Source organism: Rhinopithecus roxellana, chromosome 19 (assembly GCF_007565055.1).
Source record: "Rhinopithecus roxellana isolate Shanxi Qingling chromosome 19, ASM756505v1, whole genome shotgun sequence".
NCBI lineage: Eukaryota > Metazoa > Chordata > Mammalia > Primates > Cercopithecidae > Rhinopithecus > Rhinopithecus roxellana.
The window spans coordinates 38,919,985-39,058,725 of NC_044567.1; the positions used below are offsets into that span (position 1 = coordinate 38,919,985).

General features: G+C 53.9%; 6 protein-coding genes across 11 annotated transcripts; 2 read left to right on the forward strand and 4 right to left on the reverse strand.

Moving 5' to 3' along the window:
* Positions 1–3,607: 3,607 nt before the first annotated feature.
* Positions 3,608–33,167, reverse strand: NARF (nuclear prelamin A recognition factor). The gene is made up of 11 exons (XM_010354372.2): positions 33,007–33,167; positions 31,620–31,700; positions 26,850–26,993; positions 22,536–22,668; positions 19,072–19,206; positions 13,344–13,462; positions 11,027–11,156; positions 8,371–8,434; positions 7,201–7,338; positions 6,503–6,660; positions 3,608–3,954 (listed from the first exon to the last, which is right to left on the reverse strand). Exons 1-11 carry the CDS (start codon positions 33,031–33,033, stop codon positions 3,713–3,715), a joined length of 1,371 nt encoding a protein of 456 aa, XP_010352674.1. The 5' UTR covers positions 33,034–33,167; the 3' UTR covers positions 3,608–3,712.
* Positions 33,168–39,693: 6,526 nt separating this feature from the next.
* LOC104654993 (cytochrome b-245 chaperone 1) lies at positions 39,694–46,774 on the forward strand. 3 transcript variants are annotated; one of them, XM_010354370.2, is made up of 7 exons: positions 39,694–39,819; positions 41,211–41,333; positions 42,319–42,360; positions 42,925–42,998; positions 43,704–43,800; positions 45,035–45,179; positions 45,497–46,774. In XM_010354370.2, exons 2-7 carry the CDS (start codon positions 41,249–41,251, stop codon positions 45,615–45,617), a joined length of 564 nt encoding a protein of 187 aa, XP_010352672.1. In that variant the 5' UTR covers positions 39,694–39,819; positions 41,211–41,248; the 3' UTR covers positions 45,618–46,774. The 3 variants fall into 3 exon arrangements, with proteins under 3 accessions (XP_010352672.1, XP_010352671.1, XP_030778414.1); XM_030922554.1 differs by having other exon boundaries at positions 39,755–40,039; XM_010354369.2 differs by lacking the exons at positions 43,704–43,800; positions 45,035–45,179; positions 45,497–46,774 and adding an exon at positions 43,220–43,697 and having other exon boundaries at positions 39,740–39,819.
* On the reverse strand, positions 46,772–72,437 carry HEXD (hexosaminidase D). Of its 4 annotated transcripts, XM_010354371.2 has the most exons (13): positions 72,025–72,437; positions 70,690–70,824; positions 64,885–64,994; positions 61,423–61,510; positions 55,630–55,794; positions 53,356–53,539; positions 52,486–52,557; positions 51,858–52,053; positions 49,435–49,517; positions 48,085–48,163; positions 47,880–47,981; positions 47,525–47,614; positions 46,772–47,229 (listed from the first exon to the last, which is right to left on the reverse strand). In XM_010354371.2, the coding sequence occupies exons 2-13, from the start codon at positions 70,771–70,773 to the stop codon at positions 47,022–47,024; spliced, it is 1,461 nt and encodes a 486-aa protein (XP_010352673.2). In that variant the 5' UTR covers positions 70,774–70,824; positions 72,025–72,437; the 3' UTR covers positions 46,772–47,021. The 4 variants fall into 4 exon arrangements, with proteins under 4 accessions (XP_010352673.2, XP_030778410.1, XP_030778411.1 ...); XM_030922550.1 differs by lacking the exon at positions 55,630–55,794 and having other exon boundaries at positions 47,880–48,163; positions 72,025–72,162; XM_030922551.1 differs by lacking the exons at positions 70,690–70,824; positions 72,025–72,437 and adding an exon at positions 64,418–64,571 and having other exon boundaries at positions 47,880–48,163; positions 55,630–55,875; positions 64,885–65,000.
* On the forward strand, positions 72,179–98,646 carry OGFOD3 (2-oxoglutarate and iron dependent oxygenase domain containing 3). Its single transcript, XM_030922553.1, is given in 10 exon segments — positions 72,179–72,349; positions 76,247–76,476; positions 80,958–81,033; positions 83,123–83,165; positions 86,059–86,123; positions 87,064–87,120; positions 88,340–88,493; positions 94,573–94,593; positions 94,595–94,697; positions 97,706–98,646. Coding segments are annotated over 10 exon segments (960 nt in total). The 5' UTR covers positions 72,179–72,275; the 3' UTR covers positions 97,843–98,646.
* A 10,450-nt stretch (positions 98,647–109,096) lies between these two features.
* Positions 109,097–113,612, reverse strand: UTS2R (urotensin 2 receptor). The gene is made up of 3 exons (XM_010354368.2): positions 113,435–113,612; positions 112,701–112,882; positions 109,097–110,592 (listed from the first exon to the last, which is right to left on the reverse strand). The coding sequence occupies exon 3, from the start codon at positions 110,508–110,510 to the stop codon at positions 109,341–109,343; it is 1,170 nt and encodes a 389-aa protein (XP_010352670.1). The 5' UTR covers positions 110,511–110,592; positions 112,701–112,882; positions 113,435–113,612; the 3' UTR covers positions 109,097–109,340.
* A 9,235-nt stretch (positions 113,613–122,847) lies between these two features.
* On the reverse strand, positions 122,848–128,265 carry TEX19 (testis expressed 19). Its single transcript, XM_030923640.1, has 2 exons — positions 128,227–128,265; positions 122,848–124,757 (listed from the first exon to the last, which is right to left on the reverse strand). Exon 2 carries the CDS (start codon positions 124,485–124,487, stop codon positions 123,993–123,995), a length of 495 nt encoding a protein of 164 aa, XP_030779500.1. The 5' UTR covers positions 124,488–124,757; positions 128,227–128,265; the 3' UTR covers positions 122,848–123,992.
* Positions 128,266–138,741: the final 10,476 nt, after the last annotated feature.

Here is a 138,741-nt window from a genome sequence, read left to right on the forward strand (position 1 = left end):
TCTGGCCTAGACTCAGCGTGAAGGTCACATGACTGTGGGAGGCCATGTGTCCAGACACCTCAGTTGCTCAGCTCTGGGCCCGCAGATGAGGCCATGGGACACCCTCAAAGCCAGCACACACCCACGGGTTCAGCCTAGATCCACACCCCAGGCAAGCAGCAAACCAACAGGTGGGCACAGTGGATGAGCCCGTTTGCAACTCCAGCAACACTGAGGAAGGACCAGTGTGGACAGTCTACACTGGCTGCAACAAGTGTAAGCTCTCAGGACAGGTGGAAATGGAATTGAGATATCTGGGCTCTGCTGCTCAGACCACAGGCACCAAAGAGCAGATCTATTCACTGGGACGGCAACATGTTTATCAGATCAGACGTGTTCGGGCCCCTGCAGTACACGGCAGCACCAGAGCACACACGGCTGTGTTCCTACATGGTGGTGCCAGCACGGGATGCCACCAGGGCTCATCTTCTCCTCCTCTTCCTCCTCACGCCAGGACCAGCCTGGCTCACTAGCGGGCATGGGCTGGGCACACCATCCCCCCGGACCAGCCTGGCTCACCAGCAGGCAGAGGCCGGGCACACCATCCCCCTGGACCAGTGTGCTGCCTCACGCCAGGACCACCCTGGCTCACCAGCGGGCACGGGCCGGGCACACCATCCTCCCCAACCAGTGTGCTGCCTCGCACCACATCTAGGCGCCTTGGTCTGACCGCTAATATCATTCCGGTTATAATGAAGGAACTCTCGCCACTTTTCTCCTGTGCAGAAGAAAATGCACACAGTGCCCATAGCTATAACCCACCTAGCATCTCATGTTGGTGCCCAGTCCCTCAGCCTGGCCTCCCCACACGACCTGCAGGGATGGCTTCATGGCAGGCCAGCTGTGGTGCCCTGTGCAGTGGTTACTGCGGGAGGCGATTTCTTCACTGTAACAGGGTGGTCCTCTGCCGACACCTGGTGCTCTAGGCCTGGTGAGCATCTTCCTGGAGGAAGACAGAGGACTCTCCTGACTCCACACCAGACGGCAGCTCAGGAAGCACAGGCGAGGCCACCTGGCGTGGCCATCGTGAGGACAGCAACACACCACATGATGTGGCCCTGCTGGGGCAGCAGGTGGCTAGGTTCACTCAACCGTTCACTCAGACACGCTGCAACTGTTTATTCCAGAATCAGAGGTTGGAAACCCAACTGTATATAGATTGAAAGCAAAACAAATACACAACTGAACATAATATATGCAGTCATCCAGCAAGACAGGCAATGGAACACAATATACGCAGTTATCCACAAGACAGGTGCACAGGCACAGCACAGAGTGAGATGAAGGCAGCCTAGCGTAGAGAGACTCTGCAGCACGGAGGGCTGGGAAGGCCATCACTCAAGTTAACCCAATCCCAGTGCTTCAGGACACCTCTGGCCACATTGACATCTCTCTTCTCCTGGGAGGAGCCCTAGGGTACAGCTGCGCAGTCCGCGGATTTTCAGGTGTCTGCCAGCTCCGTTTCACTGTTAATGGTTAAACTGCTTTCTCCTTTTTAAACAAATTTTTTTGCCAGTTGCAGTGGCTCCCACCTGTAATCCCAACACTTTGGGAGGCCGAGGTGGTCGGATCACCTGAGGTCAGAAGTTCCAGCCTGACCAGCCTGATCAACATGGCGAAACCCCGTCTCAACTAAAAATACAAAAATTATCCGGGCATGGTGGTATGCGTCTGTAAGCCCAGCTGCTCCAGAGGCTGAGACAGGAGAATCACTTGAACCCAGGAGGTGGAGGTTGCTGTGAGCCAAGATCGCGCCACTGCATTCCAGCCTGGGTGACAAACTGAGGCTCTGTCTCAAAAAAAAAAAAAAAAAAAAAAAAAAAAAATTGTAGAGATGGAGTCTCACCACATAGAAACTCCTGGATTCAAGCAATCCTCTCGCCTTGGCCTCCCAGTGTGCTGGGATTATAGAGCAAGAGCCGCCATGCCTAGCCTCTCCTTTCTTTTTAAGGCAAGCTCATGCCCGCAGTGCAGTGCCAGAATGGAGGGGGCTCCATCACCCTGAGCACAGAGGGCTTCATGGCGAGTGGATGGGCCAGGGCTGTGTGTGAGAAGAAACCTGTCTGCGAAGGGTGACGGGGAAGTGTTCTGCGGGAGGCTGGACCACCCGAGCATCCTCAACCCCTCAGGGTCGGACAGAGCCTTTACCCCTGACTCCCACCTCACAACAGTGCTGAGGAGCTGGGGCTCGCCCGCACCCACCCAGCTTGTGTAGGCAGCCTTCTCAATTTTCCACTCTTGTGTCTGCCACCCTTGTCAGGCCCTTCCCTTGCTGCAGTGCAAGTCTAACTCAAAGACTGAATGTACAAGTTTGAGCTGGGGCCTGGGTCGCCAGGCCTCCAGGGCCCTGAGTGTGGTCCAGGAGGGTGGTGACTGGCTGTGGGGAATGGGAGGAGAGTGGTGACTGGCTCTGAGGAATGGGGCCTACTGTTGTCAGAAACTACAGTTTTTCTAATGAAGCTGGAAATCCAGATTTGTGTACGAGTCTCCTGATTCTAAAAGGCTGACAGTTATTAATGTTCTGTCAAAAACATTTTCAAGGAAAATATGAGTGGGTAAAAGAGCCAAAATGGGCAGGAATCTGGGACTGTGGACTGCCTGCCCTAACAACCCCAGGGCCACAGGAGTCCACAGGCACAGCTGCCCCGCCTCTGCCCTCATTCCCGCATCAAATCACCTCTGAGGCATGTGTGTTACAACCTCTGGGGGTCTTAGCTCATCACAGGACACTTTCTGGAATTTTTTTAAAACTTAAAATACAGTAGTCTGTCTCCATTCTCTTTTTTTTTTTTTTTTTTTGAGACGGAGTCTCGCTCTGTCGCCCAGGCTGGAGTACAGTGGCCGGATCTCAGCTCACTGCAAGCTCCGCCTCCCAGGTTTACGCCATTCTCCTGCCTCAGCCTCCCTAGTAGCTGGGACTACAGGCGCCCGCCACCTCGCCCGGCTAGTTTTTTGTATTTTTGAGTAGAGACGGGGTTTCACCAGGTTAGCCAGGATGGTCTCGATCTCCTGACCTCGTGATCCGCCCGTTTCGGCCTCCCAAAGTGCTGGGATTACAGGCTTGAGCCACCGCGCTCGGCCTCCATTCTCACTCTTTGGGATTTTTTCACAATCTTAGGATAAAGGGATAAATCAGGGAAGTGCTCCTTTCATGTCAAAACGTTCCAATCTGCCAGGCACGGTGGCTCACGCCTGCAATCCTGGCACTTTGGGAGGCCAAGACAGGTGGATCAGGAGGTCAGGAGTTCAATACCAGCCTGGCCAACATAGTGAAACCCCATCTCTACTAAAAATACAAAAACTAGCTGGGCACGGCGGTGTGCAACTGTAGTCCCAGCTACTCGGAAGGCTGGGGCAGGAGAAATCGCTTGAACCCGGGAAGCAGAGGTTGCAGTGAGCTGAGATGGCGCCATTGCATTCCAGCCTGGGCGACAGAGTGAGACTCCGCCTCAAAAAAAAAAAAAAGTTCCAATCCCACACCTATTATGAAGATAGCACCACATGAAACTGCCTGAGGGGCTTCCAATAAACGGGATAGCAGGGAACTCTGAGAAACCAAAGTAACCCATTGAGCAGTTTTCTTAAGTGTCTTTAATACTCCACTCGGGGCAGCCCCTCCCTCTACTGAGAGTGGCTCTGGCCCTAAGAGCAGCTGGAAGGCCCTGGCCTGACTTCACCACTTGATGTCCAGGCTGTGTGCACCGCGCTCCTGGCTCTGGTATGTGGTGTGCAGCACCTCTCGGGCTTTGGGAGAGTTGATCCCCTCCAACCACTCCTGGTACAGCTCCTGCACGTGTGCACTGGACTCTGGACGCCGCACAGGGATGTCAGCGTAAATGCCTTCCATCTGCCGCAGCAGGGCCTTATCCGCATGTCCATCGGGAGTCTGGGCTTGGCCTCTGCCATTTAAACATCCTGAAAGATAAACACAGGTAAGTTTATCCTGGACTCAGACGATCTTTCCGCCTTAGCCTCCTGAGCAGCTAGGACTACAGACACACACCACCTTGCCTGGCTAATTTTTAAATTTTTTGTAGAGACTGGGGGATGCAGGGTGGGTCTCGCTATGTTGCCCAGGCTGATCTTGAACTCCTGGCTTCAAGCGGCAATCTTTCTGCTTCAAGCTGGGACTACTGGCATGAGCCACCGCACCCAGCCAGGATAGTCTTAAGGAAGCTTTTGCCTCATAGGGAAGACAGTTTGGAAGCGGGAGAGGAACGAAGGGAACGTGGAACGTTGCGTGGTGTAAGGCTACGGCTGGCTACATAGGCCAGGGTCTTCCCCAAGGCCCTCAGGGACACTAATCCCAGACTCATAGCCCTGTGTGCCTCTCTTTTTTTTTTTTTTTTTTTTTTTGAGACAGTCTCTCTCTCCGTTGGCCAGGCTGGAGTGCAGTGGCTTAATCTTGGCTCACTGCAACCTCCATCTCCTGGGCTCAAGCAATTCTCCCGCCTCAGCCTCCCAAGTACCTTGGATTACAGGTGTGTGTGCCACCATGCCTGGCTAATTTTGTATTTTTAGTAGAGGCAGGGTTTCACCATGTTGGCCAGACTGGTCTTGAACTCCTGACTTCAGGTAATCCGCCTGCCTTGGCCTCCCAAAGTGCTGGAATTACAGGCGTGAGCCACTGCACCCGGACCCATGTACCTCTCATTCTTACCCATTTATATCACCCATAAAATGGTTTTACCTAAAACTTAAGTTGCCTTTTAGAACTGGGTGGCTTTGTATGCAAATCCCGATTTCCAACTTCTCTTGGAATTTGGCAAAACCAAGATAGCACAGGGATTGTGAACAAACAAGCAGTAAAACCACTTCTGCTTGCACCACACGTTAGTGTGCTGGGCCCTGCCTGGAGGCCGCACCGGAGGCAGCTGAGCTGTGAGCCCAGCCATGAGCCCACACACCCAACACTGGCCTGAGTAAAAACGTGTCTCGTATTTATTAATGCTACTTACTCTCCAGCATGTTAGATGATGTCACTCTTAGTAGTGTTAAGAGTTCATTTAAAACAATCTGGAGCAAATTTCCCTGGTTAAACTTCACTCCCCATGGGTTGCAGGGTGGCACCCCAGTTGGTCTCCAACCTTCACTTTCCCAGGGGGCTGGCTTGCACCTTCTCCTTCCTCAGGCCCCAGCTCCACCCGCCTGCATGCAGAGGCCCTCCCAGAGGCCCTGCTTCATGGCCCACCTCCCGGCTGCTCCTCAGCCCAGCTGTGGGACTGACCCTTCCATGCCCCCAGAATGCTCAGTGAGGCCTCCAAGGCCACATGCTCGCCTCTCTGCCCTCACCCTCCTGTCAGTGCTGGCTGGGGCCTCCCCTCCTTTGTGTTGAAGGACACTACGGCAGGGCCTCCAACTGCACCCTTGTCTGTGCCCTGCCCAGGGGCCCCTCCCGTCCTGTGGCTTCACACCTTGTCCCACTCATCTAACATCAGTGGAGCCACTCCTCCCACTGACCTGTACCCGGCATTTCCACTCGAGTCCCTCGTGGTGCCCCCCCCGACTCACAATGGCACAGAGGTCCTCCTTTCCCCACCAGGGGCGCAGATGGACCACCAAGGGTCAGGGGCAGGGGGTCCCCTTCGTCCCTGACACTCACCCTCAGCACATCCTTCCCGGAGACCTCCACCCTGTCCTGGCCTCCTCTTGTCCTCTCACTCTCCCTGCCCCGGGTGGGGACCCTTCCTCACATGCCTGGATGATCGCAGCCCACAGTGGCCCACCCTCCCTCCAAGCAGCAAGGGAGCCCCTCAGGCCCAGGCTGGGTCATACCCCTTCCCGCTTCCACCTCTCACTGCTCTCTCCCATCACTCAGGACAGAGCTGGCTCATCCTTGGCGCCTGGCAGGAGGCAGGGGTGTTTCTCCCAGGCAGGGTGGCCTCGACTCTTGTGATCTGTTCTCTAAGCCAGCTGCCATGGGCTGAGTCTCACCTGGTGCCATGTGGGGCCTCCCGAGGGCACGTCCCAAGAGAATGCCCACACGCTGGGCTGAGTCTCACCTGGTGCCATGTGGGGCCTCCCGAGGGCACGTCCCAAGAGAATGCCCACACGCTGGGCTGAGTCTCACCTGGTGCCATGTGGGGCCTCCCGAGGGCACATCCCCAAGAGAATGCCCACACGCTGGGCTGAGTCTCACCTGGTGCACGTGGGGCCTCCCGAGGGCACATCCCCAAGAGAATGCCCACACGCTGGGCTGAGTCTCACCTGGTGCCATGTGGGGCCTCCCGAGGGCACGTCCCAAGAGAATGCCCACACGCTATGCCGGGCGAGGGAAAGAGGAAAACCAACAGAGCCCAGAGCGTCCCAGCACAAGCCCCACGGGACATCCACACCCTACACAGCTCTCGGGGCTGAGAGAGGCTCTGGGTGGCCAAGAACACCGTCTCTCTGGCGGCTGCAGGACCAGTGTGGCCGGAGCACCCGTGGGGGACAGAGCCAGATGCTGCTCTTGGCGCCTCACCTCCAGCACAGGCGAGGACCTCCACAAAGTGGTACGGGAACTTGCCCTTCTTAAGCTTCAGGATCATGTTCTGGATATTTCGAAAGCCATAGGCCGCAGCAAAGCGTAACACCACCTCCCCATTCTTCTCAAGGGTGACCTCTTGGAAGTCTTTGTTTCTACAAAATGAACACAGAGAATTTTGATCCATCAAGTCCTTTATCTGTGACTTAAGAACACTTGTTTTTTTTTTTTTTGAGACAGGAGTCTTGCTCTGTTGCCCAGGCTGAAGTGCAGTGGCACAATCTTGGCTCACTGCAACCTCCACCTCCCGGGTTCACACCATTCTCCTGCCTCAGCCTCCCGAGTAGCTGGGACTACAGGCGCCCACCACCACACCCGGCTAATTTTTTGTATTTTTGGTAGAGACGGGGTTTCACCGTGTTAGCCAGGATGGTCTCGATCTCCTGACCTTGTGATCCACCCACCTCGGCCTCCCAAAGTGCTGGGATTACAGGTGTGAGCCACCGCACCCGGCCAAGAACACTTTCTAATGTAAGTTTGGAATGTCAGCAAAATAAAAGGTCTAAATAAACACAAAAAAGCCCTTTTGATTTTGACTGGTGTAAACTCCATACATAGAACTGCCACATGCACAGATCCACACATGCACACGTGCTGCGCACAGGCACAGACAGGCTGTGGACGCTGCCCCACACCTCAGGGCTCGGTAAGTGACCTCCTCTACGTCCTCGTTGAACAGCTCCTTGGCCGCATGTCTGAAGATGTGTGCCAGGTGCCCGTCCGAGCTGGCTCCATCATGGCGCATCACCTTGTCCTCCTTCAAGTCTCCAAACCTCACCAGGCAGAGAAAAAACAAGTCCTTCATGAATGCCAATGTACAGTGACAGCAAGAGTGAAACCAGACTTCCAGAGGGCATCACAATCCAAGGTCACCACCAAAGAAGCTAAATCCTCTACAAATGTTTAAACTTTGGAGAAAGTCCCATTTCTAGCATCTTGAGGGGTCTCGGGAGGGCCTGCCTGATGCTCGGGCCAGGCGGAGGACTCTCAGTCACGCCGAGCCCATGCATAGGCTCTTGCAGGTACTCCAGATGCTTATGGTCTTTTTCTTTTCTTTGAGACAGGGTCTTTTTCTGTCTCCTAGGCTGGAGTGCAGTGGCACAATCATAGCTCACTACAACCCCAGCCTCTTGGACTCAAGCCATCCTCCTACCTCAGTCTCCCAAAGTACTGGGATTATAGGTGTGAGCCACCACACGCATGGCCCCACAGATGCTTAACTTCTATCTCACCTTCCCCCAAAAGGGCATGAATGCAGCACCTGGGACGCGGAGTGTTTGTGAGGACACACGCCGCTGCCTTTGCGGTGCCCTCTGCCCAGTGCCTGGGGTGCAGCAGGAGCCCCAGACCTTGCTGGGTATCAAGGTCACCGCCCCCAGCAGAACCCAGCCTGCCACTCTTGCTGCAAAGGGGCCTGAGGGAGCTGCCCCACTGCCCCACAGTGGAACGTGGAACGTGAGGCACAGACGGCACCCAGGAAGAAGGGGGCTGGTGCACACACGAACGGCCCTGCCCCAGCGAGGACAAAGCTGTTTGTGCTTCTCGTCCTTCCTCGAGGGTTTGGGGTGGCAATCGCACCATGGAAGCCCGCCAAGCCTCCCGACTCCCTGGCAGCCCTGGTGAATGGTATCCCACTCAACAGCTAGAAGGATGGCTGAGGGTTGTGGCGGGGGCCTGGGGGACTGCATCTCAGTGCTTCACATGGCCTCGTCATAAAGCAGGGCAGCCCTGGGCCTGTCAGGTGGCTGGCAGGGCTGACGGGAGGTCCTGCCCTCCAGAGGACTCTCCCCAGATAAGCCACTTACAGAGTGTCGACGGCAGCATCCTTCACTGAGAGGTCACCTTGCTCCATTATTTGAGCTATTTCACCTACAGACAAACGAAGTAAGAGACACTGAAAAGACACAGGTGGCCACAGGAACTTTTCTTCCCCTGCAGGAAATTTGACATTAGTAACCCTGGATGACCTCCCTCCTATGAAATCTCCATCACAGACAGCAGGAGTGGAGTCCATCTAAAGGGCAAAGTGAGGCCAATAAAATCAAACACTAATAAAATGTAAGCAGAATTCAATTCGAATTCCTCTTTCCATTCCTCTTTCTGCCCTCGAACTGTGGCATTTACGTCAACAATCTCTCCATGATTTTCCCATGTGGAAAATCTGTAAACTTTTTTGGTCCACTTTGTATGAAACAGAAAACTTTTGTTATAACAAGCTCACAGAGACAGGACGGCGAAATGTATACTGGTTGCATTTTTTTTCTTTTTTTTTGAGATGGAGTCTCACCTCCGCTGCCCAGGCTGGAGTGCAGTGGTGCGATCTTGGCTCACTGTAACCTCTGCCTCCCGGGTTCAAGCGATTCTCTTGCCTCAGCCTCCTGAGTGGCTGGGATGACAGGTGCCCACCACCATGCCTGGCCAGACGGGTCTCGAACTCCTGACCTCAGGTGACCAGCCTGCCTCAGCCTCCTGAAGTGCTGGGATTACAAGTGTGAGCCACTGTGCCCAGCCCATTTTTTTTTTTTTTTTTTTTTTTTTAGAAACAAGGTCTCCAGTCTGGCCAACATGGCAAAATCCCCTCTCTACTAAAAATACAAAAGTTAGCCTTGCATGGGTGTGCGCCTGTAATCCCAGCTACTTGGGAGGCTGAGGGAGGAGAATCGCTTGATCCTGGGAGGCGGAGGTTGTAGTGAACTGCAATGGAGCCACTGCAGAGCCTGGGCAACACAGTGAGACTGTGTCTCAAAAAAAAAAAAAAAAAAAGAGACAAGGTCTCACCGTGTTGCCCAGCGAGGTCTCAAACTCCTGGGCTCAAGTGATCCTCCAGCTGTAGCCTCCTGAGTGGCTAGAACTAGAGGCCTGAGCCACTGCACCCAGCTACATTTACATGACATATGGTTATTCTGCAATGAGATCAACTGAAAGTGAAAACCTCTTTCTGTATTTCCTTTTACATGAGGATGCCTGAAAAAACCCTTAATTGAAAAACTGAGCCTCTAAAACCTGGCTGTGGCATCACATCAGATGCTGTGAGATGGCTGGAATCACAGGTAAGAAAATAGCATAATTTCCTATAAATCTGCACTCAGAAAAAAAGATAGCTGGACATGGTTCTTCTGATAGCTTGCTGCGCATGTTTTTATTTTGTCAACACAAGCAGATGGCCCCTGGGCCCTTCCTCTGAGAGTGAAGGATGGCAGTGCTGAGGGCCCTTCTGTCCCTCATCCTTCAACACCCCTGCCACGTCACCCCACAGGGAGCCTGTGCCTGGGGGGTGGGGACCTTTCCAGAGGCATCTGCGTGCTAGAATTTCAAGTCAGGGGACTGTCAGGGACATTGGCATCCTTAAAGATTGTCCCTGAGAGCTGATCTCTCTGCCTCACGTACCACTAATCTAAATACCTGCAGGGACCTGTTTTCAGAGACCAATTAAAACAGTTCCACCAGAATGTTAACAAAGTCTTAAGCTTCCCCCACCAACTGATGTCAACATTCTTCTGAATGGGTTCTATATAATTCCAGGGAATGACTTCCATTCACAACACACACACAACTCACTGTAGGCTCTTAACATCTCAAAGCAGTGGCCAATACAGTGGTAAAGGCAACATCCCTGAAGCAAACGTGCCTTTTTCATTTTACTCTGAATGAAAAAAACTTCACTTGTGTTTTAAGTGCAGACTTGGTTTGTGAGAAGGAGACTCACTATGGCTATAGACAACTTTCCTACCAAGAGGTAAGTACACTGCACGGACTGCAATGTAAAGTCAGGGCCACCATATGGCCCGAGTGGTTCTCCCAGAGACCTGATTTATCCTTTTTTTTTTTTTTTTTTGAGACGGAGTCTCGCTCTGTCGCCCAGGCTGGAGTGCAGTGGCGCGATCTCGGCTCACTGCAAGCTCCGCCTCCCGGGTTCAGGCCATTCTCCTGCCTCAGCCTCCTGAGTAGCTGGGACTACAGGCGCCCGCCACCTCGCCCGGCTAGTTTTTTCTATTTTTAGTAGAGACGGGGTTTCACCGTGGTCTCAATCTCCTGACCTTGTGATCCGCCGTGCCCAGCCATCCTTTTTTTTTTTTTTGAGACGAAGTTTTACTCTCGTTGCCCAGGCTGGAGTGTAATGGCATGATCTCAACTTACCGCAACCTCCGCCTCCGGGGTTCAAGCAATTCTCCTGCCTCAGCCTCCTGAGCAGCTGGGATTACAGGCATGTGCCACCATGCCTGGCTAATTTTTTGTATTTTTAGTAGAGACAGGGTTTCTCCATGTTGGTCAGGCTGGTCTCGAACTCCTGACCTCAGGTGATCCACCTGTCTTGGCCTCCCAGCTGTCAGTAACTTCAGACAAGTGACCACAGTGGCAGGCACTGAGATGGCTCTGGGACACAGATCTGCCTGGCTCCAGTGTGTACTGGCCAGTCAGAGAATCCCCCAGCGGCCAGGTGCGCCCTCACCCACCTCTCACCTGATGTTAACACGCAGTCAGCGCCCCGGGAGCCATACAAAGCGGGGGGAAAGCCTTCCTGAAGAGCCTCTAGCTTCTTGTCATAACAAGGGGCCACGATGACGTGGAAAATCTTCTCTGGAGACAGGTTCTGTGGGAGAGGGGCACCCATGTTTAGGGCTAGTGGAGAGGTGACGATGGCAGCTTACACTTGGTGCCCAGGACAGGAGGGATGGGAGACCAACTGCCCCCTGCTGTTGCCCTCCAGACACTGCATGGAGCACTTTCTCTTTTTTTTTTTTTTTTTTGAGACGGAGTCTTGCTCTGTCGCCCAGGCTGGAGTGCAGTGGCATGACCTCAGCTCACTGCAACCTCCGCCTCCTGGGTTCACGCGATTCTCCCGTCTCAGCCTCCTGAGTAGCTGGGACTACAGGCACGTGCCGCCATGCCTGGCTAATTTTTTGTACTTTAGTAGAGATGGGGTTTCACCGTGTTGCCCAGGCTGGTCTCAAACTCCTGATCTCAGGCAATCTGCCCACCTCGGCCTCCAAAGTACTAGGATTACAGGTGTGAGCCATCGAGCCTGTCTGCATGCGGCACTTTCTTGGGGCTGGGACTGTTGTGGGTCTGAGGCTGGGCCCCACAGATGAAGCTGCTGTAGTCACATCTGGCTCCCATCCCCTCTTCAACTCTACCGAGCACCAGCACCCCATCCGTGTCTGTCTGCTGCCTCCCTTGGGACTGAGTGTGGTACTCCCAAACCATCTGCAAAGCACCCCAGTCAGTGGAGCCTCTTGGAAGAACCAGGAAGGCTGAGCCCATCTCCTCCTGAACCTGTGCACATGGGACAAAACAGGCAAGAGGTCCAGCTGGCGTGGAGCCGTTGCTGGTCCAGCATGGAGCCATTGTGGGAGGCCCAAGTGTGTGTGCGCGCGCTCGTGTGTGTGTGTGTGTGTGTGCTGGCTACTTCACCCACAGGCTTTCCTGAATCTTCCCAAGCGATGCCCACCCAAGCTACCCCTCTCCTGGGGCCCTGCCACACAGAGCAAGTGCCTGTGGCTGGGCCTGAACTGGTGGCAAGCCAGAAGCCAGCAGTTGCCAAGTGATCCTGTGGTGAGGTCTGGGTGGAAAGGCCCCATTCAGGGCAGGGGCGGAGCAAAAGAGGAAACCCGCCCCTGGTCGCAGTTGTATCAGACGGTCAGGTGAGGAGCTGCTGGAGGCCGCGTCTCTGCAGCTGCCCCTCACGGCACCTACAGGAGGACACACAGCTCTGGGCTCCAGCCAGGGTAGAGGGCAGCACGTGGAAGACCTAGAAACACATGGCTCTCTTCAGGTGGGGGCAGGGCAAGGGACAGACATAAAGTCCCATAGCTCATTTTTTGGTCCTGTCTAAACTGAACGCGTATACTCTGTCTGACATCATGTTTACCATTTGCCAGATTGTGACTTTATGGGTAGAAAGAAACTAGGTAGAAAGAAAACACTGCCTATTGCTAAAGTAACAAGGCTGCCAAATATGCGTGCCCTTTTAGGCTGACTTCAAATGTCTGAAAGATCCTGATGTTGCCCTCTACTCCGGTTACCACAGTGCCTGGACGTGGCTGCTCCCCTGGAGGGAGGTGTAAAGTCTGATTGAGAAGAGCAGTGTGGGGCATGCCAGCGGCTGGAGAATAAACCACGGGATTAGGGTCCCTTTGAGGGTGGCCTTGGAGATATCAGGGAGTTCTGGGAGGACCTGGGGGCCACAGAGGGCTGTGGGAAGGGAGAACATGATGGGCTGAGGCAGGGGGCATGCAGGAGCCTCCGGCCAGGACTCACTCCATCAAGTCGAAGACAGCATCACGGCCCCTGCAGAATCTCACAGAAGGGGCTAAGGAAGTCATGTGATGCCCATGGTCTGAGGGAAAAGGCCAGGGCAGAGGCCAGGTTTGGCTCCCGAAATGATAGTGGCCCTCGGCCTCTGGGCACAGGCCATTCTAGGCCTCCTTGGGTGAGGCGTCCCAACAGCAGGCAGGCAGCATCTCTGGGCAAGGTCTTGGGTCTCATTCTCAGCAGGGTGGGCAGCATGTCTACCCCGAATGGGCCCACGAGAACGACCAGATGCCACAGAAAAGGTTCAGAAGAAAGAAAGAGGTTGTGAGAAGAAGGAAGGGAGGAACAGAGATGGGCGCTGGTGAGAAACAGCACTGCTAATGTTTCCTGAAGCCACAGCTTCCTTTTTGCTCACCTGGGGGGCCGTGACCACACCGGACAGATGGGGAACCTCCCCTTCCTGGGCCCCTATGCCATGGTCCTCCCTCACTTGCCCTTCCTGCCCTCCAGAGAGAGGTCAGCTTACCTGCTGTCTGGCGAAATAATCCTTCACCAAAGAGCCCATGACCTGCTGGGGGGACTTGGCGGTGCAGAGGTGGGCAGTGACGGGACGGCCCAGCACCCGCTCGGCATATCGGACCCAGCCTGGGGAGAGAAGGGTCCAAGGTCAGCTCCTTACTGCTTCCTCTGGACCTTCCTGCCACGCACCAGGGAACGCTGAGTCCCTGCCGCCCCAGGGTAAAGCCAGGTCACCTTTTCCCCAGGCCTTACCAGGAACTCGTGCTGGACCCAAAACCCATCCTCTGTGGCCCAGCTGTGGGTCATGGGAACCTGCAGGCCTGGAGGCTACTGGGAAATGGGAGCGTCCCTGCAAGGCCGACAGACAAGTAAGAGTCGGGGTAACAGGTCCCCCAAAAAGGTGAAAGGGAACAAGCACTGAAGGGCAGCAGGAGCAGTGGCCCAGGCTGCACCGTGTGAAACCCCCTGGCCAGCTACAGAGTCTTTGCAGCCAGGACACACAGTTACCGCTCAGGGGAGAGCAGCCACATGCTTGCCCAACTTCTCTTACCGACTAGAAATTAACAGCCCAACAACTGCACACTTTTTAAAATATAAGAAATCTAGCCAGACATGATGGCTCATGCCTGTAATCCCAGAACTTTGGCAGGCCGAGACGGGCGGATCACGAGGTCAGCAGATTGAGACCAGCCTGGGAGACCAGCCTGGCTAACACGGTGAAATCCCGTCGCTACTAAAAACACAAAAAATTAAAAATTAGCCAGGAGTGGTGGCGGGCGCCTGTAGTCCCAGCCACTCAGGAGGCTGAGGCAGGAGAATGGCATGAACCCGGGAGGCGGAGGTTGGAGTGAGCTGAGATTGCACCACTGCACTCCAGCCTGGGCAACAGAGCGAGACTCTAGCTCAAAAAAAAAAAAAAGTGTCTTGGCCAGGCTCAGTGGCTCACGCCTGTAATCCCAGCACTTTGGGAGGCTAAGGCGGGCAGATCACCTGAGGTCAGGAGTTTGAGACCAGCCTGACCAAAATGGTAAAACCTTGTCTCTACTACAGATACAAAACTTAGCTGGGCGTGGTGGCATGCGCCTGCAATCGCAGCTTCTCATGAGGCTGAGGTGGGAGAATCACTTGAACCCGGCGGGTGGAGGTTGCAGTGAGCCAAAATCACACCACTGCACTCCAGCCTGGGTGACAGAGCGAGACTCTGTCTCAATAAATAAATAAAATAAAAAATAAAAAAAGTGTTTGACCAGGATGGAGCTTATGTTGAGAAATAAAGTTTATACTTTTTATCTTTTTCTTTTTTTTTTGAGACGGAGTCTCGCTCTGTCACCCAGGCTGCAGTGCAGTGGCGCGATCTCCGCTCACTGCAAGCTCCGTCCTCTCCCAGGTTCACGCCATTCTCCTGCCTCAGCCTCCTGAGTAGCTGGGACAACAGGCACCCGCCACCACGCCTGGCTAGCTTTTGTATTTTCAGCAGAGATGAGGTTTCACCGTGTTAGACAGGATGGTCTCAATCTCCTGACCTTGTGATCCACTTGCCTCGGCCTCCCAAAGGTGTGAGCTACCGCGCCCGGCCAAGAAATAGAGTTTATACTTTTTATCTTTGAATTCTGTTCTTTCACAAACTTTTTGCAGTCTCCTCGCATTTGCTGATTTCCTTATGAGAGATCCTACTGGGATGGAACCTAGAATGGAACTCTCGATCACTGAAGGAACTAACTCTGCTGATGAGAATCCTGAGTAGACTGCTGATCTGTATAGAAATGGTGATCCCTCCGCCTGTGGCAGTGAACACAACGCTAGGCAGGGGCCCTGAGACTCTCTTCTCAGTGATGGCATTTCTGAGAAATGTGTCACCAAATCCTTTCTCTTCTCCAGCCACCAGCTGCAGACCAGCCCCTTGCTTCCTATTTTAGCTTGAGATTTGCTGTATGTATGTAGCATATATGTATAATTGACAGGGTTGCTCTGTTACCCAGGCTGGAGTGCAGTGGTGCAATCACGGCTCACCGCAGCCTCGACCTCCCAGGTTCCAGTGATCCTCCCACCTCATCCTCCTGAGTAGGTGGGACTACAGGCGCCCACCACCATACCTGGCTAATTTTTTGTATTTTTAGTAGAGACGGCATTTCACCATGTTGGCCAGGATGGTCTCGATCTCCTGACCTCGTGATCCACCCACCTCAGCCTCCCAAGGTGCTGGGATTACAGGTATGAGCCACCGTGCCTCGCCTGAATTTTTTATAATTTAGAAACCCACTGCTCCAGGGGCACTGGCGTTAGTTCTTTGTCATTTCACATGGCCTCTTCCTTGGTTGGGGGTGGAACTAAGCAAGTGTGACTGGTGTTGTGAAGCCATGTTGTGTGTGGCATCATGTAATGGACCCCAAAACCAAAGTACTCCAGCAAGGGGACCACAGAGGCAGGCTCAGCACACAAACACCAGGTACTCCCAGGTCACTGGAGCCCAGGTAGCTCCTGAAACCATCAGGTGTGGAAATTATTCCTTTACACCTGGAAGAACACCCAAAATGCCACAAGAGCTGAATGTAATACCCACAATCTAGTAAAAGGCTGTATCTGGTATCAAACAGTTTATACTTAGACCTCTGATACAAAAATCTGTGAGTCACTTAAACTAAGGCAAACCATACAGCTGAAAGGAGCCACTAACACCCCCATCCCCATCTGGGGCTGAGAACACAGCAGACCGTGGGTTGCTGGTGAACGACACAGCTCAAATAACAAGCCAACCAGTGCAGCCCACAGAACAGCTGGTAAATTTCCTCTTTATATTTTATACATGGCTAGAGAGTAAGTCCATATTCTAAGCAACCACAATGTCAACATTCTATCTTATTAACTCATAATCCTAATGACTAAAGGTTGACATGTAAAATGCTAGAAAAATTTGAAACCATTGTGGGGGGAGCATAAATTGAGAACTAAAACGTGAACCAAACCCTAAAAAGTATACAGCCTACGACTAGCTTAGATAGAGCTCTCCTATGCTCCCACAGGCCTCATGTAGTTAGAATAATTTTTTTTTTTTTTTTTTTTTGAGGCGGAGTCTCGCTCTGTCAGCCCGGACTGGAGTGCAGCGGCCGGATCTCAGCTCACTGCAAGCTCCGCCTACCAGGTTTACGCCATTCTCCTGTCTCAGCCTCCCGAGTAGCTGGGACTACAGGCGCCCGCCACCTCGCCCGGCTAGTTTTTGTATTTTCTAGTAGAGACGGGGTTTCACCGTGTTAGCCAGGATGGTCTCGATCTCCTGACCTCGTGATCCGCCCGTCTCGGCCTCCCAAAGTGCTGGGATTACAGGCTTGAGCCACCGCGCCCGGCCAGAATAATTTTTAAGTAATGTTTGCCAGGATAGCCATTCTTTCCTTACTCCCTTATGCATCGTCAAAAATTTCTTAACCCAAACTCTCTACTTTTCCAGAATTGAAAAGCATGTGTGATAAATCTCTTCTATAACTCAGGCATCCAAAAACCAATTAAAGAGCGGTTTAAACAGTGCTCTCTGAGAGTATCTGAATATCAATGTAAAGGAATTTTATTCTTTTTTTCTTTTTTTTTTTGAGATGCAGTCTCGCTCTGTCTCTCAGGCTGGAGTGCAGTGATGCGATCTCCGCTCACCGCAAGCTCCGTTATCTCCCGGGTTCACGCCATTCTCCTGCCTCAGTCTCCCAAGAAGCTGAGACTACAGGCGCCCACCACCACGCCCGGCTAATTTTTTTGTATTTTTAGTAGAGACGGGGTTTCACGGTGTTCGCCAGGATGATCTCCATCTCCTGACCTCGTGTTCCGCCCGCTTCAGCCTCCCAAAGTGCTGGGATTACAGGTGTGAGCTAGCGCGCCTGGTCAAAATTTTCTTATTCTGTATTTTTTTAAGCTGGCAAAGGATAGATGCACGTTTGCCGTATTATTCCATAATAATTTGTACATCTGAGATATGTCGTACTTGCAAGAGAAAATAAATTTTCTTAAGAGACAGGACCTCAGTCTTTCGCCCAGGCTGGAGTACAATGGAGGAGTCATAGCTCACTGCAGCCTCTAACTCCTTGGCTCAAACAGTCTACTCACCTCAGGCTATGATTTGTAGTAGCTAGGATTACAGGTACATGCCACCACCCCGGCTTTCTTTTGTTTTTTTGCAGAGACAAGGTCTCACTCTGTTGATGAGGCTGGTTCCACATTCCTGGGCTCAAGCAATCCTCCCACATCAGCCTCCTAAATTGTTGGGATTATGGCTGTAATGCCTGGCCTACTTTTCTTTTCCTTTTAAAAAATATTTATTAAAAAAATTAGAGGACGGGTGTGGTGGCTCATGTCTGTAATCCCAGCACTTTGGGAGGCCAAAGCGGGCAGATCACTTGTCAAGACCAGCTTTTGGCAACATGGCGAAACCCCATCTCTACTAAAAATACAAAAATTAGCCAGGCGTGGTGGCGTTAGCCTGTAATCCCAGCTACTCGGGAGGCTAAGGCATAAAAGAGAACCTGGCCAGGTGCAGTGGCTCACACCTGTAATCCCAGCACTTTGGGAGGCCGAGGTGGAAGGATCACGAGGTCAGGAGATAGAGACCATCCTGGCTAACATGGTGAAACCCCGTCTCTACTAAAAATACGAAAAGAAATTAGCTGGGTGTGGTGGCAGGTGCCTGTAGTCCCACCTACTTGGAAGGCTGAGGCAGGAGGATAATGTGAACCTGGGAAGCGGAGCTTGCAGTGAGCAGAGATCACGCCACTGCACTCCAGCCTGGGCGACAGACTGAGATTCTGTCTCCAAAAAAAAAAAAAACAAAAAAAAAATAGAGACAAGTTGCCCAGGCTGGCCTCAAACTCCTGGGCTCAAAAGATCTGCCTAGGCTGGGCGCAATGGCTCATGCCTGTAATCCCAGCACTTTGGGAGGCCAAGGCAGGCAGATCACCTGAGATCAGGAGTTCAAGACCAGCCTGGCCGACATGGCAAAACCCCATCTGCACTAATAATACAAAAATTAGCTGGGTGCAGTGGCATGCACCTGTAGTCCCAGCTACTTGGCAGGCTGAGGCAAGAGAATCGCTTGAACCTAGAAGGTGGAGCTTGCAGTGAGCTGAGATCGTGCCACTGTACTCCAGCCTGGGCAACAGAGCGAGATTCTGTCTCAAACTAAACTAAAACTAAACTAAAACTAAAATAAAACTAAACTAAACTAAACTAAACTAAACAAACATACTAGCCTTTCCAGTGTGGCACCTCTTTTTTTTTTTTTTTTTTTTTTTTTGAGATAGAGTCTCACTCTGTCGCCCAGGCTGGAGTGCGGTGGCGCAATCTCCACTCACTGCAAGCTCCGCCTCCCGGGTTCACGCCATTCTCCTGCCTCAGCCTCCTGTGTAGCTGGGACTACAGGCGCCCGCCACCCCGCCCGGCTAATTTTTGTATTTTTAGTAGAGACAGGGTTTCACCGTGTTAGGCAGGATGGTCTCGATCTCCTGACCTCGTGATCCGCCCGTCTCGGCCTCCCAAAGTGCTGGGATTACAGGTGTGAGCCACCGCGCCCGGCCTACAGTGTGGCACCTCTGATGAAAAACTAAACTGGCTGTCCCTAAACATCAAATGCCCTCTGTGAATCAGGCCAAGCTCTTCCCTCCTGGTCTACAAGGCTGGGTGGGATGGGTCTGTCTGCCTCCAACCTCATCCAGCGCCTGCAGAACCTTGTGAAACCTCTGTTGGCACCTCCAGGGACTCACCAGGACAGGCAGAGGTCAGCATGGGAAGGGTGCGTTCCTCCTCACTGTGCTGGCGATAGCGACGCACAAATTCTTTTTGGCTCTCCAGGATACTAAAATCCGCAGCTATCCTCGTATCAAACACATAGTGCACCCCTGCAGGAGAGAGGAGCATGTTCAGCTTAAAGCACCTACGAAAAGATCTACTTTTAGGCTTCCTTTTTTTTTTTTTTTTGAGACGGAGTCTCGTTCTGTCACCCAGGCCACAGTGCAGTGGCACAATCTCGGCTCATGGCAACCTCCGCCTCCCGGGTTCAAGTGATCCTCCCACCTCAGTCTCCCCAGTAACCAGGATTACAGGCACCCGCCATTATGCCCGGCCAATTTTTGTATTTTTTAGTAGAGATGAAGTTTCACCATGTTGGCCAGGCTGGTCTTGAATTCCTGGGCTCAGGTGATCTACCCACCTTGGCCTCCCAGAGTGCTGGAATTACAGGCGTGAGCCGCTGCGTCCAGCCAATACCTCCTCATTCTTACTCATTTTTGCTTTCTCACGTTTAAGAAACAAACTTAAAGCATAAATTCTACAGGCATCTCTCCTATGATAATAAAATCAGCCTTGGTTCTTTTCTGTTCCTAATGGCGTAAGTTCAAGACTATGTGCTTTATCTTTTTTTATGTAAACAATGAACGTGTATCATTTTTCACAATGAAATATGTATGTTCTCTCTCGTGCTTCTTCTCTCTGTACATCTACATTTTAAAACACCTCACTCCATACATAAATTAATGGAATATTATAACATACCCACAGCATTCTCTTCCAATTCACAGGAAATTAAATTTCAGTCTGTGATGGTTCTTGGTGTGTTTAAAAGTAGAATGTACAGTAAAAGTACAGAATGGCTGGGCATACTTTTATAATAGTTTACATTTTTATACTGATTTCTTTTTTTTTTTTTTTTTTGAGACAGTCTCACTCTGTTGCCCAGGCTGGAGTGCAGTGGTGTGATCTCAGCTCACTGCAAGCTCCACCTCCCAGATTCACACCATTCTTCTGCCTCAGCCTCCCGAGTAGCTGGGACTACAGGCACCTGCCACCACACCCGGCTAATTTTTTGTGTTTTTTAGTAGAGACGGGGTTTCACCGTGTTAGCAGGATGATCTCGATCTCTGACCTCATGATCCGCCTGCTTTGGCCTCCCAAAGTGCTGGGATTACAGGCGTGGGCCACCATGCCCAGCCTGAATTTTTTAATTTTAAATTTTTTGTTTCTCCCCCTTCCCAGGTAACAAAGCTGAGAGAAAATGCAACTAGTTATAAGAAATATTAGGCCGGGCACAGTTGCTCATAATCCCAGCACTTTGGGAGGCCGAGATGGGTGGATCACGAGGTCAGGAGATCGAGACCATCCTGGCTAACATGGTGAAACCCCGTCTCTACCAAAAAAAAAAAAAAAATAACTCGGGCGTGGTGGTGGGGCAGGAGAATGGCGTGAACCTGGGAGGTGGAGCTTGCAGTGAGCCGAGATGGCACCACTGTACTCCAGCCTGGGCAACAGAGCGAGACTCTATCTCAAAAAAAAAAAAAAGAAATATTATAAATTTTAAAATATTACATTAAGAAATCAATTTTACCGTGGATACATTTTATTGATATATAATATTCCATTATATAATTTTAACAATCTATTCCCAAATAAGAGATTCCATCATGAGAAAATATAGCATTTGGCAACTTTGATCTTCAGTAAAACTAACCTAACCCGAGGCTTTATGATGACAAGCATGAAGGAGCGACCTAATGTGTGTGCACTTGTTGCTGTAGCTGGGTTTTGGCGGCAACACATTATGTGCTAGATGACCAGGCCCTGTTAGAGCCCAGGCACCTGGGGAACAGGGAGCATCAGGACCCTCAGGCTGCTGCTCAGACTTCAAGTCTGTCCTGATGATCCTTATTCCAAACATCATTTTATTTCACCAGTAATTCCCAATATATCTACACCTATGTACTTATTTAGCAGAGATGGGATCTTGCTATGTTGTCCAGGTTCGTCTCAAGCTCCTGGCCTCAAGCAATCTTCTGGTCTTGGCCTTCCAAAGTGCTGGGATTACAGGCATGAGCCACCAAACCTGACCAATATTTACAATTTTTAAAAGCCACTGTAGAATAATAAAAGCTTTTGGCTAGGCACGGCGGCTCATGCCTATAATCCCAGCACTTTGGGAGGCCAAGGTGGGTGGATCACGAGGTCAAGAGATTAAGACCATCCTGGCCAACATGGTGAAACATCATCTCTACTAAAAATACAAAGATTAGCTGGGTGTGGTGGCGCGCACCTGTAATCCCAGCTACTCAGGAGGCTGAGGCAGGAGAATCTCTTGAACCTGGGAGGCGGAGGTTGTAGTGAGTGGAGATCGCACCATTGCACTCCAGCCTGGGGCACAAGAGCGAGACTCCATCTCAAAAAACAAACAACAACAACTCTTTTTTTTTTTTTTTTTTTTTTTGAGACGGAGCCTCGCTCTGTGGCCTGGGCTGGAGTGCAGTGGCCGGATCTCAGCTCACTGCAAGCTCCGCCTCCCGGGTTCACGCCATTCTCCTGCCTCAGCCTCCCGAGTAGCTGGGACTACAGGTGCCCGCCACCTCACCCGGCTAGTTTTTTGTATTTTTTAGTAGAGACAGGGTTTCACCACGTTAGCCAGGATGGTCTCGATCTCCTGACCTCGTGATCCGCCCACCTCGGCCTCCCAAAGTGCTGGGATTACAGGCTTGAGCCACCACGCCCGGCCAACAAACTCTTATTTGGCAACTCGCTCAGTCTTCCTTTTCTGAACTTGCACATTGGCCATCATGCTATGAGGATGCTCAAGGCTATAAAAGCCCCTCTATAAGCAAATGGAGGGAGGCAGTTCCAGTTTGACCAAAGCAGAAGACGCAGAAGCATCATGCATCAACATTTCAGGCAGTGTTATTCCAGTGCGGATGTCGAGTTCTTTGATTATATTCTTAAATTTCTACCTTTCATTCATTCCTCAGGTAAAGGACACAAGCCCATTCCCTTTCTGCTCTGCTCTTTAGACAGCTTCTTGGGAAACCAGACACTAATCATTTCAGAAGTGACTGTTTATCAAATACACCCTCTGGGGGTAATGGGTGACTTGGAGGTTGCTGGGCCAGTGTGGGAATCTCCCAGTGTCCCTGTCCATGTTGTCAGAGGCAGTCACCGTTTGGTCCCAGAGGGGTCACCTCCCATTGTGTAACAAAACACCCGTCTGTGCACAGCAAAGGAGAAAAGTGACACTCGTCTACCATCGATCAGAGGCTGGGTTTTCATGACACACGGGACAACGTCTTTTTACATTCCAAGAGACTCTTTTGGAAGTTGCTTATATACCCTGCACCCTTGAAAAACGAACTTTAGATTAAAAAGGGCACTTATAAACTCAAGTTATACATTCCCAATTTATCAAAGGATGACTCACCAAGACTTTTGAGGAAACCACAGAGTCTTCTGGAAGCATCAGTTACACTGACATTGAATTTAGCAGCAAAATAAGGCAAAGACTGAGGACACACAGACACTACCAGCACTTTGTGCTTTGAGGTATCACATTTCTGGAAGAAGAAATAGAGAATGTCAGGTATCTGCTGATTACACAAGGAGTAAAAGCTACACATCTTAATGAGAAATTCAGAACAACGTAATGGATGGTCTATGCAAAGACTAATAAAATAGACAAACACCGGCAAACGTAATTAAGGAAAAAGAAGAAAAAAAGTCAGGATTATGGTGAGGTCTGCGCTTCTGGTAAATATTTTTTTAGAAGTCAGGATTTAAAAAATGAAACATGAGCTGGTGTCGGTGGTGCATGCCTAGAGTTCCAGCTACACAGGAGGCTAAAGCAGGAGGATCGCTTAGGCCAGGAGTTCGAGACTGCAGAGCCTATAATCACACTTAGCAACAGCCACAGCCACTGCACTCTAGCCTGGGTAACAGAGTAATACTCTGTTTCTTTTTCGAGACAGAGTTTCACTCTTATTGTCCAGGCTAATGTGCAGTGGTACCATTGATCCCGGCTCACTGCAACCTCTGCCTCCCAGGTTCAAGTGATTCTCCTGCCTCAGCCTCCCGAGCAGCTGGGATTACAGGGACCTGCTACCATGCCCAGCTAATTTTTTGTATTTTTAGTAGAGATGGGGTTTTGCCATATTGGGCAGCCTGGTCTCGAACTCCTGACCTTGTGATCTGCCTGCCTCGGCCTTCCAAACTGCTGGGATTACAGGCATGAGCCATCTGGCCTGGCCGATACTCTGTCTTCAAAGAGACGTAACTACAGCTCTAAGAGACTTTGTCAATTTCAGGAACAGTGTTATATCGGTCAATGTGCGTATCTGGAAAAAATAAATAATTTTAAAGGGAAAATACAAATTACAACATTGGCCAATGAATAACTGAAATAACTACACAACAATAAAAAAACACACACACTAAAATGGCATCCAAAGATGCCTCTTAAAACTCATCAGCCAGGTTGGGCATGGTGGCTCACACCTGTCATCCCAGAACTGTGGGAGGCTGAGGCAAAAGAATTACTTAAACCCAGGAGGTGGAGGTTGCAGTGAAACAGAGGTTGCAGTGAGCTGAGATCGCTCCACTGCACTCCAGCCTGGGCGACACAGCGAGACTCCAACTCAAAAAAAAAAAAAAAAAGAAAGAAAAGTAACCAGGCCCAAGACATTTTGTGAGTAAGCCTCATCTACAAACTGTTCTAAAAAAATATTGCATAAACTAGCATAAAACCACAAGGCTATCAATATCCTTAAACCAAAACTAGATATTGGCAGTGCAATAGAAGACAGGTTCAGATAAAAAGAGTCAAGGTCCGGGTGTGGTGGCTCATGCCTGTAATCCCAGCACTTCGGCAGGCCGAGGCCAGCAGATGGCCTGAGGTCAGGAGGTCGAGACCAGCCTGGCCAACAGGGAGAAACCCCATCTCTACTAAAAATACAAAAACTAGTCAGACATGGTGGTGTGCACCTGTAATCCCAGCTACTCAGGGGGCTGAGGCAGGAGAACTGCTTGAACCCAGGAGGTAGAGGTCGCAGTCAGCCAAGATCGCGCCACTGCACTCAAGCCTGGGCGAACAAAGCGAGACTCCATCTCAAAAAAGAATAAAAAAATAGACACGCAGCAGGAGGGTGGGGTGGAAGTTATGGGAGAAAAAAAAAAAAAAAGGCGGCCAGGTACAGTGGCTCATACCTGTAATACCAGCACTTTGGGAGGCCAAGGCGGGTGGATCACTTGAGGCCAGCAATTCAAGACCAGCCTGGCCAACAAGGTGAAGGCCGAAAAAAGAAAGAAATGGACGCACATCTATCAATATATGAGAGAGATGGGATATTTCAGGTCAACGGGGGAAGAACAGAAGATGCTGGAACAATTTGACTTTTTCGAATAGAAAAGAATGTATCCGGCCAGGCATGGTGGCTCATACCTGTAATCCCAGAACTTTGGGAGGCCGAGGCGAGCAGCTCACTTGAGGTCAGGAGTTTGAGACCAGCCTGGCCAACATGATGAAACCCTGTCTCTATTAAAAATACAAAAATTATCTGGGCATGGTGGCACATGCCTTTAATCCCAGCTACCTGAGAGGCTGAGGTAGGAGAATTGCTTGAACCCAGGAAGGAGAGGTTGCAGTAAGCTGAGATCACACCACTGCACCCCAGCCTGGGAGACAGTGAGACTCCAACTCAAAAAAGAAAAAAAAGGAGAAAGAATGTATCCACATCTATACCGTACTAAAATATAAGTTGTAGACTGGACAAGCAGCATAAGATTATATATAAACTGTCAATAAACATAATCTGGGGCAACCAACTTCTCTAAATAAGCAGGAAAATGCAAATGAGATACAATTTTCTATGCATCAGGTTGGAAAAAACTGAATTTGATATTGAATGTGACCAGGATGGCTGCACACAGCTGTTTGCCCATATCATTTAGGGAAGTATAAAGTGACACAGACACTTTCAAGGGTGTTTTTGCAAAAACCGTTGATACCACAGAATTAAGTCTCTAGTAGTCTGCAAAGCTGCATCCACTAAGTCTGTACAACATAACAAAATGGCTGAAGCCATTCTGTTCCCTGAAAGGCCAAGGGTGAGCAGGTGGGGACGGGTATGCATGGCGAACCTGGCTGATGGGGGTGGCATCTCCTGGTTCAGACCATCCTAACCAGGCAGCCTGCTGCTTGCTAATGGAGCTCCCGTGCAACTGCATGTAAGTCAGTGTGCACCCAGACACGACGAATGCTGGCAACACAAAGAACACGTGTCTCTATCTGCATGTGTGATCTAGGTCATGCATGGTGGCCGATGCCTGTAATCCCAGCACTTTGGGAGGCTGAGGCAGGAGGACTGCTTGAGCACAGGAGTTCAGGACCAGTCTAGGCAACATGGCAAAACCCCATCTCTACAAATAATACAAAAATTAGGCAGGTGTGATAGCACGCATCTGTGGTCCCAGCTGCTCTGGAGGCTACAGGGAGCCTCCGGAGGTGGGAGGATCCCCTGAGTCTTCCCACTGAGCCAAAATTGCACCACTGCACTCCAGCCTGGGTGAGACCCTATCTCAAAAAGAAAAACATTGTGATCTAATCGATGCTGGATGACTTGTCCAGAAGATGCCATGGGGGTAAATGGCAAACGCGAGAAGGCTCCTTGGCTGTCCCCTATGCCACCACACTTGCGCCAGTCAGTGTTTCTTGAGGCCCCTACCTTGCTCTAGCACACTACCTACTGTGAATGGGCTCCTACACCCTGGGCAGGGTAGGATGCTGATGCTTCCTTTGGAGGTGACAGCATGGAAACCAAGAAGTGCCTTTCAGCCTCATCTGCCTTTGTCTCTTTCTCTTTCATCTGTGATATGATTTGGCCCTGTGTCCCCACCCAAATCTCATGTGAAACCAAAGGCTGGGCCTGGCGGGAGGTGACTGGGTCATGGGGGCAGATCTCCCACTTGCTCTTCTCGTGATAGTGAGTCCTCACAAGATCTGGTTGCTTATAAGGGTGGAGTACCTCCCCCTTCAGTTGCTCTCTCCTGCTGCCACGTGAAGACATGCTTGCTTCCCCTTTGCCCTTCTGCCATGATTGTTTCCCGAGGCCTCCCCAGCCATGTCTCCTGTAAAGCCTGTGGAACTGTGAGTCAATTAAACCTCTCTGCTTTATAAATTACCCAGTGTCAGGTAGTTCTTTGCAGCAATGTGGGAATGGACTAATACAACCTGTCTCACGGAAAGACAAGTGGCACTTCTAGTTCTGTATAGGAGGTCTGCAGGGACGAGCTGAAGGAAGGAGCTTTGGGAATTTTTACTTCCTCGGAGTGTCTCTGCCTTGCCCCAAGCTGATCGGTCTGTTAGAACATAACTCTCGTGTCCGAAAACGTGCAAGCAGAGGCAGAACAGCAGGAGCTCCGGCTCTGTGCTGCCCGCATGATCACCAACACCCGTGTTACCTGACCTCACCAGGCAGAGGCCCTGCTTAAGCCACAGAAGCCTGAGGGGTGGTGCCAGCCCCCCACCATTGCCTGACCATCATTAAGGGAGCATGAAATTGTGCAGGGATTTTGCTCTTGATGGAGAGGATTGGAAGAAGGTCAAAGCGGGACGCTAGCAACACTGGGAAAAGGCTGAGATGTGCATCCGCTGTCCCAGCAGAGGCTTCTGTACAGGAAGCCAGGACTCACCTCGACCTCCAGGTCAGCTCCCCAGCATTAGCACATGCCCTGAATGCCTTACCTTGTTAAGGTTCAGAACGCGGAAGAAGTCCTTGGCATTTTGCTGGGAAAGCTGGACTCCTTCCTCTGCAGTCACGCAGCTGTCACATGCCAGGCAGTCACTCAAAAATATCCTGGCATCAGCCAGCTTGTGGAATTCTCCCTTCTATGAAAGGAAGGTAACGTTTCAGCACGATTATTCAACAAATACTCTTTAATGTGCTTTTTTAGGGAGGGTAATACCCATACACGAATTCACAGTAAACACCGGAGACAATACCAGGGTCCAGGCCTGGTGCTCAAGGGTCTAGAAGCAGGACAGTCTCTGCCACTGAGCAGCTCAAGGTGGTGGAGGGACACAGGACCCAGGGCCCAGCCCACGATGACACTAGGGAACAATGCAGATGACAAAGGTGGAACCCAGCCCTAGCACCATCATGTGGTAGGAAGTAAACGACCCCTGTGTTCTGGAAGCTGATCCCACTGGCCCTTCCCTCCTCCTAGACCCCTTCCTCTTTGGTGCCTATGATCCAGTCCTCTGACTGCTCCTCTAGCTCTGTGCTCCCTAAGCTTACCATCCCACGGCTCCCTGGGGCCACCCAAAGCCCTGGCCTCTCCCTCGAGGCTCAGAACTTTACAACTCAGTGCTGGCTCTGGGTTTGCACTTGGACATGTAACAAGATGCTCATCCTGACCTAGATGTAGAGTCACTCTTTGATCCCCTCCAGCTTCTCCTTCCTGATTGGCCCTTGTGTCCCTGACATCTGCTAAAACATAAACTACACCTCTGCTCTGCTCAGACAGCTGCCCCTCACACAGAGGGCCTGAGCAAAGCCAGTGGCCCCTGTCTGCCCGGGTCCCATCACAGCCCCCTTGGTCTCCACACGTCCCGCCCCACTGGCCTTTGCTGCTCTCGTCATCCCTCTGCATGAAGCAACCTCTAAGAGCCCCAGGCTTGCCCTGGGTGGCCTTCAGCAGAGAGGATGTCCAACACCTGCTAAAACAGCGCCACCCCCTCCCCACCCATCTGTACTCATGTTGCTGACTGCTGGCAGGAATCTGTCCCTCCTTGCTAAAATGTAAGCTCATGAAATCTCGAACACTGTCTTGTTCTCCTGTTCCCCAGCACCTCCAAGAGGTATGGCACACAGACAATGCTCAATAAATAACTGGTGGATGAACATATGACACTCTGACGCTTACAGGAGTAATGTCAATAAATTACAGAAGCTCCTCAGGTAGTCCATGCATTTGTTTTTCTTTAAAACATGATTTGACAGGAGGCAGCTGTGGATGTGCCCCTTCCTTCCATAGCGTGCTGTGAACGGCAGCTTGGGTGTCACCTCTGCCTCCTGTCTATGCATGACCCCGTGTCTCTGTGCAGCCCACTCACCCTGGGATCTTGTTCTGCTGCAGACGGGCACTCAGGGCAGATGGGCACTCAGGAGGTCCACATGGGGCTCAAGAGTTTGTGCTTCTAACAAGTTCCAAGTGAGTTAAAGCTACTGCTCCACTCCAAACATTTGGTGCCCACAGCTGCATGAATTCTGCCTCCACAGCCCATCTGGATCGAGGTGCCCATGACCAAACTGCACCCCTCACCCAGCAGTGCCTCCTCCCTGCCTTGCCACCAGACACGCTGTGTATAACCCAGTCCTTCCATAAGGTTTCATGGTCCAGGTCTTATTCCCTCCTCATTTGTCACATTCTTTCTTCTTATTCCTGCTGCCTTCCACACTCACGCATTCTGCAGAAGCCCTGTTCCCTTTTATCAGGCCTGCTGGCCTCACTCTGCCCAGGGCAGCCCTGCCACCTGCACTTCCAGCAGAGTGCTCTCCTCACCAAACCCCAGACTCACACACTGTAGAACGCCCAGTATCTGTGGAGCTAAAACTGCACTCCCTTCCCTGCACTATGTCCTCTGTTCTGTCTTTACCACTCTGGCAGACTTGCCCAGGCCCACCACCTCTGCCTAGGTTCTCAAAGCTGCCACCCAAGTGGCTTCCTGCAATTCTTCCCCCTACTCTAGCCAGCTTAAGTCGGTTACCTCTATCACTTGCCCTAAAACAAACACCTGAGTCATCCCCTCACAGTCTCCACAGCTCTGCACTGTCACTGACCTGGCCAAGGGGAGCCACTGTCTCTCCCTAGAGCATGTCTGTCCACACCCTCCTCTTGCCTGGTGCCAGTGCCCTTCCCTAGACTCCCACCCTAAATTCTGACCACTCTTCAGGGTCCACTCCACTAACCCTAACCCAACTCCTCTCACCTTGTGTCCATCACTGACCTGGAAGGGCGCCCGCTTAGGCTGTGTACACATGTTATCTCATCCTCACCACAGTCCTGGGAGGGAAGTAACCCTACTCCCCAGGCCTCTGATAAGGAAATGAGACTCACAGGGCTTAGATATCTCTTCAAGATGTCACAACCAGAGGGCAGGTGACGGAGGCCCCTGGGGCCAGCCATTTAAGCGCACTGGCCCCAGCTGCCTCCAGGACTCCAATGCACCCTACCTCTCTTCTGCCTGTGGCGAGCTCTTTGAGTGCTTGTCTCAGGCCCTGTTGCTCTCTAAGCCCCACAGTCCCCACAGCACACAGGGCAACCAGAAAACCTCACAGATTAAACGTATCAGGACTACTGAACTTAAGGAAAAAATATGCTTCTGCCATATTGCCAACTCTCCATTTATAAATTGGTACCAGTACTCTCTAAGGGTAGAATGACCTTAACCTCTCCCAACATCCTTCACTCAGTAAAACAGGGATAATGGCCAGGCTTACAGGTAATGCTTCCTCTGAGCATGAAATGAGACTGCACGTAAAATGACATTCTTTTTTTTGAGATGGAGTCTCACTCTGTCGCCCAGGCTGGAGTGCAGTGGTGTGATCTCGGCTCACCGCAAACTCTGCCTCCTGGGTTCAAGGGATTCTCTTGCCTCAGGCTCCTGAGTAGCTGGAATTACAGGCATGCACACCATGCCCAGCTAATTTTGTATTTTTAGTAAAGACGGGGTTTATCCATGTTGGTCAGGCTGATCTTGAGCTCCCGACCTCGGGTGATCCACCCATCTCGGCCTCCCAAAGTGTTGGGATTACAGACGTGAGCCAACATGCCTGGCCATAAAATCACATTCTTGAGAGCCAGGCTCAGGGTATGTATCCAATAAGCAGAAACCATCGCTACTAGCTAAGGATAATTTAAAAACAAGAACTGAATTAGAAAAGAGGACGGGTGCAGTGGCTCACGCCTGTAATCCCAGCACTTTGAGAGGCCGAGGCGGGTGGATCACCTGAGGTCAGGAGTTTGAGAACAGCCTGACCAACATGGTTTCACCCGTCTCTACTAAATACAAAAAATTAGCCGGGCGTGGTGATGCACGCCTGTAATCCCAACTACTTGGGAGGCTAAGGCAGGAAAATCTCTTTAACCTGGGTGGCGAAGGTTGCAGTGAACCAAGATTGCACCGCTGCAATCCAGCCTGGGCAACAAGAGGCAGACTCTGTCTCAAAAAAAAAGAAAGAAAGAAAAAAAAAAGAAAACTATTAAAAAAATTAACTACAGAATCATGAAATTTGAGTTATTTTATAAATTACATATCTCAATACCTATTTTATAAAATGGAACTTACTATTAAAAAATATTCAGCTGGGACTTGGTATAGTAGCTCATGCCTATAATCCCAGCAATTTGGGAGGCTGAGGCAGGAGGATCACTTGAGCCCAGGAGTTCAAGACCAGCCTGGGCAACATAATGGAACTCCATCTCTACAAAAAAATAAAAATAAAAAATAAATTAGATGGGCATGGTGGTGCATACCAGCAGTCCCAGCTACTACGGAGGCTGAGGCAGGAGAATCACTTGAGCCTCGGAGGTTGAGGCTGCAGTGAGCCACTGCACTCCAGCCTGGGTGACAGTGAGACCCTGTCTCAAAAGGGGAAAAAAAAATTAAAAGAAGAAATCCAATATTACACCACGTTTTTTTGTTCCCAAGGCAGTGTGTTTTGGTATGGGTGTGTTCTGAGAAGACAGGCCTTGTGCCACCGATGGACTGTCTCACACACGTCTTTATTAGCCCCTTCAAGTTTACTTCAGTTTTGGAGACGGAGTCTCGCTCTGTTGCCCACGCTGGAGTGCAGTGGCACGATCTCGGCTCACTGCAAGCTCTGCCTCCCAGGTTCATGCCATTCTCCTGCCTCAGCCTCCTGAGTAGCTGGGACTACAAGCGCCCACCACCACGCTTGGCTAATATTTTGTATTTTTAGTAGAGATGAGGTTTCACTGTGTTAGCCAGGATGGTCTCAATCTCCTGACCTTATGATCTGCCTGCCTCGGTCTCCCAAAGTTCTGGGATTACAGGCGTGAGCCACCACGCCCAGCCTATTTCAGTCTTTTTTTGGGGGGACAGAGTCTCACTCTGTTGCCCAGGCTGGAGTACAGTGGTGCAATCTCAGCTCACTGCAACCTCTGTCTCCCAGGGTCAAGCGATTCTCCTGCCCTGGTCTCCTGAGTAGCTGAGATTACAGGTGTGCACCACCATACCTGGATAATTTTTGTATTTTTAGCAGAGATAAGGTTTCACCATGTTGGCCAGGCTGGTCTCAAACTCCTAACCTCAAGTGATCCGCCCACTTCGGCCTCCCAAAGTGCTGGGATTACAGGCGTGAGCCACTACACCCGGCTGTACTTCAGTCTTCTCTAAAGCAGTGATGTGCATGATGCTGTGAGCCCCCAAAGAGAAAAACAGCAGCAGCGTTTTACTCTGTGCTGATACAAAACTGAAAAATCTACTTGCCTCTCCATTTTCCTGGGCTGGACTCGGTGCATCGGCTGACACATTCTCTTGGTCATCAGTTTTTGTTTTCTTACTACATTCCTTAAAAAAGCAAAAGAACATTATTAATGAACTTTTAATCGTCTCCATTAAGAAAACGTGCATACTCTAACCAATGAAGCTCATGTATTTCTATCCTTTCTTTTTTTAAATTTATTTATTTATTTATTTATTTATTTTTTGGACAGAGTCTCACTCTCACCCATGGAGTGCAGGGGCACAATCTCGGCTCACTGCAGTCTCTTCCTCCCGGGTTGAAGCGATTCTCCTGCCTCAGCCTCCTGAGTAGCTGGGATTATAGGTGTGCACCACCACGCCCGGATAATTTTGTATTTTTAGTAGAGACGGGGTTTTGCCATGTTGGCCACGATGGTTTTTGAACTGCTGACCTCAGGTAATCCACCTGCCTCGGCCTCCTGAAGTGCTGGGATTACAGGCGTGCACTGCCACACCTGGCTAATTTTTGTATTTTTAGTAGAGAGGGGGTTTCACCATGTTGGCCAGGCTGGTCTCGAACTCCTGACCTCACGTGATCCACCCAACGAGGCCTCCCCTCCCAAGATGTTGGGATAACAGGCTTGAGCCACCGCGCCTGGCCTTCTATCCTTTCTAGTGAAACAAAAGCACACGTACTTAAGATCACACACACATCTCTATTGTCTGCAATAATAAAAAAGCAGAAGCAACAGTAGCCTCCCCTGTATAGGTGAATTCGCCTGGACACAGGTGTACTTAGAATACGACGCAGTCACCACCGGGGATGAACGACCCATTGAAAGCTCGGAAGCCTCCTGCCACGGTGTCACCCACAGAAGAGCCAGCCACAGAGCAGCATCCACGGGAGCCCATTTCGGAAAAAACAGCTATAAAACTCTCCTGTGTGCGCTGCGCGGTGGTTGCCACGGCCTGGAGACAAGCGCGGAAGGCGCCGGTCAGCAGCCGTCACCCGCTTCCGCCCCTGCACCGGCTGCTCGGTGACCCTCAGCGGGACACGTTCGAAAACGCCTAAAAACCCCTCGAAACGCTTCTGATCATTCCCGCCACGACCGGTGTTTACTCGGACTGTGCTGCGCGGCACGAGAGGGTCGGTCTCCGTTCGTTTCCGCGCTTCGCGGGCGTGGGAAAGATGGACAAGTTTAGGGAGAACCGCTAAGACCGAGCCCGCCCCACAGCGCAGCGGACCCCGCGCCGGCCGCCTCCACGCCGGGCGGGCCCAGGGTGCTGAGGCCGGGGGCGCCTTGAAGAGCCCTGAGGCGAGCAAGCGGCGGGCCCGGGCCGCCAACCTGGGCCGCCCAGAGCCCCACAGGACAGGCACCAGGCGCGCGCCTCCCGGGCCCGCGGCGCTCACCTTGCGCGTGCAGTGCTCACACTTCATCTGGAGCGCTGCGGGCGGGAGGCCGGGCGCCTCAGCCTGAGGGAAGCACCGGGAGACTGGGACACCGCCGCCCGCCGCCCGCGGCCCTTTGTTGTCTTGCCCCGATGCGGCCTCACCCCCCACGGCCGCATTCGGCCAATGAGAGCACCGGGAGAGGACAAGCCGCACCCCTGGGCCAATAGGATTCCCCACCCCTACGGCTTTGTCTAGGCCAATGACAGTGTCGAGAAGGGGCGGGCCAGGCCCCAGAGCCAATCGGAGCGCGCGGGGCGGAGCGCAGCTTCACTCCACGTACGGCGCCGCGGGACCGGGTTCTTGCGCCGGTTTCCGCTTCTCGCAGGTCCGGCGGCGGTGGCGGCGGCCAAGCGGCGTTCACCAGGGAGTCGGTGAGCGCGCGGACTGTCCCGAGGCCAAGCCGTGGCCGTTCCAGGGTGCTCGGTCCGGTGGTCACGGGGCCTGGAGGCCGCGGCCGGGCTCGCTCAGCCAGCTTGGCGTCGGACACTCGCCTTACTCGTGGCTCCCGACGGGGCGAGCCGGGGACACAGCCCTCGTCCGCCGCCATTGCCGCTTCACCTCGTGTCACGTAGGCCCGGCCGAGTAGCAGCGCGCATGCGCGGCCTGCCTGGCAGTAACACGTGACGGACCCGGAAGCACGAGGGCAGATGCTAAATGATGGCCTTTTGACATTTGCGTGCGTTCACTGTGGATAATTTTACCAAGTACGTTGGTTTGGGCCCTTACAGTTTACAAAGTAAAGAATAACACTTACTCCTCCAAGAAATTGATTTCAGCTAAGCAAAACGGCTTAATGGTAGTGTTGGACTCCTGCTAATTATAAACATTTTATGAAATCAGTGTATGTGTATTACAGAAATCAGAAATGAGAAATAAGAACATGTCTGGAAGAGTGTGACATAAGAAAAATAACTTGTAGGCATATTTAACAGACACCAGCAGTTCTCAGGATTCCCCATGTTAGAGCCTTTCTTCCTGTCCTCTGAGAAGTGAAAGTGAAATCCAAAGACCCCCAACTGGCTGCTCCAACCCCCTACGGGCTGAGGAGATCCCAGAGTTACCTTGAAGATAGTTGTCACCCATGACAGATGGGAGGTGAGACACCTGTTATTACGGCTGCCTTGGCTAACTACCATTAGGTTTTCTTTGCTAAGAGCTTGATGGAAACCAGCTTTTTCTAAAGACTACACCGCTGATAACCCTCCCATTTGCAGTTTCAGCACAATTGACCAGTATTCCTTACTGATAAGAGATCACTAATCATGGAGTGGTTCTGGCCAGATGACATGACCCTCATGAAGGGGCCTGAAGCTTCCCTGTGGTTGTGTATGTTTCTCTCTTCAAAAATATTCATGACTCCTCCTGTAGCTTGCTAAATATGTATATTTACACACTACTCTGCAAAGATTCCTGTTCCCTTTGCCCCTCCCTGGAAGTGTCCGTTTCTGGCTTCTGGCCAGAGGCAGTGCTTCCCTGCCTGTCAGAATGGCCACCCTGCAGGCTGAAATCTTTTATCAGAAATAAAGCTCTCCTTTCCAAATGTACGAATCTCATCATTCTTCAGCTTGTCATTGACCGTCGGGTTTTTCCTGCCCACTGCACAGACAAAAAGTCAATTTATCAAGATTGCAGCATGACAGGAAAAGAATTTAATTGACACCTGGCGGGTCACACAGGAGACAGAGTTATTACTCAAATCAGTCTCTCCAAAGGCTCAGCGGTTAGGGTTTTTTTATGGACAATTTGGTGGGCAGGGGACTAGGGAATGGGTGCTGCTGATTGACTGGGGATGAAATCATAAGGGTGTGTGGAAAACGGTCCTCAAGCACTGAGTCTGCCTCAGGATGGGGCCACAGGAACCAGTTGAGTCCTGAGTCACAGGTTGGGGTGGGTTCACTCTGAAAAACATCTCAAAAAGCCAATCTTAGGTTCTGCAATACTGATACTATCTATAGGTGCAATTCGGGAAGTTGCAAATCTTGTGACCTCTGACTACATGAATCCTGAGCAGTAAGGGATTGTAGAAACCAGGCCTACATTTTAGCAGAGTTCAGGCCCCTCCCACAATCCTAAACTTGTGGCCTTTCATTAGCTTTACAAAGGCAGTTTCAGCCCCAGAAGAGGGAGGTGATAGTTTTAGGAAGGGACTATTATCATCCTTGCTTCAAGGTTAAACCATAAATTCCTCCCAAAGCTCCTGAAATCAGCTTGGCTTATGCCCAGGAATAACCACGGACAGCCTGGATGTCAGAAGGAAGATGGAATTAACTATGTGAAATTTCTCTTTTTTTTTTTTGAGACAGGGTCTCACTCTGTCACTCAGGCTGGAGAGCAGTGGTGTGATCACAGCTCACTGCAGCCTCAACCTCTTTGGCTCAAGTAATGCTTCCACCTCAGCCCTGCCAGGTAGCTGGGACTACAGCTCGCACCACCATGCATGGCTGAGTTTTAAGCTTTTTGTAGATACAGGGTCTCCCCATGTTGCCCAGGCTGTTCTTGAATTCCTGGGCCCGAGTGATCCACCTCAGCCTCCCAAAGTGCTGGGATTACAGGTGTGAGCCACTGCACCCAGCCTCTCTCACTGCCTTAATCTCTGCAAAGGTAGTTTCAAGTTGACACTTCAACGTTGAGGCCGGGCACAGTGGGTCATGCCTGTAATCCCAGCACTTTGGGAGACCGAGACAGGCGCGTCAGTTGAGGTCAGGAGTTTGACACCAGTCTGGCCAACATGGTGAAACCTTGTCTCTACTAAAAATAAAAAAAATTGACGGCACGGTGGCTCACGCCTGTAAGCCCAGCACTTTGGGAGGCCGAGACGGGCGGATCACAAGGTCAAGAGATCGAGACCATCCTGGCTAACATGGTGAAACCTTGTCTCTACTAGACTCCATCTCAAAAAAAAAAAAAAATTAGCCAGGCATGGTGGTGTGTGCCTGTAATCGCAGCTACTTGGGAGGCTGAGGCAGGAGAATTGCTTGAACCCAGGAGGTGGAGGTTGCAGTGAGCCAAGATCGCGCCACTGGACTCCAGCCTGGGTGACAGAGTGAGACTTCATCTTAAAAAAAAAAAAAAAAAAAAAATTCTTATTTATAGTTTTCAGTTTGTGTAGATTTTTACAAATGCATCAGTGAAATTCAGGAAGTCTTAACCCTCTAGATTACTCAAATTCATGTCAACATCTCTCAGAAAACATCTCCCCTCAACTTCAGCTTAAACAAAAGGATAATTTTAGGTTGTCATTTGTATAGTTTTTTCGTTAATGTTTCAAAAACATAACTAGCCAGGTGTGGTGGCTCATGCCCGTAATTCCAGCACTTTGGGAGGCTGAGGTGGGTGAATCACCTGAGGTCAGGTGTTTGAGACCAGCCTGGCCAACATGGTGAAACCCCATCTCTACTAAAAATACAAAAATTAGCTGCGTGCGGTGGTGGGTGCCTGTAATCCCAGCTACTTGGGAGGCTGACGCAGGAGAATCAGTTGAATCTGGGAGGCGGAGGTTGCAGTGAGCCAAGACCATGCCATTGCACTCCAGCCTGGGCAACAAGAGCAAAACTCCATCTCTAAAATACAAATAAATAAATAAATAAATAAATAATAAAAATAAAAACATAACTGTAATATGGTTGAAAGAACAAATTATGGCCTGGTGTGGTGGCTCATGCCTGTAAACCCAGCACTTTGGGAGGCCAAGGTGGGAGGATTGCCTGAGCTTAGGAGTTCGTGACCAGCCTGGACAACATGGTGAAAACCCATCTCTAATAAAATACAAAAAATTAGCTGGGTGTGGTGGCGTGCACCTATAGTCCCAGCTACTCAGGAGACTGAGGCAGAATCGCTTAAACCTGGGAGGCAGAGGTTGCAGTGAGCTGAGATCGCACCACTGCACTCCAGCCTGGGCAACAGGGCAAGACTCTGTCTCAAAAAAAAAATTAAAAAATAAAAAGAACAAATTACAATCACCTAATTTTTTTTAAATCAAATAGCCAATGTCCAGTTTTCCCCATTTTCTCATAATTTTTTTTTACAGTTTGTTTAAATCAGTATCTACATAAGGTCTAGTATGTTCTATTAGTCTATATTACAATTGATTCATATGTTTCTTAAGTCTCTTTTTCTATGAACTTACGGAAGACATTGAAAAATCTCTCTTTAAAAATAAAAACTTGATTTTGACATAACTTGAGGCCTACTTAGAAGTGGCAGAGTTCAAGCTGGGCACAATGGCTCATGCCTGTAATCCCAGCACTTTGGGTGGCCAAGGCAGGCGGATCATCTGAAGTCAGACATTGGAGACCAGCATGGCCAGCATGGCAAAAGCCTGTCTCTACTAAAAATAAAAAAATTAGCTGGACGTGGTGATGCGTGCCTATAGTCCCAGCTACTTGGGAGGCTGCGGCAGGAGAATTGCTTGAACCCGGGAGGAGGAGGCTGCAGTGAGCTGAGATGGTGTCACTGCACTCCAGCCTGGGCAACAGAGTAAGACTTTGTCCCAGAAAAAAAAAAAAAAAGTTGCAGAGTTCCTGATTTTAAAGTTGTTGTCATTTTTTAAATTTGTAGGTTCTATCCACATCCTTCTCTCCTTCTCCTTGTATACATTATTTAAAAGTCAGGTCATTTGCCTGTAGGATTTCCCATGCTGACAAAAAGAGGCAAATTGTAAAATATTTTAAGAGATTCTGAGCCAAATATGAGTGACCAATGGCCAGCGACATAGCCCTTAGGAGATCCTAAGAAAATGTACATGGTTAGGTTACAGTTTGGCTTTATACATTTTCAGAAGATGTAAGACATTAGTCAATACATGTAGATGTACATTGGTTCGGTTCAGAAAGGTGGTGCAACTTGAAGTGGGGGGACTTCCAGGTCATAGGTAGATTCAAAGACTTTCTGACTGGCAATTGGTTGAAAAGGTTAAGTTATGTCTAAAGACCTAGAATCAACAGAAGGGAGTTTCTAGGTTAAGATAGGGGCTTGTGGAGACCAAGATTTCCACTAAGCAGAGGAAGCCTCCAGGTAGCAGGCTTCAGAGAGCATAGATTGTAAGTGCTTCTTATCAGAGTTCTCTCCTGAAGCAGGAAAAAGACCTGGAAAGGAACAGGGATTCTCTACAGAATGTAGACTTTCCTCACAAGGGACAGCTTTGCAGGGCTATTTCAAAATACCTTGAAGAAATTTAATGTAGGGTAAAGTACTTCGATTTCTTCCAGGGCCTCCTATCTGTCATGTAATCCTATACCAGAGTCAGGCTGGAATTTGGTGTCATTGCTACAGAGTCTACTTTGTCAGCCTCAAGATCTGTTTTGTTGTTGTTGTTGTTTGTTTTTTTTTGTTTTGAGACAGAGTCTCCCTCTGTCGCCCAGGCTAGAGTGCAGTGGCACCATCTTGGCTCTGCAAGCTCTGCCTCTTGGGTTCACACCATTATCCTGCCTCAGCCTCCCAAGTAGCTGGGACTACAGGTGCCCGCCACCATGCCCGGCTAAATTTTTTGGGTTTTTTTTAGTAGAGACGGGGTTTCACCGTGTTAGCCAGGATGGTGTCGTTCTCCTGACCTTGTGATCCGCCCGCCTTGGCCTCCCAAAGTGCTGGGATTACAGGCGTGAGCCACCGCACCCAGCCGGCTCAAGATCTGTTTTAATGTGAATGCTGGTCAGCTGTCTGCCTGAATTCCAAAAGGGAGGAGGGAGTAAGGTATGTCTGTCTCTCCCTTCCCATCACTACCTTAACTAGTTTTTCAGGATAACTTTGGAATGCTCTTGGCCAAGAGGGGTCCATTCAGATGGTTGAGGGTTTGAATTTTATTTTTGTTTTACTCCCGCAATTGCTGACTTGTATCCTTGTAGAATCCTTTAGTACAGTCTTGTCTTCCAAATTTCCAGTAATTCACTCTAGAAGCTTGTTCACTTTCAGCTTAAATTTTTTCTGGCAAGACTACTTCATAGATGGTGTTGTGTACTTCCAGTATCTGACCTTTTTGCGATGTTAATTAGCAGTCATTGATGACATTGCCTAGGTCCGTTAATTCATAAGGTGATGTGCTAATCCTACTGTTTCTTCTTCATTTATTAGCGGGAAAACTTCTATAATGAGACATTCTTCTCATGCAGTATTTGGTTACTCTGCTGTAAATTTCATAAAGGCAGGACAAATGCTTGATGCTTTCCTTTTATTAACCAGGCCACAAACTGGGGAGAGCTTGCCAGCATTCTCCAAAAGTGAACACAGTTAAAAAATACATTATTATGAATTACAGCCTGGAGCACCTGAGGATTTTCAATTCATTGGAATTACTGTCCTTTTTTTCTTTATTTTTTTTTTGAGACGGAGTCTCGCTCTGTCGCCCAGGCTGGAGTGCAGTGGAATTACTGTTCTTATTCATGCTCAAATCGTCTTCTTTTTTGGCAATGAGAACCGCTTCAGTTAGAATCTATGTTGGGAAGACGCTCATAGGCTTTGGTAAGTTCTTTGCTTTTGGATACGTTTCCCCGCACGTTTCTCTTTTCCAAGAAAACTGGTTCCTTTAGCAGGAACCACCCGACTCCTCCTGTGGCTCCGCCCGGGTCCCGGAAGTCCGTGCAGACCCGCCCGCGATCCCGGAAATCCGCTCGACTCCGCCCCATCCAGGAAATGCTTGCGGCCCCTCCCACCCCGGAAGTCCGCGCGGTCCCGCCCCCGGAAGTCGGCTCCGCTCCGCTCCAATCCCGGAAGTTCGCGCGGCCCCGCCCCCGCCAGTTCGCGTCTCTCTGCTGCCGCGCGGGGACCGCTGTGCTCTCGGTAGGCGGCTGGGCTGGGTGGGCTCCGCACTTCCTTCCCGCTCCGTGCCGCGTGTCCCGGCATCCTTGGGCCCACTCCGGACGGGGTTTGCGTCCTGGACCCGCTTGTCGGCTGCTACGTGTCCCGCCCTGCCCGTCGCGGGCGGCCTCGCGGCTGTCCCGCTGCAGGTTGGCCACGGCGGCGGGAGCCCCCTCGACCCGGACAAAGAAACGAGCGCTCGGTGCGATCAGCGGCGCGGGCGGCTCTGCCACCGCGCGTGTGCTTGTGTCCGCGAGTGTGCTTGTGTGTGTGCATTTGTGTGTGGAATGCCGGGTGTTTGGGGAGCAATGCGGTAACTGAGGCCCGGGAGGGAGCCCGGTCATATACCAGCATCTAGGATTGGTTTTGTGATTTGAATCCACTATTTTTTATTTTTTTGAGACACAGTCTCACTCTGTCACCCTGGCTGGAGTGCGGTGGCACGATCTCGGCTCACTGCGGCCTCCACCTCCTGGCCTCAGGTGATCCTCCCAGCTCAGCCTCCTGAATAGCTAGGACCACAGGCGTGCACCACACACCGGGCTAAGTTTTAAATATTTTCTGTGGAGACAGAGTTTCACCACGTTGTCCTGGCTGGTCTTGAACTCCTCGATTCAAGCAATCCGCACGCCTCGGCCTCCCAAAGTGCTGAGATTATAGGCATGAGCCGCCGTGCCCAGCCTGAACCCCCTATTTAATGTCAGAAATTTGACTTCACAGGGAAAGCCCTGAAAAACTACCAGAACGGGGGTCCTTGGGGCCAGTGTTCAGAGCAAACTGTGAAGTGGCAGGGCTGTTGCGGTCCGTGCAGAACCCCGTGTGGAAGATTAGCCCCTTTGGTGACTCGTCGGTTCTGGCCATTTTAGGACGCTCCACTGTGCAGTCTGAACTTTCAGCAGGTGGAGGAAGGCAGAGAGAGAGCTGAGACTGTTGGTCTGTGCCAGTACGGCCTGAAGCCATGAGGGGAGTTTCAGTTCCCTTTCTTGGTGGAGGCCAGCACAGGGGAGAGGGGGTGCTGATAGGTGCTAGAAGCTCAAAGGCTGCTGGGGGTAGCGGCCTCCTCAAGACATTAGGTTTCCAGATAGGATGGACAGGTGGTGATGCAGCTGTAGCTTGTGAGTCTGAGGGGGAAACAGCCCCCGTGCAGTCGGTGTCACTGTGAACGGAAGAGGGTCTTCCTTACACAGGAAACGGGGTCTCTGGGGAATCCAGTGATGTTCCCCACCGCAGAGAACAGGTCAGATTGGCTGATGGTGTCGGGCTGCAGGTGACTTAGTTGGGGGACCTGCTCTTGGCCTCCAGCCTGGGCCTGATGGCATGGGCGCCTGCCTGTGTGCAGGCCCAAGGGCTCAGCTGCCTCTGTCTGTCCCCAGGCCCCTCCTCCTGTAGAGAGTGGTGCTGCTGTCTCGGGATGTACCTGCAGGTGGAGACCCGCACCAGCTCCCGCCTCCATCTGAAGAGGGCTCCAGGCATCCGGTCCTGGTCCCTGCTGGTTGGTAAGGCTCTCGGTGTCCCTCCCCAGAACCCCAGAATTGGAAGCATGACTTTCAAAAAGGATGAAAATGAAACAAAGTATTTTCTGTTTTTTTCTATTACCCTGAAGTCGAACAGCTCTTTTGTTTCTTTGTATCCATGCAAATTTTATCCTGTGTACTCGGTTTCACAGATAATGCATGTCTATTTTGTCCCCTTTTAACCACTCACATCCAGAGTATTTAATACTCTATGAGCTTTTCTGAGGTCGCTGTATTTTCCTTTGTACTTGTTTTGAACCGTGTGATGGGTGATCGTGGGTTCCCATTTCTTTTTTTCCGTGATCCTCAGACCTCTTCATAGGACTCACAGTCCACTTAGCCTCCTGTCCTCCGTCCCTACTCACCAGTAGGGTCCTGTACCCTTGGGGACAGCTGCACTTGTGTTGATACCGTGTGAGGAGTGGTGCTGGCTGTACCTCAGCAGCTGTGTCTCTGGGGCCCACCTTTTTTGTGACACGCCACAGCCTCCTGTGTGTTTTGCGTGGCACGCTGTGTTGTAATTCTTTGTGCACAGTCTTCAGGCCTCACCACGTGCTGCTGGAGTAACACCCATGTCAGTTCTGGAGCCTCACACGGTGGATGTGTCCAGTAAATACTGTGAATAGTGTATACTGTGTTTTGTTTTTGTTTTCTTTAGTGATGAAGTCTCGTTATGTTGCCCAGGCTAGTCTCAAACTCCTGGGCTCAAGCGATCCTCCTTTCTTGGCTTCCCAGGTAGCTGGGATTACAAGCGTGTGATGCGACGCCCAGCTATACTGCATTATCGAGCCAACTTCCTGGCTGTTTCCCCTACTCTGAACCTGGTGGTCTGTAACCCCTGACCACAGCTGTTCCTATAGTGCGAAGGGCCTGCTCATCAGGGGCTGTGGCTCGTGGTCCTGCTGTACCGGGGAGGAGGTGGGGTCTTACCGGGATCAATAGACAGGCAGTCACTTTCTCTTCATAGGAATCTTGTCGATTGGCCTGGCTGCTGCCTACTACAGTGGAGGTAAAGCACCCCCTGCCCCGCCCCCCCGTGACTGTCTCAGCTGTTTGGAAAACAGAGAAAAGAAGGAAAAAACATCCTTTGTGACCGTCCATGGGGCAGCCTTTAGGATCGGCATCTCTGCCCCTTAATTGCTGGTGGGCACCGCGTCCCTCCACGCACTGCTGTTCTTCCGCACGCCCATCCCGCCCAGCACCCAGCCTGCATTTCACTTCTTCTTAAGTCTTCTGCATTTTTGGGTCATCAGATATTCCTGGAAAGATGCTCTTGAGTATCTGTCTAAGATCCAGCTGTGGGGTGAGGCATACTTCCCACCCTGCCACCACCACTGGGCCTGCCCAGACAGGCAGAGGCCCTGTGCACCCCACCTGCCTCTCTCATGTGGACTTTGGGGGTCAGAGCTGGGTGGGGTGTGCCGCATGTGGGTCCTGAGTGGCCAGGGCAGGGTCAGCAGCACAGGAAGCTGCCCAGGCGGTCCTTGCAAGCGTGGGGGAGGCTGCGCTAGGCGGGGCCTCCTGTGGGCACGTCCCTGGAGCTCACAGGCTGGCGCCCTATGTCCATCTCCAGATAGCCTGGGCTGGAAGCTCTTCTACGTCACAGGCTGCCTGTTTGTGGCCGTGCAGAACCTGGAGGACTGGGAGGTAAGCTGGCTCGGGTGCAGGACAGAGTGCGGGGCTGTTCAGCTCCTGGGTTTTCTTGCAATGGGAATGAAAGGAGGAGGAAGGGCCATGGGTGGCCTAGCGCCTCCCCGTCCTGAAGCGTTGGTCCCTGCTTGGAGGTCTCCGTTCATCAGGACATGGCCCCTGCACTCACCTGGGACCATTCTTGGCCAAGGAATCTCCCGAGGGCATTTTTCTCTTAGAGGCTTCCTGTGACTGTCTTCACCAAAGTGCTTCCTTCCCGGAGTTGCCACGATGGGATGCGAGTCAGCTTTCCCCGTGGTTGGCCCTCCCACCTCGGAGCCCCTCTTGAGTCCTTTCAGCCTTCTGGACCTCCCACCTCAAGGACCCCTCTTGAGTCCTTGCTGCCCTGTCCTCCATGCCCGCATTTGCTGGTTCCACTGCCTCCCTGTGCTTGTTTTGCCTGCAGTGGAGCAAGCACCCTCTGCACCTGCCCAGCTCCTGCACCTGCCCAGCTCCCCAGTTCCCAACAGGAGTCAGGTTGGCTGCAGATGTCCAGCTCTGACAGAGCAGCACCTGCAGCTTCAGGGCTTTGGATTCTGACTGGGAGGGGCCCCAGCCCCTCTTCTTGAGTGTCTACCCTGGTGAGGGTGGGGGTGATGCCCCAGCGGCCTTGGGGTCCCTGTTCCTGGAGGTTCATGGTGGTCAGTGCCTGTCGGTTTCCAGGAAGCCATCTTTGACAAGAGCACAGGGAAGGTTGTTTTGAAGACGTTCAGCCTCTACAAGAAGCTGCTGACTCTTTTCAGAGCAGGCCACGACCAGGGTGAGTTGTGGGGAGCCTGGGGACGCGGGGCACTGTGGGCATCTGGGTGACCCATGGGACCTGGCGGCGGGGGGCCTGGAAACACCTTTGGTCCAAGCTCACCTGCTTGGTGACCAGGGTTGTGTCCTGCCCGCTGGACGCAGGATCCCACAGATACGCCCCACCTGCTCACCTGCTCGGCGGGGTCCTAGAGCCTCCTGGGTTCTTTAGAGGTTTGGCCCCTGGTGAGGTGGGAAGAGCAGAGGTCTGGAGGAGCAAGGGTCTGGCAGAGCAGGGGTCTGGCCCAGCGTGCGTGGGCAGCCTCTGTTTAGCTGTATTCTCCCGCCTGCCTGGCAGCCACTTGTCCCCAGGTACAGTCTGGCCCCAGCGGCAGGTCACGGCAGGGGCAGGGAGAGCCATGGCAGCCCACGGGCGTTCCGGAGTGGGGCAACCTGGCTTCTTGCGGGCCTTGGCCCTGCTCCAGCTTTCCTGTGGGTTCTACTGGGCCTGCAGTAGGGGCTGGAAGGTCCGAGGAATCCCTCACCCTTGAGCCTGGGCAGTGGCCCAGCTGTGGTCAGTACCAGTTTCCTGTAGATGCTGCTGCACAGACAGAGAGAGGCCCCAGGGTCCGGCTGCCCATGCATAGCCCCAGAGAGGGGACAGATTCTGGCGACCAGAGTTGCTGGGCAGTCTTGGGTTTAGTGCCACAATGCTGTGCTTCTGACAGGCTGCTTCCTAGATCCCTGCAGGGACCTGGCCAGGGCATTGGCCCCAGGTCACCGTGGCTTTGGGGAGAGGAGTTGCAGGCCTGGCCTGGGCTGTGAGAGGCAGCTGTGCCGTTTTCTGACAATGGTTGGGGCCGCCCTGGTACCCAAAGAGGTGGCTTCCCTGAGTTGCCACAGGAAATTGCAGGGTGGCCCTGGCTCAGCAGCCAACCTTGGGGAAACAGTACAGCGTAAAGATGGCGGCCTCGCACTGAGCGGGTCCCCGTGGTCGGCAGTCACAGGAGAACCAGCAGGCTGTGCACGTGGCCTGCCAGCCTGCACCGCGGGCACGTCCTTCCCACCCGGAGGACCCTACACTACTGTCAGGGCCACAGCAGTCCTCCAGGACCCAGCCTCAGGCAGGAAACAGCAAATGCTTTTGCTGCCCACCAAGTGCGGCTGTCGCTCTCGATGGCGCCAGTGGCCCTGGTGTGACTGCCGGGCAGCACGTGTGGGCGGGGACGGCTCGGCCACTGACCGTCTCCCCACAGTGGTGGTCCTGCTGCACGATGTCCGCGACGTAAGCGTGGAGGAGGAGAAGGTCCGGTACTTCGGGAAGGGCTACATGGTGGTGCTCCGGCTGGCGACGGGCTTCTCCCACCCCCTCACGCAGAGTGCAGTCATGGGCCACCGCAGGTAAGGCTGTGGGACTTTGATCTGGCTGGAGCTGCAGCTGTGTCAGGTGACTCCCATTCCTGACCGCCCAGAGCTACGGGGCAGCTGGGAGAGATGAGTTTGTGGACGGGACACAGAGGGGCCCACGTGAAGCGTGTGCAGGCTCAGGGGCAGCCCCCGTGGCTGGGAGGGTAGGAGCAGGCCAGGAAGTTCTGGGTCCAGTTTGGGAGCCCCAGGGGCTGCTGGAGGTGGGTGGTCGAGGGGGAGTCTGCTGTGGGGTCTCATGGCACCCTGTGCCGAGGTGACCTGACCTTTCTCCCATTGCCGGCCTCGCCCAGTGATGTGGAAGCCATCGCCAAGCTCATCACCAGCTTCCTGGAGCTGCACTGCCTTGAAAGCCCCACAGAGCTGTCTCAGAGCAGTGACAGTGAGGCCGGCGACCCTGGGAGCCAGAGCTGACAGCCCCGGTATGCCTGAGCCTGTGCACCACCCACAGGACCCGTGGCACATTCCTGGTGTGCCTGAGCCCGTGCACAGCCCACAGAACCCCGTGGCCTTGGCTTCAGTCGGTGCCTGCAGCCGAGTCGGCCTCTTGCCTGCTCACGCTGCTGCTTTCACACTGCACGAAACAGCAGGCCGGACCAGGACACCCAGACTTTCTCCATCGTGAGGCCTGGGCCTGCCTTCCTGCAGCCGGAGGTCTCGCCAGCCCTGGACTCCTGCTGGGGGCACAGCCAGACCTCGGGCGAGTGGAGAGGCCGGGCCCCTGTGGGTGCTGATGCTGCGTGTTGTCCCCGACACAGTGTCCTCTCCCTGGGTGGACATCCCAGCGGTCAGGTGCTTCCCCAAGGGCAGCGAGGGGCAAACATCCGGGGCCTACCTGGCTGTGCACGCTGAAGCCACACTGTGGAAGCTGCCCCTCCCCAAGGACCCACCTCCCTTGATGATGCCAGGATCTCGGCACATAGACCGCTCTGCCCCTGTGGTCGTCACAGAAGGGTCTCTCTGTTTCTCACCCTCAGCCTCAGCAGAAGCTGCGAGGCCAGAAAAAAGGTCAGGTCTTCTAGTATTGTGCAGTGCTTAAAAACCGGGAGCTCCGGCCGGGCGCAATGGTTCATGCCAGTAATCCCAGCACTTTGGGAGGTGGGGAGGCCAAGGCGGGAGGATTGCTTGAGGCCAGAAGTCCAAGACCAGCCTGGGCAACACAGCAAGATCCTGTCTTTGCAAAAAAACTTAACAAGAAAAATTAGGAGATTTTCTGCAGAAATTGAGTTCCAGCCTCTCTCCCCCACCTCATAGGAGCTGAATGCCAACCATCCTGACCCGCTGGGGCTCTTGGTCTCCCGAGTGCACCCACGTCCTCCCAGGTGCAGTGTGCACCGAGAGCGCCTGGCCTGATGCCCCGGCCTGTGAACCGGGGACTCCTGGGTCCTGTGAGCCCCGAGGCGGCAGGCCCAGGAATGGCTGGGTAGGACCGGGAACGCCTTTGCCCCAGGTCTGGCTGTGGCCTCGGTGAAAGCCGACGAGAGAGGTGGGACCCTCCTCCTCAGTAGTGGCTGCCAGCCCCTCTCTGCAGGACATGGTCATAATAACCATAAATAACCCTTCGCATGTCACCCTTAGCCTCCACTGTTTATTTCCGAAGAGTCAGTGTCACAAAGCGGGTCTCCCTGTGCTGCTTCCTTCTGTGTTTTCTAGTCTCTCCCCCAGGGGTTGCCCAGGGCCCTCAGGAACTGTGTGTGGGCCAGACACTGCTGGGCCACAGGGTGCAGCACTCACGTGGGCCCCTGTTGCCCTGGCTGACAGTTGGCAGCGCAGAGGCCCCCAGCCCACAGCAAGAGCCCCCTGGCATGAGCTGTCCCCTCAGGGGTCCTGAGCAGCGTCCCTGCCAGGGCTGGTGGGTGGGGGTGGGGGGGTGGCCACCTCGCTGAGGTCCTGCAGTAGAGCTTGCAGCCGCTGCAGGCTGGGGTGCACGTTCTCCTCCAGCCACTCTTCCACGGCATCCGGGTAGAAAGCCAGCTGTAGGGCAGCCTCCAGCTCCTGCACGAGGGTGCACCACTGCGCCAGGAGGCTGCGGGTGAGGGCGCCGTGAACACGCAGTCTGCACACTCGGGACTTGCCCTCAACCCCATGGTCAGTACTGCCCTGTGCCTCAGCTTACCTATCTGTAAAATGGGGCTACTGACCCTATCTCATCGGTGTGTCTGGAGGAACAAGTCAGTGACAGCTGCATATCTGAGGCCAGAGGGCCCTTTACAACTAGGGGCTCACCCTCCACGCTCTCTCTAGTTGAGGGACATGTCAACAGCAGCAGCAGTCCTCAGGGAACCCACGGCTGCACAGCCTGTAAGAGCCCAGGGTCTCACCTGAGTGCTGTGGGCTGGATGTGCTGAACCATGACCGGGTGGATGAGCTTCCGCCGGCGGTGGTAGGGGCTGAACCAGCCGGTGACGTACCTGGGGCAAATCCACATACGGGTGTGCCGTGGGCTACCAAGGCAGCCGTGGGGCAGCTTTACAGTAATACAGAAAATGTTTTAAGAGTGGGGTAGACATTTCTAAGTCTTATGTCCCCCAGAAAGTCTTTGTGAAGGATGAGGCTGCCTCCTCCTGTGCCTGGGGGTGGGGTGGGGCTTGTGAACCTGCCCCGTCCCTGCCTGCTCACCCACACCTGCCCCTCACCTGCACCTGCCTCCCACCCACACCTGCCTCCCACACTCACGTGTTGCCCTCCAGCAGCGCGTCCACAGAGCTGCGCAGATGGAGGCTGACTTGTGTGACAAGGGCAAGGATGTTGCTGCCAGGGAAGGAGCCGGCCCCCTCCCTGCAGAAAGCCCTGCTGAGAACAGCTGTCTCCACAGGCGGGGGAAGGGGAGAGAAGGAAGGGGAGGGGGGAAATGGGACGGGGAGGGCTGCAGGGTGCTTGCCTAACAGGGTCCATCATCTCCAGATTGGAAATCCCAAGAAGGTTCTCCACTTTCGCTTTAGCATCTCCATCAAATCCTCCTGAAATCACAGAGTGGGGCAGCTGGAGGGACCTCTGGAGGAGGGCAGGGGCTACACTGGGACCTGCAGGCCTAGGTGCTGGGGCAGTAGGCGGGCAGCCTGGAGAGCCACTGGCCAGACCCAGCCCTGCGTGTGCCGGCCCCACGGGGACCTGGGGGCAGATGGGCTTGCTGCTTCCCTTTAAACATGTGAAATACATTCGTTATTTTAAAAATGAGAAAACAGAAATAAGACTGTGTTGCCAGCAGCAACACCCAGACAGCAAGTGGTTCTTCCTGCTGGGCACAGCCCAACCCGCACAGGTGTCCAGGGCTCACGCAGCGTTTCCCACTGTGGTTCACACAATCAATGGAATATTCTAGAGCACCCAAAACAAACCCATGAGGCCTGTGGGCACCAGCACCAGCGCGGACAAATCTCCGAGCTGTTCATGGATGTACTGGCTGCACGAGGCTGACGGCTGGAGGGCAGTGCCCCAGTCCCAGGGGTGGCGGGTGGGGCTGTGGGCAAGGGACGCTGCAAATACCATCCATATTAACGCAGCTCTTTCCTGTGGGGCATGTGGGTGTTTTTTTTTTATCATTTCTGCCCTTTTCTAAGCAGTTCAGACTCAGCAGCTAAGTCAATCTGGTCTCATTCTGTGTCCTCACTGGTCGCACCCCCGTCCCTGGGCCGCCGCGCCTGGGGGTCCTGCTCTCAGCACGTCTCGGCCATTTTTCTTTGTGTCAGCACCACGCGGTCACTAATTTCCTGTGTGGCCTGCGAGTTTCCACGCACACGGCTCATCTGGCCAAGTCCCCTGCTGACCCCCAGGGGCTCCCAGGGCCTGCCCTTGCCCATAGGTCCTCCTGCTCCCTCAGGCAACCTGGAAGTCTAAGTGCTGGGTCCAGGGTGCAGGGCCTTCCAGGGCCAGGCACCTGCGCCCCACACACACCTGCTCGGCCAGGTGTGCAGGATGTGTGTGCAGCAAAGGTGGTGCTGCTCCCCACATCTGACCTGCGTGCATTTCTGCGGATTCACTGTGTCTGAGGGGTGCGTCCTGCGTCACTCTCCAGCCTGCTTTAGGCTTAGGCTTGGAGACCTGGGTGCAGGCCCGGCCTGGGTGGACTTCAGGGCAGGCAGGTGGCTGAGCTGGGGCGGTGAGACCTCCTCCTGCTGTGAGAACCACCGCGGTCCAGCAGGGTGGTTGGAGCTCTGGGTGCTTGGCCTCCTGCCCTCTGGGTCTTTCTGGGAGGGGCTGGCGGGGCTTGGGGTGGCCAGACCAGACGTACCGCGTAGAAGCAACTGTAGACAGGCGGCCAGGGACGGGACTCCTGCAGGGAGCAGCTCGCACAGCACAGAGAAGTGGTCGTACCTGGGTCCAGGAGAGGGGCGCTCAGCTCCACAGCCCACCCCCACCAGCCTGACACAGGTGCTCTGACTCGGGACATCCCTGCTCTTGTTCCAGGGCCGTGGGGGCAGCCTGATCGCCTCAACCCACGGGGCCCAGGGTTTCCAAGACGGGTTCTGTGTGGCAAGGCTCTCACATCAACTCCATTCTAGAAACCGGACGAGTGAAGAGCGTGGGGATTCCTTGCTGTGATCTTTCCAGAGCCACGGGAACTCTGGGTGGGCCTTGGGTGAGTGGCCGGTCATTGTCCCTCCCCCCAGCACCTCTGGCCTCTGAGAAAAGGGCTCCTGCTCCTAGGGGCTGCCCTTGACACCCCGCTCCTAGGGCCTCTCCTGCCCCACCCTCTCCCTCGGCTGCCTCCTGTCTGGCTGGTGGGGGTGGCAGCTTTTCCCCAAGACCCCATGAGGAGGGTGCGAGATCAGGCCTGGCAGGCAGCAGGTCACCGGCAGCATCTTTCCCAAGCGAGGGCTGGGGGACCTCAGCCTGGCCTGGGGTGGGAGTCGGGGCTTCCCACTGCCGGGTAGGGTGCCTCCACCTGCCTGTGCCTCAGTTTCTTCAGCTGTGAGGTGGGTGACAGATGCCGCCCCAGGTGTGAGCACAGGTGAAGGCTGGGCGATGCCTGACGCCACAGCCCCAGGCTCGCCTGAAGGATGTGCCGCCCCTCTGGGGAGGAGGAGCCTCGCCCTGCTCTACGGACGGTCCTGGTTTATGCAGACAGAGCTGTATCCCAACAAAACAGTGGGAACTATCTGGAAGCTTCTAAAGAGCCGCTGCCAGCTCTGGACATGCATGGCAGCTGTGAGCTGCCCCGTAGCAGGCTGGCCCACCAGGCTCTGCAGTCCCCACCATGAAATTCTTAACTCCATCCGAATCTGAGCCTTGTGGGTCAGGGCACGGGGCCCCTGGCGGGGTCCTGCCTCCAGCCGCTTGCCTAGCCCACGGCACCTGCGCCATCTGCCCCCCAACCCTCTAACTTGAGATGAGGCCCAAGGTCAGGACTTGGCCGGCGACCAGGGGTTTATCTGTAGCTCTGCTTTTCACATGGTGTCGTCAGGGGAGCAGGGACCTGGGAGCAGCAGGGTGACACCACGGAGGGTGACGCCATGGAGGCCCAGCTCCTTCATGAGACTAACAAGGCCCATTCTTGCCAGGCAGGACCCACAGTCACGGGATGTTTACAGCTGAGGAAGCGCTTAGACACCTGCAGGGGCCACTCCTACAACAGCGGACAGCCCTGGCGTCCCCACACCCACGACAGCATGTGCCTTCTAGGTCACCACAGTTGGGCTTCCATAGGCTACACACTGAAATGTCCAGGACAGTTTTCTCTAAATCCATAGAGTAATACATTCTTTTTTTTTTTTTTTTTTGAGACAGACTTTTGCTCTGTCGCCCAGGCTGGAGTACAGCGGCGTGATCTTGGCTCACTGCAACCTCTGCCTCTTAGGTTCAAGTGATTCTCCTGCCTCAGCCTCTTGAGTAGCTGGGATCATAGGCACATGCTGCCACACCTGGGTAATTTTTGTATCTTTAGTAGAGATGGGGTTTCACCATGTTGGCCAGGCTGGTCACGAACTCCGGACCTCCAGTGATCCACCTGCCTCAGCCTCCCAGAGTGCTGGGATTACAGGCGTGAGCCACCGTGGCCAGGCATGAGCCACCGTGCTCAGCCCATGGAGTGACACATTCTGTCACACTGTTGGCCAGGCATGAGCCACCGTGCTCAGCCCATGGAGTGACACATTCTGTCACACTATTGGCCCACCCACAGATAGCACAGCTTAGTGTTTACATAGACAAGACCCTGATATGAGAAAAACAGAAAACAGAGCCGGGCACGCTTGTGCTGGCCTTCCAAGGGCCCTACCTCTGTCACTGGGCACCTTTTGGTGACCTCCCCTCACTGCGCTCAGCCTTGAATTCTTTCCTGTGCAAGACCCGAGAACCTTCTCGTGGGGTCTGAATTGAGATGGCATTTCTAGCAACTGAGTGAAATCCTGAAAGAACCGAAACCCCTCCTTGTGCCACAAGCAAGACACACACACACAGCCTCAGGTGCAGTGCACACGGGCGGCATGGGGGCTGGGGACCATGTGTTTGTGACCCTGAACACATGAGCAGCATCCCTCTGTGGCCGCTCTGGAATGCAGGGCCCAACCCCAAATGGCTGTCTCCTGCAGCTCTTCTCAGAGGCCTGGGCTGCTTCCCCTTTGACCGACCTGGGAAGGCCCTCAGCAGACGCTGGACAGGCCGATGTGGTGACCACCAGAGCTGCCCTGGACCCTCTGACTGGCCAGGGCTTACCTCTGCCAGCCGGTCAGGATGATGCCCTGCAGTGAGTCCGTGGGCCTGCTGCCTGCCACCTGCAGCCACTGCACGTGGTTCCTGAGGTGGTGCTTGATGGGGGGCACGGCCTGGCTGGGCCCCGTGGCACCCTTGAAGGCACTGGCTGCCCATAGCTGCGGAAAGCCACACCGCCAGTACTTCTGCATGAGGAGGACTGAGTGAGAAAGCAAACAGGTGAGTGGCTCCCGGGGAGGTGGCCGACATGGCCCCGGACATGTCTCCCGGGGCTATACCCAGAGCTGACATGGAAGCCGCCTGTGACAGCCAGGCCTGGGTCCCAGCGTGGGAGACTCCAGAGTGTACACGGCCAGCCTGGGTCCCAATCGGGGAGACTCCAGAGCTTACGTGGTCCCTGGTTCACCTACTCACTGGAAAACACTGGTGGAAAACACTGGTAGAATGGGGAGGTGAGGCACCGGTGCAGGGCGGCCATCCTGAGGCGCCATGGGCTGGGGTCTGCTGGAGCTGTGCCCTGGCCTCTACCCATGCAGGCCTTAGGCTGGGCAGTTGGGCTGCAGGGTCACAGGGCCAGGGATGGCCTTCCCAGTCATGTGGCCACGACAACACACCCCAACTTGGCACTGACCCTTGCTGTGCACATCCAGGTCGGCCGTGTAGTCCCAGAGCACCGGCTCCACCAGCTGCGGCACCCCGGATGCTGCAGATGGAGCAGACGGAGCGGACGTGAGGTTGGTGAGATACCCGGACCACACCCTCAGCCCCTCGGACCCACCTGTTCTCGATTTGCCTGAAAGTGTGAGCACAGATATCTTTTTAAAACAGACTTGGCACTATGCTGGGTTTGGACAATGAATGCCACAGCCACACAGCGCCTTCCCAAGCCAGCGCCCATTGCAGCGACCCTGCTCCCACTGCTGCTCTACCAGGCCATGAGCCACAGGCACAGCTGGACCACGTGGCTGAATGGAGGTCACTCTAAGTCATCTGTGTGGCCATGCATGGGTGGGAGCTGCCAGGCCAGCACGGCCCTAGGACATCCTGGCTCCCAGCTCTGCCATGGGGCTCACTGAGCCTTAGGGCTCTGTGCGGAACAGGGCCAGGTGTCTGAGTACCACCTCTTGGCCCAGAAAGGTGCTCAGCAGTTCATCCCAAAGCCTCAGGCAGAGTGAGCAGGGCCCAGGGTCTGGAGGAGCTGCCAGCGGGAACCTCGGCCCCCAGTTCCAGCAGGGCTGGCCTTGGAAGAGGCTGCCACGAGGGCGGGTCACTCCCAAGCTCTCTAGGCCACCGGGCAGGCCCGTGCTCTCCTGCCCAAACCTCCACGGCTTCTAGGGAAACGACTCAGACCCGGTGTCGGGGATGCAGGAGGTGGTGGTGGCAGGTCTGTGCGGGGCTGGGGCTCACCCTGGGGCCCACTTCCTACGGCACCTTCTTTCTTTGAAGCCGTGGGTCTTGGGCAGGTCAGTGGCCCACCCCTCCCCCAGCCCCGTTGGCCGACCTGCGAGCTGGTCCTCAGGCAGGTCTCGGAGCATGTCGTCCCACACCAGGGGTGTCACGCTGGGGCGCCGGGCCTGCACGCGGCTGGCCACCGCCCGCATGTGTGACAGGCACAACTTCCCCGTGCTGTTCTGCTCTTGCTGCAGCCACCGACGCGAGGCCTCCCCCTCTCCGAGGTAATAGACCTGCAAGGGGGGAGCGGGATGGGGTTGCCTTGGCAGCCCTGCACACCGGTGGGAGGGTCCGGGGTTCACACCGTATCCTGACAGAGAGGGGCCACTGCCTGTGGGGAGGAGGCCAGGGAGGGGCTCGGGGCCTTTGCTACCACCCCCAGCATGTCCCTGTCTTCCTCACTGAGCCCTGAAGTTCTACTCCAGGTTTCCTGTGAATGTTCACAGCAGCTCTTCTCACAGCCGCCAAAGCGGAGACCACAGGGGTCCATCCCCCATGACGGACCAGCATAGGGCAGCGTCCCCCACCATGAACACGGCTCGGCCTCAACAGAGAGCCAATCTCTGGCGGCCAACGGCCCAGAGGAACACAGGTCATACACTGTGTGACTAGGTGCCCGTGGAATGCCCAGGCGCACAGATCCACCGAGATGGGAAGCAGACCGTGGTCGCCGGGGGCTGGGGGTGGGTGCGGGGCTTCAGTATGGGGTGATCATCCACACCATGAATGTGTGGAAGAGGTGCTGACGTTTATACTTATTATTTTGGAGACAGGGTCTTGTTCTGTCACCCAGGCTGGAGTGCAGCGGCACAACCTCCATCTTGGCCCACTGCAAGCTCCGCCTCCTGGGTTCAAGCGATTCTCCTGCCTCAGCCTCCCGAGTAGCTGGGATTACGGGCACCCACCACCTCACCTGGCTAATTTTGTATTTTTATTTTTTTAATTTTTTTTTTTGATGGAGTCTTGCTCTGTCGCCCAGGCTGGAGTGCAGTGGCTTGATCTCCGCTCACTGCAGGCTCTGCCTCCCAGGTTTACAACATTCTCCTGCTTCAGCCTCCCAAGTAGCTGGGACTACAGGCGCCCCCCACCAGGCCTGGCTAATTTTTTGTATTTTTAGTAGAGACGGGGTTTCACCGTGTTAGCCAGGATGGTCTTGATCTCCTGACCTTGTGATCCACCTGCCTTGGCCTCCCAAAGTGCTGGGATTACAGGTGCATGCCACCATGCCTGTCCTAATTTTGTATTTTTAGTAGACACGGAGTTTCACCACGTTAGCGAGGCTGATCTCGAACTCCTGACCTCACGTGGTCCACCTGCCTCAGCCTCCCAAAGTGCTGGGATTACAGGTGTGAGCCACTACGCCCGTCCTGTTTATTTATTTATTTAGAGCTGGAGTCTCGCTCTGTCGCCCAGTCTGGAGTGCAGTGGCGTGATCTCAGCTCACTGCAACCTCCACCTCCCGGGTTCAAGCAATTCTCGTGCCTCAGCCTCCTGAGTAGCTGGGATTACAGGCGCCCGCCATCACACCCAGCTGATTTTTGTATTTTTAGTAGGGATGAGGTTTCACCACATTGACCAAACTGGTCTCAAACACCTGACCTCAGGTGATCCACCCACCTTGGTCACCCAAAGTGCTGGGATTACAGGTGTGAGTCACCACACCCAGCCTATATTTTAAAATGGTTAGAATGGTAAAACTTATGTGCATTTTACACACTCTGATTTCCTTCAGAAAAAAAAAGGAAACTTCTGGAGCTAAAATGTTTAGCTTGGGTTCCCCATGAGCCACAGCCCTGCAGAACCTCCCAGCCCCGTGGGCACCAACCCTGGTCCTTTCAGCTCCGCATCCTGCCCAGGCCCTGACTGAGCTGGAGTCCAGTGAGTGGAGGGAGGGACGAGGGTGGGGACTCACTGGGCTGGAAGGGGCACATCTCCGGCACCGCCTGGGGACCACCTTTTCCAGTGGGTGCTTTAGGGTCCAAATGCAGAACTTCCTTCCTCTCAGCAACAAAAGGGTGTCCCTCGAGTTGCACCCTGACTCGCGCTGACTGCTGGTCCTGGGGTGTGAACCTGCTCACCACCCACAGGCCTCTGCCAACCCAGCTGCCCAGGGTGGTCTCATCTGACACGAGGGCACCTCCCTTGGGCTCTGCAGGCTGTCCCGTGCCAGGCCGTCCATCCACCCAGAGAAGATGCTGGACGGGGCTCCCTGAGGGGAACAAGCCTGGCTCTAGGCCTCAGTGCCTGGACGATTTTCCTATTTAAAAGGACAAGCCATGATAGGGGAGAGTGTCCTGCGCAGAGCTGGGGTGACGGCACCCACCTCGTCACACCCGACGTGCAGCCATCGGGTGCCTGGGTGCAGCTCCAGGACCTGGTCGATCATGGCGCCCACCAGTGCCAGGGACTCTGCCTCGTGGGGGTTCAGGGTGCAGGGGAAGGGGCCCACCTCCCGCAGGTGGGCGAAGGCCGCATGCTTCAGCACAAACTGTGGAGAGACAGGAGCTCACGTTGGGGGCGGAGGACGGGGCTCATCTCCTTCTGCCCACCTGGGGCTTCTGTTTCAAATCTACGGATAATACAAAAACATTAGGCCAGGCACAGAGGCTCAGTCCCGTAATCCCAGCACCTTGGGAGGCTGAGGTGGGCAGAATGTTTGAACTCAGGCGTTGAGACCAGCCTGGACAACATGGTGAAATCCCATGGAGTCTCGCTCTGTCGCCCAAGCTGGAGTGCAGTGGCACAATCTTGGCTCACTGCAACCCCTGCCTCCCAGGTTCAAGTAATCCTCCCGCCTCAGCCTTCCCAGTAGCTGGGATTACAGACATGTGCCACCACGCCCAGCTAATTTTCGTATTTTTAGTAGAGATGGCATTTCGCTATGTTGGCCAGGCTGGTCTTGAATTCCTGACCACAAGTGATTCGCCTGCCTTGGCCTCCCAAAGTGCTGGGATTACAGGTGTGAACCACCGTGCCCAGCCTATGTAATTTTTTTTTTTTTTGAGATGGAGTCTGGCTCTGTCGCCCAGGCTGGAGTGCAGTGGTGCGATCTCGGGTCACTGCAAGCCCCGCCTCCTGGGTTCATGCCATTCTCCTGCCTCAGCCTCCCAAGTAGCTGGGACTACAGGTATCCGCCACCACACCCAGCTAATTTTTGTATTTTTTTTTTAGTAAAGACAGGGTTTCACCATGTTAGCCAGGATGGTCTTGATCTCCTGACCTTGTGATCCACCCACCTTGGCCTCCCAAAGTGTTGGGATTACAGGCATGAGCCACTGTGCCCAGCCATACATTTTTTAAAAAGAAAATCAGTTTAAGAAAAAAAAAAGTGGCCGGGTGTGGTGGCACCTGCCTGTGGTTCGAGCTACTTGGGAGGCTGAGGCAGGAAGATCACTGGAGCCTAGGAAGTTGAGGCTGTAGTAAGCCATGATCACGCCACTGCACTCCAGCCTGGGCGACAGAGTGAGACCCTGTCTCTGAAAATTAAAAAGAGAAAAACGTGTATGTAGGAAATACCACTATAACTTTGCATAGGAACAGAGACTCTGTGGCCTCGGCCTATGGTTGCTCACTGCCCCCTTCCCCCTCAGTGTGGAAACCACAGCTTTGCTGCCAAAGGGGCAGACTTAACTTGAGGTTGGGTAAAAACCCACCCCTTTTGAGGGCACTGTCAGTAGAAGTAGCAACTGGAGAAAAGACCCAGTCTTCCGCTTGCCAGGGGTCAGTCCCTGCTGGGGAGAGCCAGGACTGGCTGGAGATTTAACGGGTGACCCTGGAAACACAAAGCCAGATGGTGCTGCACACTGTCCTCAGGCCTGGCTGACAGCAGCCACACACACGTGCAGGGACCTGTGAGGGCCAGGTGGGAACTGCGCAAACCTGGGGGTGCACCCCCCACCGCCCACACATAGCCCTATGGCAAGGGGAGGAGGCCTGTGGGCTCAAGGTGTGGGAGCACAACCTCTGCCCAAACCCTCGGCTGACGACCAGCTATGAAGAAAGAGGGGTGACCCTAGGAAGCCAGGATAAAACGTAAAAATAAGAACCAGGCCGGGCGCGGTGGCTCAAGCCTGTAATCCCAGCACTTTGGGAGGCCGAGACGGGCAGATCACGAGGTCAGGAGATCGAGACCATCGTGGCTAACACGGTGAAACCCCATCTCTACTAAAAAGTACAAAAAAAACTAGCCGGGCGAGGTGGCAGGCGCCTGTAGTCCCAGCTACTTGGGAGGCTGAGGCAGGAGAATGGCGTGAACCCGGGAGGCGGAGCTTGCAGTGAGCTGAGATCCAGCCACTGCACTCCAGCCTGGGCGACAGAGCGAGACTCCGTCTCAAAAAAAAAAAAAAAAAAAAAAAAACCAAAAAATCTCAGCACAGACATCAGTGAGCACACACGGCCCAGGGCAGGTCCTGCAGGTTAAATGCAGACCACTTGCTAGAAAACAACAAAACGACCATCACCAGCCACCGGGGAAAGGAGTAAACATTCAGCTTTGCTATAATGTATTCATTGAAATGTTCAGTTCTCAACCAAAAATTCTGTGATGTGCAAATAAACTGGAAAGTAGAATCCAGTTCACAGACTCTGACTCTCAGTGGGCCCACATATAGAATTTATCAAATATTTCAAGAAAACTACTATGAATATATTCTAAGAATGAAAGGAGGCTGGGTGTGGTGGCTCACGCCTGTAATCCCAGCACTTTGGGAGGCCGAGGCGGGCAGATCACTTGAGGTCAGGAGTTCGAGACCAGCCTGGCCAACATGGCAAAACCCCATCTCTATGAAGAAGACAAAGATTAGCCGGGTGTGGTGGCAGGCACTGTCATCCCAGCTACTTGGGAAGTGAGGCAGGAGAACTGCTTGAGTTCGAAATGTGGAGGTTGTAGTTAGCCGAGATCACGCTGTTGCACTCCAGCCTGGGCGACAGAGCGAAACTCTGTCTTGAGAAAAAGAAAAAAAAAAAAATTGCACTTAGGGAGGCAGAGGCGGGAAGATCACTTGAGCCCAGAAGTCTGAGACCAGCCCAGCAACATAGTGAGACCTCACTCTTCACAAAAAGAAAAATAAACAAAAAAATTAACTCAAAATGGGGCCAGGTGCAATGGCTCACACCTGTAATCCTGGCACTCCAAGAGGCTGAAGTGGGGGAACTGTTTGAGGCCAGGGGTTCAAGACCAATCTGGGCAACATAGTGAGACCTGGTATCTCCACAGAATAAAAAAACTGGCCAGGTGTGGTGGCGCACACCTGTGGTCCCTGCTACTCAGGAGGCTGAGGTGGGAGGATTGCTTGAGGTTAGAAGTTCAGGGCTGCAGTGAGCTGTGATTGTGCCACACACTCCAGCCTGGGTGACAGAGTGAGACTGTGACTCAAGACAACTTGAATGTTCAAGGGTTCTGAGAAAGAATAAAAATACCACACTCAACATGGATCATAGATCTAAATGAAAAATGCACACAAGTTAAACTTTAGAAGAAAATACAAGAAAAATCTCTGTGATCTGGTGATCACAACAAGTTTTCAGAAATGACACCAAAAGCATGTAAGCTCCACACTGGGAGAAAATACCTGCAAATTCCATCAGAGGACTTGCATCTAGGACATATAAAGAACCTTAAAAACTCAAGTTGAAAAAAATGGGTAATACACACAAGCAGTTATTTCTAGTATACCAAGGAAGTATACTAGGCCGGGCACCATGGCTCATGCCTGTATTCCCAGTACTTTGAGAGGCCAAGGCAGGCAGATCACCTGAGGCCAGGAGTTCGAGAGCAGCCTGGCCAACATCTTGAAACCCCATCTCTAATAAAAAGACAAAAAGTTAGCCGGGTGTGGTGGGGCGTGCCTGTAATCTCAGGTACTCAGGAGGCTGAGGCAGGAGAATCACTTGAACTCGGGAGGCGGAGGTTGTAGCGAGCCAAGATTGCACCACTGCACTCCAGCCTGGGAAACAGAGCGAGACCCTGTCTCAAAAACTAGCACACAAGGGTATACTAATAGCAAATGTACACATGGAGGGTCTTCCTCAGTAAGAAACCAACCCTTTGACATGCTGATTTTGGATGTCTGGTCTTCAGAACTGAGAGAACATTTCTGTTGTCTTAAGCCACCTGGTTTGTGGCAATCAGTTCTGCCCTGACAACAGTGTCTTTTAAGGAGATGGCAGGTGTGAGTAGTCAGAGCTGTGCTGTGACTTGATGCGGTGGGGAGAGCGGCACGGAGGGGCAGAGTGGCCCTGGGAGACCCGTTAAGAGAGTTTCATGGCGAGTCAGTGGTGGTTTAGACGGGGTGGTGCTTGCATGACAGAGGAGGAGGAGGAGCAGCAGCAGCAGGACCAACATGGGTCAGGGCGCGGGTGGGTGGTGGTGCTGACCGTGGCTGGTCTGCTTCTGGTGTGCACACCAGAGGCTGGAGGAGGCCCCTCAGTGGAAGTGACCAGCAGGCAGCTGGGGATGAGGGTCTGTAACCCAGGAGGTCTGGAGTTGCTGAGGTGTAGACAGAAGTGGAAGAGGAAGATGAAGATGAAGAGAAAGCAGGAGCAGAGATGGCACCATCTAGAGAGCGTGGGACAGGGGCCGAGAGGAGCCTTGGGGACCGCCAGCTACAGAGAGGCAAATGCAAATAGACACCGAGGAGGCACAGTCAGAGGCAGGGGGAAGCCGGAAAGTGTGGGGCTCAGGAGAGCCGCTGGGGATGCCAGAAGCTACCGAGGGGTCCAGCCGGAAAGGACTAAAACCATCCCTGGACTTAGTGACCTGGGGGACCCTGGTGGCCTTGGGAGAGACGTTCTGTAGAGAGGTGGCAGGAGGCTAAGAGCGCACGCCAGGTCCTAGGGCAGAGTGTGACGGGGAGAACCAACTAGAAAGGCCGGAGGACCAAGCTGTGGGAAGGAACTTCGGTGGCATGGCCAGAACACCGGCGTGTGTAAGTGAAAACAGCCTTCCCCGCCGCAGTGTGTGGAAATAGAAACCAGAATGGTGTATCTGTTAGAGAAATAAATGGAACCTAAGAGCCATTAAATCAAACTGTGGTGGTTAATGTTGCATCACTTCCTGTCTGTTTGATACAGATGTGAAAAAGAGTATGTGTGTGTGTGTGTATATGTATATATAAAAGAGTATGTATATATATAAAAAAGAATGTGTATATATGTATGCATGTATGTGTGTACATACATGTGTGTATATGTGTGTGTGTGTATATATATATATAAGAACATGTGTGTGTGTGTGTGTATATATATATTATATGGCCGGATCTCAGCTCACTGCAAGCTCCGCCTCCCGGGTTCCCGCTATTCTCCTGCCTCAGCCTCCCGAGTAGCTGGGACTATAGGCGCCCGCCACCGCGCCCGGCTAGTTTTTTGTATTTTTTTAGTAGAGACGGGGTTTCACCGTATTAGCCAGGATGGTCTCGATCTCCTGACCTCGTGATCCGCCCGTCTCGGCCTCCCAAAGTGCTGGGATTACAGGCTTGAGCCACCGCGCCCGGCCGTATATATATATTTTGAGATGGAGTCTTGCTCTTGTCACCCAGGCTGGAGTGCAGTGGCATGGTCTTGGCTTACTGCAACCTCCACCTCCTGCATTCAAGCGATTCTCCTGCCTTAGCCTCCCGAGTAGCTGGGACTACAGGTGCCCGCCACCATACCCAGCTAATTTTTGTATTTCTAGTAGAGACAGGGTTTCGCCATGTTGGCCAGGCTGGTCTCAAACTCCTGACCTCAGGTGACCCGCCAGCCTCAGCCTCCCAAAGTGCTGGATTACTGGTGTAAGCCACCGCACCTGGCCTGAAAAGCACCTTTTCTTTCTTTAATACTGTGTTTTACCTCACATAGTAATATTCTGATGAATACAAGTTAAAAAGGAAACCACCTCCCAGCCTCCAGGACCCCCTTTCTAGCTCTTTCCTTCCATTCCTCAGGCAGATAGCCTGCCCCAACCTGCAGCTCCTTCCTAGACCAAAGTCCTCTCTGTGTTGTGCTGAGCTGCGCTGCCTGCACCCCAACCACAGGCCCGCTACACCTACCCCTGGGCACAAGCCTGGCCCAGCCTGCAGCTTCTGGACTCCACGCCTGGCACTAGGTAACAGGTAACTTCCATCCTGCCACTCACCTCCATGTGTCCAAATGTCTGCACCAAGGGAATCACCTCCAGCTCATTGAGTCCAGCCAGATGCAGGATCTCTTTGATTTCAGAGGGGCTGGAGAGACAAAATTCATGCAGAGAGGCTCACGTGGGCAGCATGTGATGTCCACACGCCCCCAGCCCTTCCTCATCAGGCCCTAGGGGGCTCTCCAGGAAACGGTGAGGCCCTCACTCCACAAAGCTTGATAGATATCCTGGTTTCTGGAAAGGTACCTGCTCTAAAATTTGGGAAGATGATGTTCTAGCACGTCCTCAAGTAACAGTTTGCTTTTCATCCCGCAACAAGAGAATGAAGTCATCACATTTTACAAGAAACTACTCAAGGCCGGGCGCAGTGGCTCACGCCGTTAATCCCAGCACTTTGGGAGGCCGAGGTGGGCAGATCACTTGAGGTCAGGAGTTCAAGACCAGCCTGGCCAACATGGTGAAACCCCGTATCTACTACAAATACAAAAATTAGCTGGGCCTGGTGGCAGGCACCTATAATCCCAGCTACTTGGGAGGCCGAGGCAGGAGAATTGCTTGAACCCAGGAGGCAGAATTTGCGGTGAGCCGAGATCGCACCACTGCACTCCAGCCCGGGAGACAGAGCAAGACTCTGTCTAAAAAAAAAAAAAGTGCTACAGAAGGAGCCACAGTCTACCCAGAGCCAGGTCAGCAGACCCAGAGCCAGGTCAGCAGCTGCCCGAGGGCAGGCCCACCACAGGGCCTCAATCTGAAATCATCCCTGGGGCACACGTCCCCTGCCGGAGGGTCACATCCTGGGAAGGGCTGACTGCTCTGGGTCAACCTCTTTGTTTTTCACAAATGAGCTGTCATTTATGAATTTATCTAAAAAAAAAAAAAAGCTATTTCTAGTTTTTGTATGCGTTTGAACCATTTTAGGCTAATCCATTCTATCGATTTATGAGTTATGTAAAGTCTTTAAATATTCCTGTTTCAAGCTTCAAAGGAACCCTGGTACTTTACTTTTTCACATCAAAAGACAGAACATCTTCACTGTAGGAAGAAAACTAGAAAAGTATGAAGAAAATGCAAACCCTTGATCATCTCATCGCAGGCCAACACCCTGGCTCACTGTTCCTCTCTTCTGGTCTAACCACATGTGGGCTGCATGGGGTGTGGGTTGTTTTGACACATGGAGCCGAAGTCCTCCCAGAACAGACGTCACATTACTTTCACCAGCAGGTAGTTTTCCTCTTTCTCATTCTCATCAACACAGAGTCTTACAATTATTTATTTATTGTATTTATTATTATTCTTATTTTTTTGAGATGGAGTCTTGCTCTGTCACCCAAGCTGGAAGGCAGTGGCGTGATCTTGGCTCACTGCAACCTCTGCCTCCTGAGTTCCTGCGATTCTCCTTCCTCAGCCTCCTGAGTAGCTGGGATTACAGGTGTGCACCACCACACCCAGCTAATTTTTTTTTTTTTTTTTGAGATGGAGTCTAGCTGTGTCGCCCAGGCATGATCTCGGCTCACTGCAAGCTCCGCCTCCTGGGTTCCGGGCATTCTCCTGCCTCAGCCTCCCCAGTAGATGGGACTACAAGCGCCTGCCACCACGCCCAGCTAACTTTTTATATTTTTAGTAGAGACGGGATTTCACCTGTTGGCCAGGATGATCTTGATCTCCTGACCTCATGGTCCACCCGCCTTGGCCTGCCAAAGTGCTGGGATTATAGGCGTGAGCCACTGTACCTGGCCACGCCTGGCTAATTTTTGTATTTTTTTGGTAGAGACAGGATTTCGCCATGTTGGTCAGGCTGGTCTTGATCCACCTGCTCAGCCTCCCAAAGTGCTGGGATTACAGGCATGAGCCACCGCGCCCGGCCCGAGTCTTACAATTTTTTTAGAAGCCTTACCAGTTTGGTGGCCAGGATGGTGTTGCATTGTTGATTTAGTTTCTTTGATTTGAGTACTATGAGGGTTTAACATTTTCTTTCTTTCCTTTTTTTTTTCCTTTTTATTTGAGACAAACTCTGGCTCCATTGCCCAGGACTGGAGTGCAGTGGTGCAATATCAGCTCGCTGCAGCCTCTGGCTCCCAGGTGTTAATCCAAACTGGACCATTTTGTAAGCCCCCTACCATTTTCCAGACCCAGGCTGAAGTGAAACATTCCACAGGGCTTCGGTCTGCCCAAGATCCTGCCCAACATCCTGACCACATGGCCCAGGAACATCCCAACCACCTGACCACACGGCCCGGGAACATCCTGTCCACCTGACCACACGGCCCGGGAACATCCCGACCACACCTTGTTGGGTTGAAGGAATATCCCAACCACCTGACCACACGGCCCGGGAACATCCCGACCACACCTTGTTGGCCAAAGACCCAAGTGAAGGAACATCCTGATCAGATTCTGCCGGGAACAAGGACCCAACTGCCTCACCACAGGAACGTCTCTCAACATCTTCCCGGCAGCAAGCCCTACTGCCCAGCCCCTCCCGTCCAGGCCTGGAAGTGCCCAGCCTGTAAGCGGCGGTGCGCTCTGGCATTAAGCTGGTCCCCCACCTCTGTAGGTTTCTGCAACATACCTGTGTTGCTGTAGAGCTGCCCTCTCTTTCTTTAACCCTTGCCTTCCCTTTAAAAAACCTAACACCAGGCTCAAGTCATCCTCCTATCTCAGCCTCCCGAGTAGCTTGGACTACAGGTCCATGCCATTATCCATGGCTCATGTCTGTATTTTCTGTAGAGATGGTTTCACCGTGTTGCCCAGGCTGGTCTCGAACTCCTGAGCTCAAGTGATCCACCCACCTCGGCCTCCCAAAGTGCTGGGATTACAGGCATGAGCCACCGCGCCCGGCCTTAACATTTTCTTATACGCTTATTGGCCTTTTTTGTTTCTCCCTTTGGGATTGGCCAGTTAGTGTCCGTTGCACATTTATCTTTGGGGCTGTCACTGATTTTCACAGAGACCTGTGATTTTAACGCGGACCAGGGGCCTCCCATCTCCACCACACCTGATTTTATTGATTTTTTCTCCCCTTTAATTCTTCACTTCTCTAACTCAAGGCTCAACTGTGGCCTGAAGAGCAGTCTCTCCCCATGCGGAGGCCTTCTCTAGCCTTCTCTAGCCCAGTCTTCTCCAGGCCTTCCCGTCAACAGAGGAAACGCCTGCAGGACAGAGACAGGAAATACAGCTTTTCCGTGTAGGGGACGCTGCTGATGCTTACTCGCCCTTTAAATGTTTCAAAATTCTCTCCAGTGACTGAAATGAAACTTTGTTTTCATTTTATGATTATTTTTTACAATTAAAGAGATGAATTTTAAAAGACAAAAAAGTAATGTACCCACCACTGTTCATTTCCTGACTGTTCCACCCGCACCTCCAGGTTGCTGCTCCTCCCACCCTGCGGAACCTCCCCTTCCCCACTTTCCCACCGCGCCCGTCCCTGCCACGGGCGGTGGTACCTGTAGGCAGTGTTACCTGTAGGCGTACTTGGCCCTCAGCAGCCTCAGAGAGCCCTCGTAGGGAAACATGTCTTCATACTCAATGAGGAGGCCGTTTGCACCTAGTGCACGGAACAGAGGAAAAATCTGGGGGGTAAACAGGAAGAGGTTAGGAAGAAGTGGCTGCTGGAGCATGAGTGACATGGCATGTCCACAGAGGGGAGACGCTTTCCCTTTCAGCCTGTGGAGACTGTGGGAGTTGCTATTCCTATTTTTCCTAGGAACCTTAAATCCGGAATGTGTACTTTATGTTATATGCCAAATGAAACTCCCCGTTCCAGTGACTGTTTTGCACAGCAGGGGAGATATGCTATGAAACAGGGCTGCTACTCAATAGGTTAGTGCTAGTGGCTCAGCTTGGGAGGGATGGCTCCGGCCAGCAGGGAGCCACTGAGAAGCAGCTCTTCACGTACAGGGGCCCAGCAGGGCAGCCAGGCTGAGAGGCACTGGCAAGGCACAGGGGACAGGAAGCCAGGCTGAAGGAGAATGGCAAGGCATGGGGGATGGGGCAGGAGGAGCTGGGGCAGGGGGAGCAGGGCTCTGAAGGGTTGGGGTCAGCACCCGGGGGAGGTGAGAGGTGTAGAACTCATTTGTTCCTGGGCTGTACTCATGGGGTCCCTTCCCCCTCATTCTTCTCCCCACTTCCTTCTCTTTTTTTTTTTGAGATGGAGTCTTGCTCTGTCACCCAGGCTGGAGTGCAATGGCGCGATCAGGGCTCATTGCAACCTCCGCCTCCCGGGTTCAAGTGATTCTCCTGCCTCAGCCTCCCGAGTAGCTGGGACTACAGGGGCCTGCCCCGACGCCCAGCTAATGTTTGTATTTTTAGTAGAGACAGGGTTTCACCATGTTGGTCAGGCTGGTCTCGAACTCCTGACCTCAGGTGATCTGCCCACCTCAGCCTTCCAAAATGCTGGGATTACAGGTGTGAGCTACTGTGCCCAGCCTCTTTTCTTAACATACGGGGTCTCATTCTGTCGCCCAGGCTGGAGTGTGCTGGCATGATCATGGCTCGCTGCAGCCTCCAACTCCTGGGCTCAAGTGATCCTCCAGCCTCAGCCTTCCAAGAAGCTGGGACTACAGGTGCACGCTAGGCCTCCTGGATGACACATGTGCAGGAGAACCAAGGAGCCCCAGCTGACAGTCGGGATGAACTGCTGGACACAGAAGGCCACACAGACCATCAGATGTTTCTACATGTTACGGGGCTGTGACCACCTGAGGAGCCTCGGTCAGAAAAGCAGAACCATGCAGCCAACCCACAGAAACACAAGGAGTGATGAATGGGGACCTTAAGTTTGGGAGATCTGTCATGCAGCAACAGATAACGGAAACAGGGACTCCAGCTGTGTGTAACTTGGATCTTCTTTGCCATATTCAATTGTCAGAACGCCTTTTCTTTTTTTTTTTTGAGATGGAGTTTTGCTCTTGTCCCCCAGGATGGAGTGCGATGGCGCGATCTTGGCTCACTGCAACCTCCGCTTCCCGGGTTCAAGTGATTCTCCTGCCTCAGCCTCCCAAGTAGCTGGGATTACAGGCACCTGCCACCACACCTGGCTAATTTTTGTATTTTTAGTAGAGACGGGGTTTCACCATGTTGTCCAGGCTGGTCTTGAACGCCTGACCTCATGATCCACCTGCCTCAGCCTCCCAAAGTGCTGGGATTACAGGCATGAGCCACTGCACCCAGCCCAAGTCAGAATGGCTTTTCATCAGCTGTGTGTAAGTTCAGTCTTCTTTGCCATATTCAATTGTCAGAATGCCTTTTCATCTCTCCGTGTTTGCTTTTTTCTTTTCTGTCATCTGTTTCCAAATACTGCACTTTCCATGGTATCTACTCACTTTTATACTTCTTACAGTTTAGTCTTCATTAAAAAAATGTTTTTTCTTTAGAATTCATTTCTGAGCTCCACAGGCAATTTTTTACACCCTCCTTTTGTCTAGTTACCACATTTCTCGGCTTGTCTCTCTTTTTTTTTTAGACTGAGTCTTGCTCTATCGCCCAGGCTGGAGTGCAGTGGTGCAACCTCGGCTCACTGCAGCCTCTACCACCTAGGTTCAGGCGATTCTCGTGCCTCAGCCTCCCAAGTAGGTGGGATTACAGGCGCCCACCACCACGCCTGGCTAATTTTTGTATTTTTAGTAGAGACGGGGCTTCACATGTTGGCCAGGCTGGTCTCGAATTCCTGACCTCAAGTGATCCACTTGCCTTGGCCTCCCAAAGTGCTGGGATGACAGGCGTGAGCCACTGAGCCTGGCCTGGGCTTTTCTTTTTTTTTTTTTTTTTTTTGAGACGGAGTCTCGCTCTGTCACCCAGGCTGGAGTGCTATGGCCGGATCTCAGCTCACTGCAAGCTCCGCCTCCCGGGTTCACGCCATTCTCCTGTCTCAGCCTCCCGGGTAGCTGGGACTACAGGCGCCGCCACGTCGCCCGGCTAGTTTTTTGTATTTTTTAGTAGAGACGGGGTTTCACGGTGTTAGCCAGGATGGTCTCGATCTCCTGACCTCGTGATCCGCCCGTCTCGGCCTCCCAAAGTGCTGGGATTACAGGCTTGAGCCACCGCGCCCGGCCATGGCCTGGGCTTTTCTATTTCTGATTTATGCTGTTCTTTCACAGCTTCTGTCATCTTCCGAGTATCTTTTATCTCATTATGAAATATTATGGAACAGTGTTTCCTGCTGAGTGGGCCTGTGTGTCTGGAGCACCTTCACTGTTGCAATGCTATTCAGATCATCTTTTTTCTTTTTTTGTCAAGACGGAGTCTAACTCTTGTCACCCAGGCTGGAGCACAGTGGCACAATCTCGGCTCACTGCAACCTTCACCTCCCAGGTTCAAGCGATTCTCCTGCCTCAGCCTCCCGAGTAGCTGGGACTACAGGTGCCCACCACCACATGGGGCTAATTTTTTGTATTTTTAGTAGCAACACGGTTTCACTGTGTTAGCCAGGATGGTCTTGATCGCCTGACCTTGTGATCCACCCTCCTTGGCCTCCCAAAGTACTGGGATTAGGGGTGTGAACCACCGTGCCCGGCCTTCCTTTTTCTTACCTATCTTTGTATGATGTTAATACTCTTTCCTGCTTTTTCTTTTTTTTTTTTCCTTCTTTTTTTGAGATGGTGTCTTGCTCTGTCACCTCGGTTGGAGTGCAGTGGTGCAATCTCGGCTCACTGCAACCTCTGCCTCCTGAGTTCAAGCAATTCTACTGCCTCAGACTCCCAAGTAGCTGGGACTACAGACATGTGTCACCATGCCTCGCTAATTTTTGTATTCTTAGTAGAGACGGGGTTTCTCCATGTTTCGCAGGCTGGTCACAAGCTCCTGACCTCAGGTGATCTGTCTGTCTTGGCCTCCCAAAGTGCCTGGATTACAGACGTGAGCCATCATGGCCAGCCTGTTGCTCATTTTTAAGAACAGGCTCTTGTGTTTGCAATGCTGACAGGCCAGCCTCAAGGCCCCCTCCTCTACTGCTGCCATGCGGTATTAGAAACTGCAGGCTCTGTGTAGCTACTTCTGCAGCACTTTTTGACTTCCACCTCTTCTGGACGCCTTTCCCCAGGACCTGAGCATTCCCCTTTCCCTTCGCTGTTCCTGCCGAGTTCAATGTGGATTTTTTTTTTTTTTTTTTTTTTTTTGAGACGGAGTCTCGCTCTGTCGCCCAGATTGGAGTGCAGTGGCCGGATCTCAGCTCACTGCAAGCTCCGCCTCCCGGGTTCCCGCCATTCTCCTGCCTCAGCCTCCCGAGTAGCTGGGACTACAGGCGCCGGCCACCTCGCCCAGCTAGTTTTTAGTAGAAATGGGGTTTCACCGGGTTAGCCAGGATGGTCTCAATCTCCTGACCTCGTGATCCGCCCGTCTCGGCCTCCCAAAGTGCTGGGATTACAGGCTTGAGCCACCGCGCCCGGCCGCATTCTTTCCCCGTTTTGTCCTTAGCAGGGGGTGCTGTTCCTCTGGAAGGAAGTTTCATTACGTATTTCTGAGAACTTTGCAGCCTCGGGCCTCCCCTACACCCTCCTGAAAGTTTCGTTAGGTATATCTGAGAGTCTTGCAGCCTCGGCCTCCCCTGCACCCTCCTTTAAGTCTCTTTGCACTCAATCTCAGACAGGAGCCATTAAAACTCTGCCCCGCTTCTCCCTATGGGAGACCTGATTTGCTTTAATGCGACCCCCAGAGCAAATGCCAGAGAAAAGGCAAGTAGGCAAGGCAAAAAAAACTTTATTAACTTGCCAATGTGAAGGAGGGGAGAAGTTCACCGGTCTCCGGCGGTGGAGGCCGACGAAGTCGCTCCCGCGTTCTCGGGCGAGGTTCCTAGGTCCGCACACGAGCAGGGGCCAAGGAAGTTCGCACCGCACGCCCGCCGGGAGGGGCTATTATGTCCTGGGCCCGGGAGTGGGCGGGCAGTGGGCGGGACATAGGCGGGTTGGTAGGCGTGGCTAGGCGGGTTCCGGTTTTTCGCCCTCAGAGGTCGGGTTGCGCCTGCCAGTCGACCCCTGTGTTTCCCGGGCGCGGGAAAGTTGACGGTGAAGAACCTGGAACTGCGCCATCTTGCCTCCGTTCGTCCAAACAAGACCTTTATTTACTTTTGAGGCTATTTTCTGGGTCCTCTGGTCTTAGCACTGTCGGCATTTCCCTCTTTCCTCTGTTACCTCCTGCTTGGCTGCTAACCCCACACAGGTGTTATTCTGTCTATGGTTTGGCCCCACCCACTTGTAGTTTGGGATCCGTGGGGACACCATGATACCTCGTTTTGTTGAAGAGTGTCTTCGTTTTCTAGGGCTGCTGTAATAAATGACCATAAACTGGGTGGCTTGGCCGGGCACGGTGGCTCACGCCTATAACCCCAGCACTTTGGGAAGCTGAGGCGGGTGGATCATGAGGTCAGCAGTTAGAGACCAGCCTGGCCAACGAAACTCCGTCTCTACTAAAAATACAAAAATTAGCCAGGCATGGTGGCGGGCGCCTGTAACCCCAGCTACTCCAGAGGCTGAGGCAGGAGAATTGCTTGAACCCAGGAGGTGGAGGTTGCAGTAAGCCGAGACTGCACCATTGTACTCCAGCCTGGGCAACAGAGCAAGACTCCCTCTCAAAACAAAACCAAAAACCAACTGGGTGGTTTTTGAAAACAGAAACTTATTCTATCACAGTTCTGAAGACCCTAAGTCCAAAATCGAGGTGTCAGCACAGCCAGCTCTCCCTGAAGGCTGCAGAGAAGGACCCTTCCTTGCTTCTCAATAGCTTCTGGTGATCGCCAGCTATCCTTGGCATCTCGGGGTTCACGGCGCATCATGACCTTCTTGGCTGCCGGCACCGTGGGGTGTCCTCCTGGGTCTTCACACTGCCTTCCCTTCGTGTGTCTCAGGTTCTAAATTTCCTGCTCCTCGTAAGGATGCCAATCACTGGATTAGGGTTCACCATATTCTAGTACAACTTCATCTTACTTTGATTACATCTGCAAAGATCCTATTTCCAAATAAAGTCTCCTTCACAGGTCCCAGGGGTTAAGACTTGAACATATCTTTTTGGAAAGACACACTTCCACCCACAAGAAAGAAGCTGTGAGTTTCTTTTGTCCTCTCTCTTGTTTTTTTTTTTTTGTCATCCTGGTTGTTCTGTTTTTGTGAGAGGCTATGGGGGAAATTCAAAATCAACGCTGCTGCCACCATCTTCCTCCACCAAGAACCTTGCGGTTGTGTTCTAGGCACCCATTTCCACAGAACACTGCTCAAAACTTTAAAGAATGAAGACAAGGCAAAAAGTGATGCTCTAGAGATAAAAGGGAGTCCTTACCTCTGAGAGGTATGAGACCTTTGGTGGAGCTCCTTTAAGGTCTAAATGAACTAATCTCATCTTAAATGGCGTGGAACCTGACATTTCAATATTTTCTGTGAACTCCTATGGGGAAGTCTCCTCGGGGACTTCTTCCTAGTGGAGAAAATCAAGAGTTATCAACAGGGGCAGAAGCTTCTCCCTTTGCCTTTCCCCTTATACTTTCAGTTTCAGTTCTGATACTAGCCAGTTTTGATTAACTCGGAGGAAATTCATTTTGTTAACATGAAAATGAACCGGAAGTCTTTCTCCATGTTAAGATATAGAAACCTCTGCTATGTGTGATTTGCTGCTAAAACAAAAGAGCACTCAGCCTGTGGAGTCGCTGGGGTTACAGGTGCTGGCCACCATGCCTGGCTAATTTTTGTATTTTTAGTAGAGAGGGGGTTTCACCATGTTGGCCAGGCTGGTCTCAAACTGCTGACCTCATGATCCACCTGCCTCAGCCTCCCAAAGTGCTGGGATTACAGGCGTGAGCCACCGTGCCTGGCCAAGCCACCCAGTTTGTTTATAAGATGGTTATGATCTATAATAACACAAGTAACTGCAAAACAACTTCGTTTTAAAGATCTTATTAAACTAGATGTACTATGCTAGTGAAAAGTCGGGCAGAAGCCTCTAAACATTTTCTTATTAAGCCACACAATATGGTGCTTCTGTAGGAAATTTATCCTAATTTTAGGTAATATTAAAACTAATTTGTATTTCTACAGCTCAGATCAGCTTGATTATAAAGAGGAAGAAACTGCAAAACTGACTCCAGGTCGGAGAAAACTGTCTAGGATTTAAGGTAAGCTAATAATTTTTAAAAAGCCCCCCAGTGCATCAGAGCTGACCGTAGTATTATATTGAATAAAAGCGGCGTCCAAAGGATAACGAAGCAGCTGGGGAAGGGTAAAACTTAATTAATTAATTAATTTATTTTTCCTATCTACTATGAAAGCACAAAGGATTGAGTGAGAAGAGGAAAGGAAAGCTTTGCCTGTGAGACAGATTCAGTTCAATAATCCAACCCCTGCTTCCGTGCAAGGGTTCGGAGGCTTCTGACCCTAAGGACTCTGTAACACAGCAGGGCAGGCCAGTGGTGCACACGGACACTACGCATTTTCAGTTTTGCATACGACCAGTTACCCACAATATTCACCCACAGGCTCGGTGTCGCTGCGGGACAGCCACCTGGGAGGCGCCGCTCGGGAGCCCGGCCGTCCCTCTCCAGGTACAGGCACGGGGGGAAACGCTTCCAGCCGGCAGCCGCCCGGCCGAGCGCGCGGAGCCAGAGCCGCACCCGCACCTCACCTGCGCCGCCGCGGTCCCGCGAGGTCCGGGGGTGCAACCAGGCGGACCTCGCCCCCGCGGCCGCCGCCTCCGCTCTGAGCCCCGCCCAGATCGGCCGCCGATTGCTCGGGCCTGGCCGCCAGCCCAGGGGCCGATGGCCGAGCGCGTCGCTCCCGCGTCCCTGCGCCGCGCCCGCCTCGCGCTCCCTGTCACGGCGTCCGTCCCCAGGCCTGCCGCCCGCGTCCGGCTCGGCTCTGCGGCGGCCTGGCCCGATGGCGCTTCAGCGGAGGGCCGCAACCAAGGCGCCCGAGGGCAACGGAGCTGCCGAGCGCCGGAACCGGAGCAGGTAGCGGCGAGGAGGGGAAGGGCGCGCGCTGCAGCGGCTGACTGGGCCGTGGAGTGGGCGGGACGGGGTCTGACGGGGCGGGGCCTGGCCCGACGGGTGGGTGGGGGTGGGGCAGATGGGGCGTGGTCTGCCGCGGAGGGGCGGGGCCTATCGCATCCCATGCTGGGAGCAGGGCAGGTGCGGGCGGAAGCCGCGGTGGCCGACAGTGGAAGCCCACTGACCCCAGAGGGGCATGAGAAAGAGAAGGGGGCTTTGCTTCCAGCCTGATGAGCTGCTGCTGCTGCTGCTCCTGGAACTTGCCGTTTGGCTGTCGCTGTCGCGTGGAGTAACCCACCCAGCAGCCTGGAAAGTCCGCCTGAGCCGGGAGCGTGCCTCCGCCTTCACTTTTAAACCACGAAGACTGCTTTCCCCGTGGACTTCTAGAGGATCGGGTGCCATGGAGGAATGGCTTAGTTTTAGTATTTTAAAATGTTACATGTGATCATTGGTTTGCAGGTATTAGTGAAGGATCTTCTAGCGTGCAGAATGCAGCTTCTTGCTTGTTTGATATTAATATTTTGCTATTTTCGAGAGTGCCCAATTCCCCTCTATTGACGAGTTGCACACTGAAGCCGTCAGTTAAGGAATATCAGGAGGACACCTCAGGTTTGGATAGCTACAATAACTCTTAAACCTCATAGTTTGTTCTTGAGATTTTTATCCCCTCTTCATCTCAGCTACTTTTGGAGTCTTCTAGATAGGATATTGTAGCAGGACCAGCTGCAGACAAAACTCCTCAGACACCGGATTAAAGAAGGAAGAGGTTTTTTATTCGGCCGGGAGCGTTGGCAGACTTGCGTCTTAAGAGCCGAGCTCCCCGAAAAAGAAATACTTGGCCTTTTTAAAGGCTTACAACTTTAAGGGGTCCACGTGAAAGGGTCGTGATAAATCGAGCAAGCGTGGGAAACGTGACTGGGGGCTACATGCATCAGCTAACAGAACAGAAAGTTTTACTATGCTTTTTTCTTACTGTGTTTGGAATTTACAGATAACACAAGTAGTTTAGGCCAGGGGTTGATGTTATTGTTATTACTTTGTTTAACTCCTAGGACCAGGTGCTGGTGCCAAGGTTGTCTGGCTATTTATCTTACTTTTGTTTCTTTCTCTCTTTCCTCCTGTCTTGTGAACTAGGCAAGGTTGGGGGAGGAGGGCAGCAGGAGGAGTAGTGGTCTCCTTCCTTAATACTAAATGCCTTATGCTAGTTCACAGCTATAATTTTTTTTTCTTTTTCTTTTTCTTTTTTTTTTTTTGAGACAGAGTCTGGCTCTGTTGCCCAAGCTGGAGTGCAGAGGCACAGTCGCGGCTCACTGCAACCTCCATCTCCCGGATTCAAGAGATTCTCCTGCCTCAGCCTCCCAAGTAGCTGGGATTTCAGGCGCCCGCCACCACACCCAGCTAATTTTTGTATTTTTAGTAGAGACGGGGTTTCACCATGTTGGCCAGGCTGGTCTCAAACTCCCAACCTCAAGCAATCCACCTCGGCCTCCCAAAGTGCTGGGATTACAGGCATGAGCCACTGCACCTGGCCACAGCTATAATTTTTTTTTTTTTTTTTTTTTTGAGGCAGAGTCTCACTCTGTCGCCAGGGCTGGAGTGCAGTGGCCGGATCTCAGCTCTCTGCAAGCTCCGCCTCCCGGGTTTACGCCATTCTCTTGCCTCAGCCTCCCGAGTAGCTGGGACTACAGGCGCCCGCCACTTCGCCCGGCTAGTTTTTGTATTTTTAGTAGAGACGGGGTTTCACCGTGTTAGCCAGGATGGTCTCGATCTCCTGACCTCGTGATCCGCCCGTCTCGGCCTTCCAAAGTGCTGGGATTACAGGCTTGAGCCACCGCACCCGGCCTATAATTTTTTTTTTAAAGCCAGTCAAGTTTAGCAGTGGGAGGTTGTATACCAACGTTGGTGACACTAAGGTTATTAAGTTCTGGGAACCCACTACTATCAGACTAGCATGCAGCTATAATTTTATTAAGGATAAATGAATGACCTAGCAATGATTTATAAGTATTCTACCTTTTCCCAAAAGCCAAATCTCTCCAAAAGAATATTTCAAGTATAAACATACACCTACCTATTTTCTTCAATAATAATATGAGAAGTTATTTAATACATTTAAAAAATTTCCAGTTCGGCCGGGCGCGGTGGCTCAAGCCTGTAATCCCAGCACTTTGGGAGGCCGAGACGGGCGGATCACGAGGTCAGGAGATCGAGACCATCCTGGCTAACATGGTGAAACCCCGTCTCTACTAAAAATACAAAAAAAAACTAGCCGGGCGACCTGGCGGGCGCCTGTAGTCCCAGCTACTCGGGAGGCTGAGGCAGGAGAATGGCGTAAACCCGGGAGGCGGAGCTTGCAGTGAGCTGAGATCCGGCCACTGCACTCCAGCCCAGGCGACAGAGCGAGACTCCGTCTCAAAAAAAAAAAAAAAAAAAAAAAAATTTCCAGTTCACTTGTACATTTTCTGAAATACTGAGTAACAGTTTTTGTCAGCACTGAATGGTTAATATAGAAATATAGACTTTTGAGGCTGGCCGTGGTGGCTCTTGCCTGTAATTGCAGCACCTTGGGAGGCTGAGGCGGTCAGATTACTTGAGGTCAGGAGTTCGAGATCAGCCTGACCAACATGGTGAAACCCTGTCTCTACTACTAAAAATACAAAAAAAAAAAAGCTGTGCGTGGTAGTGCACACCTGTAATCCCAGCTACTTAGGAGGCTGAGGCAGGAGGATTGCTTGAGCCTGGGAGGTGGAGGTTGCAGTGAGCCGAGATGGTGCCATTGCACTCCAGCCTGGGCAACAAGAGTGAAACTCTGTCTCAAAAAAATGAATAAATAAAAATAAATAAATAAAAGAAATATTGTCCTAATATACCTTAAATTAGCCTTTATTCAAGTTTTGGAAATACGTATGTCCAAAGCCCTTCTCTTCTCGGCAGTGGGACAGACCCAACACCTGCTCCTTGGAGCAGACGTGAAGCTTATTTTACAGGAGGGGAGTGAGCGCGGCCCTGATGGAACACCTGAGCTGTAGGGGGCTCACCTCTGCCCCACTCTGGAAACAGCCTTCCTCCAGCGGCCCCCGTCCTTAGGGTTCACCCTTGCATGGAGGCCCCCATCACTACCAGCCTGTCCTAGAACAGCTGCACCACAGGGCACCCCATCCTGTCCCATTTTGCTAAGCAAACCCTTTTAAACATCCTTATTTTGTTGTGAAACGTCTCACATTAAAGTGGCATTTATTTATTTATTTAGATGGAGTTTTGCTCTCATTGTCCAGGCTGGAGTGCAATGGAACAATCTTGGGTCACTGCAACCTCTGCCTCCCGGGTTCAAATGATTCTCCTGCTTCAGCCTCCTGAGTCGCTGGGACTACACAGGCATGTTCCACCATGCCTGGTTAATTTTTTTTTTTTTTTTTTGTATTTAGTAGAGACAGGGTTTCACCATGTTGGTCAGGCTGGTCTTGAACTCCTGACCTCAGGTGATCTGCCCACCTTGGCCTTCCAAAGTTCTGGGATTACAGGCATGAGCCACTGCGCCCGCCTCAAGTGGCCTTTATAAGGAACATGTCTGGCCTTTTTTTTTTTTTTTTTCTGCTTAAAACCCATGGGTCTCTATTGCAGTGTTTCTCAAACTCCCTGGCTCAGGAGGCAGCTAGTGTGTATTGGAGACCCCTGAAGGGAAAGGGAGGGAAGAGTCCGTGTCTCCTGAGTGGACAGCGCTGGCCCCAGGCAGGAAGCCCTCGTTTCAGGGGTGAGGTGTGAGTGAAGGCTGGGTCATGGTGCATGCACTTTGATGATTGGGGAGCGTTTTCTCTGGCCTCACTCTGCATTTGGGTGACATGGCCTGTTTTCTGTTCTCAGCACCAAGAAGGACCGAGCCCCGCGGGAGGTGCAGAGGCTTTGGCAGAGGCCGTGGCTAAGGACTGCGGGCCTGGGGGCCAGCCTTGTGCTCACCGCACTTCTGCTCTGGAGCAGCTTAGGGGCCGAAGACGGGGTCGCAGAGGTCCTGGCCCGCCGTGGCGAGGTCGTGGCGGGGAGATTCATCGAGGTGCCCTGCTCTGAGGACTACGACAGTCACCGTAGGTTTGAAGGTACAGTGCCACAGGCTCTGCGGTAGTTCAGGAAAGTAACGCATTAAAATAAGACTCAATGTGGTTAAAGGACATTGGCTGAGACGAAGAGGTGGGAATTGGGTTGGATGTGATATGCTTGGGGGTAGCAGACGACCTCTCCCCTCCTGCGGGCTGGCTAGTCCACACCTGGCTGGGAGTGCAGGTGTTTCGGGCCCTGCCCATCACTGCCCGGCCACGGTCAACGTTTTAGTAAGCTGTGCAGTCCAGCGGAGGAGATGGTTTGCCTTAGAAAGATAGGGATGAGAAAGTCAAAGCCAGAAAGGTTTTTTGACTGGAGAATGTGGTACCGTCGGAGAATGTTGGGGGAAAATGTAACAAGGAGCGACCGGCAACCCTTCTGTTGTCCTGCGCCCCAGCTCCTCTCCCCCGCTCCTGTTCTGCCTGGGCCTGATATGGGGGTGGTGGTGGTTCCAGGGCAGCCCAGAGCCTGGAGCAGCGCTGCGGTTGGCAGGGCCGGGGTTCAGCACCCTGGAGAGCGCATGGCCCCGGAGCAGGGCTGACCGGGCCGGCCACTGCAGAGCCCGCTGCCCGTAGGCCTCCTGTCACTTCTGTTTTCTTGAGCATTCCATGCCATCTGGATGTTTTAAAAATCTTAGTTTTAAAAATCCAAGATGCGCGACTGGGTTTTTGAGGCAGAATTCAGGTTTTAAAAAATTCAATTCAATGCTTTGCACTTTAACCAAGAAAAGATTGCCAAGTTCTTCCACAAAGGGGCGCCGTTGTGACGCACGTGAACGTGGTCCCAGCTGCGCCGCAGGGAGGGACGGGACCGCCTGGGGTCAGGAAAATAAACGTGCTTCTGTTGTGGGTTGTTGTGAGTGCTCTCTCTTTCTTAGCAGTTCTCTCTCTAACATCCCAGTTTTGCAAAACTCTTTTTTTTTTTGTTGTTGTTGTTTTTTTTTTTTTTTTTTTTGTGAGACGGAGTCTGGCTCTGTCGCCCAGGCTGGAGCGCAGTGGCCGGATCTCAGCTCACTGCAAGCTCTGCCTCCCGGGTTTACGCCATTCTCCTGCCTCAGCCTCCCGAGTAGCTGGGAGTACAGGCGCCCGCTACCTCGCCCGGCTAGTTTTTTGTATTTTTTAGTAGAGACGGGGTTTCTCCGTGTTAGCCAGGATGTTCTCGATCTCCTGACCTCGTGATCCACCCGTCTCGGCCTCCCAAAGTGCTGGGATTACAGACTTGAGCCACCGCGCCCGGCCAAAACTCTTTTTTGAATACCAGCACCAAGCAGAATTTTTTCTTGCGATCATTAATAATTTATCAACATTAAAAATAGTTGGAATGGCCTGGAGCAGTGGCTCATCCTCAATCCCAGCACATTGGCAGGTCCAGGCAGGAGGATCGCTTGAGGCCAGGAGTTCAAGACCAGACTGGGAAACACAGTGAGACCCCATCTCTACAAAATAAAAAATGAGCCAAGTGCGGTGGTGCACGCCTGTACCCCCAGCTCAGGAGGCAGAGGTGGGAGAATCACTTGAACCCAGGAGGTTGGGAGGTCGAGAGGTCGGAGCTGCAGTGAACCTAGAGTGCACCACTGCACTCCAGCCTGGGTGTCAGAGCGAGATCCTGACCCCTGCCAAAAAAGAAAAATGTTGGAATGAGGGAGGGGGGATGGGAAGTCCATGTTTAATGGGTTTGGGATTTCACCTGGAGGCGGAAAAGTTCTGGAGGTCAATTGTGCCTGATGCCACCACACTGCACACTTTTTAAAAAGCTTGGTGGCCGGGTGCGGTGGCTCAAGCCTGTAATCCCAGCACTTTGGGAGGCCGAGACGGGCGGATCACGAGGTCAGGAGATGGAGACCATCCTGGCTAACCCGGTGAAACCCCGTCTCTACTAAAAATACAAAACATTAGCCAGGCGTGGTGGCAGGGCGCCTGTAGTCCCAGCTACTCAGGAGGCTGAGGCAGGAGAATGGTGTGAACCCAGGAGGCGGAGCTTGCAGTGAGCTGAGATCCAGCCACTGCACTCCAGCCTGGGCGACAGAGTGAGACTCCGTCTCAAAAAAAAAAAAAAAAAAAAAAGCTTGGTTAAAATGGTAAATTCTGTGTTGTATGTATTTTACAATAAAACAAATGGTTTGATGTATTTTCTTTTTCTTTCTTTCTTTTTTTTTTTTTTTTTGTGGACGGAGTGTCACTCACTCTATTGCCCAGGCTGGAGTGCAGTGGTGTGGTCTTGGCTCATTGCAACTTCCGCTAAGCCTCTTGGGTTCAAGTGATTCTCCTGCCTCAGCCCCCTGAGTAGCTGGGACTACAGGCGCCTGCCACCATGTCTGGCTAATTTTTGTAACTTTAGTAGAAACGGGGTTTCACCCATGTTGCCCAGGCAGATCTCAAACTCCTGACCTCAGGGGATCCACCCGCCTCGGCCTCCCAAGGCGCTGGGGTTACAGGCATAAGCCACTGCCCCGGCCTCTAATTTTCATTATTATTGTTTTTTAACTCATGAGGTACTTGGAAATTTAAAAAATTTCTAAATGCATGAGATTTTTCGTCATTTTTTACAACTTTGTGAGTATTTCTCCTGACCCACGCTCATGTGCACAAATTCTCATCACCAGTTTCTGTCCCCTTCACCCACCAGTTATGGAAAAGGTGCATCAGAATCTCCAGAGTGTGAACCCAGCAGTATCTCTGCTTTGGCTGCCATATGTGTCATGGGGCAATGTTGTCTGCTGTTTGCTGTCCCTTCCCCTTCCTGTCGAGTCGCTCCTGTGTCACAGGGGACCCTCTCTTCCCTCTAGTGATTCTCGTTGCTAGTACAGAGGCTGCGCCACAGGCCTGTGTGGCTCTCATTGCATTTGCCGTTTGGTTTCCGCTTTCCTGTGTCCTCATGTTTAGTGGGGGAAACCTTATAAAAAAGCATAAAATGACTTTCTGTTTTTGAAATAAAACGCCTATGTCCAATAGATCATTTAACCACATGTAACTACAGCCCCCCTTCCCTGATATTCAGCCAAGTGGAGCTTTGTTTATCTCCTGGAACAAGGTCATCATGGTGCCATGTGATGCCTGGGTCCAAGCCCCTGATGCTGGTGCTCAGCACTGAGTGCGAGGCTTTTATTCCCATGGTCCCGAGGGGAAGGCTTCATGTCCAGGCTCAGGGTTGACTTTCTTTTTTTTTTTTTTTTTTTTTTTTGTTTGAGACGGAGTCTCACTCTGCCGCCCAGGCTGGAGTGCAGTGGCCGGATCTCAGCTCACTGCAAGCTCCGCCTCCCCGGGTTTACGCCATTCTCCTGCCTCAGTCTCCCGAGTAGCTGGGACTACAGGCGCCCGCCACCTCGCCCGGCTAATTTTTTGTATTTTTAGTAGAGACGGGGTTTCACCGTGTTAGCCAGGATGGACTCGATCTCCTGACCTTGTGATCCACCCACCTCGGCCTCCCAAAGTGCTGGGATTACAGGCTTGAGCCACCGCGCCCGGCCGTGGGTTAGCTTTCTAGGCGGGACGTAGGGAGAGGGAGGAGAAGCAAATTGTGGAGTCCCGGTTGGCCCATGTCCTGGTGCTTGTGGGCTGCCGTCTCATAGTCAGGCATGGCCTGCGGCCTGCCCAGCACACAAAGCCAGCTGCACTTCGTACCAAACCACAGGGGCGGATGGCTGGGCCCCTCTCTGACACTCTGCTGTGCCTTGTGCATCTGGGCAATGCTGCCTCAACCACCCTGTCCCTGTCCCAACGACCCTGCCCCTGCCCCGACCACCCTGCCCCAAACACCCTAACCCTGCCTGACCACCCTGCCCCATCCACCCTGCCCCTGCACCAATGACCCTGACTCTTTCCTGTCCACTCTGATCCTGCCCCAACGACCCTGTCCCTGCCCCAAACGACCCTGTCTCTGCCCCTGCCCTGGCAACCCTGCTCCTGCCCCGACCATCTTGCTCCTGTCCCAACGACCCTGTCCCTGTCCCTGCCCCCGACCACCCTGACCCCCATTTGAGCTGCTGCTTCCTCTTCCCCTCAGCCTCCGCAGGTCACCGAGGTACGGGGAGAGACAGGGGGATGTGGGGAACAGTTCCCTATGCCCTGGGGAAGGACTGGGACCAAGCTCTGCTCTGGTGGTCTCAGGAGGGTTTTCCGCTCTGGTGGTCTCAGGAGGGTTTTCTGACGGTGCCTGTGGGTGTCTGGACCTGCAGTCAGTGATGGTTCAGGAATGCTGTCGACTCCGTGTCTGGGGCTTCTGTGGCTTTCCCAAGGTTTGGGGCAGCAACTGGTGCTTCTGGATTAAATCTCCAGTTGGAGCCACTGGAAGCCAAGGACGCCCAGTGAGACATGAACTCCAGACGCACTGCACAAAGCGCATGCACTCTGGAGAGCTGTGGTTGTGTGTCTGAAATTCACATTTGACCAGGCGTATTAGCCAGCTCTGGCCCCGATCCCCTGGAAGGGCATGCACCAGGTGGCCTTGGAAACTGTGTCTCACCCTGGCTGTCCCCTCCCAGGCTGCACCCCCAGGAAATGCGGCAGAGGTGTCACCGATGTCGTCATCACCAGGGAGGAAGCGGAACAGATTCGCAGGTAACCGCCTGTCCCTGAGCACCGCGGGATTTAAACAAACACATGCGGAGTGGGGCCAGGGTGGAAAGCAGAGCATTATTAGTAATAAAGTGGTTTTAAAGATTTTATTGCTGGGCTCGGTGGCTCATGCCTGTAATCCTGGCACTTTGGGAGAGGGGCGGATTGCCTAAGTTCAGGAGTTCAAGACCAGCCTGGGCAACATGGTGAAATCCTGTCTCTACTAAAATACAAAAAATTAGCTGGGCGTGGTGGTGAGCCCCTGTAGTCCCAGCTACCTGGGAGGCTGAGGCAGGAGAATTGCTGGAACCCAGGATGCAGAGGTTGCAGTGAGCCGAGATCGCACCACTGCACTCCACCCTGGGCGACAGAGCAAGACTCCATCTCAAAAAAAAAAAAAAAAAAAAGATTGTATTATAATTTTATAAGAATTTCTGGGCTGGGCGCAGTGGCTCATGCCTGTAATCCTAGCACTTGGGGAGACCAAGGCGGGTGGATTGCCTGAGCTCAGGAGTTTGAGACCAGCCTGGGCTCATGGCCAAACCCCATCTCTACTAAAATACAAAAAATTAGCCAGGCGTGATGGCATGCATTTGTAATCCCAGCTACTCAGGAGGCTGAGACAGGAGAATCACTTGAACCTGGGAGTTGGAGGTTGCAGTGAGCCGAGATCGTGCCATTGCACTCCAGCCTGGGTAACAGAGTGAGACTCTGTCTCAAAAAAAAGAAAAAAAAAAAAAAAAAAAAAGAATTATGTACTTTCAAGGGCCAAGCTCATATTTTCCGATTTCAGAAGAGGAGACCATGGCCCTCAGCGAAACAGTAGCTGAGAGAGTACCTGGAGGCCCGGGCTCCTCTGCAGGGGTCGTGGCTGCCTCTGGGGGCTGCTGCTAAGTGCCCCATGCTCCCCTCGGAGCCTCCAGGACACTGCCCAATGACCACTCAGTGTCTGCCCTGCAACTGCCTCCAAGGAGCCCTTCAGCCCACCTGGCTGTGACTTGTGGCAGCACAGGACGCCACTCAGAGGCCACTGGTGCTGGACTTTTCTTACTGAGATCTTAAAAGAAAGTTTTGATTTTCCAACCACTTGTTGAGATGCTAAGCCTGTGCAGCCCTGGGCCACGTGCCCCGCCCTGAGATTCTCCCCAGGGAGGCTGCCCCCGAGGATGCTGCCTAGCTCCATGGGGGGTTACTGCGTCTCACTGAGGCACCTGGCGTGTCCCCGCTTGGTGTCCACAGGCGGCTCCCAGCACCTGTGGCAGCTCGGGGCGGTCCTCTCTGGTCCAGCACAGCTGGTGCATACGTATCTTTCTCCCACCATGGGCAGGGCCCCTATCTCCTGAGCTGGTGAATCTCAAAGCTTCCCCCGCCTGCCTGAGGTCCCAGGAGAGATGGGGAGCAGCGGGCCCTCCCCTAGATGCTCCCAAGGCTCCTTAGCTTGGCCCAGGTGGCTTTTGATATTGAAGATGAGCGATTAAGCCCAGCCATTCATGTCTTCCCTCCCTCCCTCCCTCCCTCCTTCCCTCCCTCTCTCTCTCTCTCTCTCTCTCTCTCTCTCTCTCTCTCTCTCTCTCTCTCTTTCTTGACTGAGTCTTGCTTTGTTGTCCAGGCTGGAGTGCAGTGGCATGATCGTGGCTCACTGCAACCTCTGCCTCCCAGGTTCAAGCGATTCTCCTGGCTCAGCCTCCAGAGTAGCTGGGATTATAGGCCTCCAGAGTAGCTGGGATTATAGGCACCTGCCATCACAACCGACTAATTTTTGTATTTTTAGTTGAGACGGGGTTTCACCATGTTGGCCAGGCTGGTCTCGAACTCCTGACCTCGTGATCTACCCACCTGGGCCTCCCAAAGTGCTGAAGCCCAGTCGTTTCTAAGCTGAGTCAAATATTGACAAGACAGCAATGGCAGTATTGTCGCTTATGCACTGAACTTTGAAAGTTGAGTCGTTTGGTCTAAACATTTGTTTACATCATAAACATGAAACACGCAGGACCCACTAACATTGCATTAATTGTGCTGATTGACGTTTTGCCTAGATGATACATTATAGACAATTCCAGTAACTAAATTCTGAATTATTTTCTCCCTACAGCATAGCTGAGAAGGGGCTCTCCCTGGGAGGATCTGACGGAGGGGTGAGTTGAATGTAGTTCCTGCCCCCTTTATTTCACCCTTTAACTTTGCTCTCACTTGGATGGGAAGGGGAAGGCACAGACGTGCAGGGTTCCCTGCATGCCCCCAAATGTGGGTGAGGCCTGCCATGGTGTTTCTCAGCACCCGCCGCAGCAGCCGCGCCTGACTGAAATCTGTGCAGCGGACCCTCACTGGGGAGAGTGTGTCCTTAGATGTGCGTGGCCATCTCTTCATGGCATGTCACAGCCTGCCTGGCTGCAGTTCATGTTGGGGGAATAGAGGGGGTTGGAAGCAGGGAGCCGGCAAGGGAGAGGGGTGGGAGCCCAGCGAGGAGATGGCCGTGTGCGCTGGACGCAGGAGAGCCCATGGAGCTGCCGGGAAACAGCAGAGCCTCCGTGGGACAGACATGCTGCAACGCATCCTGCAACCTCTGAACTGGATGCCTCCATGGACGCCCTGTGGGGCTGTTGTCCCCTGTGTGACGCTGCAGGGTGTCGGCTGATGGCCTCGGAGAATGTGTTCACCTGGAGCCCAGTGGACATGATCTGATCTGTAAAAGGGACCTTTGCAGATGTAATTAACTTAAGGATCTCAAGATGAGATCCTCCCGGATTTAGGGCCCTAAATCCAATGGCAAGTGCCCATAGGAGACAGAGGCAGGGGGAGACTTGAGAGGGAGGAGGAAAAGGTCCTGTGAAGACGGAGGCAGAGATGGGAGTGGTGTGGCTATGGGAAGAGGCGGGCGGGACCTCCCCAGGACCCTGCCCACACCTCGATTTTGGACTTCTGGGCTCCAGAACTGTGAGAGAATAAACTCGTGTTGTTTTAAAGCCCTGGTTTGTGTTACCTGCAGCCACAGGGATCACGGAGTCACCACCCGCCATGGCCTCACCCTCCTGACGGGCAGTGACTGGGAGTCAGTCCCCAGCGCAGCTGGTGTTAGCACAAATTCCCATGCGGTTTCCTCAGGGTTATTTTCTTGCTTGGTGTGTGGAATTGTCTGAAGATCTGTTTCTCTCTGTGTATTTGGTGATCGCTTTGAATTGTAATCACTGAATAGACCTGAGTCTGCATCTTTGAAACTTCTAAGAAATTAATTTATAGACTCTAAGAATTTCAAAGTATTTCTGTGATGGTCTGTGTGACTTTTTTCTGCAAACTCTTTTCTCTTGGGTTCTGAAAATTAAGTTCTTTTTTTTTTTTTTTTTTTTTTGAGACGGAGTCTCGCTCTGTCACCCTGGCTGTAGTGCAGTGGGGCAATCTCCGCTCACTGCAACTTCCGACTCCTGGGTTCAAGTGATTCTCCTGCCTCAGCCTCCTGAGTAGCTGGGATTACAGGCATGTGCCACGATACCCAGCTAATTTTTGCATTTTAAGTAGAGACAAGGTTTCACCATGTTAGGCTGGTCTCGAACTCCAGACCTCAGGTGACCCACCTGCCTTGGTCCCCCAGAGTGCTGGGATTACAGGCGTGAGCCGCCATACCCTGCCTGAGTTCCTTGTTTTATTTCAGTTTGGTTTGGTTCAGTTCGGGGGCTATCTGTTACAGGTCTGCGAGTCGGTGGGTTTGTGTTCCACCACTTCCTCCACGTTCACATGGGAAGTTGTCCTGCACAGAGCTGGCTGGGCTGTTGCGTTGGGTTCAGTTACCGTTCAACAGGCCCACGCTAGGTTGGTGCCACAGGACCAGTGGCCATGACGATGAGGAAGGGGCAGCAGTGGGGCTCCTCTGGGGTCATAGGTGGGGTGACTGACGTGGGCTGGAAGCCTCTTCCTCCGAGGATGTGGGGAAGGACTAAGAGGTGGGTGGTCAGGCAAGAAATACTTCAGTGCCTTACAAAGTGATGACTCAGGCCTGGCATGGTCCGTGCTGTGGTGCCAGCCACGCAGGAGGCCAAGGTGGGAGCACCACTGTGAGGCGTTTACTCGAGAGAAGTCAACACTTGCCTACAGGGACACGTGATTGTGACTGGCATGGAGCTGCACAGAGACGGCGCCAGACTGAAAACAGCCCACACATGCCACCATGCCCGCCCCCTGGTTTTTATTCTTTAGGTCACAGGGAACAAAAGTGTTTGGTCCCGGAATATTTTTGTTTTTTTTTGAGATGGAGTTTCGCTGTTGTAGCCCAGGCTGGAGTGCAATGGTGTGATCTTGGCTTGCTGCAACCTCTGCCTCCCAGATTCAAGCGATTCTCCTGCCTCAGCCTCCCAAGTAGCTGGGATTACAGCTACTTGGGAGGCTGTCTCTGTAACTTTCCCAGTTACAGCTGGGATTACAGCCCGCCACCACGCCTGGTTAATTTTGTGTTTTTAGTAGAGATGGGGTTTCACCATGTTAGCCAGGCTGGTTTTGAACTCCTGGCCTCTAGCAATCCACCTGACTCAGCCTCCCAAAGTGCTGAGATTACAGGTGTGAGCCGCTGCACCTGGCAGGTCTGGGAGGATTTTAAGAAAGTCCTGGGTTGAGACTGGGTGCAGTGGCTCATGCCTGTAATCCCAGTACTTTGGGACACTGTGGTGGGAGGATCACTTGAGCCCAGGAGTTTGAGACCAGTCTGGGTAATATAGTGAGACCCTATCTCTACTGAAAAAAGAAAAATTAGCCGGGTGTGGTGGCGAGCGCCTTTAGTTCCAGTTACTTGGGAGGCAGAGGGTGGAAGGATTGCTTGGCCTGGAGCCTGGAATATTGAGGCTGCAATGAGCTGAGATTTTGCCACTGCACCGTAGCCTAGGCAACAGAGTAAGATCCTTTTTACAAAAACAAACAAACAAACAAAAAAAACCTGAGGTGTGTGCAGGACAGACCTTGGTAACTCGCATTTACCATCTGTGGATTTTAACAGCCGTTGCCATTGCTGCGGCCGCACGCTTTACTCCACAATGTCTTTTCCAGGCATCCATTCTGGACTTGCACTCAGGGGCCCTGTCTGTTGGGAAGCACTTTGTGAACCTGTACAGGTGAGCGCTGCAGCATGACCTCAGTGCTGGCTCTGAAAGCTGAGTGAGCGGCTCCGTGCCTCCTAGCCGTGGACATGTGGATACGTGGACACGCGGACATGGGGACACATGAGGTGTGTCCACGTGTCCACGTGAGGGAGAATCTGGCTTGGTGCAGCCTCAGGGCCTCAGTGGCTGTGATGTTGGCCGGGTCCCTCGTGGCTCACTGGGACACAGGAGCTGGGAGGTGTGGGCTCTCTACAGCCTGTGGGCAGGGGGCTTGTTCATGAAGCTTTAGGGGAATCTGGTGTTTTTTGTGGGCCGAGGGACAGAAGGGATGGGAGCAAGAGGCAGCAGAGGTGGGAGGCTCCCAGGAGCAGCTCCAAGAATCCGATGGGGCCTCTGATGCTCCATGAGGGCCCGGGAGAGCAAAGAGACCCTCCCCGCCTGGATCCGTGTCAGCCTCACGCATTAGCCCCAGGTCCCACTCCCAGCTGGCTCCTTCTTTGTTTTCATTATTATTATTATTATTATTATTTTGAGATGGAGTCTCGCACTGTCGCCTAGGCCAGAGTGCAGTGGCACAATCTCGACTCACTGCATCCTTGGCCTCCTGGGTTCAAGCAATTTTCCCATCTCAGCCTCCTGAGTAGCTGGGATTACAGGTGCACACCACCATGCCCAGCTACTTTTTGTATTTGTAGTAGAGATGGGGTTGCGCCATGTTGGCCAGTATGGTCTCGAATTCCTGACCTCAGGTGATCCACCTGCCTTGGCCTCCCAAAGTGCTGGGATTACAGGCAGGAGCCATCGCACCTGGCCCCTTCTTTATAGCAGTTATCATTGTGGAAACGGAGTTGCTATGAGTTGATTTTCAGGGACCTGAGGAATGGCTGAACTGAAAGGAGATGAACAACAGATTAATGAAGTGTGACCTTTGTGAATACTCCTTTTTTCACAGATACTTTGGGGATAAAATACAGAACATCTTCTCAGAGGAGGACTTCCAGTTATACCGGTAAGGAGGAGTGAGGTGTGTGGGGGTTTGCAGGCAGGGTGGCCTGGGGCTGAGGGGTGTGATGGACCTGACCAGTCTGGGGAGGCCCCACAGAGAGGCCCAGGGGCCAGGGCCAGGCCCGCAGAGGCGAGATCTCATGGAGCAAAGGCTGGGGCAGGCCCAGCGTGGCCAGGATGCGCCCAGGTCAGTGAAACAGATCTGGAATCCTGCGGCTGCATCCTGGTCAGGACCTCTTATTTTCTGCTGCGTAAAATCAGACCAGTTTTAAAAATTCTGCCGGATGAGTCTGGGTGCGGTGGCTCGTGCCTGTAATCCCAGCACTTTGGGACGTGAGGCGGGCGGATCACCTGAGGTCAGGAGTTCGAGACTAGCGTGGCCAACATGGTGAAACCCCATCTCTACTAAAAGTACAAAAATTGGTTGGGTGTGGTGGCGGGTGCCTGTAATCTCAGCTTCCTGGGAGACTGAGGCAGGACAACTGCTTGAACCCCAGAGGTGGAGATTGCAGTGAGCCGAGATTGCACCACTTCACTCCAGCATGGGTGACAGAACAAGCCTCATCTCAAAAAAAAAAAAAAAAAAAAAAAAATTCTGCTGGAGGAGCCCAGGTTGAGATGAGGACAGAGGAGCCAAGTGTCACACAACCATCCCAGGACACACGAGTGCCCCCTCATGCCCCGCATGGGCCCATGCCCACCCAGATACCCATTTCAGAGCCACTCTGGCCTGGCACGTGGGGTCTTCTGAGTGAGAGTCCCCTTGTCCCCAGTACAGACACCCCATCCACATTTAGCAGGCTCCCCGCCCACTCCCCACGCCATGTCCACGCACTTCACACACCCATGTCGGGGGACAGCAGCCTCTGCCTTGCTGAATAGAAGGCTGGGCTGCAGGCCCTGCAAATGCAGCCCGGGGGCTCTGGCATCTGGGGCCTGACTCTACACCAGCCTCCCCAGCGTGGGTCCCACAGGCGCCCTTCTCCTTTCCCACAGTCCTGCTGCTGTGGTCTTGCGCCTGCCTCTGGCTGTTCTGCGCCTGGGCTGTGGGCTGCGTCCTTCTCAGGCAGAGCCGGTATCTGTTCCCGGTGTGCTTGGGAGCCCCCGCCCCGTGGGTCCAGAGCGCGCGCGGGCTGGTTCCTCTTCCTGCCGCCCACGGGTTGGGACCCATGGGCGTCCCCTCCTGCCTGGGGCTGCGCTGACGGCTGTCATGTCCTCTGCAGGGAGGTGCGGCAGAAGGTCCAGCTCACCATCGCCGAGGCTTTTGGCATTAGCGCGTCCTCACTGCATCTGACCAAGCCCACCTTCTTCTCCCGCATAAACAGCACGGAGGCGCGGACGGCGCACGACGAGTACTGGCACGCGCACGTGGACAAGGTGAGCGTGCCCACGGACAGGGTGGTGTGAGTGGGCAGGGCGAGCGCGCACGTGGACGAGGTGAGGCCCGTTCTCCTGCATCCTGGGTCTACCACAGGGCTGCCTTTTGCAGCATCCGCCGGCTGTGTGCACAGTGTTAGGACTGATTGGTTGAGACAGAGTCTTGCTCTGTCGCCCAGGCTGGAGTGCAGTGGCGCAATTTCGGCTCAGTGCAACCTCGGCCTCCTGGGTTCAGGGGATTCTCCTGCCTCAGCCTCGCAGGTCGCTGGGACTACAGGCACGCCCCACCAGACCCGGCTAATTTTTGTATTTTTAGTAGAGACGGGGTTACGCCATGTTAGCAAGGCTGGTCTTGAAATCCTGAGCTCAGGCAATCCTCCTTCCTTGGGCCCCCAAAGTGCTGGGATTACAGGTGTGAGTCACCATGCCCGGTGGGTGTAAGCATTTAGATGTCTTCCTCTCTGAGGGTTCAGGGCACACCCGCAATCTCACTGATGGAGTTGGAGAAATAAAATTTCTCATTTGATGATGACAAGAAGTGGAAAACCCAGCCCACACGGCCTGTGGTTACCCCATTGTTATTATTCACAGACTTACGCTCAGCCTATTCCAGCAGATGGCCTCCACTCAGCCACTCATGCTCTCCATGGCCCAGGTCTCTGTGTTGTCTCTGGGAGCTTCCTTCTACCACTTTCTACCTTTCTTTCTTTTATTTCTTTTGAGTTAGGGCTTCACTCTGTCACCCAGGCTGGAGTGCAGGTGTGCAGTCATGGCTCACTGCAACTTTGACCTCCCAGGCTCAAGCCCTCCTGCTGCCTCAGCCTGGGACTAAGACTATAGCTGGGACCACAGGTGCGTGCCCTGATGCCTGGCTCATTTTTCTAATTTTTTGTAGACACAGGGTCTCACTATGCTGCCTAGGCTGGCTTTGACCTCATGGGCTGAAGCAATCCTCCCGCCTCGGCCTCCCAAGGTGCTGGGATTATAGGCGAGAGCCATTGCCCATTCCATTCCTCCCCTCCCCTCCCCTCCCCTCCCCTCCCCTCCTCTATTGATGGAGTTTTGCGCTTGTTGCCCAGGCTGGAGTACAATGGTGCGATTTTGGCTCACTGCAACCTCTGCCTCCTGGGTTCAAGTGATTCTCCTGTCTTAGCCTCCCAAGTAGCTGGGATTATTACAGGTGCGCACCACCACGCTTGGCTAATTTTTGTATTTTTAGTAGAGGCGGGGTTTCATTGTGTTGGTCAGGCTGGTCTTAAACTCCTGACCTCAGGTGATCTTCCCTCCTTGGCCTCCCAAAGTGCTGGGATTACAAGCGTGAGCCACCGTGCCCGGACTTTTCTTTTCTTTCTTTTTTTTTTTTCTTTGAGACAGTCTCGTACTGTCATCCAGGCTGGAGTGCAGTGGATCGATCTTGGCTCACTGCAACCTCCGCCTCCTGGGTTCAAGCAGTTCTCCTGCCTCAGCCTCCCAAGTAGCTGGGATTACAGGGCGTGTGCCACCACGCCCAGCTAATTTTTGTATTTTTATTAGAGACGGGGTTTCACCATGTTGGCCAGGCTGGCCTCAAACTCCTGACCTCAAGCAATCCACCTGCCTCAGCCTCTCAAAGTGCTGGGATTACAGGTGTGAGCCACCGCACCTGGCCCTTAATAAAAGATTTTAGAAGATAAAAGTAAAGCACAGCTAATAAAAAGAATGGTATTATAGCCATTCTTTAAGGTTGATTTTTATGGTGTAGAAGCTGTGAGTTCCCTTTATACAGTCAACCTGGATGGAAGTGGTTGAGTGGCACTGTGTCAGCCCCAGAGCTGAAGCTCAAATACAAGGTTAAAGCCAGAAAGCACGTGGCTGGGAAGATCAAACTCTCACTCCCCCGCTGTGCCTGCTGTGACAGTAAGATAGACGGCCAGCTTTCTGTGCCATGTGACATTTGTTACTAAATTCTTCTTCACGTGCAGCCTTTTTTTTCTTTTTTTTTTTCTTTCTTCTTTTTTCTTCTTTTTTGAGACAGAGTCTCCCTCTGCCACCCAGGTTAAAGTGCCGTGGTGCGATCTCGGCTCACTGCAACCTCTGCCTCCCGGGTTCAAGCCATTCTCCTGCCTCAGCCTCCCGAGTAACTGGGATTACAGGCTCACCACCATACCCGGCTAATTTTTTTTTTTTTTTTGAGACGGAGTCTGGCTCTGTCGCCCAGGCTGGAGTGCGGTGGCCGGATCTCAGCTCACTGCAAGCTCCGCCTCCCAGGTTCATGCCATTCTCCTGCCTCAGCCTCCCGAGTAGCTGGGACTACAGGCGCCCGCCTCGTCGCCCGGCTAGTTTTTTGTATTCTTTAGTAGAGACTGGGTTTCACCGTATTAACCAGGGTGGTCTCGATCTCCTGACCTTGTGATCCGCCCGTCTCGGCCTCCCAAAGTGCTGGGATTACAGGCTTGAGCCACCGCGCCTGGCCTAATTTTTGTATTTTTAATAGAGACGGTTTTTCACCATGTTGGCCAGGCTGATCTCAAACTCCTGACCTCAGATGACCTGCCCACCTCGGCCTCCCAAATGCACTCTGTGCAGTTTCAGTTGTGATCCGGAGAGAGGGATTGCAGTTATAATCTGCAGTCAGCATCTGTCATCTTGGCACTCTGCTACTTGGCATTAAAATGGTAAACCCAGGGCCAGGGATGGTGGCTCACGCCTGTAATCCCAGCACTTTGGGAGGCCGAAGTGGGCGGATCACGAGGTCAGGAGATCGAGACCATCCTGGCTAACATGGTGAAACCCCGTCTCCACTAAGTAAAATACAAAAAATTAGCCGGACGTATTGGTGGGCGCCTGTAGTCCCAGCTACCCAGGAGGCTGAGGCAGGAGAATTGCTTGAACCCAGGAGGTGGAGGTTGCAGTGAGCTGTAGATCGCGCCACAGCACTCCTGTCCGGGTGGCAGAGGGAGACTCCGTCTCAAAAAAAAAAAGGTAAACCCAAGGGAACAAGAACAGTGAAGGAACCCAAAGGCCTGGGATTGCCTTCAATCCTCCTCTCTCCCTCTCGGGCTGCAGTGTTGGGAGCAGCCGGCACCACTGCTTTGCTGTAATCACTTTAACCACTTCCTTTTTCACGACTGTGCGGCACTCACTGGCCTTCCGCCAGCACAGACAGCAGATTCGCCCTGGTCCTGTCGCTCCCGGCTCCTTCCATGGCCGGCGACTGAATTCTGTCTCAGGAAACCAAAGTAGCGTCTGAAGATTAGTGTTTTTCTAATTAGCAGAGATTTTACTTCAGTGAAACAGAACTGTTTAGAAACCTGGGTGATTTCTGTGGTTCTGTGGAGAGCTATTTTGCTATGACTTCTGGCCAGTGTACTTTATTTTATTTTATTTTATTTTTTTATTATTATTATTTTTTTGAGATGGAGTCTCGTTCTGTCGCCCAGGCTGGAGTGCAGTGGCTGGATCTCAGCTCACTGCAAGCTCCGCCTCTCGGATTCACGCCATTCTCCTGCCTCAGCCTCCCGAGTACCTGGGACTACAGGCGCCTGCCACCTCGCCCGGCTAGTTTTTTGTATTTTTAGTAGAGACGGGGTTTCACCGTGTTAGCTAGGATGGTCTCGATCTCCTGACCTCATGATCCTCCCGTCTCGGCCTCCCAAAGTGCTGGGATTACAGGCTTGAGCCACCGCGCCCGGCCCAGTGTACTTTATTTTAAATTTAGTTTTGAATAAATCATGTGTCAAAATTTGAATATTTGAATAAGTGATGCAGCCTACAAGATTTAAAAGTAAAATATATATAAAGGCGAACCAGTAACCCCCTCACCTACAGGTAACCACAGTCCTGAGATCTTAGAGCTCCTTTTTGAATTTCTGTATGTGTATCAAAATGAATGCATAAGAATACCACATTCTGTCCGTTGTAAACAATCACATTTCAAACAGTTTTGGCAGTTGTTCTTTCTTCCGATTGCATACCATAAGGCAGCTGTGTCTGTCAGATCATGGACCCTGGTGTGGTTTCCTTCTTATAGATGGCAGGTGCGGTCTGCACGTGGCTTTGCTCACTTGACGTCTGTCTTACTCTGGTCTCCCTAGAATCAGAGCCTGGCACGGACTTGTGTTTGGGAGGCTTTTAAGGGGAGACTCCAGGGGGCAGCCATGAGGCCTGGAGGGGCAAAGCCCACGGGAGCTGAGCCCAAGGGGCCTCCTGGCAGCTGGGTGAGGCGGGGAGAGGGAGCTTGACCCACCCCCCCAGGGTACCACCTGAGACTGGGCATCCTTGCAGCGGATTATGTGAGGTGGATACTGGCAGGTCGGACTGGGGATCAGGCCTCAGCGCCATCCTGCTCTCCTTCCCAGGAGGACTCAGAGGAGGCCACCTTGCCCGGGGGAGGGTCCGGAGTCTGCCTTCCAGCCTGGGCTGTCTCCACTGCACACGAGGCTCTGTTGTGTGTGGTGTGCCCAGCTCAGCGCCCGCACCGTGGGAGCCCCGTTCCGCGCTGGGGCAGCCGCATCCCCCTTCCCTCCCCAGAGTGTCTCTTTCCCGCCACACTCTGGATGTGCTCACGACAGCTGAGCTGGGTGAGACGCGCCCTCCCCTTTGCAGCCAGTCTCCTGGCGGCTGCCCCTTTCACCCTCAGGGTGTGGTCCTCAGCACCCTTCATCCCCAGGGCGTGGCCCCGGCTGGGTTCTGGAACCGAAGCTGAGTGCTGCGACCCCTGAGTGAAGTGAGCCAGTCACGGAGGGACAGATCCTGCCTGATCCCACGTCTGTGGGGACCCTAGAGTTGCCAAGTTCACAGAGACAGAAAGCAGAATGGAGAGGGCAGGGCTGGGGGCGTGGGGAGTCAGTGCTTCCTGGGGACAGAGCTTCGGCCTGGGAGGATGAGACGTTCTGGAGAGGATGGTGTGGTGGCTGTGTAGCGCTGGGAATGTGCTTAACGTCACTGAACTGTGCTTCAAAACAGTGAAGAAGCAGTTAAGCTGGTAAATCTTAGGTTCTCCATTTTATTACAAGTTTTTAAAAGTTTGGGATTGCTCCACTTCTGAAGAAAGGAGAAAAGCCTGTCCACCACTGCCTCCGGTTCCCGCATGTGGACAGCGAGGCCGGCACCGGGGGACCAGCCCAGCGTGTGCACCCTGCTGGCTGGCCTGCTGCCTGCAGCCTTTGCTGGAACACGGCTGCTCCAACATTTGAGCTTACGGGAAATCCTGGGCAAGAATGCATGAGGCGAGAAACTCCACAGAGGGGTTTTAAAGTTGCAAAGGAACGAATGGCCTCATTAATGGGGCCGACACATGTTGTGAATTTACCTTCTGGAAAATAAGAAGCACAGATGTTGGTGACTCACGCCTGTAATCCCAGCACCCAGGAGGCTGAGGCGGGAGGACCACTTGGGGTCCAGAGTTTGAGACCAGCCTGGGCATTATAGTGAGACCCCCAACCTCTACAAAAAATACAAAAATTAGCCAGGCATAGTGGCTCATGCCTCTAATCCCAGCACCCGGGAGGCCAAGGTAGGTGAGTTGAAAAAATTAACTGGGTGTAGTGGCGTGTGCCTGTGGTCTTTGCTACCCAGGATGCTGGGGCAGGAGGATTGTTTAAAGCCAGGAGTTCAGGGTTATGGTAAGCGATGACAGTGCTGTGACTGCACTATAGCCTGAGTGATGCTGTCTGTAAAAGAAGTGAGACCCTGTCTATTTAAAAAAAAAAAAAAAAAAAGAGGTCATGTGCAGTGGCTCATGCCCGTAATCCCAGCACTTTGGGAGGCCAAGGCAGGTGGATCACCTGAGGTCAAGAATTCGAGACCAGCCTGACCAACAAGGTGAAACCCTGTCTCTACTAAAAATACAAAACTAGCTGGGCGAGGTGGCGGCGCCTGTAGTCCCAGCTACTCGGGAAGCTGAGGCAGGAGAATTGCTTGAACCTGGGAGGTGGAGGTTGCAGTGAGCCGAGATCGCGCCACTGCACTCCAGCCTGGGCAATGGAACGAGACTGTGTCTCAAAAAATAAATAAATAAAAAATAAGAGAGAGAAGCAGCACCTGCCCTGGCCTCATGCTGAGAGCCCATTCTGCCCCCTCCTCCCGACTCTGCCCTCAGGTGACCTATGGCTCCTTCGACTTACACCTCGCTGCTGTACCTCTCCGACTACCTGGAGGACTTTGGCGGAGGGCGGTTCGTGTTCATGGAGGAGGGCGCCAACAAGACGGTGGAGCCGAGAGCCGGTAGGAGGCGTGGGCGGGGCCTGGGCGTGGGGCCCCTGGCTCAGGCAAGCACCACAGATGTGAGGGGCATGTCCCTGGGAGTGAGCCTGCATTCACAGAGCACCTACTGTGTGTCAGGCCGGTGCTGAGTGATTCCCAGGTCCAGCGCCAGTCCCAGCACCCAGGAGGACCGTGTCTACAGGGCCACGTGTCTGAGGTCACCGTCAGTCAGGGGCAGAGCTCCCCTCCATGCCCTGGTGCCCATCACCTTGACAGGTGCCGTGCCCTCCCTCCCTGGTGTGTGTCCCCTTGACGGGCGCTGTCCCTCTCCCTCTCTGGTGCCCATCACTTCGGCGGGTGCCGTCCCCTCCCTCCCTGGTGTGTGTCCCCTGGATGGGCGCTGTCCCTCTCCCTCTCTGGTGCCCATCACTTTGGCGGGTGCCGTGCCCTCCGTCCCTGGTGTGTGTCCCCTTGACGGGCGCTGTCCCTCTCCCTCTCTGGTGCCCATCACTTTGGCGGGTGCCATCCCCTCCCTCCCTGGTGTGTGTCCCCTTGACGGGCGCTGTCCCTCTCCCTCTCTGGTGCCCATCACTTTGGCGGGCGCTGTCCCCTCCCTCCCTGGTGTGTGTCACCTTAGCGGTCAGGGTCCCCCTCCCTCCCTTCTGGAGTGCATTCACCTCTGTACGCTTCTCAAAAGGATTCGGGATCTAAGATTAGACAAGGCCCCAGCCCAGTGTCGGTGACCAAGTGCCCTCCTTGCTGGTGGCTGGAAATCTCACCAGGTGTCTCTGCGGTGCTGGCTTCAGAGCCCATCACACTGGACCTTGCAGTCCCAGAGTCCCAGAGCCCCAGCCATGCCCAGCCTGGTGCAGACACAGCAGTGCCAGGGAGCATTTGCCGAGCGGATAGTTGTCTGCTCCTTGAACTTGTGGGTGACACAAGCCCAGGTCCTGGGGTGGGAGGGTGTGGGGAGGGGGGAGCCACTGTTAGGGGCCTCCTCAGGTAGAGTCCACGGCCCTGACCCCAGATGCAGCTGAAACTCGCACAGGCCTGGGAGCCCTCTGGACTTTGCCAGCGCCATCCACCCACCGCTGCCTCACCCGTCCCCAGGGCACTGCCCTCACCTATGGCGTGGCCTCTCAGCATGCGTGTTCCTCCTGCCTGGCTGCTCAGTCAGACCAGGGACCATGTGATAGTCAGGACTTCTTTCTTTTATCTCTTTTGAGATCTCCAGCTTGTTTATTTTGAGATTCCTGTTATTTGTACTTGCCTTTCTCAGGTTAGCTTAGGACTTTAGTTTGCGAGCTCAGTTTGAGGGACTCTCTCTTCCACGACCACCTGTGGCAGGTGGCCTGAGCTGCCCGGCCACTTCCTGCCATCCTGCCTCCCTCAGCTGCTCCCCGGCCACAGGCTGGACAGTTCCTGCTGCAGCCAGTGGCTGGCCAAGCCCACTCCCTGCAGCCGGCTTCAGGCCATGTGTGCCACAGCCCTGGGCGCAGTTTCCCCTGGCGTGGACTGGGGGCATTTGGCCTGACTGCAACCTGGCCTCGCTCTGCCTTCATGTCAGTTGTTCTGAGTCATCTCTGCATTAAGAGAAGGGTTTGGACGTCCAGCCTCTGTAAGCAGGAGCCCAGCCTGTCTGCCCTCACCCCAGAAGTCCCAGTCACGGCAGTTTTGTGGAAAATGAAAAGCTCACAGGCGCAAGACAGACGTTTTCTTGAGAAGTCAAGCAGCTGAAGCCTCCTGGGACTCGAAATTACACAACTTTTTAGCATTTTTTGATCTTAGTCATTTTAAGCATGATAAATACTTGAGTCAAACATTTTGTATCACCATCTTCTTCCAGATAATTAAAACAACCTGTCTCCTGCATGTGCCTCCGTCTAATTGTGTATATCTATGTGTTTACCTGTGATTTGATGTTGTACACATATAGATCTATGTATATGGAGGGATATTTAGGTAGTAATTATATAATTGTCAGCTAGGTGCGGTGGCTCACGCCTGTAATCCCAGCACTTTGGGAGGCCGAGATGGGCGGATCATGGGGTTGGGAGATCGAGACCATCCTGGCTAACACGGTGAAACCCCGTCTCTACTAAAAATACAAAAAAACAGCCGGGCGAGGTGGCGGGCGCCTGCAGTCCCAGTTACTTGGGAGGCTGAGGCAGGAGAATGGCGTGAACCCGGGAGGCGGAGCTTGCAGTGAGCTGAGATCCGGCCACTGCACTCCAGCCTGGGCGACAAAGCGAGACTCCGTCTCAAAGAAAAAAAAATTATATAATTATCTCTTCTGTAGCCTCGAGTGAGGTCACACAGATCAGTGTGTCCGCAGTTCTTCTCTTTTTTTTTTTTTTTTTGGGAAAAAAAGCATTCACCAGCGGTGAACGCTTACGGCAAAAACTCTACAGTGGGGTAGGCAGTGCCACTCCAGTATTAAGGCAGATGAACTGGCATCTCTTGAGACAGGCCCCGCCTCCAGCACCTCTCGGGGCCCTGGGCCCTGGTTGCTGCTGTGGAAGCTGCCGGTTCAGGCGTCTTCTCTATCACCCCTTGAAGGGAGCCAGAGAGGTTTTCGCAAGTTGGATGTTTTATCTTGACTTGTCTTTCCTGACTCTTTGTTAGAACACCCCCAGGGCTTGGTTTTTGTTCTCAACCTGTGAGTAGAAATAAGATCCTGAAGTGTCAGACCTGGAAGGCCCATGAGAGCTGAGGAGACCAAATGGCCTGGGGTGCCCGGAGCCAGTGGTGGCCTCATCTTCTGCTCCTTCCTCTGTCCTGCCCACCACAGAGCGTCCCTGCTGGCCCTGTGGGGGCCCCTCCTCTGCCACAGGTGCCCTGAGCATTGCTGGGTGTGTTTCTCCAGCGCCTCCTGCTTCCTGCAGAAGCAGCTCCCAGAGGGGCGATTTCTCCAGCCTGCTTGGTGGGTCGTGTTGGTTGGTTGCTCTTTGGGGCTGACCGCAGACCGTCTGAAGGCCGTGGGTGTGGGTGTGGCCCTGTGGTCACTTCTCTGTCTTCTCCTCTCCCAGGCCGCGTCTCCTTCTTCACCTCGGGGTCCGAGAACCTGCACCGAGTGGAGAAGGTCCACTGGGGCACCCGCTATGCCATCACCATCGCCTTCAGCTGCAACCCCGACCACGGCATCGAGGACCCAGCGTTCCCGTAGCCGGCAGCCGGACCAAGATAACTTCAGGAGGGCCCGTGTGGAGGCAGCCACGCCACGGGCGGCACTCCTGGGCCACGCCAGTCGTGCGCCCACCCCACGTCCACCCATTCCCATTGCACAGAGTGCCTTAGGAATTCCCTGATTTTGATTTGCTGATATGTTAATCTTTTCCTCCGTGAGTAAATGGAGGGAACCAGCTCTTCACTTCTCCAGCATCGTGTGTGCTTGGGCTGTAGGCCTGGGAGCCTGAGCTGGAGGCCAGCCCCTCCCTCGGAGAGGGACCCAGCAGGAGGGGGCACGAGTCCCCATCTGTGAACGGACAGGACTCATCCACCTGTGTGGCCTCGTCCAAGCTGAGCAACCCCCGGCCCATCAAAGACTGGCAAAAGCATCAGCTGTAAATGGGGACAAACGTCGGTCCAGCAGCTTCTGTTCGGGGTCTCGGGATCAGCGAACCGCGGCAGCTTTGGAGAAGGGTCGTGAGTGGCGGCTCTGGAGGCAGCAGTGGCGGCTTTGGGGTGGGTGGGGGTTCTGCTGGATTCAGGTGGAGGTGAACATCAGCCGTTCCCACAGCCCTGCGTGTACCCCCAGTGCTCCTGGCTCACGAATCACCATGGGCACCACGGCCCCACACGCCAGGCGTGGCCCTGTCAGCGGCCAGCATCCCGAGGGCCTGGGTCCCAGTGTCCTCACCAAGGAGGCTCTTGGCGTCGCTGTGCCGGCTCCCGTGGGCCTTCTCCTGGGCTGAGGCTAGGTCTCCTCCTCCCCCTTTGCCCTGGCATTAAACTGATGGCCAGGCTGGGCGCAGTGGCTCACACCTGTAATCTCAGCACTGTGGGAGGCCGAGGCGGGAGGATCACTTGAGGTCAGGAGTTCAAGACCAGCCTGGCTAACATGGCGAAACCCCGTCTCTACTAAAGAGTGGTGAGGTGGGTACACTGGCTCCTGCCTCTCGTTGGGCCTCTCCCTCCACCCCTGAATCCACACCCCCCCAGGACTGCCTCTTAGCGGCGTGCCAGGGAGAAGGCTCCTGGTCCCCAGCTGCCCGGCCTGGCATGCAGATGGCCGCACACTAGAGGCCAGGGCAAGGCGGAGGGAGGACCGGGGAGAAGAGCCTGGGGACGGAGACAGCTCCTCCCCATCAGGCCCTAGCCCCAGCCCCGGCCTGGCTCCCAGCCCCTGGGAGGAAGTTTGGCTCCCGTGGCCAGGTCTGGCTGAAGTGCAGGGGGCAGCACCTCCGGTTTCCCGCCGACTCCTATTTCTGGGGTGAGACACAGCTCTGTGTTTTTAATCACGCTGTGGGACGTTGGAGGCCACCTGGACGGATGGAGCCCAGCCCGACGTCCTCTGAGGACCTGTCAGTCCCAGGCAGCTGCATGTGTCCACTCCTGGGATTCTCAGCACTGGGTCCCAGGCACGGCCTGGGTGGTCCCTCAAGCCAAGGTCCCTTAGCTGTGAAATAGGACAGGTCTCCGTTGGAGAGCAGCCCAGTGGTGGGCTCTGCCAAGGGGGCTGCCGTCGGGGCCATGAAATGTACAACAGCCCCGCCCAGGCCGCATGGCCTGTGGGTTACGGGGGGCTTCAGGGAAGCGGGGGTGGGGGGCTTGCCAGGAGGTCCCCTTGGGCTGGCTGGAGGTGACAGGAAGATCCCACGCCTAGCTGGCAGTGGGATCTGCAGGGGCCCCATGCGGGGAGGGCACAGAGGGGGCTGGGGCTTGGACCGTAGTCTCCAGGCTGCAGATCGCCGAGGCTGTGTCCTGCTCTGACCTCACTCACCCCCAGGCCCTCCCAGCCTGGATCTCCTTGGCTGCAGGCGGGCAACAGTGACAGGACAGAGGTACCCAGCCTTGGGCCAGTGCCAGCCTGTGCACCTGTCCCGGTGGCTTGGGGCACACGATGCCTCTGGGGCCTGGGTCAGTCCCAGGAGAACTGGCCTCCCCTGACCCCTGCATGGGGCTGGGCACTCGGCCTGGGAAAAGCTGGAGTCTGGAACAGCCTGGCTGTTGGCCTTGGCAGCCTCGCTTCCGGCTGGGACTGTCATCTGTCTGGAATTCAGATGGAAAAACCTGCCCTTGTGAGTGATGAGGGAAGGTGCCAGACAGCATGGGTTGCCCCGAGCTCTTTCCTAGGGTCAGAAAGGGGCCCGTGTGCCCCGGCACCTCCCGGGGCTGACCCTCCAGGTGGTCAAGAGTGCACCTGTGACGCTGTGCAGGTTTGGGCAGGAAGAGTGCAAGTCTTTGCCAAGCAGCTCCAACCGTCCTCCCTGGCCAGGGCCGCCTTACCCCACAAGCGCAGTCACTGCTGCCACCCACAGCGGCAGGCCTCCTTGAGGTCCATTCTACGGGGACGGACTCCCAAAGCAGAGAGCACCCGGGCAGGTAAACAGCGGAGCCTGCTGGCTGGAGGTGCGACCCACTCCCTGAAGCACACTGTTCCTGGAATGCCTGGGAGTTCAGCAGCCCTAAATGGCAAGTGCTTCTTTGTTGAGGAATAACTCATGTGAAGTGTGACTTGGGGCCTTGAGACACCTGCGTCCACGCGCCGGTGCACCCCACCCTCCCCACCATGGACCTCAGAAGACCTCGTCCTCCATGCTCACTATTGGGAAGGTGGGAGGGTGGGACCTGGGGGTGTCTGAAAAAGCCCCTTTGGACTTGAGGCCAGTTTGGGGGACGTGGCGTCCACCCCCACTGCCCTGCAGCAGCTCTGGTCAGGGAGCGGCGATTGGAAACCAAACCCCAGCCATGCCAGAGCCGCCTGGAGACAGACCAGATGTGGGGCAGTCTGTGAGGGCGCCTGGCAAACCAATCACCCACCGCCAGGCATCCACCCCCAGCGGGGACACCGTTCATTCGTGCATTCCTTCACCCCCCAGGCATGGGCCGTCCAGTGCCTTGTTCGCGGGGCCGAGGCCTGCCCAGGACACCTTCTCCGTCGCCATTTTTGCTCTGGGCTGAAGCAGCTGGGGGTGTGGGTTGGGGGATATGCCAGTGCTGGAACCCAGCCCCTCTCCTGATGCGGGCGGGGGCCCCATCCCGGCTGCTCCACTGCCCAGGGCCTTCCAGGGGAGCTGCACACTCTACACAGCAAAGGCCTCTCCAGCATAGGCCTTACCATTTACCACATAGCCCAAACCCAAATTTACAAAACCTTTGATCCCAGCACAGTTGGTGTCTCACAAAGGGATTTTCGGTAGCCTTTTCATGAAAAGAAATTCCTTCCCCAAGTGCACCTAACAGCCAGTAAATTCCAGGTGCTTGCGGGGAGGACAACAGGAGGGCCTGTCCCTTGCTGGTGAGCGTCCACGGCACAGCTGAAGCTGCTTTGCGGAACAGGGAGACGGCGAGATAGCGAGACAGCTTCCACCTGCTCAGCGATTCTGCCCCTGGGCTCTACCCAGGACAAACGAAAGCAGAGGTTGAGGCAGCAGCATTCACAGCAACTTCCTTAGCAACTGCCCACCCAGGGCTGGACCCAAACAGCCGCCCCTCAGCAGCAGCAGCAACCCCTCAGCCAGGCCCCAGCAGCAGAAGGGAGGGATCTGTGCTGCAAACCGCTGGAGTCCGGACATGCAAAGACTGCAGGCTGTAGGCTCCCATTTGTAAGGAGTTCTGGAACCAGCAACACCTGCCAAGGGCCTGCAGCAGGGACACAGCCTCGCGGGGAGGGTCCAGGGGGCCTTGCAGGGAAGTGGGGGGCATTGTGGGGAGGGTCCAGGGGGCATTACAGGGGTTAGGGGGCATTGTGGGGATTGTGGGGAGGGTCTGGGGGCATTGCAAGGGGTGGGGAGCATTGTGGGGATTGTGGGGAGGGTCCAGGGGGCATTATGGGGGGTAGGGGGCATTGTGGGGATTGTGGGGAGGGTCTGGGGGCATTGCAGGGGCTGGAGGGACATTGCAGGGAGGGTCCACGGGAGCCTGGCAGTGGTCGGGGCTGTGGGCACAGCAGAGCTGTGGTGCTGGGGGCAGCCAGCCATGGACAACTTCAACTAGGACTTGTTAGAGCCGGGGTCTTACTTTTGCTTTCAAGGCAGAAAGGATTTTTGCTGAAATCCCAGGCAGAGCACTCGATTCCTTTAGTGGGTTGTGCTACGCACTCCATTGTCGCTGCCCCTGAACGGCCCCTGGTGCTATGTCCCTCCTACCTGAGCAGACTCTGGCTCCAGCCCCGGACACAGCTGGGATGGCCACGGGGACTCCTGAGGAAAGGGGCTGTCCACACAGCCTGGTGGCTTGGAGCCCCGGGATCCCCACGCTTGGGCTCAGGGTGGGGCTGGATGAGGTCTGAATAAGGGAGTTGGGTGCCAGGAAAGGGCAAGGCCTGGGGAGGGAGGGGAGAGGAGGAGAAGGGCCTCCAGGGGTGGCGCAGAGGGCAGGGGCCATGGGTAGATGGACACGCAGGCCTGGGCCCAGCTCTGACCTCCCCAGCTGCCACACTCTTGCACGCCACATCCTCCTCCTCCTCCAAGGAAGGCGCCCGACAGCCCCATGTGCAGGAGACGCACAACACTCACCACCCTAGGCCTGGCTATGTTTGAGGCAACCATGAAGGCATGAGACATTCAAACTTTTTAGTAGACTGGGAGTGGTGGCTCATGCCTGGAATCTCAGCACTTTGGGACACTGAAGTGGGGGGATCATTTGAGCCCAGGAGTTTGAGACCAGCCTGGGCAACATAGGGAGACCCTTGTCTCTACAAAAAATACAAAAATTAGCTGGGTGTGGTGGCACGTGCCTGTAATTCCAGCTACTTAGAAGGCTGAGGTGGAAGGATCACCTGAACCCAGGAGGTGGAGGCTGCAGTGAGCCAAGATCACACCACTGCACTCCAGCCTGGGCAATGGAGCAAGACCCCATCTTTAAAAAATTTAGTAACCATCCTGATTTTAAAGCTGTGTATACCTTTTAGGAGAAATCTGGAAACGACTCAAAAGTATAAAAAGTAAAAAAACAAAAAACAAAAAAACTACCTAAAATTTCCTACCAAGGGCTAACGCTGTTGCTTTTTTCTTTTCTTTTTTTGAGATGGAGTCTCGCTCTGTCTCGCAGGCTGGAGTGCAGTGATGTGATCTCAGCTCACTGCAACCTCTGCCTCCTGGGTTCAAGTGATTCTCCTGCCTCAGCCTCCCGAGTAACTGGGATTACAGGCATGTGCCACCACACCTGGCCAATTTTTGTGTTTTTAGTAGAGATGGGGTTTCACCATGTTGTCTAGGCTGGTCTTGAACTCCTGACCTCGTGATCCACCCACCTTGGCCTCCCAATGTGCTGAGATTACAGGCGTGAGCCACCGTGACCGGCCCACTGTTGCTATTTTAAAGTGTCCCTGTCAAGCTTGGATGCATACCTGCACACACATGCACCCACACATGCCTACACAGCCATGTGTGCATACAACACAGGGTCCCAGTCACACAGCCACACGCCTACACAGCCATGTGCACACACGACACAGGGTCCCAGTCACACACAGCCACACGCCTACACAGCCATGTGCACACACGACACAGGGTCACAGTCTCACACAGCCACACACCTACACAGCCATGTGCACACACGACACAGGGTCAGTCTCACACGCCACACTCAAAATGCCATACTTTCACCACACATCCACACACACACTCACATGGTGTGAGTGTGACTGGGTATGAGCCTGCGGTGGTGTGTGGGTGTATGCGGTGGTGTGAGTGTGAGTGGGTGTGAGTCTGCGGTGGTGTGAGTGTGACTGGGTGTGAGCCTGCGGTGGTGTGTGGGTATATGCGGTGGTGTGAGTGTGAGTGGGTGTGAGTCTGCGGTGGTGTGAGTGTGACTGGGTGTGAGCCTGCGGTGGTGTGTGGGTGTATGCGGTGGTGTGAGTGTGAGTGGGTGTGAGTCTGCGGTGGTGTGAGTGTGACTGGGTGTGAGCCTGCGGTGGTGTGTGGGTGTATGCGGTGGTGTGAGTGTGAGTGGGTGTGAGTCTGCGGTGGTGTGAGTGTGACTGGGTGTGAGCCTGCGGTGGTGTGTGGGTGTGAGTCTGCGGCGGTGTGTGAGTGGGTGTTTCAAATGAAACATGGATTAAGTCACTCGGTTTCACTTTCCAGCTTCCCTCATTGGCCGTCATGCCTTGGATCTGTCCCGTTAAGGACACTTCGGAACGGAGCTTTGCTCTTCTCTGAAGATACACAAAATCCTCCACCGCTCATGTCATAATCTTTTTACCAACTGTGGAAAATTCCACGGTGCCTGTGGTTTTCAAAGTGATGCTGAAGTGAGCACCTTTGTGCACACATCTTGATGCACGTCTGATTTTCAAATTTCAGATAAAACCCTAGAAGTGAAATGGCTGGAGAGAGCTACAGCAGAGCCAGGGCGCCCCGTCCAGCGCGGTTTCTGCTTTGGTGTTGAGTCGTCCTTTCTGCGTCGGAATTCTGACTCTTGAAGTCACATTTCTCTCTGTGTCTCTGACGGTTCTCGGTGCCAGGTCAGACTTTCAATAATCGTTCAATAACCTTTCTGCTTCTCTTTTTTTTTCAAGGCAGAGTCTCTCTCTGTCGCCCAGGCTGGAGTGCAGTGGCGCGATCTCAGCTCACTGCAACCTCCGCCTCCCGGGTTCAAGCGATTCTCCTCCCTCAGCCTCCCGAGTAGCTGGGATTACAGGCGCCACCACCACGCCCGGCTAATTTTTGTATTTTGATAGAGACGGGGTTTCACCATGTTGGCCAGGCTGGTCTCAAACTCCTGACCTCAGGTGATCTGCCCGCCTCAGCCTCCCAAAGTGCTGGGATTACAGGCGTGAGTCACTGCACCTGGCCCCTGCTTCTTAGTTTAGAATATATTCACTGCTACTTCCTCTTCACTCATTGTGACTTTATACCCGGCATTTACATATGAAATTCCATCTGGGTTTGAGGGTGCTGTCCTCAGTGCATTTTCCCCGGGACAGAACTCCACCTGGGCTGCACCCCCTGCTGGAGGGTTCCTGGTAGAGCCTTTTGGTGCCTAGGAAATGTGCAAAAGAGAACGCAGAGCGAGAGTGCGAAGCAGCTGCCAGGCCTGACGGGCTCCGGGGACCCTGAAACAATGGAGGCTTGGAGGGGCAGGGCTGTGGGTGAAGGTGCGGGTGGGAGTCTGTGGTGGTGTGTGAGCGGGTGAGTCTGCAGTGGTGTGAGTGTGAGTGGGTGTGAATCTGCAGTGGTGTGAGTCTGCGGTGGTGTGAGTGTGAGCAGGTGTGAGCCTGTGGTGGTGTGTGAGTGGGTGCGAGCCTGCGGTGGTGTGAGTGTGACTGTGAGTCTGTAGTGGTGTGAGTCTGCGGTGGTGTGAGTGTGACTGGGTGTGAGCCTGCAGTGGTGTGTGAGTGGGTGTGAGTCTGCGGTGGTGTGAGTGTGAGTGGGTGTGAGCCTGAGGTGGTGTGAGTGTGAGCAGGTGCAAGTCTGCTTTGGTGTGTAAGTAGGAGTCTGGTGGTGTGTGAGCGGGTGTGAGCCTGCGGTGGTGTGAGTGTGACTGAGTGTATGTGGTCGTGTGAGTGTGAGCGGGTGTGAGTCTGCAGTGGTGTGAGTGTGAGTGGGTGTGAGTATGCAGTGGTGTGAGTGTGACTGGGTATGAGCCTGCGGTGGTGTGTGGGTGTATGCGGTGGTGTGAGTGTGAGTGGGTGTGAGCCTGCGGTGGTGTGTGGGTGTGAGTCTGCAGTGGTGTGAGTGTGAGTGGGTGTGAGTCTGCAGGGGTGTGTGGGACCATGTGTGTTCTGGCAGGCAGGGGGCCGGTGCTGCTGCTTACAGAGCTACTTGTCACTGACGTCATTGCTATGGAGGCCCCCAGGGTGGAAGGCAGGTGCGCTGCGGGGTCGCCAGCGGGCGGGGTGATGCGCAGCCAAGGCGCATGGTGACTGGATGATGTGTTGAGGATGGGGCTGGGGCTGGGGGCTGCACAGGGGCGCCCACTGCTGCCCCGTCCACACCCAGGTGGGGGAAGCAGGCACCGAAGAGAACGCTTGCCTTGTGATCTGGGGTCCACTGTGCTGTGTGTGCCCACCTCTGCATCTTCGTGGTTCTTTAACAAGAACCGCGAGGCATTGAAAACCAGAGTAGGGCTCAGGGCTGGGGGACTCCCTCCCAGAACCAGGCGCTCCTCCGGGAGGAACTGCGGTTCCACCTGCCAGCCTTCCAGTGAGTGCTTGTTTTAGCGCCCAGGTCTTCAGGTCTCCCTTCCTGGCCTCTGCCTGCTCCTTGTTTTATGATGGCTTTCCCTGGTTTCCTGAGAGCCTTGCTGCTCTGGTTTCTCAAAATCCATTACTTAGATTTTTTGTTTTTTTGGTTTTTTTTGAGATGGAGTCTCGCTCTGTCGCCCAGGCTGGAGTGCGGTGGTACCATCTCGGCTCGCTGCAAGCTCTGCCTCCCGGGTTCACACCATTCTCCTGCCTCAGTCTCCCCAGAAGCTGGGACTACAGGCGCCCGCCACCACGCCCGGCTAATTTTTTGTATTTTTTAGTAGAGACGGGGTTTCACCGTGTTAGCCAGGATGGTCTCGATCTCCTGACCTCGTGATCCACCCGTCTTGGCCTCCCAAAGTGCTGGGATCACAGGCGTGAGCCACCGTGCCCGGCTGTCCCCCCCGTTACTTAGGTTTTATTTCTTTTCTTTCCTGGCCCTGAGTCATTCACCCCTTGTTTTGTTTTCTCTTTTATCCAGGTGTTTCCCTCAGCCCATGCTCACATGCACACGCGTGCCTGTGCCACCCTTTTCTTCATGTTACCCAGCCCTGCCCTGAAGCTCTGCCTTTCAGGGGAACTCTGTCCGCATTGGCCCCATGGTGACATCTGTGGAGGACACACGTGGTTGTAGGCGCTTGTGTGGTCACCTCCAGCAACTGTGTCTCACATCATGGGGACCAGCCCCCTCTCCAAACACAGGTGGGAGGAGGGGACCCACTTCCTGCCCCTTGGGGACAGCAGGTGGCCGGCTGAGTTGGGTGGAGGGTGGCACTGGGGTGGTCTTCTCTGGGGCGTGGGGCTGCAGGGCCCCTCCTGGGACCCGAGTCTTCAGCTGTGTTCTAACATGGAATCCAGGGGGTCATGGATGGGACCATGTTGCTCCAGAAATTCCTTCCTCTGGAGGAATTTGGCTCTGAAGACGTGGGGGGCCTTCTACAGAAGTGGGGGGTCTCCTGGAAAAGTGGGGGGCCAGGAGCAGTGAGCAGCTGCCATGATACAGCCGCTGCCGGTCACCACCCTGGGCCCCACGCCGCAGGCAGGTGCTCAGCGCAGAAGCTGTGTTGGTGCGGGCAGACCAGAAGGCGGTAGCAAGAAGTTAAGCGTGGAGTCTCCCCACGTCCTGTGCCCCGCTGTCTGGGCTGCTGCTGAGAGTCTGCGTGTCAGGTGAGGACAGTGCCAGCTGGAACTGCCAGGGACCAGCTCTGGCTGTCAGATGTTTAATTTTAATTTTGCTTCTCTACAAAGATAGCAGCTTTAGGAATCAGGCTTGGGTTGAGAAAGAGAAAGCACCTCCAACCCCCAAAACTCTCCTTCTGATCAGAGATGCTGTGAGGATGCGAGGCTGGGGTGCCTCCTCGGAGCCTCTGGAAGGGGCGTCATCAGCCCTGTCCCACCTCCGCGGAGTTACCTGCTCCCCGGGTGATTTTAGCAGCAAATCGCTGTTTCTTTTCTTTTCTTTTCTTTTAGACAGGGTCTCACTCTGTCGCCCAGGCTGGAGTGCAATGGCGCAATCTCAGCTCACTGCAACCTCTGCTGCTCAGGTTCAAGCGATTCTCCTGCTTCAGCCTCCTGAGTAGCTGGGATTACAGGCGCCCGCCACTGCACCCAGCTAGTTTTGTTGTATTTTTAGTACAGAAGGGGTTTCACCATCTTGGACGGGCGGGTCTTGTACTCCTGACCTCGTGATACACCTGCCTCAGCCTCCCAAAGTGCTGGAATTACAGGCGTGAGCCACCGCGCCCAGCCTTCTTTTATTTTTCTTTTGAATTTTAAAGATCAGATTTATTTGGAGAAAGCAAAAAACCCACAACCCAAAGATGGGATTTTACATCTAAGACATCTCCCAGATTACAATCTACAGATTACAAATCCCAGATTACAATCTACAGATTATGAACCATTTTCATAGAAGATATTTTTGTACACATTTTACATGTATTCAGGAGTGGGACGTACATCCGTCTCTATTTCAATTTTAACAGAGGGACAAGGTCGGGGAGTGGGATCTTTTTGTTTTTAAGGTAAAACACTCACGACAGAACTCGCACATTCAGGGACACAGTTCTGTGGCACTGGCTCGTTCAGTGTTGCCCAGCCACCGGCGTCTAGTTCCAGAGCACTTTCGTCACTCCAGGGGAGACCTGCAGGCATTGCCCCTCTTCCGGGAGGCCCTGGGGACAGGGCTGCATGCTTATTCCCGACGCCTGTGACAGTCCTGCCAGCAGAGCTGTGCTCACTCCACTGACGGGCGGGCGCTGGAGGGACCGAGTGGGCATGACCCCTGCCCCAGTGTTCAGATGGAGCCCCAAGGGGCTGGTAGTCTGGGCATGGGGTGGGGAGGGGAGGGGAGGCTGGGGGAGGCTGTGCAGGGTCCGGGGCCTGGGCTGGGGGCTGGAGGGGGACAGTCGCCAGAGAGAGGATGGTTGGCCAAGCTGACAGCAGTGGCAGGAAGTCTGTCCAGGAGGCAGCGGGGGTGAGTGGGGCAGAGACTGCCAAGGGTACTGCGAGGCGGGACCTGGATTCTGTTCCTGATCAGACCCAAGCCAGACGTGGATGAGAGGCCAGGGGGCCTGTAGGTGCGGTCAGTGACCCTGGCCTCTTGCGTTCTGCACCTGAAGCCTCAGGCCTCTGCTGGGCAGTGCCTTCTGCCTGCTCCCCCCTCAGCCCACGCTGCCAGAGCCTCCCCTCCTGGCCACCTTCCCTGCCCCACATCAAGTGCCAGACCAGCCGCCTGCACAGACCTCAAAGGCAGGTGCACCCCCCACCCCAGCCAGACCCACAGGCTCCTCCTTGAGCTGCCGGTGTCATCCTGGGGGTCCTGCCCAAGGATGCTCCCACCTGATCCTCCCACCCCTCAGACGTGGCATCCCCCACCCTGAGGCAGGACACGGAAGCCAGTTGAGGGTTGATTGTTCCAGTGGCAAAGCCATAAGGGATGGAGCCGCACAGGCAGGGACGGGAGCAGCGGGGACGCTGGCTGAGTGGAGGAGGGTCCCCGGGGGCGGCAGCCGCGCCATGGTCTCCACACGGGCCGGGCACTGGTGCCTGCTGCCCTCGGTGATGAAACCGTGGTCTCCAGAAGCCGGGACTGGACTGGAGCCTCCTGGAGACCCTCAGGGAGGCGGGTGGGCGCTTCTGGGCATCACTGGGAGGGCACTGAGGGGAAGCAAGCAGGACCTTTCCGGAAGGGGACTGAGGAGGAGGGGCAGGACCTGTGATCTCGGAGTGGGGGGCTCTGTGGAGGGGCTCCCGGTGGTGGCTGAGGTTTTGGGGCCCGTCCCCGCCTGGACTCCAGCCGCCCCTCCGCTTGCTCACGCCGGGTCCCTGGGACTCTCCAGCGCAGGTCCGGCCGGGGCCGCCGGGGCCAGCACGAGGCTCTCCGTGGGCTGTGGGCTGCAGGAAGACAGGGAGCGGCCGGAACCGCGCTGGAAGCGGGCGCGGGGCTGCAGGGAGGGAACGCGCCCCCGGACTCCGCCGCTGCCCGGGCTCCGCACGCGGCCGCGTAGGTGGTCGCGGTAGTTCCTGGTGAGCAGCGTGTAGAGGAAGGGGTTGGCGCAGCTGTTGCCGTAGGTGAGGCAGGTGGTCAGGTAGTTGACGATGCGCGCCGTCCGCGGCGCCAGCGGGGCCTCGCGGTACTGGGCGAGCAGCTGCCACAGCCAGAAGGGCAGGAAGCAGGCCCAGAAGAGCAGCACGATGCCCAGCACCAGGCGCAGCGCGCGCGCCCCCGGCCGCCGGGCCCGCTTGAAGGAGGCGCGCTGCGAGCGGCGGTAGGCGCGGGCCAGACGCGCGTAGAGTAGCCCGATGAGCAGCCCGGGCCCCGCGATGCTGGTGGCGAAGAGCAGCGTCAGGTAGGCGCGGTGGGCGCGCGGGCCCCAGGCGGGCAGGCACAGGCTCTTGGGGCCCCGGCGCACCAACCGCATGGCCAGCATCACGGGCAGCGTCAGCAGCAGTGCCAGCAGCCAGGTGCCCAGCGCCAGCAGCTTGCGGTAGCCCTTGGGGCGCTGCACGGTGTCCAGCGGCCGCAGCACCGCGGCGTAGCGCTCGCTGCTCATGACGGTCAGCGTGAAGATGCTGGCGTGCATGGTCAGGAAGTCCAGGCTGAAGAGCACGCGGCAGCCCACATCCCCGAAGTGCCACTCCTTGGTGATGTAGGTGGCCACGATGAAGGGGATGCTGAGCAGGTACAGCAGGTCAGCCAGCGCCAGGTTGACCACGTAGATGTACATGGAGGCCACCGCGCGCAGGGAGCGGCAGGTGACCACCAGCGTGTAGGCGTTGCCCACCACGCCCACCACGCCCATGGCTGACAGCAGAGTCCCAATGGCACCCGTGGCCACCAGGTCCTCCAGGGAGCTGGGCTCCGTCGGGCTGGCCCAGGAGCTGTTGAGGGTTGCGTTGGGGCTGCCAGGCGGCTCCGGCACAGAGCTGCCGGTGGCGGCCAGCCCAGGGAAGCTGCTCCGGGACTCAGGGGTCAGTGCCATCTCTGACCCCTCAGGATCGGCTCAGGGCTGGGCGGCCACGCCCTGAGATGGGGCGGGGGCACCTGTGGGCAACCAGCTCAGCCTGGGGGGAAAGAAGCCTGTTAAAGATGCAAGTCAGGCAACCCCATCTGCTCCCACGAGGCCACTGTGAGAGCCGTTCCCAGAGTCACGTGGGCCCCCCACTGCCCTCCGACTCCTGAGGACTCTCTGGAAGTCACCAGCTCTGCAGGAGGACTCCAGTGCCACCAGACGAGCTGCCCCAACCCCCTCCCCCACCCCCACATGCCCCAGCAGGACCCCTGCCCCCACCTCACTGTAGGTCCTGTGGCCTCTGGGATGGACTGGGCTTTTCTGAAAGCTGGAACACAGGAGGGCAGCCCCTGGGGCAGAGGTCAGCAGTGGACAGAGCTGGGAGTCCTGGGCTCTGCCTGCCCGCCCAGAGCACCCCCCAGGCCTCACTTTCTTATCTGTGCACAAGTGGGGCCCACTTACCCCTGAGTCCTTTCTCGTTTTTTATTTCACTTGTACATTTTTAAAAAGTTTTCTTCAGATTGCAAAACTAGTAGCTACTGACTTTAAAAGTGCAAATAGAAAAACATGTAAGGTAAGGAAAGAGGGCTGTGCAATCTCCATTTCTCATACAGGGAAATGAATTCGAGATGGATTGCAGGCCTAAGTGTGAAAGGTTAAATCAATCAGTCAAGGTTCTGGAAGAAAACGGGAATACTGGTATGACCTTGGATGGGAAAAGATTTCTTAAAAATGAACAAAAAATACTTGCAATAAAAGATTGAGCAAATGGGTTTCATTAAAATTAAGAACTTTACCGGCCGGGCGCGGTGGCTCAAGCCTGTAATCCCAGCACTTTGGGAGGCCGAGACGGGCGGATCACGAGGTCAGGAGATCGAGACCATCCTGGCTAACCCAGTGAAACCCCGTCTCTACTAAAAAATACAAAAAACTAGCCGGGCAACGTGGCGGGCGCCTGTAGTCCCAGCTACTGGGGAGGCTGAGGCAGGAGAATGGCGTAAACCCGGGAGGCGGAGCTTGCAGTGAGCTGAGATCTGGCCACTGCACTCCAGCCTGGGCAACAGAGCGAGACTCCGTCTCAAAAAAAAAAAAAAAAAGAACTTTACCAAGAAAGTGAAATCATAAGTCACAGGCTAGGAGATCTTCAGAAAACATATATCAGGCAGGTTGCAGTGGCTCACGCCTGTAATTCCAGCACTTTGGGAGGCCAAAGCAAGTGGATCACCTGAGGTCAGAAGTTCAAAGCCAGCCTGGTCAACATCTCGAAACTCCGTCTCTACTGAAAATACAATAATTAGTCGGGCATGGTGGCACATGCCTGTAATCCCAGCTACTCGGGATGCTGAGGCAGAAGAATTGTTTGAACTCGAGAGGTGAAGGTTGCAGTGATCCAAGATTGAGATTGCGCCACTGCACTCCAGCTTGGGCAACAAAGCGAGACTTTGTCTCAGAAAAAAAAAAAAAAAAAAAGACAAAAAGCTGGTAAGAAAAATATAGGGGGCCGGGCGCGGTGGCTCAAGCCTGTAATCCCAGCACTTTGGGAGGCCGAGACCGGCGGATCACGAGGTCAGGAGATCGAGACCATCCTGGCTAACCTGGTGAAACCCCGTCTCTACTCAAAAATAAAAAAAAAAAAAAACTAGCCGGGTGTTGTGGCGGCGCCTGTAGTCCCAGCTACTCGGGAGGCTGAGGCAGGAGAATGGCGTAAACCTGGGAGGCAGAGCTTGCAGTGAGCTGAGATCCCACCACTGCACTCCAGCCTGGGCGACAGAGCGAGACTCCGTCTCAAAAAAAAAAAAAAAAAAAAAGAAAGAAAGAAAAATATAGGGAAGAACCGCAAATTAGTAAGGAAAAGACAACCCATCTGAAAAAAAGAGACCAAAACCGTGACTGAGGACTCCCCGAAAAGGACACCCACGCGGCCAACAAGCAGGGAAATGCCAGTCATGGCCACAGAAGCCCCTGCGTGCTGACAAGGATGAAGGTGTGAAAAGGCAGACATCGTTGTCAACAGGCATGGGGGCTGCGGGGGAGCTGGCCCCACCGTTTGCTGTTGCTGGGAACCTGGACTGCGCTGCCGCTTTGGAAAACCATCTGCAAGACTTGCAGAGTTGACAGCCTATACCTTCTCACCCAGCAATTCCACTCTTAGGTTTGTACCTTAGATAAAGGACTGCCAATGTCCAGAAAATGACAAGTGTGCGAAAGTTCACGGCAGCTTGACTCCTGAGAAGCTGGAAACAGCTGGAATGTCCCCAGTGGAGGGGGCAGGCAAACTGTGACATGAAGCCAGTGAAGAAGGAGTCACGCTGAGGTCAGCAGCCTGGAGGAAGCTCACAGAACTGTGGTGGGCAGAAGAAACACAGGAGGCTGCCTGATTCCACGAGCCACGCTGAATTTAGGCCGAACACTCATGGCCGCACAGGGAGCAGTCTTGGCTGGGATGGGGCGGCATCAACAGGTGGGAGCGCTGGGGGCCTTCCAGGGCCTGGAAATGTGCCCTGCCCCCGCTTTCCCACTAGGCTGGGTAGCTCCCCTCCCAGCTCCATCTGTCCAGAGGACCCTCAACCCATTGCTGCCCCCACCCGGGGCGTTTCCAGAGCCCTCACCCAGGGGATGGCGCAGAAGCCGAGGGGGCACCGGGCTCCCCAGTTATGTGCGAGCCCGAGTCACGGGCAGGGGGACAGTGGAGGCCAGGCCGCGCTCCAGGGTCGCCAGGAGGGAAGGGGAGGGGCCCAAAGTTCCCTGGCTCGGGAGAAGCCGCCTCGCTGGACCCCGCTCCCAGTGCCCAGGGTGGGTCCCACCGCGAAGCCCCGGCCCAGCCCCGCGGAGGGCCCCGGAGGGCACAGGCCCCGCAGTCCCCGCGCGCTTCCGGGCACCCACGGAGGACCCACCTGCCTCCGGTCACGGAGCCGCCAGACCTGCCCGCCGAGCCTGGGGTCGCGCGTCCGGGCGGCCGCTCCCGCAGCGGGGCCGCGGGGAGCTTTGAGAGACGCGCTCCCCTGTCCCGGAGCAGAGGGGCCGCGAGGGGCTCCGCGGTGGCCTCGGCTCCCGGAGCGCACGGCAGGGGCGCCCGCCAGTCCCGCCGCCAAAGCCGCTCCCCGAGCCCCGCGCCGGGTCCCTGCGCCGCCGCCACCTGCCCGCCGCCAGCTGGGAATGCGCCGCGGCCTCGCGCCAGCGCCCGGTATTAAAGTAACGCCGGCGGGCAGCAGGCGCGGGGAGGACGGCGCTGGGGCCCTGGGGGGCGGCGCTGCCCGCGCGGGGCGGGGAAGACGCGGGGGGCGCGGGGCGCAGCCGGGTCCGCGAAGGGTCCCAGGAGGGTCTCACGTCCGCGGCGCGAAGCTGCCTCCAGCCCCTCTTGGGTTCTCCGCCTCCAGCCTTCGCCCCTGCGCCCCTCACGCCCGTGTTTTCAGGGCACGGAGCCCGGAATTCTCCGTGTCCACCAAGCCCTGCACCCGCCCGCGCGCAGGTGGGGGGCGGGAACACCCCTAAACCCCGAGAGGGTCATAGAAAGGAGGTAGGGGAGGGATGGAGTCACCCACGCAGGGGGGGACGGGCTCTTTGGGGGCCCCGACGACCCCCGCCCCCATTGCGGGTCTCCCACAGATGCTCTTAAAAGCCCACGCAGGCCGGGCGCGGTGGCTCACGCCTGTAATCCCAGCACTTTGGGAGGCCGAGACGGGCGGATCACGAGGTCAGGAGATCGAGACCATCCTGGCTAACACAGTGAAACCCCGTCTCTACTAAAATAATACAAAAAACTAGCCGGGCGAGGTGGCGGGCGCCTGTAGTCCCAGCTACTCGGGAGGCTGAGGCAGGAGAATGGCGTAAACCCGGGAGGCGGAGCTTGCAGTGAGCTGAGATCCGGTCACTGGACTCCAGCCTGGGAGACAAAGTGAGACTCCGTCTCAAAAAAAAAAAAAAAAAAAAAAAAGCCCACGCAGCCTCTCCAGGCCCCGGCAGGGACTCGTGGCGGCCACATCCACGGAAGTGACACTGGGAGCTGCAGGGCCCCGCAGGGTAGGAGGAAGGACCCCACGGCCTCACCCTTGAGCCCCTGAACTGGGTGCTGGCCCCCACTCGGTTTCACTCGCTGCTAGGAGGTAGGATGTGGGCCGCCACTCATGCCGGACCACTGAAAGAAAGACGCAGAACATTGATCAAATTAGACTAGAGGAGACGCTGGAGAGCTGTGAACACAGGGGTCTAAGGGACCCCCAGCCAGGAGCTGGCCTCGCCCACTCCACTCCGCCCGGGGCTCATCTGCTGCCTGAGGACGGGGACCGGCCCCTGCAGCTGAAGGGGTTCTGCTGGGGGAGAGGAGGTGGCCAAGTGTGAATGGCAGAGAGGCTCCTGCAATGAGCTGGATCCGGGGGAGCCCCAGATGCCCACCAGTCCCCTGCGTGGGATGTTTGCCACGTGCTGGGGAGGCGAGGCTGGGCTGGAGAGGGCGGCAAAAGTCCCTCTGGTCTCCCAGCGTCCGCTGGGCAGAGCCAGGGTCAAGCAGTAAGAGTTGATTCTCTGTGGGCTGAAAACAGCCGAACCGAAACCAACCACAGCTGCAGCTTCTGACCCGACAGGGGAGCAGCTCATCCTGCCTGTGCGCCGAGGAAAGGAGATGGGAGGCTGCCTCCGACGTGATGGTTCTGTGAGAGCTGATTACTAAGCTGGGGTCCAGGGGCTGGGGCTGGGGAAAAGCACTCAGGACCCAGAACGCCTGCTCCAAGAATTAAATTTCCAAAAGCCAGCTGCCGAAATGATCTGCTGTCACCTCAACCAGTTCACCGAGTAGCTGCTGAAATGACCTGCCCTGACCCTAACGCCGGTTTTTTGTTTTATGTTTGTTTTTGGTTTTTTTTTCTTAGATGGAGTCTCGCTCTTTCACCCAGGCTGGAGTCGCAGTGGTGTGATCTTGGCTCACTGCAACCTCCACCTCCCAGGTTCAAGCGATTCTTCTGCCTCAGCCTCCCGAGCAGCTGGGATTACAGGCACCTGCCACCACACCCAGCTAATTTTTGTATTTTTAGTAGAGATGGGGTTTCACCATGTTGGACAGGCTGGTCTCAAACTCCTGAGCTCAGGTGATCTGCCCGCCTCAGCCTCCCAAAGTGCTGGGATCACGGGCGTGAGCCACCGCGCCTGGCCTCCAATGCTGGTTTTACCACCGAGGCCACTTGCCAGAGTTTGCTGGTTCCCCAGAACTACCAGGGCCAATGGGCTTTCTTTCAAAGCAATAGAAAACATTTCTCTTTCCAATAGAATTCCAATTTTCTTTTGTTCTTGAACATACCAAATTGAAATTCTTCCTAAAATTAAACATTAAAGATTTGTCTATATATTTTATTTTGACTTTGACAGTTGCTATGTATAAAATGCTTCAGCAAGGAAATAATAATCTGATTATTATTTATGTCACATCTCATGTCAGTAGAAGCAGGTCCATATGTGACACAAGTACTGGAATTAGCAGACCAGGAGTTTCTATTTTACAAAAACGATTATAAATATAGTAAAGCAAGCAGAAGAACCTGGGCGACATGGATGAAAAGATGGAAATTTTCATCAGAAAATGGGGGCCTATTTATTTATTTGAGACAGGGTCTTGCCCTAAAGTCTAGCCTAGGCTTGCCCAGGCTGGAGTGCGGTGGCATGATCATGGCTCACCACAGCTTTCTTTGACTTCCTATCCTCAAGCAATTCGCCTACCTCAGCCTCCCGAGTAGCTGGGACTACAGAGGTGCACTGCTACAGTACACTCAGCTAATTTTTGTATTTTTTGTAGAGATGAGTTTCACCATGTTGCCCAGCCACTATGCCCAACCCCATTTGACTGTTTTATTAGAAATTCCAGGCTGGGCACTGTGGCTCACCCTGTAATCTCAGCACTTTTTTTTTTTTTTTTTTTTGAGATGGAGTCTCACTCTGTCACCCAGGCTGGAGTGCAGTGGCATGATCTTGGCTCACTGCAACCTCTGCCTCCCGGGTTCAAGCAATTCTCTGCCTCAGCCGCCCGCGTAGCTGGGATTACAGGTGCGAACCACCACACCTGACTAATTCTTTAATTTTTAGTAGAGATAGGCTTTCACTATCTTGGCCAGGCTGGTCTTGAACTACTGACCTTGTGATCTGCCCACCTCGGCCTCCCAAAGTGCTGGATTACAGGCATGAGCCACCAGGCCCGGCCAATCCTAGTACTTTTGAAAACTGAGGCAGGAGGATCGCTCGAGTCTAGAAGTTTGAGACCAGCCTGGGCAACAAAGTGAGATCCCCCATTTCTATTTATAAAGAAAAATTTTAAATGGTGAAGGAACTAATGTATACAGTGGTCCATTGCCAAGACAAAGTGCCTTGAATCGGCTTAGGTCAGCAAACTACAGAAGAACAGAATATACTAGGCCCCAGCTTGGATAGTGGATGCCTGCTTGTCGGCCTCACCCACTCCCCTCTTAAGCCCCTCTTAGTTGCCCTCACCCAAATCAAAGAAGTTTAAGGTGAAAGTTTACTAGCCTGCAAAATAGCTTGTTTGGTATATTCTTATCAGCCTGCCCAGCTACTTGGGTCATAAGTCAGATACTTAAAGAGCCCCTGAGCTGACTAGGATTGCAATGCATTGTGGGCTGCAACAAAATGCAGCAGGACAACCCTAAAGAAAACACCTACAGCACCTGCCCAACAACCAATAGGCACATCTGGTGGATTGTGACCCCCCCCCCCCAGAGTACCCAGCCTATGAGGAACCTGGGGAGGGACCTGCCCCTCCAGCCCCTGCCCAACAACCAATAGGCGACAGGTGAGAAGACTGTGACCTCATAGTACTCAGCCTATGAGGAACCCGGGGAGGGACCTGCCCCTACAGCCCCTACCCAACAACCAATCAGCGATGTCTGGGAAGACTGACCCCTGCAGTACTCAGCCTATGAGGAAACAGGGGAGGGATCTGCACACTAGGGGATAAATTGCTTGTTGAAACTTCTGGGTGTGCCTGCCCACCAGACACCCGATCTTGCAAGACCGTCATTAAAAGTCTCGCTTTCGCTGTTCTCCAGGTCCCTGAGTCCATTCTTTGGATTTGAATGGATGAGTTTGTTTCTCACACGGGTCAAATGGACATTTTATAACTTTAAAAGTATAGTATCTAAAATTCAGAAATCACAGCAGAAGAAAGAATCAGTTAACTTAAAGGTAGGTCAATAGAAATTATCCAGATGAAGAAAGAGAAAAGAATGAAAAACAGAAAAGCATGTGGAACCACACCATCAAATGATCTGATCTACATGTCACTGGAGTCCCCAGAACAATGACAGAGGAAAACGGGGCAGGAGCAATATCTGAAAAGGCAGTGGCTGAAATTTTCAAAATTGATAAGCAGTGTCAACTTATAGACATTAGAATTTTAGTAAATCACAAGCAGGAAAAAACTAAAAGCAAACCACTCCAGCACAGTACAGTAAAAAATTCTGAAAACCAAAGGAAAAAATTCTGAAACCAGAAACTGCAAAAATTATTGAGATTTAAAAAAAAAAAAGACAATACATTCAGGGAATAACAATAGGAGAGATGGCTAGATCTCCTCAGAAAACCATGGAAACCAGAAGAGAATGACCTCTTTAAAGTACCAAAATAAAGGATTTTAACCAACAATTTATGTACAATAAAATAAAGATATTTTCAGACAAAGCTAAGAACATTTGTGGCAGCACAAAATATACTAAAGGAGCTCTCCAGGCTTTCCTTCTGCTGACAGAAAATGACTCCAGATAGAAACTCGGAAGTGCGTGGAAAAATGAAGTGCACCAGGAAAGTAAATACGTTTGTAAATTAAAAATATGAGGACTGTCACTTTGGGAGGCCGAGGTGGGCAGATCACGCGGTCAGGAGATCGAGACCATCCTGGCTAACACAGTGAAAGCCCGTCTCTACTAAAAATACAAAAATATTAGCCAAGCGAGGTGGCAGGCGCCTGTAGTCCCAGCTACTCAGGAGGCTGAGGCAGGAGAATGGCGTGAACCCGGGAAGCGGAGCTTGTAGTGAGCTGAGATTGCGCCACTGTACTCCAGCCTGGGTGACAGAACGAGACTCCGTCTCAAAAACAAACAAACAAAAAAATATGAGGACTGTGCAGCAACAGCTCTGGTGGCACACGATGATGATGACACGTGGAGATGAATATCCACGACAACAATAGCACCAGGTCTCTGGAGAAGGGTGAGTGAAATTACACAGTTGGAAAGTTCTTTGTTATTGTGTAAGGCCAGGTGCGGTGGCTCACACCTGTAATGCCAGCGCTTTAGTGTAAACTGGCTCTGCCTGCCTATGATTCACTTTATGGACCATTAAATCATAAATCATAATCATAAAGCTCCCATTTTCCACAAATGTGACTTCTGAAGCTTTACTCTGCACTTAATGGGTTCATTATGTTTTGCAATGATAATTTTTCTGAAATAACTACTTTCCAACTGGATTACTAAATTCTGTAGAAAATGAGGTTCCACAGACGGAGGTGGTTTCATGGCGCTCTTTTCAGGTGCCCATCCAGCCTGATGTTTGTGTTTTTCAGACTTGAAGAGGGTGCTTTGTTCAGAACCCACTCCACCTCCCAGGTGCTCAGAGACCAGAGGCCCATTCTGCCACAGACACTGGGGTGGAGATGCTTGATGAAAATAAGGGAACGTGGCGGGGCGCAGTGGCTCATACCTGTAATCCTAACACTTTGGGAGGCTGAGGTGGGAGGATCGCTTGAGCCCAGGAGTTTAAGGCCAGCCCGAGCAACATAGTGAGACCCTGTCTCTATAAAAAGAAAATAAAAATAAAAATAAATAAGGGAATAAAAGTGAGGGTTGGGGGCAGCTAGGCTGAGTGCAGCCCAGATGGAGTTAGGGAACCTCATGAGGGGCAAAGACTGGGCCGTGCAGAAATGGCCAGGCCCTTAAAGCCCCAACTAGAGCTCAGCCATCGGCCATCAGCAGCCTGGGATCCTGCCCAGGGGGCGTGGGCCCACTTCATTACCCAGAGCTGAGGACTCTTTCTTTTGGAAGGAGGTCCCAGGGGGACACCCCTGCAGGGCCTCCCACCTCTCCCAGAGCACCTCTGCAGTTGGTGGTTTCACTTTACTCTTCCAGGAGACACTTCCCTTGATGCTGCTGTTGGTATTTTCCCTTAATTTCGACCTCAGGCACCACAATTTCCCCAACCTTGGTCTCAGACACCGCCAGATATAAGACACAGCTGGAGAGATGCTAACATAAATCAAACCAATTAGAACCTGCACGGGTCTCCAGCTGGCGGCGGCCCTATTAATTAATGGAGAGCCTCAGACATCTGAGCAATCACAGGTGATGGAAGGGCTGAAGCTGGCAGGAGACAATGTGGAACTCAGAGCCCTTCCCCTGACTTAAAATGTCCAAGCTCGGGAAAGCTCAAACGTAGGGAGAGTGAGAACCGTCCAGTGCACATAATAGTCTTTTCTCAGAATCAACTTTTGGGGGCCACCTGGGGGTGCCAACCCTACAGCCTCCCTGGCCCCATGAGGCCACTTGAAAGCTGGCTGACCTTTGGGAAAAGGCTCCAGTTTAGGATTCAAGAAACCTCACATCCTGAGTGAAGAGGCTGGATGCAGAGCTCTAGAAAGCCCTTCCAGGGATTCCAAAGATTGGAGTCAGGGCTGGGGTGAGGGCAGAAACCCCAGGGGCCCCAGATTTTTCTTGCAAGCATACAACCAAAGGCACATGTGTGTACCACGCCATGGGACCAAACTCCTAACCCCGTGTCATGTAACAGAGTGTGGGGGTTCCTCCCCCCTCAGCATGGTCATTCCCCTTCTTCCTGCCTTCCTGGCAGACAAGGAGGTCAGGGGTCCCACCTCCTTCTTGAAGGACTATCATCCCCATCCATGTCTGACAGCAGCAGAGGCCCCCGATGCTGAAACTATGGAGGGGCCTCAGCAGCAGCCAAATCCAAGAAGGCAGAGCCGTTTATCCTTCAGGTCTCTTCCTGTGGGCCTTTACCATCTTCACTATCTCCATCACCATCATCATCACCGCCACTAGAACCATCACCACCATCATAGCCATCATCATCGTTGGCATCATCTGTCTCCTGAACATTAGCGAACTTTTTTTTTTTTTTGAGATGGCGTCTCACTCTCTCACCCAGGCTGGAGTTCAATGGCACGATCTTGGCTCACTGCAACCTCCGCCTCCCGGATTCAAGCGATTCTCCTGCCTCAGCCTCCCAAGTGGCTAGGATTACAGGTACGCACCACCACGCCTGGCTAATTTTTGTATTTTTAGTAGAGACGGGATTTCACCATGTTGACCAGGATGGTCTCAATTTCTGGACCTCATGATCCGCCCACCTCAGCCTCCCAAAGTGCTGGGATTACAGGCGTGAGCCACCACACCCGGCCAACATTAGCAACCTTTACACGTGGTTTGGTCTATAGACTTAAAAAAAAATTTGGGGGCACGTATCTATATTAAATTACATGTTTGACAACACACTCTTTTTTTTTTTTTTTTTTTTTTTGAGACGGAGTCTCGCTCTGTCTCCCAGGCTGGAGTGCAGTGGCCGGATCTCAGCTCACTGCAAGCTCCGCCTCCCGGGTTTACGCCATTCTCCCGCCTCAGCCTCCCGAGTAGCTGGGACTACAGGCGCCCGCCACCTCGCCCGGCTAGTTTTTTGTATTTTTTAGTAGAGACGAGGTTTCACCATGTTCGCCAGGATGGTCTCGATCTCCTGACCTCGTGATCCGCCCGTCTCGGCCTCCCAAAGTGCTGGGATTACAGGCTTGAGCCACCGCGCCCGGCCAACAACACACTCTTATTGTTCAAAACATGGTCCTTCTTTATTTTAAGTATATATTTTTATTTATTTTTATTTTATTTTATTTTATTTTTTTATTATTATTATTATTTTGTTTTGAGATGGAGCCTCGCCTGTCGCCCAGGCTGGAGTGCAGTGGCGCAATCTCAGCTCACTGCAAGCTCCGCCTCCCGGGTTCACGCCATTCTCCTGCCTCAGCCTCCTGAATAACTGGGACTACAGGCACCCGCCACCACACCCAGCTAATTTTTTGTATTTTTGGTAGAGACGGGGTTTCACTGTGTTAGCCAGGATGGTCTCGATCTCCTGACCTTGTGATCTGCCTGCCTCGGCCTCCCAAAGTGCTGGGATTACAGGCGTGAGCCACCATGCCTGGCCTGTTTTTATTTTTTGAGATAGGGTCTCACTCTGTTGCCAGGCTGGAGTGTAGTGGCACGATCTTGGCTCACTGAAGCCTGAACTCCCAGGCTCAAGTAATCCTTCCACCTCAGCCTTCCAAGTAGCTGGGACTCCAGGCACACACCACCATGCCTGGCTAATTTTTGTATTTTTTATAGAGACAGTGTTTTGCCACGTTGCCCAGGTTGGTCTCAAACTCCTGAGCTCAAGTGATCCACCTGCCTTGGCCTCCCAAAGTGCTGGGATTACAGGCATGTGCCACCTTGCCTGGCCTATTTTACTTTTTGATACAGGGTCTTGCTCTGTCGCCCAGGCTGAAGTGCAGTGGCACAGTCATAGCTCACTGCGGTCTTGACCTCCTGGACTCAAGCAATCCTCTTGCCTCAGCCTCCTGAGTAGATGGGACTAGAGGTGTGTGCCACCACGCCCAGCTAACTTTTTTTATTGTTAGTAGAGATGAAATCTCACTACGATGCCGAGGCTGGTTTCGAATTCCTGGGCTGAAGCAGTCCCAAAGTGCTGGAGTTACAGGCATGAGCCACTGTGCCTGGCCCTGTATTTATAAATAATGTGAGGCCGGCTGCGGTGGCTCACGCCTGTAATCCCAACACTATGGGAGGCTGAGGCAGACGGATCAGGAAGTCAGGAGATCGAGACCATTCTGGCTAACACGGAGGTGAAACTCCGTCTCTACTAAAGATACAAAAAATTAGCCGGGCGTGGTGGCAGGTGCCTGTAGTCCCAGCTACTCGGGCGGCTGAAGCAAGAGAATGGCATGAATCTGGGAGGCGGAGCTTGCAGTGAGCCGAGTGCACACCACTGCACTCCAGCCTGGGCAACAGAGCGAGACTCCGTCTCAAAATAATAAATAAATAAATAAATAAATAAAGTGAAACAAACTCCCATGATGAGCCTGAAAACCGACCAGAACCCTCATCTCTCCCGTGCTCCTCTTCCCTTCTGTCCTCTGTTCCCACTACCTAGTGGGATTTTAAGCCAGCAAAGGTGGCTTAGCCCAGATCCTGAGAGGACAAGAATAAGGCCAATCAACAAAACGTGCTGAGGAATGACTTACACAGGAACGTGATTGAAAGCTTTTATGACTTTTTAAAATTAAAAACAACATATAGAGCAACAGGAATTAAATGGTTAAATTGCGTCAATGGCCAATGTTTGAAACCAGCTCTCCCTCCACTGTAGACCAGAGACCCTAGTGCTGCTGATGGGGTCTTGTGGCACCCCGAGATTGTCCTGGCAAAGTCGAGAACACGTCCAGGTCACATAGATTCTGGAGTGTTCTGCAGAGCGTGTGTTTTACAAGAAATGTCCCTCCCCATGGCCAAGGTGAAATAGGCACAAGTTCTGTGCCCTGCACCCCATGTCACAAGCAGCACAACAGCCATTCAGGCCAACACATCCAGAACTATATGACAATCAACTGATAAGAACTTGTTTCCAGGTTATGAATATTTGTAATGCTTCCCTCTGAGGCCACAGCAGGCCCTATGTCCCAGCCCCTAAAGTTGCTCCCCTTGTTTCCACGGGCAAAGGGCCTATCCTTTGCCAACTGCTCCCCTGGCTGTAGTGGAAGAGCAATTGCTGGTCCTTCCCAGTCTCTGATGTCCTGGTGTACCCAGGACAATGGCAGCTACATGAGTCTTAGTCTCTCAGTTCTGGAGCGCTGGACTGAGGCTGGAAACAGGGCAGCTCCCCATGGCCGAGGCTCCTGCAACAGCCAGGCTTTCTTCAGGACCCCTGCTCTGTGTCTCAGGGGTGCTGGGATCCTATTCTTGGCTAGAGGACTGTGGCTTACAGGCCGAGTCCCCCTTCTTTCTCTCCCTGTTGGTCCAGGGTGAATAACAGACTATGATGAATCCTCTTCTGCAGGGCTGAGGCTGCAGGGGCCAGCTCTGCTCTGTGTCCTGTTGAGGATGTTTCTAGAAAGCTCAGTGTCCACCGGTGCAGGTCCTGCTCTTGGGGAGCATCTTGGAGTCTCACCACCCACACTTCACCAGGCTCCAGCAGCAATTTCCAGTGCTGCCCTGGGGTCCTCAGGGCCCTGTTTGGGGTCATCTTCTGCAGGTAGGTGGCATCATAGCAGCCCACCATGGAGACAAGCTGCAGGGCCAGTAACCAGGCCTCATCCTCGGCAGGGTCCACTGCCCAGGTAATGCCCAGCCCCAATGCCATGGGCTCCCCTTGGGGCAGGTCCACTTTGAGAAATCCCTGCTATGAAGGAAAGAAGCTTGGCCAGTGTGAGCAGGTAAGAAGCCCCTCAAATCTCCAGGGCAGACCCTGGGTCCAGTCAGCATCCTCAAGGCCCAGGACCAGGGGTACAGCCTCCTGAGGCCCTAGTTCAGTGGGCACAACGTGGGGGTCCAGACCTGCATCTTCCGACCCTTCTGGGGCTGATGCCAGGGTCCCTAGCCCCCATGCCTCAGAACCCTCCTGCGCAGGCTGTCCTGGACTCTGCCCCCAGCTCAGCTCCATCCCTGAGGACCCCTCCTGCTCCGACTCTGCGTCAGTATGCTCCATCAGCTCAGGGTCCCAGTTGTCTTCTTCCCAGTCCTCTGACTCCAGCAAGTCTTTAAGGTCTAGAAAGGCAGCCTTGAAGCAAGTGAAGCAAATGCTTAGCTGATCTCCATGTTGAAGCTGATACATCCAGAAGGCGTAGAGGTAGGACATGCCCTCTTCCTCATACCGCACGCTGACCGGAGGGCACATGGCCAGGCTGTCTGCCTCCTACTGGGGTGGACAGCAAGAGTCTGGCCTGCAGAGGATCTCAGACAGTCTGGCCTCAGGTGCTGGGGCCAGTAGGATGCTGGGGGGCAGGGATGAAGGGGACAAAGAGCAGGAGGAGAAAGGGGTTTCCTATCCAGGGATTTGGGGTGGGGTGGATGACCTGGGTCCCAGCTCAGTGGGGACCTGCAGAGGGTGGAAGCTTGAACTTCTGGAAATGTCTTCAGCTTCTGCAGTTGCTGTGGTCTCGGGGAGCTGGAAAGGCAAAGGAAGGGAGGTTAGGCACCCCCAGCAGGCAGGGCAGAGTGAACTGTGGGGACCAGCAGGGGCAGGGACGTCAGGGTTCAGACTGGCCCTTTGGTGGGGACCCTACTCAGTTTGAACAGCACCGGGGCTCAGAACCTTCAGTTCCTCCATCCGACCTCCTCGGGCTCATCATCCACCCCCTACACCTCAGGGACCCCAACACCCCGTCAGCCTCGCCTGACAGAACCTGGGGGAACCGGAGGGAAACTGGCAGAGCCTGAGGGGACCTCATGGAAATTGAGGGAACCTGAAGGAAACTGAGGGAACTTGAGGGAACCTGAGAGAACCTGAGGGAAACTAAGGGAAACTGAGGGAAACTGGGGGAACCTGAGGGAAACTGGCAGAGCTTGAGGGCACCTGAAAGAAACTGAGGGAACCTGAGAGAAACTGAGGGAACCTGGGGGAACCTGAAGAAACCTGACACAAACTGGGGGAACCTGAGAGAAACTGGGGGAAACTGAGGGAACTTGAGGGAACCTGAGGGAAACTGGGGGAACCTGAGGGAAAGTGGCAGAGCTTGAGGGTACTTGAGGGAACCTGGGGGGACCTGAGAGAACCTGAGGGAAACTGGGGGAACCTGAAGAAACCTGACACAAACTGGGGGAACCCGGGGGAACCTGAGAGAAACTGGGGGAAACTGGGGGAACCTGAAGGAAACTGGGGGAAACTGAGGGAAACTGGAGGAACCTGAGGGAAACTGAGGGAACCTGAGGGGAACCTGAGGGAAACTGGGGGAAACTGAGGGGAACTTGAGGGAAACTGGGGGAACCTGAAGGAAACTGAGAGAATCTGAGGGAAACTTGAAGGAAACTGAGGGAAACTGGGGGAACCTGAGGGAAACTGAGGGAACCTGAGGGGAACTTGAAGGAAACTGAGGGAAACTGAGGGAAACTGCGGGAACCTGAGGGAAACTGAGGGAATCTGAGGGAAACTGAGGGAATCTGAGGGGAACTTGAAGGAAACTGAGGGAAACTGAAGGAAACTGGGGGAACCTGAGGGAACCTGAGGGAAACTGAGGAAACCTGAGGGGAACTTGAGGGAAACTGGGGGAACCTGAGGGAAACTGAGGGAATCTGAGGGGAACTGGGGGAACCTGAGGGAAACTGAGGGAATCTGAGGGAAACTGAGGGAATCTGAGGGGAACTTGAAGGAAACTGAGGGGAACTGAGGGAAACTGGGGGAACCTGAGGGAAACTGAGGGAACCTGAGGGGAACTTGAGGGAAAGTGGGGGAACCTAAGGCAAACTGAGGGAACCTGAGGGGAACTGGAGGAACCTGAGGGAAACTGAGGGAACCTGAGGGAAACTGGAGGAACCTGAGGGAACCTGAGGGAAACTGAGGGAACCTGAGGGAAACTGAGGAAACCTGAGGGGAACTTGAGGGAAACTGGGGGAACCTGAGGGAAACTGGGGGAACCTGAGGGAAACTGAGGGAACCTGAGGGGAACTGAGGGAACCTGAGGGGAACTGGGGGAACCTGAGGGAAACTGAGGGAATCTGAGGGAAACTGAGGGAATCTGAGGGGAACTTGAAGGAAACTGAGGGTAACTGAGGGAAACTGGGGGAACCTGAGGGAAACTGAGGGAACCTGAGGGGAACTTGAAGGAAACTGAGGGGGAACTGAGGGAAACTGGGGGAACCTGAGGGGAAACTGGAGGAACCTGAGGGGAACTGGGGGAATCTGAGGGAAACTGGGGGAACCTGAGGGAAACTGGGGGAACCTGAGGGAAACTGAGGGAACCTGAGGGGAACTGGGGGAACCTGAAGGAAATTGAGGTAATCTGAGGGGAACCTGAAGGAAACTGAGGGGAACTGAGGGAAACTGGGGGAACCTGAGGGAAACTGAGGGAACCTGAGGGGAACTTGAGGGAAACTGGGGGAACCTAAGGGAAACTGAGGGAACCTGAGGGGAACTGGGGGAACCTGAGGGGAACTGGGGGAACCTGAGGGAAACTGGGGGAACCTGAGGGGAACTGGGGAAACCTGAGGGAAACTGAGGGAACCTGAGGGAAACTGAGGGGAACTGAGGGAACCTGAGGGGAACTGGGGGAACCTGAGGGAAACTGGGGGAACCTGAGGGGAACTGGTGGAACCTGAGGGAAACTGAGGGAACCTGAGGGAAACTGGGGGAACCTGAGGGAAACTGGGGGAAACTGAGGGAACCTGAGGGGAACTGGGGGAACCTGAGGGAAACTGAGGGAATCTGAAGGAAACTGAGGGAATCTGAGGGGAACTTGAAGGAAACTGAGGGGAACTGAGGGAAACTGGGGGAACCTGAGGGAAACTGAGGGAACCTGAGGGGAACTTGAGGGAAACTGGGGGAACCTAAGGAAAACTGAGGGAACCTGAGGGGAACTGGAGGAACCTGAGGGGAACTGGGGGAATCTGAGGGAAACTGGGGGAACCTGAGGGAAACTGAGGGAACCTGAGGGGAACTGGGGGAACCTGAAGGAAATTGAGGTAATCTGAGGGGAACTTGAAGGAAACTGAGGGGAACTGAGGGAAACTGGGGGAACCTGAGGGAAACTGAGGGAACCTGAGGGGAACTTGAGGGAAACTGGGGGAACCTGAGGGAAACTGAGGGAACCTGAGGGGAACTGAGGGAACCTGAGGGGAACTGGGGGAACCTGAGGGAAACTGGGGGAACCTGAGGGGAACTGGGGAAACCTGAGGGAAACTGAGGGAATCTGAGGGAAACTGAGGCAATGAGGGGAACTTGAAGGAAACTGAGGGGAACTGAGGGAAACTGGGGGAACCTGAGGGAACCTGAGGGGAACTGGGGGAACTTGAGGGAACCTGAGGGGAACTTGAGGGAAACTAGGGGAACCTGAGGGAAACTGAGGGAACCTGAGGGGAACCTGAGGGAAACTGGGGGAACCTGAGGGGAACTGGGGGAACCTGAGGGAAACTGAGGGAACCTGAGGGGAACTGGGGGAACCTGAGGGAACCTGAGGGGAACCTGAGGGAAACTGGGGGAACCTGAGGGGAACTGGGGGAATCTGAGGGAAACTGAAGGAACCTGAGGGGAACTTGAGGGAAACTGGGGGAACCTGAGGGAAACTGAGGGAACCTGAGGGGAACTTGAGGGAAACTGGGGGAACCTGAGGGAAACTGAGGGAACCTGAGGGGAACTGGGGGAACCTGAAGGAAACTGAGGGAATCTGAGGGGAACTTGAAGGAAACTGAGGGGAACTGAGGGAAACTAGGGGAACCTGAGGGAAACTGGGGGAACCTGAGGGAAACTGAGGGAACCTGAGGGGAACTGGGGCAACCTGAGGGGAACTTGAAGGAAACTGGGGGAAACTGAGGGAAACTGAGGGAATCTGAGGGGAACTTGAAGGAAACTGAGGGAACCTGAGGAATCCTGGCCCCTCTTCAGCCTCCCAATCCCACCCAAGACCCTCCTCGGGAGACCTCACCGTCCCGGTGTCTCCACTCATGTGGGCACCCGGGGAAAGGAGGAGGCAGAGCCCATCTGGGTATATAAAGGGCCATTTCCCATGGTGCTCTGGGTTCATCTGCATATCTCCCATGAGCCTCAGTTTCCAGGAAATGAAAATGCTGAGTCACTAGCTCCCCCTAAGGAGGGCCATGTGCAGCCCCTGGGCGCCTGCAGGAAGGCCCTGAGGAGGCAGCTCCTCTGGGGGCTGGAGGTCGGGGTGGGTGCTCTCCGTCCACAGACTGGCATGGGGTGAGCATCCAGCCTGTGGTTGCTGTCCCGTCGTGGGCACGATGTCCTGGTCCTGTCGTGTTTGTAAAACATGATCCCTGCTTTGCTGTCTCTTTCTTAAAAGTTCTCTGAATTTTAGGAACGAGCCAATTATCAATTCGTTATTGTTTAAACACATTTTCCCCTTTGTGGTTCATCTCTTCGCTCTTTAAACAGAGACACTTGTAAATTAACACTTGTTGTTTCAATAGATTTTATTTTTTACAGTAGTTTTAGGTTCATAGCAAAATTGAGCCAAAAGCATGGAGCTCTCCCACCATGGAGCTCCTGTAGGTGCACGGCCTTCCCCAGTCCCACCGTCCCAGCCATTTGTTATACATTGTTATTATTGTCATCACCCTCTGCGGTTTCCATTAGGCTTTCCTCTGGTGCTGTGCATTCTGTAGGTTTGGACACACATATAATCATGCAGACCCACCACTCTAATATCGTACAGACAGGTTTCTCCACCCCAAGATTCATCTGCGTTCTGCATGTTCATCACTCCCTCTCCCAGCCCCTGGCCACCAGGGATCTTTTGACTGTCTCCTGAATTTTGCCTTTTCCAAATGTCATAGAGCTGGACTCACACATTACGTAGTCTTTTCAACTTCTTTTTTAGTATTATGCACTTTGGTTCTTCCATGTCTTTTGTGGTTTGATAGTTCACTTCTCTCTCTTTTTTTTTTTTTTTTTTTTTTTTTTTTTTTTTTTTGAGACAGAGTCTTGCTGCTGTCACCCAGGCTGGAGTGTGGTGGCAAAATCACAGTTCCTGCAGCCTCAACCTCCTGGGCTCATGCAATCTTCTCACCTCAGCCTCCCAAATAGCTGGGACTACAGGTGCGCACCAGCATGCCCCGATAAGTTTTGTATTTTTTGTGAGACAGGATCTCGCCATGTTGCCCACACTGGTCTTGAACACTTGGGCTCAAGTGATCCACCTGCCTCTGCCTCCCAAAGTGCTGGGATTACAGATGGGAGCCACTTTGCCTGGCCAGCTCACTTATTTTTTAACACTGAATGATATTCCATTGTCTGGATGTACTATGCTTTATTTATCCTTTCATCTATGATGGAAGGACATCTTGGTTGCTCCCAGGTTTGGGCAATTATGAATAAAGCCACTACAAATATTTGTGTGCAGATTTCTGTAGACGTAAGTTTTCAACTCATTTTGATAAACTCTGAGGAGCGGGATTGCTGGATGCTGCGGTCAGAGTGTGTTTCGTTTTGTAAGAAAGTGACAAATTGTCTCCCACTGTGGCCCTGCAGGAGGAGCCCCCAAACCCTTTCCCTACATCCCCATGACCTCTGCTCCTCCCCACCTGGGGGCTATCTGTGCCTGGCTCGGGTCATCCACGCACCTGGGGCTGCCTGCCACCCCCGCCAGGTTAGGGCTCGGATCAGGGCTACCCCTCACCCTGGGGCTTCCTCATCCCAGCCCTGGGGTAGGGGCAGGTGTGGAGCTTTGGCTGCCAGGTGTCCTGCTGTGGGTGGAGAGGGCGGTGAGCTCATTCCCCAAAGACTCAGGTGCCTGAGCCGCCTGGCTGGTCCCCTCAGGCGAGAGGAAAGTATTAGTTGGGGGACCCCACAGAGAAGCCTGTTAATGGGTTTGGTGGTCAGAGGCTCCCGGGAGGAGCCCCCAGGTCCTGGTTTTCTCTGAAAAGGCCACTCAAGGCCTCGGGGCTAAGCTGTGGCTGCCCTGGCCAGGAGGGGGCCAGAGGGGGCATTGCACCTGTCGTGAACACTGAGGGCTGGGCCAGCGGGCATCTGAAGGATGAGGACCCTCCCACCTGACCCCTCCCAGCCCCAGTTCGCAGGCCCAGCCGGCCACCAGCAGAGTCACTGCCTAAAGGAGGTTTTGACAGGGGAGCGGCAGAGCCTTTTGAGGGCCCCTGTGGCGAGCAGGCTCCTTGCTGGTTTGCGTGGCTTTTTCACACAGTAGTTGCATCGAGAATTTAATATGCTGTGACCTCGTTGCCCAGCAGGAGCGGTGCGGGACTGGCAAGTTGATGGGGAAGTGTTGGCGGGTGCATGGCAACGTCCTCTCTGGGAAGCTGTGGCCAGCGCGTCCTGGCCAACCAGGGCCTGGGCAGGGACTTGCCTCTCGGGCCCCAGCCTCACCCTGGTCTGAGAGTGTAGGGCCCTCTCAAGGTCCTCGGTCACCTCAGCAACCTGGGACGGAAACTTTGGATCGCTCCCTGGGCAGCTGGGTACAGGAGAGGCCACTCGAGGCAGAAGCTGGGATGGACAGCTGGATTTGGGGCCCAGAGGGAAACCGTGGCAAGACTTGGTGGGTGGATGGTACCAGAGGAACAGGACATGGCCAGCATCAGGGAATCCAGCACTCCTGTATCTCCAGAAGGACCAGGCATTTCCCCAGCTGCAGAGACCACCAATGGAGCAACACAGCCATTGTTGGACCAAGGCCATGACCCAGAGCCACTGGGGCCCTGAGCCTGACACCCAGATTGCCCACAAGGCAAAACTCCATCCCCACCATCCTCGGGTGCACAAGCTCTCGTTAGGAACAAGTGAAGAGGCGGAGCCCAGGAAACTGAACGCAACCCAGAGGGGGTGGGCGAGCAGGGACAAGGCTGCCAGATGGGCCTGGCCAAGCTCAGGGGCCCCCAGCTACCTTGGGGGTGCAGATGCCAGCTGAGCCCTGCAGCAGAATGGTGTGAGGCCACATCACGCCCTTCAAGCGCCGGCTTCCGAGCAAGGGGCTTTGTCTCTGTCTCACCCACAATGCCTCGCACAGGTCCGGGGCCCAGAGAACATTCCAGAGACGCTTGTGGAGTGGAGCAGCTTTAATGTCTTATGACACATTCTTGCTTCGCTGTTGGCTTCTTACCTGTGTCCTTGGGATGGCTGCCAAGGCGCTACCAACCTGCTGCCTCCCTGGCCGAGGCTCAGAGCCTCCTGGGCTGGTGCCTTCCCGGACACAGGATCTCCAGCAAGTCCAGGAATCTGACCTGAGCTCATCAATCGTGCCCAGGGAAACCAGCCAGCCCCCAAAGCCTCCAAGACCCAAGTGGGCTTGGTTCTGTTGGCAGATGACCCAGCTGGAGTCAAACCCTAACAAGAAAGAAAAGTGTGTTTAGATAATCAGGTGACTCACCAAATAGAACTTTCTTGAAAACTGTTTTAATAATCAAGACCAGGAAAGGATTATGGAATATTCTAGCAAAGTCCAAGTACTTGGATTTTAAAGTCAACATTTATCTTCTTGCTCTTATATTACAAAGTTCCACCCTCACCTCCAGTCTCAACGTTTGCACAAAGCATTTCAGCAGCACATGCAATGGCGTTGATTGGCTTTTCCCTCTCACTCCTCTGCACAGACACTAAAGAAGGAGAGGAGCAGTTTCCTTTGTTTCTTGCATGAATTGACTACTGAGGCTCGTCAGAAATGCTGCCTGTGGGAGTGATGCACGGCCTCTGCTTCCACGGAGAAAAGCCACACGGTGGTGGCCGGGGTGGGACGCGCCTGTGGATGCGGAGGACAGATGTGTTCTGAGAAGCTGCCTGTTTCTTTCTTTCTTTTGTTTGTTTTTGAGACGGAGTTTCACTTTTGTTGCCCAGGCTGGAGTGCAATGGCGCGATCTTGGGTCACTCCAACCTCCACCTCCCGGGTTCAAGCAATTCTCCTGCCTCAGCCTCCCAAGTAGCTGAGATTACAGGCACCCGTCACCACGCCCAGCTAATTTTTGTATTTTTAGTAGAGACGGGGTTTCACCATGTTGGCCAGGATGGTCTCGATCTCTTGACCTCATGATCCGCCCTTGGTCTCCCAAAGTGCTGGGATTACAGACGTGAGCCACCGCACCTGCCCGAGTGGCTTCCTCACAACAGACTCTGTCCAGGGGACCACAGTCACCTCCCCTCACTCCCAGCCCACCCTTCCTCCTCATTTGCTTTGTCCACCTACTCAGCTCCATGACCCGCTGGTGGCCTCCGTCCTCCTGAAGGACCAAGAAACCACTGCCGTGTGGAAGCACCTCCATGTGCCCTGGTCAGGTCTGTCACCAGTGCTGTGGGAGGATCGGAACACCCTCGATCACCCTGGGCCATCATCCAAATTGTAATCACGGACTTAGAGGCTGTCCTTTTAAAAATAACTTTTGGTATTGTTTGCTTATTTCAAAGTAAACAAATTCATTGTCAAACATTTAGAAAAGAGGCAAGCAAGTAAGAGGAAAGAACATCACCGGTCACACGTTCTCCAGAGAGTGCAAAAAGCAAGGTCTCTGCATCTTACTCTCAAGTAGGAAGAACGGTTGCAGGAGAGGAAGGAAGGAGAGAGGGCCTAGGCGCTGTACCCAGCTGTGGCCATCTGTGTCCTGAACCCTCCTGGGGTCTGTCTTGAACCCTCCTGGGGTGGGATTTCCATTATTATCTTCCCTGGGCTGGGCCAGAGCCTGGTTGGGGCCTGGGGCCCCATCCTGAGTCCAGAGTCTGTGACTCCTCCATAGGCCCCAGGGCCTGTGCAGTGACAGTCTCTGAGCAGCAAAAGAGCAAATGAGTGCTGGGAATTGTGGGCCCTTCCCTAAAAAGGCAGGGTGGTGATCCCGCCGAGCCTAGTGTCTTCGAAACCACAGGTACATCCTTGCTGTTCTGTCAGACACAGCTGTGGATAACTTGAGTCCATCTAGGGGTAGGTTTCCAGGCAGCTGGGGACCAAGCGAGAGGGTGGAGGTGGCCACGTGAGACCCCAGGAAGCAGAGCCCCCACCACCCCAGGGGATTTCTCCATCCACAATGGCAAGGGTGGGGGCTGCCCTGAGAGGTCAGCAAAGACCACCACTGGGGAAGGCCTTGGACATGACTCTGAGCGGTCCCACAGGGAAAGGGGACTGGTGTCTCCTGGGGGGAGGTGCTGGAAGAAGGCCAGAGAGGAAGGGTGGCCAGGAGTCCCCGTTTCCATACCCCAGACCTGTGGAAACACTGCCCCTGGGCAGCTCTGTGCCCTGCCAACCTCCCGGCCTGATGCAGCTTAGAAAGAAGCTGCCCGTGAAGGAGGCACCCCCACCTCCGTCCGTCCATTGCCAGGCTTTTCTGGAAGTCCAGGTGCCTTCAGGTTTGAGGATACAGAAATATCCCCCCAACATCCCAGGGCTCCGGGCCTTTGAACACCCACACGGGACGAGGCAGCAGGGGTCACGTTCCCTCAGACTTTCCCCTCTTGGCTTCCCCCCATCACCCAGGGCCAGGGAGGCCGGGGCAGGTGCAAACCCAATCCTGGCAGTTGGCAGCGGCTTCCAGGCGCCTGCATGACCCTGTCTGTAGCCTGCAGGAGCAGGTGCTGCTTGTGAGGTGGGCCCTGGGTTCCAGAAGATGCAGGAGGGTATGAGAGTGCAGCCACCCTCCTACCCGCTCTCTCCCTGAGGCCTCCATAGTAGATTTAGGGTTCATGCTTCTGGGTGAGATGGAGTTGAGGGCCCGCGATTCTAAAGGTCTGGGTCACACCTGGGCAATGGAGGGCCAGGCTCCTTGGCTATGGGGCCCTGTTAGCCATAGACTCCTTCATCAAATAAACCAAATGTAGAAGACGTATACCGGGGGTCCTGGTGCTCGATTTTGTTTTTTGCTCTCATCACCCTACAAAATGGCATCTCCATAAAGACATTAAATAGCTGGGCACGGTGGCTCGCGCCTGTAATCCCAGCACTTTGGGAGAAGAAGGCAGGGGGATCACCAGAGGTCAGGAGTTCGAGACCATACTGGCTAACATGGTGAAACCTCGTCTCTACTAAAAACACAAAAATTAACTGGGCGTGGTGGCAGGTGCCTGTAATCCCAGCTACTCCAGAGGCTGAGGCAGGAGAATTGCTTGAACCCGGGAGGTGGAGGTTGCAGTTAGCCGAGATCGCACCACTGCACTCTAGCCTGGGCAACAGAGTGAGACTCTTTCTTAAAAAAAAAAAAAAAAAAAAAAGCCAGGTGCGGTGGTTCACACCTGTAATCCCAGCACTTTGGGAGGCCGAGGCGGGCGGATCACGAGGTCAGGAGTTCGAGACCATCCTGGCTAACACGGTGAAACCCCGTCTCTACTAAAAATACAAAAAATGAGCTGGGTGTGGTGGCGGGCGCCTGTAGTCCCAGCTACTTGGGAGGCTGAGGCAGGAGAATGGCGTGAACCCGGGAGGTGGAGCTTGCAGTGAGCCGAGATTGCGCCACTGCACTCCAGCCTGGGCGACAGAGCGAGACTCCGTCTCAAAAAAAAAAAAAAAAAGACATTAAAAGAAAACTAAGGAGAAAAATGGCACGTATTAAACATTCTGGGTAAATCAGAGCCATGTCACGCTGACCTCACCCTTAGCCACCAGCTGCCTGCCCCTTGGAGCCAGGCTCATCACTGTCTGTCATCTGAGCGAGGGCACCGAGCATAATGAATAACACATTTTTGTTTTTTTGGTTAAAAACAGCTTGAAATATTTACTTCAGTTTAATCTGTTCATTTTTAAACCAGAGCAAAACCAAAGTTGTGCAGAGAGAGTGAGCTGGGAGGTTAGGAGGCCTCAATCCTACTTCATAGGACCCTGTCCACATGTGGCTCAATCCTGCTCCATAAAGACCCTGGCCACAGGCCGTGGCCCACCCCACATGGCCTAGAAACACAGAACAACCCTCAAATCAGCCCAGAAGCTCCTGGTACTGGGTGTGCCCCCCGCAGCCGTTGGCACCACCATAAACCCCACTTGGAGATACAATGGGGACCACCGCCAGGCACACAAATGGTCCCAAAGGAGCATGGCCTCCCCCTCCTCTGCCCTCTGGTCTGGATCCCACCTCCCAGGGGAGGGCACCGGGGGTTCTGTCCAAGGGAGGGGGCACAGCGCCCACACACAAGAAGCGGTGTGGCAGCGACAGCCCCTGGGTGTGAGGCCCCCCATGCCCCTGGTGTCCTTGCTGAGATCTCAGACTGGAGAAGCAGGTACTGGAAGCGGACTTAGCCAGCCCACACACCTCCCGGCAGGGAGGGAAGATTATGGAAATCGAGGCCTTCCGGGTGCACCTGTGCCACCCCCACGCGGCTTGGGGTAGGCTCCTGGCATCCGTGGGCACCTCTGGGTGTGGCAAAGCAGCCCAAAGGCAGCAGGATCAATTTCTAGGCCCTGGATTTGGGCGCCAACTTGCTGTATGCCAATAGCACCCCCTGGTGATCACTTCAGTCTGCACAGACGCTCGTGCTTTTGTGCCACCAGATCAGCCAGGCCGGCAAAGGGGCCCTGCCACTGGCCTGGTCTCTGGACTGGTTTCTGGGAAGAACTGAGAACCCATGGCTGGCCCTTTAGCGATTCCTGAGACCTCCTGACCCTCTTCCTCCAACCTGCTCTGCCTTCATCTTCAGATCTGTGAAGCTGGGATGTTGCACATGGTGTCCGAACGGCAACCCGCGTCCTCTTTCAGCTGAGAGTCTGGCAGGTGGGCTGAGGCCGGGCCAGGGGCTGTACCTGGGCCACCCCCGCAAGCTCCCTCCCTCCCTCAGTCCAGCTTCACGGCCGGCCCCAGCCCTGGAGGCCCATTGTGAGTGTACATGTTTGTGTGTGACAGCATGTACTCACGCGTGTGCAGGGGTGTGTGGGGGTGTGGTATGTGCATGCACAGGTGTGTCTGTGTGTATGTGGGAGTGGGCGGGTGCACACACGTGCACCTGTGGGCAGGAGTGACCTCAGAGACTCCTTCCAGGACATGCCTTGGTCACAGGGTCCCAGCCCGGTGTGGTTGCTGCTCTACACACATCTGCTGGATTGAAGTAAACAGGAAGAGTCCGTTAATAATAGAACTTGGGGTGTGGAGCAGCTGGCCCCAAAGGCAGGAGCTACAAAGTGAGAGGACCTAAAAGCAGATGCTGACTGAAGTCGGGTTTGGGGTGGATAACAGGGGACAGGACATTCATGTTCTCTGCTTGCCTGTGTTTTCCACAGCTTCTAAAATGAACTTGAGTCACCTGGAAATAAGAAGCTCAACAACTGTAATGTTCTCGGGCTGCCAGCAACTCCGGCCTGGACTGAGACCTGGAGAAGCCTCGAGGGTGGGCCGAGGAGGTCGCCCGTCCGGTCCTCCTGGGCAGGCCCAGTGGCTGGGGCAGAGGCGTCTGAGGTGCCGGGTGTGCCGGGCCCCATGACGGTGCACCTGCCACCAGCGCCGGTGAGATGGGCATCACCCAAGGAGGTGCAGAGAAGCGGGCAGGGCCCAGGCAGTGCAGCCAGGACTGACACACAGCCCCGACACCTGGCCCTCATCAGGAACTGTCAGCCTACTTGACCTCTTTTTGTGACAAATAAGATCCTCCCCCAAGAACAGATCAGTGTCTGGAGGCATCGACCCCTACAGACATCCCTGCTGGTGGGGAGGTGACCTTGCCACCGTGGGGCCCCAAGTCAGGCGGCAAGTCTCTGTAACAAACAGCTCCAGGGGCAGTCACGCTAGTGTGGGGCTCAGTCTGTGCAGGGCCTGGGACCCGGGTAAACTCGAGGTGCAGCATCAGAGTCCAGGGGCCCCTGCACCCCAGGCCAAAGGTCGCCCTTGTCCCACAGACGGTTCAGACCCCGAGGGCGGCTGGCTCGCAGCTGGGCATCTTGCCCTGAAAACCACAGGCTCTGTGCAGAGAGGAACCTGAGAAAGGCCTGTAGACGCCACACATGATGCTGGTGTCACATTGAAATAGTTTCAGCAGGAGGCAGTGGCGCACACCTGTAATCCCGGCACTTATGGGGGCTGAGGCGGACAGATCACCTGAGGCTAGGAGTTCGAGACCAGCCTGGCCAACACGGTGAAACCCTGTCTCTACTAAAAATATAAAAATTAGCTGGGCGTGGTGGCAGGTGCCTGTAATCCCAGCTACTCCAGAGGCTGAGGCAGGAGAATCGCTTGAGCATGGGAGGTGGAGGTTGCAGTGAGCCGAGATCGCGCCACTGCACTCCAGCCTGGTTGAAGAGCGAGACTCTGTCTCAAAAACAAAAAAAGACAGAAATAGTTTGACCCCAGAGTCATTCTGGCACAACCTAAAAAGCCGACTCTTTAACATTTGAGCTTTTAAAAATACCAAGTAACGTGGGAAAGTGACATGCTGTCCCTGTGGTCCTGGGGCCGTGTGGAGGGCAACGCGTCCTGCACAGATGCCATGTGTGTGGCCCTTACTGAAGCTGCAGAGTCTGCTCCCGCTCAAAGCTCTGGGCTGCAGACGTCTGCCTCTCGGGACACTTGGGACAGCTCCAGACAACCCAGGAAACCTGAAGGTGACATCAACACTGTTCGTTCTCTCAGTAACGCATATAATTAATAAAGTAAAAACTCCTTTAAAGCGAGGCTTTGGGGAAACGGAACTGTTGTGTCTCAGAAGGCATTAACCAAGTTCCAATCACTTTACAATTGGGAAACCTTCTAAGAAAATTATCTACACATCTGCTTACAAATCAAAGCCAGAGTGTTTTCCACTGTCAGGAAACCGGGAGAGGCTCAGGAACGAGGGGGAGGCAGTCACGAAATCGCTAATTAAAACCAGCGCTTTCCCACCCTTCTGGCTGGGAGGGGCCGAGGAAGACAGAGGAAGCGGAAGAGGCCAGGAGAAGGCAGCAATTGAATGGATTATTGTCCCAGTCTCCTCCTTTGTGTTTATGTTTGTACTTTTCCAATGATAACAGCTTTGTTTTGAACATCAGCCTACCGCGGGCTGTGCAGAGCTCTGCGGTCCTGGCTGCCCCAGCGGCTCCAGCGGCCAACAGGGTTGACTCTACTCACCTGAGCAGGCGAGCCTCCCCTGAGTCACCTGGCATCGCTCTGGCGGGTGTGAAAGGGGGGTCAGGATCCCAGGACATGCACCAGAGCTGGGGTCACGGGGGCAACTGAGGCACCCCTCACGGACATTTTTAAATTCCAAAATCAGAGGCTTTTGTTTAGTTGTTCAGTGTGAGGATTCCATGCCCCCGAACGTGCGTCTCCAGTTCAGAATGTATGTTCCACTAGGAGGTCCCCGGGGCTCCACGCAGAAATCAGTGGAAGAATTGGCTCAGGTCAACCTCAAGTCCTGAGGAGCGATCGTATTTCAGGGACGGCTGGTTTATTTCATGTATTATCATTCTCGTTTACTATTCAATTCCAACACAGCAGGTTTCCAAATGTGAGAAGAAAACATTTACATCGTGGGGACTGTGGCTCTAAGTTCACCGCTATGGCAGGTTTCTCTTTGAAAAATACAAGCATTGGTTGAATCACTGACA

Coding starts and splice junctions, on each gene's coding strand:
- NARF (XM_010354372.2), bottom strand. CDS start 33,033: ATGAAGTGTGAGCACTGCACGCGCAAG. Junction 8,435..11,026: donor TGACTGCGTGTTAACATCAG/GTGAGAGGTGGG, acceptor GTTTGTCTGTAG/GTGAAATAGCTCAAATAATG. Junction 6,661..7,200: donor GTCACTTACCGAGCCCTGAG/GTGTGGGGCAGC, acceptor TTCATTTTGTAG/AAACAAAGACTTCCAAGAGG.
- LOC104654993 (XM_010354369.2), top strand. CDS start 41,249: ATGTACCTGCAGGTGGAGACCCGCACCAGCTCCCGCCTCCATCTGAAG. Junction 41,334..42,318: donor GTCCTGGTCCCTGCTGGTTG/GTAAGGCTCTCG, acceptor TTCTCTTCATAG/GAATCTTGTCGATTGGCCTG. Junction 42,361..42,924: donor TGCTGCCTACTACAGTGGAG/GTAAAGCACCCC, acceptor GTCCATCTCCAG/ATAGCCTGGGCTGGAAGCTC.
- HEXD (XM_030922550.1), bottom strand. CDS start 70,773: ATGTCAGGTTCCACGCCATTTAAGATGAGATTAGTTCATTTAGACCTT. Junction 49,518..51,857: donor ATCCTGACCGGCTGGCAGAG/GTAAGCCCTGGC, acceptor TCCTGGACCCAG/GTACGACCACTTCTCTGTGC. Junction 47,230..47,524: donor ATCCAGCCCACAGCACTCAG/GTGAGACCCTGG, acceptor CCTCACCCGCAG/CCTCCTGGCGCAGTGGTGCA.
- UTS2R (XM_010354368.2), bottom strand. CDS start 110,510: ATGGCACTGACCCCTGAGTCCCGGAGCAGCTTCCCTGGGCTGGCCGCC.
- TEX19 (XM_030923640.1), bottom strand. CDS start 124,487: ATGTGCCCTCCGGTCAGCGTGCGGTATGAGGAAGAGGGCATGTCCTAC.